General features: G+C 37.9%; 1 protein-coding gene across 2 annotated transcripts; it reads left to right on the top strand.

Annotated features, from left to right (window-relative positions):
• The first annotated feature begins 49,575 nt into the window (after positions 1-49,575).
• PPM1B (protein phosphatase, Mg2+/Mn2+ dependent 1B) lies at positions 49,576-135,625 on the top strand. 2 transcript variants are annotated; one of them, XM_068986013.1, is made up of 6 exons: positions 49,576-49,949; positions 108,487-109,346; positions 118,086-118,203; positions 122,300-122,411; positions 122,796-122,853; positions 133,418-135,625. In XM_068986013.1, the coding sequence occupies exons 2-6, from the start codon at positions 108,501-108,503 to the stop codon at positions 133,445-133,447; spliced, it is 1,164 nt and encodes a 387-aa protein (XP_068842114.1). In that variant the 5' UTR covers positions 49,576-49,949; positions 108,487-108,500; the 3' UTR covers positions 133,448-135,625. The 2 variants fall into 2 exon arrangements, with proteins under 2 accessions (XP_068842114.1, XP_068842031.1); XM_068985930.1 differs by lacking the exon at positions 133,418-135,625 and adding an exon at positions 131,526-132,554.
• The last annotated feature ends 8,554 nt before the right edge of the window (positions 135,626-144,179 follow it).

Here is a 144,179-nt window from a genome sequence, read left to right as displayed (position 1 = left end):
GTTTTGAACATATACATCTATGTTTTTATATGAGGATTTGGGGGGTATGAATGGGTGTGTGTAAATGTGATGTGCAGATTGTTACAGCCTGTGAATGAGTTACATGATATGAAGATATTATTCGCTCATCCTTAGGATAGCTAGGTAGGTCCCGGGAGGCAAGTGTCTCTAGACTATTCTACTTAGATCATGAGCAGCCCCTTCTGTTCACCCACTGTACCATATAAATATTATCTCCTATGTGTGTAATGGTTTTTAAAAGATTCCAAAGTACGTTTACTAATATTCACTGTAAATAATTATATACCGTGTCATAAATATTTCATGAATTTTTCCTATTTTATGGAATCTAGGGAAAATTTATTGATAACCTAAATGTCAAGCACTCTTTTAAATTCACTATTCTAATACATAAAACTCAGAGTTATATATATTAAATCATTATATTCTCAAAATAACCCTACCAAAAAATAGTTCTACAAAACTAATAATGTCCCATTTTACAGATGAGAAGACTGTGGCACAGATGGGTTAAAGACTTGCCCATTTACAGAGGTGATTAATAGTAGAGCCAGAATTTTAACATAGGCACTGACTCCAGTCTTTCTGGAGCAACACTTAAAACCATTGACAATTTTAAACCAAAAAAAAAAAACCACCTAGTGAATGAATTTCATAGTTGGATTTTGAAATTTGCTTACCTCTTATGTACAATAAGCAGTAGTTAAGTCAAATTTACCTCTTTGATGCCTTTTAAGAGTAGCTATTTTGCTCTGTAACAAGATTAAATCTTTACTTTGAAAAACGATGTACTCCAAAACATGAATGAACAGAGTGTGAGCTGAGGATCAGTGCCATAATTACAATCAATTCAATTCAGCAAAGTATTTGTTGAGTAACTACTATGTGCTAGGCTTTGTGTTGTATGCCCAGAATACAGTAAAGACTAAAATGACACTTTTCCTTTCATAGTGGTAGCCACCATTACGGAGGGGTTTATGGTATTTTCTTCAAATGCGTTACTGAAGAAAAAGTTAAGCACCATGGTGGTTTAGATATCTACTGAGCCACTTCAGAGAACTAAGAAATTAAAATGGAGATTTAAAAAACTTCATTCATTCATTCATTTAAAATAGTAACAAACCCATTATTATGTTGACAAACATTTTATGAAAAATAATTATTTTTAAAACAAAAAAAATCTGGTGAGAAACATGACATTTGATTTGTTAGGCCAATTTCCATTATATCATGTTTAATAATGGAGAAGGCAATGGCACCCCACTCCAGTACTCTTGTCTGGAAAATCCAATTGCCTGAGGAGCCTGATGGGCTGCAGTCCATGGGGTCGATAAGAGTCGGACACGACTGAGCGACTTCACTTTCACTTTTCACTTTCCACTTTCATGCATTGGAGAAGGAAATGGCAACCCACTCCAGTGTTCTTGCCTGGAGAATCCCAGGGACGGGAGAGCCTGGTGGGCTGCCGTCTATGGGGTCGCAGAGAGTCGGACACGACTGAAGCGTCTTAGCAGCAGCAGCAGCAGCATGCTTAATAAAAAACAAATGATCATAGTATTTCTCATATTTGCATTCAGTTTGTTGAAATATGTTGTTTGGGTTGAAACACATGAAGAAAATCTAGCTTTAAATAGGTAACTGGAAACAGAAGAGGATTTTAAACAGCCTTTTCAGGTAATTATGGATATTCTTTGATATTACACCAAAGCTTGACAAGCTGTAGTGTCTTAAAGATTTATAGAGATTGCACAGTGGAAGTTTCAAATAGATTCAGTGGATTAGATCTGATAGACAGAGTGCCTAAAGAACTATGGACTGAGGTTCATAATATTGTATAGAAGGTGGTGACCAAAACCATCCCCAAGGAAAAGAAATACAAGGCAAAATGGTTGTCTGAGGAGGCCTTACAAATAGCTGAGAAAAGAAGAGAAATGAAATGCAAAGGAGAAAAGGAAAGATATACCCATCTGAATGCAGAGTTCCAAAGAATAGCAAGGAGAGACAAAAAAGCCTTCTTAAGTGAACAATGCAAAGAAATAGAGGGAAACAGGAGAAAGAGAAAGACTAGATGCGTCTTCAAGAAAATTAGAGATACCAAGGGAACGTTTCATGCAAGTTCAGTTTAGTTCAGTTGCTCAGTCGTGTCTGACTCTTTGTGACCCCATGGACTGCAACACACCAGGCCTCCCTGTTCATCACCAACTCCCAGAGTTTACCCAAATTCATGTCCATTGAGTTGGTGATGCCATCCAACTTTCTCATACTCTATCGTCCCCTTCTCCTCCCTCTTTCAATCTTTCCCAGCATCAGGGTATTTTCAAATGAGTCAGTTCTTTGGATCAGGTGGCCAAAGTATTGGAGTTTCAGCTTCAACATCAGTCCTTCCAATGAACACTCAGGACTGGTCTCCTTTAGGATGGACTGGTTGGATCTCCTTGCAGTCCAAGGGACTCTCAAGAGTCTTCTGCAACACCACAGTTCAAAAGCATCAATTCTTTGGCGCTCAGTTTTCTTTATAGTCCAACTCTCAAAACCATACACGACTACTAGAAAAACCATAGCCTTGACTAGACAGACCTTTGTTGAAAAGTAATGTCTCTGCTTTTTAATATGCTGTCTAGGTTGGTCATAGCTTTCCTTCCAAAGAATAAGTGTCTTTTAATTTCATGGCTGCAATCACCATCTGCAGTGATTTTGGAAACCCAAAAATGTAAAGCCAGCCACTGTTTCCACATCTATTTCCCATGAAGTGATGGGACCTGATACCATGATCTTCATTTTCTGAATGTTGAGCTTTAAGCCAACTTTTTCACTCTCCTCTTTCACTTTCATCAAGAGGCTCTTTAGTTCCTCTTCACTTTCTCCATAAGGGTGGTGTCATCTGCATATCTGAGGTTATTGATATTTCTCCCGGCAATCTTGATTCCAGCTTGTGCTTCTTCCAGCCCAGCGTTTCTCATGATGTACTCTGCATATAAGTTAAATAAGCAGGGTGACAATATACAGCCTTGATGTACTCCTTTTCCTATTTGGAATCAGTCTGTTGTTCCATGTCCAGTTCTAACCATTTCTTCCTGACCTGCATACAGATTTCTCAAGAGGCAGGTAAGGTGGTCTGATATTCCTATCTCTTTTTAAGAATTTTCCACAGTTTGTTGTGATCCACACAGTCAAAGGCTTTGGCGTAGTCAATAAAGCAGAAATAGATGTTTTCCTAGAACTCTCTTGCTTTTTCGATGATCCAACGGATGTTGGCAATTTGATCTCTGGTTCTTCTGCCTTTTCTAAAACCAGCTTGAACATCTGAAAGTTCATGGTTCACGTATTGTTGAAGCCTGGCTTGGAGAATTTTGAGCAATACTTTACTAGCGTGTAAGATGAATGTGGTAGTTTGAGCATTCTTTGGCATTACCTTTCTTAGGGATTTGAATGAAAACTGACCTTTTCCAGTCCTGTGGCAAGATGGGCACAATAAAGGATAGAAATGGTATAGACCTAACAGAAGCAGAAGAGATTAATTAGAGGTGGCAAGGATATACAAAAGAACTGTAGAAAAAAGGTATTAATGACTGGGATAATTACGGTGGTGTGGTCACTCACCCAGAGCCGGATTTTCTAATCAGTTCAGTTCAGTTCAGTCACTCAATCGGGTCCAGCTCTTTGCGACCCCATGAATTACAGCACTCCAGGCCTCCCTGTCCATCACCAACTCCTGGAGTTCACCCAAACTCATGTCCATCGAGTCGGTGATGCCATCCAGCCATCTCATCCTCTGTCGTCCCCTTCTCCTCCTGCCCCCAATCCCTCCCAGCATCAGAATCTTTTCCAATGAGTCAACTCTTCGCATGATGTGGCCAAAGTACTGGAGTTTCTAATAAATGTGCTTAAAAACAAACTTAGGGTCAAAAGTTTAGAGACTTTAAAGTTAGCTTAGTTGATTATATTTTTGTTTTCAAACATTAAAAGATCTGTCAATGAAATAGCTTTCTCTCTCCTGTTATTTATTCTCTAAAAGTAATTGTATTAATTGGAATTATCTAAAAAGACATTTCTCCAAATGGCCAATAAGAATATGAAAAGATACTCAGCATCATTAGTTATCAGGGATATGTAAGTCAAAACCACAGTGAGATACCACTGCACACCCACTAAGATGGCTAGAAATCAAAAAGCCATTAATAACAAGTATTGGTGAAGATGATGAGAAAGTAGAATCCTCATAAACTTTCATGGGAATGTAAGATGGCTCATCTACTTTGGAAAACAGTCTAGCAGTTACTCAAACAATTAAACATAGAGTTAATGTATGATCCAGCAATTCTACCCAAAAGTAACAAAAACATTCCTATATAGAAACTTGTATATAAGTTATGACAGCTTTCACCAAAAGGTGAAAACAACCTAAATGTCCATCAACAGACAAATGAATAAATAAATTGGTATATCTGTACAATGAAATATTATTAATTATTCATACATTCAATATATTCAAATATTATTCATATATCTGTACAATGAAATATTATATTATTGCATAAAAAAGGAATGAGGTACTGATATATTAGACAATATAGATGAACCTTGAAAACATTGTGCTACCTGAAAGAAAAAAGACCAGTCACAAAATACCACATATTATGTGATTCCACTTACATGAAAGTTCAGAATAGGGAAATCTATGGAGACAGAATGTTGATTAGTGGTTATGTAAATCAGATCTCAATAAAGCTATTCCCCCCCCCCCCGCCAAATCAGTTACATCCTAGACAAAAAATTAACTATATGAAAATTTTTTAGAGAGATGATTTTATAGAGGGGGAAACTAAAGCCCCAGAGAGAGGGGTATTGACCTAAACTCACTCAAAACCTGGGACAAGAACCTGGGTTTCTGGTTCCTGCAGTAGAGTGCATTTCATCCCCCGGAATAGTATTACAATATCCCTCTCATTTCTGGGAAGACAATTGCAATGATCATACCAAATGCATTCAAACTGGAGTCAGCCTGAGAGGTAAAAGAAAGTATCTACAAGAAAAGTACTCTACCTGCAATTCTGCTGTGAACAATGTCACCCTTTGTGGAAAGAAATAGGAAACTGAGCAGAATAAGAGAGGAGAAATAGAATTCACTCTCTTGGTTTAAACACTAGACTATTTATGGGCAGTCCTATAAGTAGTCACTCTAGTTGCATAGGCTTTTGCCAACTCCTTTAAAAATAGCTATTCATAAAAACAGTAAACACAAAATGTAGCACAAAGGTTTTTGTAGGTCCATAGACTAGTAAATATCATACCCCTTCATGGCCAAACATATTGTAATGGACAGCTTGGTGCTTGTCTCACAAATTATTTGGTTCCAGTGGTAAGCAGAGCTATAGAGATGTCTCTGATTTGTGTAATACTTTTTTGGGTTTTTGTTGTTGTTTTTGGCTATGCCACTCAAGCTTGTTAGTTCTCCCAACCAGGGATCGAACCTCAACCCCCAGCAGTGGAAGTGCAGATCTTAACTATTGGACAACCAGGGAATTTCCCTGATTTGTAGAATACTTTGAATTTCAGCCTGCTTTTACATAGTATCATGTCTGATGCTCAGCACAACCCAGTGGAATCAATAGGGTAGATATTATTAGCCCCATTTTGCAGATAGGAAACTATTTTTAGGTAAGTAGGACAAGGTTGTGTTATCATCCTGTTTTATGAATGAGGAGTCTTATTTTACACACAAGCAGCATGATATAAATAGCTGCAAGAGGGAACTTAAACTTGTGGCTGGTACATGAAAATTTGGGAACTATTTAAAGCTAGAGAACCAGGGAACAGAGTGTACCAGCTGGAAATCTCATGGAAACAACAAATTTTTTGCTGCTTTATATTTATTACTTCCATAAACTGCTTTTAGACAGATCAGACCCTGAATCTGCAAACCCTGCTATGTTATAGAATGACTGACAGTGCTGCCTCTTTGCACGGCTCCAGGGGACACCATTCACATGGAGGTGACACCATCCCCATAGCATTAGACACAAGTGGTAGGTATCCCATGGAATTAAAACAGATTCCTGGCCCTGAATCAGAGATGCTATATAGATATCACAGATATGAATCAGGCAAATCTCAAGGTCCAGCAGAAACCCCCATTCTTCCATGAAATCTGCCCCAAAGTCTTCTGTCCTAACAGTCTATTATATGCACTGTATATTTTGGAATTTCTTTATACTTAATTTTATTAATTTTTTCATTTTTAATGACATTTATTGTTTTCTTTCTAATTTTACAAGCAATACATGTTTATTGCAGACAATTAGGAATACAGAAAGGGATAAGGTAAGTAATAATTATCTTCCATAATCTCCATCCCCTAGAAATAACCACCAGTTTCCCATTTCCCCTCATTTTGACTATAATTTATCTTTGTACGTTACTCTTCGAAGTTTCATCTTCAAGGATTTGACTCCTATAAGTTTCATCTCTTTCAAAATACAGTGTTACTGAAGATAGAGACCGTATTATTTTCTACTTCTCTAGGCTCTAAGCTTTCTTAAACATAGTGTAAATACAGTAGTCAACAATTCAATTGAATAAGTCAGTTTATCTTTAATAGTTTGCATCATGCGGTATTATAAATACAATAAAGAATGTAAGTAAATCGACGAACATATCAGTTGTGCTGTGAATAATAGTTTCCTTTCAATTTACTAAGTTACTTATATTTTATGTATGTGATTTTTTGATTGGTTGCTAGTTAGTTTTGGTTAAATTTGGGAGATCTGTATTCACTTCCCCACCAGTCATAGGCCGGATAAGGCTTTTGTCTCCACAGGAAAACACAGCACAGTTGAGCCACTGTCACATTCTTTGGAGAACTTCACTCTTTGGTCACAGCATTAAGCCCCTGGTGGTGATCCCACAAGTGACCCACATATGTTGTATTCTGATGGTGGGATTATTATCTTAAATCTTTTTGTTTCTATTTGATGAGTCATGTGGATAACACATTTGAATTCTGTTTATTAATACTAGTAAGTTTCAAGTGTCAACTGGTGGTAGAACAAATAGCCAACCATTTGAACTGCTAAAAGAGAAACTGAGGCATATTAAAAATTTTGAGTTTATTTGAGCAAAAATCAGTTTAAATCAAAGCACCAAACTCTAAAGGGCTCCAACAGGAGCTAGGAGAAAGCTTTTATGGAGAAGAAGGAAGCAAAGCAAGGAGATTATTTGATGGGCTATAGCTTAAGCATTTGCCTTATTTGGGAAAAAAATCTTTTTGGCTGTTTGTGATCAGTGTTCTTAGGTTTTAATTTCTTAACCATGAGGCATTTACAGGATTGGATTTGGTTTGCTTAGGTAATGCCGGTAAGGCATTAGAACCATCTCAGTTTAATGACCTCCTTTTAAATTAATTTAACAATTGCTATATCTGGATTGTATTTTCAAAGAAAGAAGATATTCCATAGCTCATAATTCCAAATACATAATCTAAAAATCAGGGCTTTAAGGAAAATTCTGCGTGCATATGTGCTAAGTCATTTCAGTCATGTCTGACTCTTTGAGATGCTGTGGACTGTAGCCTGTCAGGCTCCTCTGTCCATGGGATTCTCTAGGCAAGAATACTGGAGTGGGTTACCAGGACCTCCTCTAGGGAATCTTCCCAACCCAGGGATCGAACCCTCACCCTCATGTCTCTGGCATTGGCAGGCAGGTTCTTTACTATTAGTGCCACCTGGGAAGCCCAAGGAAAAGTTTAAATTAATTTAAAACAAATAAGTATTTTTTAAAAATATTAGTGTTAGTGTCTCATGGGTCAACTGTAACTGGGCAACATGCATTTTATTTGGGAATCACAGAAGCAGGCTGTCTAGGGCTGGGGCAGCTGCTCAAGGCTGATAGCAACTCCTTCTAACATTCTCCTCTACTATACTTTCTTCATGGCTTTTGTCCTCATGGTTGCAAGATGGATGCTCTACCTCCAGGCATCTAACCCATGTTCTAGGCAGGAAGACTGAGGGAAAGGAAAATGGAGAATACAATAGCTTTAAATCAATTGAGTCTGGTCTTTTGAATCAGGGAAACAACAGCTTTTCTGGAAATGCCATCTCACAGACTTTCTTATGTTTTATCTGCCAGAACTGGGTTGCCTGCAGAGATGGGGAGCAAATATTTTTAATTGGATACTCTGCCACTGTAAACAAATTGGATTCCATTAGGAAGGAAGAAGAGAAGGGTAGACATGAGATAAGGAACATGTGATATCTGCGGTGGAAGGTAAAAGTAAGTTTCAATGTCTACTTTGAATTTTATTTTGACCACACAAATATGCATAGTGAATTTGGAAGGTGAAAGAAACTCTAAAGATAGAATTTCCCATTGATAGTCTTAACTAGTCTTAGAGTCCTCTACCTTCCTGAGAAAGTATTGCCCATTAAATTTAAGAATAGCCTTAACTCTAGAAAATTACTGGGGAAAGCTAAAGAGACTGTTGGTAGGTTTGCCTCAAAAATGGAAATGGGGTCCCTGGAGCCACACCCCAAATACTATAGCAAAGAAAGTGGGTCTCAAAAAAAAAAAAAAAGTGGGTCTCTTGCTAAAAGATCCATACAGATTACGCATACTGATTTACTAAAGTCCGTTAAAAGAAATTCATCTAAAATATTAGCAATAGTGAATTCTATCTCCATAGGCCAAAAACTCTTAAATCCGATAAAACAACTGTCCTTCCATCCAACACAATTTTACAGTAAGGTTTTCTCCCTAACGTATTGTGTGTGTGATTTTCTTACCAAGAAACAATTAACTAACACCAGACATTAACACTTCTCTCACCCTCTTCAAGCAATTAGCATCCAATTATTTCTTGTGAAAACTGAAAAGAAAATCATTAATAAATGGTACCAAATGCTATGAGCCTTTTTTTCTACTTAGTATTTCTATTTTGCAGTGGTTTTACAAACACTACTGGTTCTTTTTCTCAGCAGGAGTTTCACAATTGTGATGAGACATTTTCTGCCAATATCAAAACCAGTGGCTCATCTAATTTGGGACTATCAAAAGCTGTATCATGTGATGTCTGTAGCCAGTTTCATTTTTCTGTACCAATAGAGAAGTATATGTAAAATTAGAATATAATTTTCACCATGACTAATTCATTTCCAGTAATTATTACTACGAAGATAAATTCTCAAAGGAAAATAGACATTTAATTGTACTACACTTTTTTCATTTTGTTTGTTTTTACAGCATGGTGCCCGTCTGTCTTTATTAAGGTAATACTCATTTGATTTCTAGTTAAAATAAAAGATTTTTATCCAGCTGAATAAGCCAGCATAATTATCTTGTCAGGGAATAATGAAAATGAATATTTCCCCCATTTTTTGGACTGGTATAGTTTTTACAAGCTCTACAGAAGATATCATTCAGATAAGGTCACACCAAATAGAAGTTTTGCTCACTGGATTAAAAATAGATCAGCTCAATGACTCAGCAGGTAGCTTATTGCAGTTGCCTACTAAGAACACCCTAATTCTTCCTTGTACTACATTGCAGTCAAGTACTCATGTGGCTTTGTCAGGATTAGCGTATTCAGCTATTAGAAATAAGATCACAGTATATCTAGGACATTCTGTGAGATGCAATAGCACTGACAGTATTATGGGTCAAATTCTGATTAGGTATAAGCAAGCACATATTCAAAGATTTAAGTTCCTTTTAATCATTTACAGTAATGTGACTAAATTGAAAGTGAATGGTGGAATCAGATTACAGAGAGCACATGATTGTGCTTAGATTTTTAGAGCAGCACCTGTTTCATTATTCCGTGAATCTTCCTACCTGACTTCCCCTACCCCTGCCATATGGGAAACCTCAGGGGGCCCTTTAATGGTTCCCTTTTTTCTTACTCACATTCAGGCAGCGGCCAAGTCACTACCTTCAGTCCCTGAACATTTGAGGATGGTCTAACAAATAGAGTTGATATTTCTCTTGAAAAGAGACACAGATAGGACTACCTTCCTCAAAAATATCTCCCTCCAAATTATTGGCTATTTATTGGGAAACACTTTCAGCCAGTATTATCCATTAACATATAATAATATATCCAGAAACTACTTGAAAATATCCTTGTACAGCCTCCAGATATTAGGTGCCTGAGTAACACAGATGTATAAAATTAGACCTTGACCCCTACAGGCTCCATTTAGCTCTTGATTTATCAGACCCCTGAGTAAATAGATAGGTAAGTTACAATGTGAGGAAAGAGAAAGTAGGAAGGTGGGAGAGTCAGATTTTGCAAGGCGTTGTACTAAGGCAGCAGGCCAATGAGAAGGACCACAGTGAGGACTTGTAGGGATGTTGAAGGGAGGAAAAAAATTCAATGTAGAGGCTCTGAGAAGTACAAAAACAAGTCTCATTGTCATAAAAATTAGACCTTAGTCTCACCTTGGAAACACTGCCTACTTCACCCCATTCCTTTCTTAGGTCTGGCCCTCAACAAAACAGGTAGCTGCAATTTGTCTTTGGCAGACAGTCCATTTTCCTTTCAGGTGGCTATCTTTCTTCCGGAATCACTAGATTAACTGCCATCTCCCTACACTCCCGTGTGGAGACCTATTCTAAAGCTACTGATTGATAAGAAAAAGTTAAGGAAGACAATGATAAAGGTTAAAAGTGAGATCCCTCCTGGTAATGTTTTCATTTTTACATAGGAGTTTGGGAAGCTCTTAATATTATTCAAATCAGACTGCTAATCTCCAATTCAATGCCAACTTATAAAGTTAACTTAAAAGCTGTTATATTAATTCAACAAGGAGGGCATTAGACTGAAGCGGCTCTGATGCCCTGGCAGCCTGTGTAAGCAAAACAAAATCTAAGCTTGCAAATGCTGAAAAGTTAGGAAATTGAAACTTAAAGACAACCAATCACAAACTGCTATCTAGGCTTTAGCTATAGATAAGCTATAATCTATAATCAACTTATGCGTGCTTAGTCACTCAGTTGTGTCCAACTTTTTGCGACTCCATGGACTGTAGCCCGTCAGGCTCTTCTGTCCATGGGGATTCTCCAGGCAAGAACACTGGAGTGTGTTGCCATGCTCTCCTCTAGGGGATTTTCCCATCCCAGGGATCGAACCCAGGTCTCCTGCATTGCAGGCAGATTTTTTACTGTCTGAGCCACCAGGGAAACCCAGTGTTTCATATGCCTCAGCTTATCTTTGAACAGTATCCCAAGTCTCTGTCCTAGACCTTATTAGTTTTACTTATTTTCATTGTGCATTAGTTGTCCTTGTAAATGGCTTTCCCTTCATTTGTTCACAGTGAATGCTATTTTTGTTGTCAATTATTAATCCCAATGAGAACATTAAATGAAAAAAATTATACTTCCTTTAAGAGTAAACTTGACTGTAAAAATAGATAGATAGATAGATGAATAGATAGGTGGACTGATGATTTACTAAGCATTATTTCAAGGTTCATTGATCTGGCTTGCTCGGGAGTCGGTAAAAAGGCAAACAAATATATCCTTTACTCATGTATTTCTTAGAAACCTGATTATTTATAACCTCCAAGAGGGCAGAGTCTCATCTATTGTCTTTGGTTCCCCAGCACATGGTTCTTGCCTGACACTGGTCTGGAATCAATGGATTGAATTACAACAACTTCACATTTGCTCCCAGGTTCTTGGAGCTGAAAACTGTCACATGATTTGGTGTATCTTTTTCTTGGTGAGTTTATATAAAGAGAGTTTACATCAGTCTAAGAAAATGACTTGAAAAAAACGTACAAAGCAATATAAAATTGAGTATAAATAAATGGAGTGAAAATACAGTGTTTAAAGTTAATCTCTGAGAATACTGTGTGTGTCATTCAGTTGTGTCTGACTCTTTGTGACCCCAGTGACTGCAGCCTGCCAGGCTCCTATGTCCATAGGATTTTCCAGGCAAGAATACTGGAGTGGACTGCCATCTCTTCTCCAGGGGATATTCCTGACCCAGGGATTGAATCTGGGTATCCTGCTTTGCAGGTAGACTCTTTACTATTTGAGTCATAGGGAAGCCCTTGTTCATTCTCAAGTGTTGGAACAAATGTAAGGGCAAATGCAAATTTTCTCCCCTCTGAAAACAAGCAGAAAGATTTTCCCCTTCTCTTTTTTTTTCTGAATTTCTTTCTCTGTCCTTTTCAAATGTATGTAAATCTTTATGGTAGCTAAATAAGCCTCTGGCCTGTCTCATAACTCAGGAATGTTTCCTCAAGGACCTGGGAGCCATCTCTTTGAAGTACAATCATCAAGGAAAGTAATTCCAATTTCCCAGTTTCCTGGGAAGAGATGGGTCTAATTTGTCACCTGACTGCAAATTATAAAACCTATCTAAGTATTGAATGGTTTGTCCACTTAGCTGTATAAAAGGAGATTGATTCCCTTCTGTCTTTGTAATCCCTCTAACAGATGATGTGTGTGGCATATCACGTTCTGGTTTAATCTTATGCAAAGTAAAACTTTTCATTTTTTTTCTACTTTTGTGGAGAGTTTTTTCTGGGCTTCAGTAGTTGTGACTCATGAGCTTTAGGGCACTCAGGCTCAGTAGTTGCAGCAAATGGGCTTTGTTACCCTGAAGCATGTGAAATCTTCCTGAACCAGGAATGGAACCACTGTTCCCTGCATTGGCAGGCAGATTCCTAACCACTGGACCACCAGGGAAATCCAAGGTTTTGTTTTGATTATATTTCTCCAACACAAACATGAGCTGAGCTTCCTGGCAGCTGAGATATTGATGTTTGGTAGATTTCAATCATGACACTAATTTTATTTTCTTAAGTAATAGAGAATCCATGCAGTGAGCATGGTGGTCAAAAATGTGAACTCTTGGAGTTAAAATGCTTGCCTTTTAAATCCTGGCTCAGTGACTCACCAGAAGAGTGACCTTGTATAAATTAATCAGAAATCATACTGATTTCCCTCCAGGTCTAAATTTCCTCATCCTCATCTAAATTTCCTTAATAAAGCCTCAGTTTCCTCATCTTAAATGGTGAATGATGAATCAGTGCTGCCTGAAGCTCATGGGAAGCGTCTCCCACAACAAAGAGAGGCTCTATTGTTGATGTTAGCACAATTCATGTGCCCAATGCAGAGTGAAGTCAAACCCACCAAAATGTCAAAGTTTGGAGCAGACAGAGGTTTATTGCAGGGCCATGTGAGGAGACAGGTGGGTCAAGCCTTGAAAGCCCTGAGTTCCCCGAGGGTTTCAGTGAAGCCAGGTGAGGGAGCAGGGTGTGGGGTAAGCGATCAGTTTGTGCACAAGTCTCTGATTGGCTGATGGTGAAGGAACAGGGTGGTGTCACAGGGGTGAACATTATCAGTCCTTAGACTCCAGGAGGCTTGGGGCTATGTGCACATGGTCATCAAGTAGTTAACATCTTCCATGTGGTGGTGGGTTTTCACATCTGTAAAACAACTCAGGGGAAAAAAGTGAAAGTCGCTCAGTTGTGTCCGACTCTTTGCGACCCCATGAACTGTATAGTCCATGGAATTCTCCAGGCCAGAATACGGGACTGGGTAGTCTTTCCCTTCTCCAGGGGATCTTCCCAACCCAGGGATCAAACCCAGGTCTCCCGCATTGCAAGTGAATTCTTTACCAGCTGAGCCACCAAGGGAAGCCCAGGGTTTTCACATCTGTAAAACAACTCAGATTGGAATGTGCACCAAATACTGTTTTTTAGGTACTTCAGAGAAGAGCTAAAGCAGAGGGTATTGGGGAAGGCCTGTCCCAGGAAGGCCCCATAGTGTCCTGCTCAATTACACTGGGAGAAGTGGAAGGGAAAGCTAGGCTGGCCATGAGTGCTGCTGTGCAGCCAACAGCTAATCTACTGATTGGTGCTAAGGCTCTATGAGGGATGGGGCTATGTCTCACTTTAGAGCTATATACTCCTATATAGCTGTGGACTGTGTCTAGTACCTTGAAAAGTACAGTAGTACCATCTACATCACCCCGGCTTTTATGCTTGTACCTTGAAAAGTATAGTAGTACCAGCTACATCACCCCTGCTTTTATGGTTGCTTCTGGACATCCTGGGCTTGAAATAAATATACTGTACCACTGTACTCTGTACAGCACTGTATAATAAAGTACACAAAAGCACAACCACTTGTAGGGGATGCATGCATGTGACAGTATATGCCAGACATGTGAACTGACTTGTGTGTTGGGGCATGCAAATACCCATTCATATATTTGAAAGTTCACGACCTGAAGGTTTCTGTGTAGGCGACTTACGGTAGTAGGGAGACTTAAATGCTAAGCTGAGGTATTTGTGCATGCTTTCCTGGTGGCTCAGTCGGTGAAGAGTCTGCCTGCAATGCAGGAGACCTGGATTCATACCCTGGGTCAGAAAGATCCCCTGGAGAAGGAAATGGCAACCCACTCCAATATTCTTGCCTGGAGAATTCCATGGACAGAGGAGACTGGTGGGCTACAGTCCATGGGATCACAAAGAGTAGGACACGATTGAATGACTAACACTTTCACTTTCACTTCATACTGTAGGCAGTGGGAAACCACTAAAAGTCTTTGGGCAGGAAAACTATATGATCATACCTAATGAAATATGAACCAGTAGCAACGTCTAGAATGAATGGGTGGTGGGACTGCTAGTAGACGGGAAGGTGTTACTAATTAAAAGCAATCATTCAAGCTAGAGCAGTGTTTCTCAGTCAGAGTGATTTTGCCTCTCAGGGGACATTGGGAACTGTCTGGAGACATATTTGACTTTCATAAGTAAGGAGGATACTATAGGCATCTAGTGGGTAGAGGCCAGGGATGTTGCTAAATATCCTATAGTACATCCTGTTCAAAATGTGAATTTTATCCCATTTAAGGAACTCTGGGCTAGACATTGTTAGAATGGATAACGAGAAGGGAACAAATGGGACAGACCTGAGTGGTCCTGTGGAAGTGGATTGTACAGAATTTTGCAAATGACTGTCTCTGTAGATCAGAGGAGAATTCAGGATTTAAACAAGAAAAAAAAAAAAATTCCAAGATTTAAAACATAACTGAGAAGACGATATCAAGAACAGAAACAGAGAAGTCAGAAGGAGGGCCAGATTTTAAAGGGGAATGATGAATTTGTTTTGAGTTTGAGATTTAACTGGATCAGTTTAGCTCAGTTCAGTCACTCAGTCGTGTCCGACTCTTTGCGATCCCACGAATCGCAGCACGCCAGGCCTCTCGGTCCATCACCAACTCCCGGAGATCGCTCAGACTCACGTCCATCGAGTCGGTGATGCCATCCAGCCATCTCATCCTCTGTCGTCCCCTTGTCCTCCTGCCCCCAATCCCTCCCAGCATCAGAGTCTTTTCCAATGAGTCAACTCTTCGCATGAGGTGGCTAAAGTACTGGAGTTTCAGCTTTAGCATCATTCCTTCCAAAGAAATCTCAGGACTGATCTCCTTTAGAATGGACTGGTTGGATCTCCTTGCAGTCCAAGGGACTCTCAAGAGTCTTCTCCAACACCACAGTTCAAAGACTTCAATTCTTTGGCACTCAGCTTTCTTGACAGTCCAACTCTTACATCCATACATGACCACAGGAAAAACCATAGCCTTGACTAGACGGACTTTGTTGGCAAAGTAATGTTTCTGCTTTTCAATATGTTATCTAGGTTGGTCATAACTTTCCTGGATACCTTAGCACAATTCTGGAGGCAACTAAAAATATACTTGTGGAAACTAGTAAGAGGCTAAGACCAGGGCTGTAGATTTTAGGAGATGTTTGCAGTGAGTTGTTGGTTAAAGGAAGGGGAGCAGATAAGGGTACTGAAAAAGGGCAAAGAGGAGATGAAGTCTGAGAACAGAATTTTGAAAGACTATGAGAAAACACAAAGGTCATATTACTATAAGACTGTGATGTTTATTAAATCATGTTATTTTTCAGAATATTTCTCTATTTTTGCGATTTTCTCCCACAAATCCAACATATTAATTAGACTACCAGGAAGTAAGTTGTTCCTAACTGTTCCTAAACTCTTGTTAAACCTGTATCAAAGAACCTCTTGTTCTCTTGTTTTTAAATAATAGTTTTATTAAATTCCTCAAATCCTCTTATAAATCCCAAACATATTCTCAAGCTTGGCTCAATAGAATAGCATTTTTAAAGCATTCTTTTCCTTTTATTCTGTGACCGTCTTTTGCATTTAAGATTTATTTAGAAATTATTTTCAAGACTGGCCTTCTGCAAAATTGAGATGTTATTTGATTTCAGACCATAGCAAGCCTCTGGCTTATCTGCTGTCCACAGAGGAATAAAGTGTGAGCATAAGTTTATATCTCAACTCTGCCACAAATAAGCTATGTGATCTTTGGTAATATTCTGTCTCTCATTCATTTAGAAAATTTAATTATATCTATAAAAAGGTACATGAGTTTTGTTAAAGACTAGTGTAATATTTAATGTGGTAGTTACCCATAGATGCATCCCAGGATAATGTATAATATTACCCATACCTTCAGTGTAAATTCCTAGGCACAATTCAGAGGTATTACAAATTTTTTAAAACTTCCCGAAGTTTTTATTTTGAAAAATATCAAACCTTCAAAAAGTTGAAAACATATTAAAATGAGCAGCCATATACCCTTCACCTAGATTCACCTATCTTTAACTTCTGTGACATTGCTTGTTCGGTCTGTCTCTGTTATCTATCTACCTACCTATGTTTATTTTTTGCTGAATGACTTGAGAGTAAGTTATAGATATCATGAAACTGTATCCATAAATATTTAGTATACATTTGCTACAAACAAGGACATTTAGCTGTAAAACCACAACCAAAATATCACTCTAAAAACTTAACTTTGATACAGTGTACTATCTAATATGGGCTTCCCTGGTAGCTCAAACAGTGAAACTTCCATCTGCAGCGCAGGAGACCTGCGTTCAGTCCCTGGGTAGAGATCTTTGGAGAAGGGAATGGCAACCCACTCTAGTACTCTTGCCTGGAGAATCCCAAGGACAGAGGAGCCAGGTGGGCTACAGTCCAGGGGGTTGAAAAGAGTCGGATATGTCTGAGCAGCTAACACTTTGTACTTTGTACTATCTAATATATATTCAAATTTTAAGATAGTTCCCCAAATGCCTTTGAAACAGTTTTTTGTTTGTTTGTTTTTTCAAGATAGGATTTAATCAAGGTTCATGTTTTTCTAATCTGCTTTAATTTAGAAAAGTCTTTTTGCATTCTTTGGTCTTTTATGACACTAATGATTTTGAAGATTACAAGCAAGCAGTCCCGCAGTCTGGAAATGTCTGACTTTCTCCCCTGATTAGTTTCAGGTTGTGCATTTCTATAAGTACACTACAGAGATGATGCGGTACCCTCTCATTGTATCACTTCAGGACATATGTCAATCAGTTCGTCCCAGTTTTAGCAATGTTAAGTTAGACCACTAAATTAAGTCTGTCAGTTCCCTGCTTTGTAAAAGTGGCTGTTCCCTATTTTAGTTAATAAGTAATCCATGGGGTGATATTTTAAGACATGTCACTAGCCTATGTTGTGGTCTTGGGGTTCTCATCTGACCTATATTCTTAGTAGTTTTTGCCAGTTTGTTCAGTATGGTTCTTCAGAAAACACTTTTTTTAGTATGTAAACTATCCTATATAATTTTTTTTCACTTGAGTTAGCCAGAATTGGCTTCTGTTATTTTCCACCAAATACCCTGAACCCTACAAAAATTGTGTAAAATGCCTCCTGCAGTAGGGGAAAGATCAACTTTATCTTCAGGGTTTCAAATGTGGTTATGATACCACACACAGGCCAATTCATATGGGACCTCCAGATTTATTCAGGTTACATGTAGAAAAACTTTTTTAAAAATCTGATTTGTAACTGATGGGCCTGACCAGACTTGCTTAGACCAGTCCCTGCTGGGCCTCAGATAAATGACACACAAGCCCATGGACTGCTCTTTGTTACCTAGCTGCAATGAGACTGTGCTGTTCCTGACGCTTAGTCATTGTCAGAAGTCTGGACAATGTAGCGTGATGAATCTAGTGACAGACATTATACCCAAATCCTAGTTGCTAAATACAGATGACCTGACTTGCTCAAGGCAGAGTTTATAACCATACTAGGTAATTTCACTGGAATTTCAGGGTGACATGGGTTGTATTTGTTAATATAATAGCCATAGTCATAGAAAAACTAAAAATCTCAATAACAATTTAATAGAAATTTAATTTCTTTCTTAATTAAAGTCCAATTGGTGTTTGGCAAATGATCTTCTACATAACAATTCGGACTCTCTGATTTCTTCCATCTCATTTCTTCCATCTACTGTCTCCTGGAGCCTTGGAGTCCTTTGCTTCCAGCAGCAGACAAGAAAGATCCTGTAGGTTTTTGTTTGGGTTTTGAAAGTGTGTGGCTTACAGAATCAATTTTAAACACAGAACAAGAGTAAAGAGAAGGAGATAAATAACCAAAATTAAAATAAGGTACCAGGAGGGTGGAAGGATCATGGAACTCTGTGTGATGCAGTGTTCACAAATGGTTGAGGGAAGAGCTACAACGTATGGAAAGAGTCAACACAGACTGCTTCCACTGGGGAAAAGCAAGGGCAAGGACACCTAGCCAGAAGCTATAGTTCACCAACCACTATGCAGGAGGGTTTAACAGGCCAGGCTGAAAGTGCTACATATCACTTCTGCCCACATTGGCCTTCTATCAGCCAAAACTCAGACCATATTCATTATAAGGAAGGCTAGGAAATATGGTCTAGGAGCAGAATGACAACAGCTTTGGAAAGGGCCAGGCATTTTGTGCCACAGAAGCTGGAGGCCTTGGGTGACCTGTGAAGCTGAGAGGGACTATGGATACTAGAGAAGTTGCAGTCACTAAACACCCCAAGCCTGATGGTCTCTGTTGGTTTTGGCTGGTTTGACCTCACTACTGCAAACGTTTACTTGTATTAAATATTTGTCAGTGAGTGCTACATTTCACTAAGGCCTCAAATGCACTCCTCTGCAGGATTTCTTCAGTTGCTGAGAAGCACTCCTACTACTTTCTTAATGTTTCTTTAGAAAAATTAAAAGCACCTCTAGCTAGTTACCTAATTGCAAAGAGTTGTGTGATGTGATCAGTTTTAGATAGAAGCTGAGTTCAGCAACGTGCAAGTATGAAAATTGCCCTATTCATCACCACTAGTTTTCGTTAAACATCCCTGCCTGGGGGAAAAACTCAGACTTACATCCAGTTACTCTCCAGATAACAAAGTCCTTTGGTCTTTTTCAAACATGAGGGGGTTTTGTCTAGATTTCCAGAAGTATGTGCATCCAGGAGGAATGTGACACAGATTTAATAAGCAGCCAAAAGGCTATAAAAGATTTGGTAAACCCTAACTTGTGCTTTACCTGGAATACGTTATTGAAAAAAATATTTTAAGATGTGTTGATGACTGTTGTTGGAGAAGGCAATGGCACCCCACTCCAGTACTCTTGCCTGGAAACTCCCATGGACAGAGGAGCCTGGAAGGCTGCAGTCCATGGGGTTGCTGAGGGTCAGACATGACTGAGCGACTTCACTTTCACTTTTCACTTTCATGCACTGGAGAAGGAAATGGCAACCCACTCCAGTGTTCTTGCCTGGAGAATCAATCCCAGGGACAGGGGAGTCTGGTGGGCTGCCGTCTCTGGGGTCACACAGAGTCGGACACGACTGAAGCGACTTAGCAGATGACTGTTGTGATGCAATGAGACCTACCATGGCCTAAAATGAAGTTACAGCAGGAATTCGAAGACATAAAGTGAGCACCAAAGTTTCTAAGGAACTCAGGTGAACTTGGGATTCCACTGCACAGAATTTGGGGGACCAGAGACCAAGGTTAGGACCTACTCAAGTAGAGAGCTCTGCATAAAACCAGAATCCCAAAACTCCCAAAGAAAATTTAACTTATTGCTCAGGGGTAGGCAAGAAACTTGCATCTTGAACTCAATCCTGGTATTTTCCCTCATTTATAACACAAGTTGACCTCCAAGTAGATTCTCATTCCCAAAACTTGCTCCCTATGAGGTTTGAAAACCTCGAATGATCATTGAACTAAAAGTGGTCTCAGGTTGGTAGTCCCCTCAGGCAATAGGCAGGACTGCAATTTCAACCTGGACCTCAAAGAAATTCCACAGATGAAATCCCAAGGCCAATCATTCAGCTCACAGTAAAAAAAGAAAAAAAACAAATCTCAGAACATAAAGAAATAAGGCACTCCAAGCTAGGACTAGCAGAAACAAAACAGAAGAATCAGATCTGCAAAGACTTCAGAAATTGCAATCATCAGGCCCAACATAAAAGTACTAGGTTTAAAGAAATAAGAGTGACTTGAAAATACAAGCAAAGAACAAAAAACTATAAAAATGGTTAAGCATATATGACAAAGAGCTAAGCAGAATTTCTGGAGATGAAAGTTTTAATAAATAAAGATGAAAACTCAATAGTCAAATTAAGCATCAGAGTACTCTACCTAGCAAAGTTATCATTCAGAACTGAAGGAGAGAGAAAGAGTTCTCCAGACAAGCAAAAGCTAAAAAGAGTTTACTACCACTAAACTGGTCTAACAAGAAATGTTAAAAGGTCTTTTTCAAGATGAAAGGAAGAGTGCCACTTAGTAATAAGAACACATATGAAAGAGTAAAGCTTACTGGAATAGTAAATATATAATCAGGGTAGTGTGTTAATTACTTATAAATCTAATAGAAAGGCTAAAAGACAGAAGTAGTTAAAACAAGTATGATAATAATAATTAGTTAAGGGATATACAAGATGTGCATGTGAGCACATCTTGTATGTGTGTTGTGTAGTATGTAGTGCAGTGTCCGACTCTTTGCGACCCTGTGGACCATAGCCCACCACGCCCTGCTGTCCATGGAATTTTCCAGGCAGGAGTACTGGAACAGGTTGTCATTTCCTTCCCCAGGGGATCTTCCTGACCCAGGGTTGAATCTGCCTGTCTTTCGCCTCCTGCATTGGCAGGTGGGTCCTTTACCAGCTGAGCCATCAGGGAAATCCATGTACCCAACATAGGAGTACCTAAATATTAAAATAAATATTAACAGGCCTAAAGGGAGAAACACACAGCAGTGCAATAATAGTATGGGGACTTTAATATATCACTTATATCAGTAGATAGATCATTTAGACAGAAGATCAATAAGGAAGCATCAGCCCTAAGAAACATGTTAGAACAGATTGACTTAACAAATATTTACCAAACATTCCATCCAAAAGCAACAGAATACACATTGTTCTCAAGTGCATATGGAATATTTTCCAAGACAGATTATATATTAGATCATAAAACAAGTCAATAAATACAAGAGAACTGAAATCATATCAAGAATCTTTTCCAACCACAATGGTATGAAACTAGAAACTAATTCCACAAACAAGACAGGAAAATTCACAGATATGTAGAGCTTAAACAACATGCTACTGAATAACCAATGGGTCAAAGAAGAGAAAAAAATACCTTGAGACAACTGAAAATGGAAATGAAACATATCAAAATGTATGGAACGCAGCAAAAGCACCTTATAAGACAGAAGTTCTGAGTAATAAATGCTCAGAAACAAAAAAGTCTCAAGTAAATAACATAACTTTATACCTTAAAGACCTAGAAAAATAAGAACAAATGTAGCCCAAAGTTAGTAGAAGGAATGACGTAAAGATTACAAAATTAAATGAAGCAGAAATAAAAAGAAAATTAAAAGGATAATGAAACTAATAGCTGGTTCTTTTAAATGACAAACAATATTGCTAAACCTTCAGCTTGAATCACCAAGAAAAAAAGAAAGGGGATTGAAATAAATAAAATCAGAAATGAAAGAGGAGATATTACAACTAATAACAGAAATATAAAGGATCGTAATAGAAAAAGTATTTGCTGACAAATTGGACAACCTAGAAGAAACGTATAAATTTCTAGAAACACACAGTCTACCAAGATAGAATCATTATGAAATATAAAATTTGAACAGATCAATTACTGGCAAAGAGTTCGAATCAGTAATCAAAAGCCTTCCAACAAACAAAAGTCCATGACCAGAGAACTTCATTGGTGAATTCTACCAAACATTCAAAGGACTAATACCAATTCTCAAACTCTTTCAAAAAATAGAAGAGGGGGAACCCTCCAAATACATTTTATGAGGCCAGTATTTCCCTGATACTAAAGCCAGGCAAGGATACTATTTAAAAAGAAAATTATAGGCCAATATCCCTGATGAACATAGATATAAAAATCCTCAACACAGTATTAACAAACCACATTAAACAATACATTAAAATGATAATATATCATGATCATGTGAGATTTATTCCAGAGGTGCTAGGCAGAAAAACATACACACAGATCAGTGGAACAGAATGGAGAGCCCAGAATTAAACCCACACATTTGTGGTCAGTTAATTTATGACAAATGAGCTAACAGTATACAATGATGAAAGGATAATGCCTTCAATAAATGCTATTGGGAAGACTGGATTGCTAAATGCAAAAATTAAACTGGGCCACTATATTACACTATATACAAAAATTAAGTCAAAATAGATTAAAATTTTGAAAGTAAGAACCTGAAGCCATAAAACTAGAGGAAAACATAGGCAGCAAACTCCTTGACATAGGTCTTGGCAGTGATGATTAAAGTCTTACACTAAGAGCGAAAGCAAAAAAGCAAAAATAGCAAGTTGGGACTACATTAAAATAAAAAGCTTTTGCATAGCAGAAGAAACCAACAGCAAAATGAGAAGGTAACCTACTGAATGGGAGAAAATAATTATAAATCATATATATGGTAAGGGGCTAATATCCAAAACACACAATGAATTCACACAAATCAACAGTGAAAAAAAATCTAATTAAAAATAAACAAAACATCTGAACAGATATTTTGCCAAAGAAGACCTACAAATGACCAACAGGTACATGAAAAGGTGTTCCACATCATTAATCATCAGGGAAATGCAAATAAAAACCACAATGAGATACCACATCTGTTAAAATGGCTGTTATCAAAAAGACAGGAAATAACAAGTGTTGGCACAGATATGGAGAGAAAAAAAACTTTCTGGACCATTGCTAGGAATGTAAATTGGCACAACCACTATGGAAAACAGTATGGAAGTTCCTCAGAAAAATTAAATACGATCCAACTATCCCACTTGTGGCTATTTATCTGAGAAAAACAAAAACACTAATTCGAAAAGATATATATCTTTTCATGTTCATTGAGGTATTGTATACAATAGCCAAGACATGGAGACAACCTAAGTGTCCATTAATGGATGAATGAATCAAGAAATTGGGTATATAAATGCAATGGAATATTATTCAGCTACAAGAAAGAATGAAAACTTGCCATTTCCTATAACATGGATGGACCTCAAGGGCATTATGCTAAACGAAGTATGTTAGACAAAGACAAATGCTTCATACTTCTCTTGTATGTGGAATATAAAAACAAAACAACCTCATCGCTACTGAGAACAGATTGGTGGTTGCAAGAGGTAAAGGCTGGGGAGTGGAAGACATGGGAGAACATTTTTTTTTAGTTTAAATTAATTGAATAAAATTTATAAAAAATAATTTAAGTTGGAAACTCAGTAGATGAACTAAGCTTTAGAGTAGAAACAGCTGAGAAGAGAATTTGTAGAAGAGTCCAGTTCAAGCTTTTAATCTTGGAACTTCAGTTTGGTTGAGGGCAGTTTCAAAATTCCAAATTTGTTCAAAGCTGAATCTTCTCTGCTTCTTCAGCTCAGACCTGCTTCAGGCCTCTGGGCCTGAGGTAGGGAAAGTGGCCTTATTAGCTGCTTCTTTTCTCCCAAAATACCTCCCACACTTCCAAGGGCCATTTCTGACCTCACCATTCCAGTGTCAGAAGAAAAAGAGGATTAGGGAGAAAGGGAAGAAGTTTCATTTGCCTTGTACTGTGTCATCTGCTGTCTATGCCCTGTGGGAATGAAGACTACCCAAAGATGACACTTTTCTCCAAAGATGACACTTTCTCTCCAGATTGTTTCTCAGAATTACACTTGCTTCCATGTACCATGGTTGCAGCTCCTTGTTGCAGACAACACTTCTCTGACTGTGAGCTTTTAATAACTCCCTCCAAACTGGGCTTTGGGCACTTCTTAGGGAGCAAGAAGGCAAGATTCCTTTTCAGATGATCAGAGCCATTGCTTTTTGTAGATTCCTCTTTGTTCCCTGAAACATGCTACCCTTTGCCTCCTACATGTGAGAGGCCATTTTATACCCACTATGGTCCTGCAGGAATTCCCTAGTGGCTCAGACAGTAAAGAATCTGCCTGTAATACAGGAGACACAGGTTTGATCTGGGTCAGGAAGGTCCCCTGAAGAAGGGAATGGCTACCCACTCCAGTGTTCTTGCCTGGAAAACCCCATGGACAGAGGAGCCTGGTGGGCCACATTCCATGGGTTTGCAAAGAGTTCAACATGACCTAGTGACTAACACTTTCACTTTCACAGCCCTGCAAACAGGTGAAGCTTCAGCTATGTCCCCAACCTTCACGCTTGGCAAGGATCAGACCCAAGTCTTTCTTGCTGAAACTCCTGGGGACAGTTCTGGGAGGTCTCCTTGAGGTACTTCCCATTTGTCTTGAAGTGACAGTGAGGGGGGCACACTCCTCCCTGACCGCACATGAAGGTGAAGGGAAAAGGGAGCCCTTCCAAAGAAATCGTCACCTTTCCACCTTCCCTACCTCCATCTCTTAACTCTGTCAAGGTCAATGGTGGGTTCATGAAAGGCAGAGTATTTACGCACTTGGCAGGTCCAGAATGACTTGGGAATACTCCTTACCCATTGTATGGATTTCAGCTTTGGAAGCCTGGCCAAAAGGAAGAGAGAAGTGTCATTTGAATGTTTTGTTTCATTGGATTTTAATTAATAATTAAAATCCAAATAATTAAAATCATTACATTTTTAATGAAGCAAGAAAATGCAAATAAGATGCTATAATTTCTTTGATGTCAAAAATTCAAGACTGAATGCAAACCACATAGGGGCAGAAGATATTTACAATGCATATTACAAAGGTTAATACATATTACTTAGACTACATAAAAAATTTGTACAAAGTAACAGAAAAATTGGCAAAAATTTGAACAGGCCCTTTACAAAAGAAGATATCCAAATAACCAGTGAACAAAAAAATGTACTCAAGCTCAGCAGTAATCAGAGAAAAGCAAATCTAAAATACAATAATATATACCATCATATACTCACTAGAACAGTACTCATAAGAAACAAAATACCAAGTGCTGATGAGAATAATGAGCCACTAAATTAATCCTTTACCAGTGGAGTGGGAGTATAAATTAATACACCCACATTGCAAAACTGCCTATTGCTAGCTATTAAATCTGAACCTTTGACCCAGCAGTTTCATTCCTTGGTTATTTACTCAACAGAGCATATATGTGCTATTAGAGCACATATTAGAGATAATAGCACATATATATGCCACCAAAAGACATTCTCATGAATGCTCATGACAGCATCATTCATGATAGCCCCAAACTGAAAACAATTCAAGTGTCTATAGATAATATAATGGATACATAAATTGTGATATATTCATAAAATGGAATATCATGCAGGAAAGAACTACTGTTACACACAATGAAGTATATGAATCTCATTTATGTGAAAGAGGTTAAGCACAAAAGTATTCGTACTGTACAATTTCATTTATATAAAGCTTTGAAAAAAAGGCAAATCTATAATATTGAGTCAGGAAAGTGATTTCCTTTTGGGAAGAAGGAGGGAATAGTGATTGGGAGAAAATAGAAATGACATATCCAATTTCACACCCTATTGGTTATTACATGGTGTATTCACTTTGTGATGATTCATTGAACTGTACACTTAATGATTTTTACACTTTTCTGTACCCATTTTATACTTCAGAAGAAAAGCAAGTTTTTAAGTGGGGGTGGGAGGAAACATGCTCTACGAAAACAAAGATCAGGGACTTCCCTGGTGGTCCAATAGCTAAGACTCCACACTCCAATGCAGGGGACCTGGGTTTGATACATCTTGAGGGAAATAGATCCTACAAGCCACAATTAAAGATCTTGAATGCCTCAAGAAGATTAAAAAAAAAAAAAGCCCCATGTGCTGCCACTGAGACCTGGTGCAGCCAAAGAATTAAATATTTTTTTTTTAAAAGATAAAAAACACTGATTTTGATTTTTTTGTTATTTCCTTCCTAGATTAATGATACCAAAGAAATCCCTTGATCTCTTTGAGCCTCAGTTTCTTCATTTATGAAATAGGGATGATGTAGTTAATCCTTCCGTGGAGGATTGTTGTGAATGTCAAATGAGAGGATATGTAGAAACGTGCTTTGAAAACTGTAACAAGCATCAGTTATAATAGCAGATATATCTATAAATGACAAAAAATTTCAAGGCCAATTTTTTTTCACGAAATGTTCTCTTTCCAAAAAATCATATAATACCCAGCTCAGGTAACGGAGCCCTCCCATACTGTTTAATTCTCATGACTCATGAATAGATGTACTATATAGCCACACAGATATGTGAGTCTACAAAATAAATGTAGAAGTTTTCATGGTAGCAAAATATTGCCATCGTAACACAACTGACATTTCAATGGACAAGTGTAGGGAAAACTCTTAATCTGGATATCTCAACTATTTGGTTGCAAATAACAGAAACCATCTCAAGCTAACTTAAGGAAAAAAGAGTGTGGAGATGTCTCAAAGAACTTAAGGGCAGTAAAGCAGTTGGGCTTCCGGAATCAGAAACTATTCAGCCTTGAAGAAAGTGGCAGAATTTGCTTTTTGTCTCAGCGGTGTGTCTTTAAGGATGCCTGCTTCATTCCTCTCTCACCACTGGTTCTCTTTCCTTCCCTGTGCACAGAATGGGGAAGGATGGTCCAAAAACAGTTCTGAGCTAACAGCCTTTCCTCTTAAAAGACCAGTCGAGCTTGAGGGCAAATTTCTTGGCCTTGAAGAAAATTTCCTGGGAGAAAATCAGTTTAATCTGGTTTGGGATGAATGATCACTCTGGTTTGGTCAGCTGGCCAGAAGTCCAGGGTCGTTTAGTACAAATAGGCAGAGTGAGTGAGTGAAGTTGTTCAGTCGTGTCCGACTCTTTGTGACCCCGTGAACTGTAGCCTACCAGGCTCCTCCATCCTTGGGATTCTCCAGGCAAGAATCCTGGAGTGGGTTGCCATTTCCTTCTCCAGGGGAACTTCCCGACCCAGAGATCGAACCCAGGTCTCCCACATTGCAGGCAGATGCTTTAACCTCTGAGCCACCAGGGATAGGCAAGGCATACATTTTCAGAAAAGGGTGATAATGAGCTGGAAAGACATCCATAAAAACTTCTGTTGTAATTGCCTACAGATTTTAACTGTAGTAGTTGCATCACGCAAATTGCCTGCTTTTTATCTTTTCTCTTCTTTGAGAGTTGTTCCCACAACCTTGCTGACAATGGATATCAAACCACTTGTCACTTGCTATCCAGGTAACAGCTAATTGGGCCAGGGATTAAGATCTGATACATTACAGGCCGCTCATAGTTTTTCTGTATGAAATTTGGAAATGGGATGTGAAAGCTGTGTCAGTTACTCATGGATCCTGTACTTGTAAAACCATGGAAGATTAATGTTGGAGTAGCCATGCTAAAACACATTCAGGTAAAGGAAACTGACCTACAGATACACAGTACAGTGAGACAGAAGCAGCTGGCTGGAGAAATGGAAGAAAGATCATGCTACCTTTTAGAAAAGACACTGACTTCTTTCTGACCTTCTGATTCCCAGGTTCAGTCTTGGTGCAGTTTTAACCACCAATGTGCAGTTGGGTTCCATGGAATTATCTTATCTGTTTTTTATAGACAGCTAACTCCCTTGATCAACTTGAGTAGATTTATGTTGACTGTAAGCAGATGAGTCTGAATGAATTTGAAAACATCAGGGCTCAGTGAGTGTCCTTTCTACCCTACACAGGTGTGAGATTTTTTTTTTTTGCTTTGAACTCTGGCCACAGTTGTACAAAATCAATGACTATTTTTAGATTTTCTAACAAGATGTTACTTCATGCCTACTGTGTTTAGCATAAAAAGCATTAACAAAGAAATAAGACACATGGTCCTAGCCTCAGGGGTTGCAATCTAGTTGAGAAGAGAATACAAAACACACCTAAAACAATTAGAAACTAGCACACAACAGTTTATAATTAAGTATTAAATTGCAGGGCACAGAAATAACACTACGATACCATACAGGAGACAGAGCAAGATCCTTGTGGTTGGAACCGGCTGAGCTGAGAGAGGAGGGGGCAGGGTTCCACAGTGAGCAAACCAGCACGACTGGAGAAAAGTGTTCACGTGGCTAATTGGTAGGAAATTTGCTTAAAAATAGTTCTCGTATTTTTGATTACTAGCTTCTAGTTGTTGGAGGGTTCTCTTGTAACGCTGGGAAATTATAAAAGCACACTGCTTTAATTGAACTTGTTCTTCTCTATAATCTTATAGCATTTTCAACACACAATCTGCTTTCACTCACATCAGCTTAATATAAGGAAATTAAATTTCCTGGGGCTAGTTTTTTTTCCTACTCAATGAAGTATTTTGCAACAAACATTAACAATTGTGTCTAAAACCTCACTTTTTTTATTGTATGTTGTCCTGTGTGATGGTGATTAATAGTAAATAAATCATAGTACAGTTATCTTCATATGAATAAACATGTGCATATTCATATAGCAATTGAAATTCACAAAGCACTTTACCTTATAATATAATCACCCTACAGTGAGTGTATAGAACTAATACAAAGAAGTTATAATAAAAGAAAATTGTTATAGTCATTATATATAATCCACTAGGACACATAAAAATATATCCTGGAGAATGAAACAAAAATATATGTACATTCTTTAATGACTTACTATTACAAAATTATTATTAGAATTCCAGAATTGACCTATATAATTAATGAACAATGACCTTTATTTGGTGTTAAACTTGCCATAGATTGCATGAACCCTGTGTTAATAAAACTACCAAAATAGTTGTCCTAGTGGTTAGATGACCACTATGATACAGTTTGAAAATTATATTTACTTTGTTGTTAAGGATGAATCATGTTCCAAAATAATACAATGAAAACTTTGTTTTAAAAGATGGTTCATTTTTTTTCTCTCTATAGCTATTTCCAGTGTCAAATTTAACTTTATAGTGATGAACACAAAAGAATTCTGAATAGAGAATTTTCACAATCCTTCTGTCCTTTCTATATCTTTGTTTAAAATGATTTTCTGAAAAGGATAATTTCCATTTAATCTTTAATGATTTATTTGATCTTTGTACTTCATAATTAATGAGCATTTATTTTAATTATTTTATAGAAAATTACAATTTTGTGAATTATGTATCTCTTGAATTTTATTTGGAACCAATAACTATAAAAAACTTATTGATTCATTAGTAAGAGAATCAGCAAGATGGTAAAACTTGTCTGAAATATATCTCTTTAATTTTAAAAGTTGTTCTATTAGAACTGGGTACATACATTTATGTGAGTACTTGGAAATTATATTTTGTTACTTTTTGAATGTCCTGTTGTAAAGAAATAATATCTAAATAAAACTAAAAACATATTTACATTAAAATGTTAATTTATAATAGTAATGATTTTGTCTTAAATTGTTTTTAGAAGTATTTTTTAGAAACCATTTTACATAATAAACTCAAAATGAAGGTGCACAGATATTACCTCCAAAACATAACCCCAAAGCAAGCAAGGTAAAATGTAGTGTAAAACTCCAATCTGGACTTTTTTTTCCAATTGACTTGACAACAAAATGTTCAAAGAAACAATCATACTCAAGAAGTTTGCCAATCTGGAATTACCCTATTAGACAAAAAAATAGGGAACTTAGGTGAAAGAAACCAGCATTCAGTAAGCCACTATGCTATGCTAGGCATTCACATAATTATCTCATCGTAATTCTTACTTTACAATGCAGATATGATCTCTCTTTTATGCAGCAGAAAATGAACCTCATAGCAGCTAAATAACTTCCTCAAGGAGTCCTGGCTAGTGATTGCTTAGAACTCAGTTATTATCTTGTAAAGTCATTGTTTTCTCTTCTGTATTCAGTGGCTATTTTATCTGAAACCATATCAGCCAATGATCAGGTTAAATTTCAAAATCCCAGAAACTCAGAACAGCAACTTTTTTTGAAAAGGTGAAACTAAAAAATGTCTTTCTTATAGAATTATTTGACATTATTAAAACTGTTTCTGCCTATCTCTTTTCAAAGTAAAAAAGAAAGAGGGAGAACTCTTTTGGATTAAAGCGGGTAAAGAAATTGATGGGGTCCACGCGGACAGAGGAGCATGGCGGGCTACAGTTCGTGGAGTTGCAAAGAGTCAAATGCAGTTTAGTGACTAGACCACCACCAGGGCACACTACCCTCAAAATATGGAACATTTTTTTCTTCCTCTACAAAATGTAACAACCAAATGTGATGTATAAAACTTTACTAGATCCCATTTAGGAAAAAGAAAAAAAAAAACAGATATAAGACATATTCCTGGGATAGTTGGAGGAAAACTGAATAAGAGCTGGATTTTGAAAGATATTATTAAATTGATTATTAGTTTTGCTGGGTGTGAGAATGTTATTGTAGTCATGTAGGAGAAATTTCCTTTTCTCAGGGATATGTACTGAAATATTTGAGAGTTAAGAGTTATGATACCTGCAACTTATTTTTAAATCATTCAGCAATAATATGAAATATTTATAGATAGATCATTGCAAAGTGATGAAATATGGTAAAATGATAAAAATTGTTGAATCTAGGTAGAGAGTATACAGATATTCATTATAATTTTCTCTAAATTTCTCTTCAGGTATGAATATGTACATAATGAAAAGGTTGGAGTGATAAAAATCTAGCCTGTAAATTTCTGCTTAACCTCAGTTTTTTTTTTTCTTTCTTTTTTCCAAGGACACCACAAATTACATAAATTAAACAGATGAACTTCAATCAACTGTCCTACAAATTCAAATCAGTTTCATTCATAAAGTGTTTCGTTCATTTGTTGAATGTCTACCCAATTGAAAACATTCCATTTGTGAAATGCTGATTCAAAAGTGATGGAGAAGACAAGAACACAGTGTTTGAGTTTAGGATTAGCACATGTTAGGAAATTAAAATAATCAAGAGTGCTAGAGAGTTTAAGAGTAATGGGGAGTCTCAGAGGACTGCACTAATGGGATCTTCAGCCTAATTCTTTAGAAATGTGGAAGATTTGAATACAAATAATTAAAAGATTACAGTTAAATGAATCAAAATGAGCAAAAACATAGAAGTGAGGAAGAGTTTACATGTCTTATAAATCAAAGATATAAAACTGCTATTCTAAACTTCAGATCACTTGAAGGTGAAGGTGAAGTTGCTCAGTCGTGTGCAACCCTTTGTGACCCTGTGGACTGTAAACTACTAGGCTTCTCCATCCATGGGATTCTCCAGGCAAGAATACTGGAGTGGATTGCCATTTCCTTCTCCATCAGATCACTTGAAGATAACTGGTATTTCTTCACTGAGTTGACATAGTTCCAGACTGAAATTAAGAAACATGGCCAATTCAGCCATATTACAAGTATATCCGTGATTTCCTTTAGGTTTTTTGAAATATTGAAAATAGCCATGTTAACCAAAATTTCAGCAATGGAAACCTAACTGAAATTAAAAGCTTACTTATTTGGGGTTTGTTAGGACTGCAGCCTAGGAGACACAGATTCAAAAAAAAGCACTTGAACTGTGTTCCACCAGCTACCTACAAAGTGGGGGAGGCTTATAAAGGTGAAAAGAGCAACAGTACATTAGTTACATGAGTTGTTTATCAAGAATTATAATTGGAGCTGGCAAGAAGTAAACGTGCTTGTTAAGTAAGGATTAGTTGGGGTCCAAAATGGCTGCAGTGTTATAAGGGGAGACTTTGAGTCCCATGAGGTTGCAGTTGGCAAGTGCTGTTCAGAATATGGCTGGTGGTGTCCTTGGGACTGTTATAGTTCAAAGAAAGGTCAAGTCCTCAGTGGTGCAGAGATGTACCTGAGACCAAATCCTCAATGACAGCCCAGTGCATTTTTGTGTGCCTGAACTGTGAGGTCTTAGGTTCCTCTGACTTTGTGCATCCATTCCCTGGTGGCTCAGACAGTAAAGTGTCTGTCTACAATGCAGGAGACCTGGGTTCGATCCCTGGGTCAGGAAGATCCCCTGGAGAAGGAAATGGCAATCTACTCCAGTACTATTGCCTGGAAAATCCCATGGACAGAGGAGCCTGGAAGGCTACAGTCCATGGGATCGCAAAGACTCGGACACGACTGAGAGACTTCACTTCACTTACGAACAAAGCTAGTGGAGGTGAAGGAATTCCAGTTGAGCTATTTCAAATCCAGAAAGATAATGCTGTGAAAGTGCTGCACTCAATATGCCAGCAAGTTTGGAAAACTCAGCAGTGGCCACAGGACTGGAAAAGGTCAGTTTTTATTCCAATTCCAAAGAAAGGCACTGCCAAAGAATGCTCAAACTACCGCACAATTGCACTCATCTCACAGGCTAGTAAAGTAATGTAAAGTAAAGTAAATCCTCCAAGCCAGGCTTCAGCAATACGTGAACCGTGAACTCCCTGATGTTCAAGCTGGTTTTAGAAAAGGCAGAGGAGCCAGAGATCAAATTGCCAACATCCGCTGGATCATCGAAAGAGCAAGAGAGTTCCAGAAAAACATCTATTTCTGCTTTATTGACTATGCCAAAGCCTTTGACTGTGTGGATCACAATAAACTGGAAAATTCTGCAAGACATGGGAATACCAGACCACCTGACCTGCCTCTTGAGAAATCTGTATGCATGTCAGGAAGCAACAGTTAGAACTGGACATGGAACAACAGACTGGTTCCAAATAGGAAAAGGAGTACATCAAGGCTGTATATTGTCACCCTGCTTATTTAACTTACATGCAGAGTACATCATGAGAAATGCTGGACTGGAAGAAACACAAGCTGGAATCAAGATTGCCGGGAGAAATATTAATAACCTCAGATACGCAGATGACACCACCCTTATGGCAGAAAGTGAAGAGGAACTCAAAAGCCTCTTGATGAAAGTGAAAGAGGAGAGTGAAAAAGTTGGCTTAAACTCAACATTCAGAAAACGAAGATCATGGCATCTGGTCCCATTACTTCATGGGAAATAGATGGGGAAACGATAGAAACAGTGTCAGACTTTATTTTTTGGGGCTCCAAAATCACTGCAGATGGTGATTGCAGCCATGAAATTAAAAGACGCTTACTCCTTGGAAGAAAAGTTATGACCGACCTAGATAGTATATTCAAAAGCAGAGACATTACTTTGCTAACTAAGGTCCGCCTAGTCAAGGCTATGATTTTTCTGTCATCATGTATGGATGCGAGAGTTGGACTGTGAAGAAGGCTGAGCACCGAAGAATTGATGCGTTTGAACTGTGGTGTTGGAGAAGACTCTTGAGGGTCCCTTGGACTGCAAGGAGATCCAACCAGTCCACTCTGAAGGAGATCAACCCTGGGATTTCTTTGGAAGGAATGATGCTAAAGCTGAAGCTCCAGTACTTTTGGCCACCTCATGCGAAGAGTTAACTCATTGGAAAAGACTCTGATGCTGGGAGAGATTGGGGGCAGGAGGAGAAGGGGACGACCCACGATGAGATGGCTGGATGGCATCATGGACTTGATGGACGTGAGTCTGAGTGAACTCCGGGAGATGGTGATGGACAGGGAGGCCTGGCGTGCTGCGATTCATGGGGTCGCAGAGAGTCGGACACGACTGAGCGACTGAACTGAACTGAACTGAACTGAACTTTCACTGCCAGTAGCTGTTAGGCTCTTTAGGTGTAATGAAATGATTGTTTGGACTAAAATGGTAGGTGATAACTAGTGGCAGCTAGTAAAATAGACCGCATGTAAAACATCATCTGTGTTTCCCACTCCCCCGAAAAAGGGGCTCCAAGATATGAGGGAGATGAACAGTTAATCTCTCTGCACACTGTATAGTTTTAGGTAGGCCAAGAAGTCATATTCAAAAGTATAGTCCCTGGTTCTTATAAGCATTATCTCAGTCAATTCTAAGAACATTCATTTTCACATAAAACTAAGGCCTGCTTGAAACCTACTGAGTTATGGAGGGTTATGAGTTTCTGATATTCATAAACCCAAATTAGTGATTTGTTAGAATTTAGTGAGGACTAATGCAGTGTTCTAGGAAGATAGGATGCATGCAAAGCTATCAGTTCGGTTCAGTTCAGTCTCTCAGTCGTGTATGACTCTCTGTGACCCCATGGACTGCTGCACGGCAGGCCTCCCTGGCCATCTCCAACTCCTGGAGCCTACTCAAACTCACATCCATCGCGATGGTGATGCCATCCAAACATTTCATCCTCTGTCGTCTCCTTCTCCTCCTGCCTTCAATCTTTTCTAGCATCAGGGTCTTTTCCAATGAGTCAGTTCTTCGCATCACGTGGCCAAAGTATTGCAGTTTCAGCTTCAGCATCAGTCCTTCCAATGAATATTCAGGCCTGATTTCCTTTAGGATGAACTGGTTGGATCTCCTTGCTGTCCAAGGGACTCTCAAGATATTTCTCCAATACCACAGTACAAAAGCATCAATTCTTTGGCACTCAGCTTTCTTTATAGTCCAACTCTCACATCCATACATGACTACTGGAAAAACCATAGCTTTGACTAGATGGACCTTTGTTGGTAAAGTAATGTTTCTGCTTTTTAATAAGCTGTCGAGGTTGGTCATAGCTTTTCTTCCAAAGAACAAGTGTCTTTTAATTTCATGGCTGCAGTCACCATCTGCAGTGATTTTGGAGCCCCAAAATATAAAGTCTGTCACTGTTTCCTTTGTTTCCCCATCTATTTGCTATAGCATTTGTCTATATATGGTTGGCAGAAATTCCCATGATTTTCAGAAAGGATGCTCTTGTTATTAGTACTTTATCAGTATTGTTTTATGTTGCTTATGGTTTTTAAAAGTTGCCATTCTTCCATTCCACATTTGGTTTAGCTTCATCAGGTGTTTTGATTAACTGACAGCACGCAGTAGTGTATGTTTACCTCAATAGTGTTTTAGCATGGAATTTTATAATATTAGACTTCAGGATATGTACACATTGTTCAAATAATAGATAAGTCAAAATAGAATTACAAAAGTAGGTGTACACCTAGTATTCCCCAGTTTCCCATACAGTGGCACTTCACTGTTATCCCCAACTCTGTTTCCACTGGGAAATGAGAATGAGTATGTAGGAAAGCAAATATAGGGTATAGATTGTTCTAGAGTTTTCTCTACAGCCTAAAGCTGTCATTGGCAAAAACTGTTTGAGATCAACAATTCTATTCCTATTACCTGCTATTAAGTGCTGGAGCTTTCTCTTTTTTTGAACAAAACAGTAGTCTAAACCATATAGGGTAAATTTGACAAATACTGTGATCTTTTAAGCAGCTTCCCTGATAACTAGTTGGTAAAGAATCTGCCTGCAACGCAGGAGACCTGGGTCCAATTCCTGGGTCGGTAAGATCCCCTGGAGAAAGGATAGGCTACCTACTCCAGTATTTTTGGGCTTCCCTTGTGGCTCAGTTGGTAAAGAATCCTCCTGTAATGTGAGAGACCTGGGTTTGGTCCCTGGGTTGAGAAGACCCCCTGAAGAAGGGAAAGGCTACCCGCTCCAGTATTCTGGCCTGGAGAATTCCATGGACTATCCAGTCCATGGGTTGCAAAGAGTCAGACACGACTGAGCGACTTTCACTTATGATCTTTTAAAATATCTGTCTGTTTGCATTTCTTCACTAGAGCATAAAATTGCTAATCTGAGAAGCAAGCCACTGATGGCATTCAGACAAACAGAATTTTTCCAAAAAGATTGTTTTAATGTTCAACCATTGAAAAAAAATCAACCCAATGAAGTAATGTAAGAATTATTTGCTGTAATAGTAGTTAGAAGTGACAGTATAATCTACTTAGATACAAATGATGGTTTAATTTTTCTGAGTAACAACTGTTTCAAAGTATTAAATTGCAATTTTATTTCTGCACATATGTTACATGAATATATAAAATGTATATGAATATTAGCTTATAATGGATAAAATGGTCAAATGTGTTTTTTTTTTCTTTTTCTTTTTTAGGTGTATTTTAAGACAACTAAACTACAAAAAATTCTTTGCCCTGGAAAAGGTTAGGCTGCAGAAATTCAGCATGAGTGATTGCTCACTCTTCTGTGTAATCTGAGTTTATAGGTATTTATCTAGTTGTGTTGTGAGCTTGGACCTTAAAAGATGTTGTTGATAGATTGATTGGTCTAAAGCTGGCAGAGGTGTGTTTGGCCCATGCAATTTTTAAAAATGTAATTTAATCAATTTTTAATATTGAAAAGCAGGGAAATTTACATAAAAATCCAGATGTGAGGTTTCTCTTGGAAAAAGAAGAAAGAGAAATGCTTCAGCCACTGGGCTTTTATTCAGTACTCAGCCAGAGTGGTGAATTGGCTGGCTCTTTAGCTGAGTATCTGTTATTCCCTGACATTAATACTGAGGACCAGCTGCCATTTAATAGCATCCTAGTGTTGCTCAGTTGTGACCAACTCTTTGCAACCCCATGGATAGTAGCCTGGCTGGCGCCTCTGTCCATGGAATTCTCCAGGCAACAATACTGGAGTGGGTTGCCATTCCCTTCTCCAGGGGATCTTCCCAACCCAGGGATCGAACCCAGGTGTCTCCTGCATTGCAGGCAGATTCTTTACCGTCTGAGCCACCAGGGAAACCCAACTTAAATAACTTAACTTAGCTGAGTACCTGTTATTCCTCACATTGATACTGAGAACCAACTGCCATTTAATAGCATGCTAGTGCTGTATGATTTTTTATACTCACCTGCTTCACTCATTTACTTCCTGGCCTCTGTAGAGATCTGAGTGTAAGGTATCTGAGTTAACTTACAGAGGCCTTGGGATGTTTATGGAATTTCACCTACTGTATTATTCTATAGGCTCAGTCCCATAAAAGTGGGAGGGGGTTCCAATTTCAGCATGCTGCCCATCTATTTTTAAGAAAAATACAAATTAGTTGATTTCTATTCAGGTATGATTTCATTTGTTAGTTAATGATATCGTGTTCTTTTAAAAATGCACTGCCTTAACATTTCCAATTATGTTCTGTGGGATTCCAGAAAATGGTGACTGGAAAACAAATGCCTGTCTAGTCAATTAAGTCAGAGAAGCACTGAACAGTAGTGTCCCTTCTTGATTCATAGTGCATGGAAATTTACAGAAGGCTCTGAGAAGTCCTGGAGCAACTTAATGAATGGTTAATCAAATAACCGTATTTGGCAGAGGAAGGTTTCTCTGAAAAAGTATTCCTTAAAAAATCTTCACTTGGAAAATGTCTCATCCGTCCATCCAGTCCCCCATTTACTTATTCAACAAATAGATATTGAGTACCCATTACACTAGAGTCTGTGAAGAAGACAGAGATGGCCATGACCGGTACTTTTACTTTATGTGAGCCCCTCGTTTCTCATGAAGGCTATTTCAGGCATTAACCACACTAAGTTTTGTTTTGCCACTAACAGTAACTTTGTCAACAGAGAGAAAGAAAAAGTTGTAAAGAAATATTGACAAATCTGGCTGCTGCTACTGCTGCTGCTGCTAAGTCGCTTCAGTCGTGTCCGACTCTGTGCGACCCCATAGACGGCCACCCACCAGGCTCCCCCATCCCTGGGATTCTCCAGGCAAGAACACTGGAGTGGGTTGCCATTTCCTTCTCCAACAAATCTGGCGAGATATGGGGTATTATAAAGAAGACTGAATGGGGAAATTGCAATGCCTTGACAGATGCAAAAAATTTGAGCAAGCTTTGGGAGAAAGGAAACTTATCTGAGGCATATGTATCAATTAGGATGCTTGGGGCTATGAATAGTAAAAAATTCAACCAAAGAGACACATTTAGCAAGGAAAATTGTCTTCCTTATTGAGAAATTCAGGGGTAGAGTAATTCCAAGCTTGCTTAATTCAGTAGCTTGACATCAATGATTAAGCTTCTTTCCACATTTTCTCTCATGCACAGTGGGCTGGTCTTTCTCCTCAAGCTTGCCTCTCCATGGGCATAAGATAGCTGCCACAGCTCCAAGCATCACATCCTTACAAAATAATAATCATAGCTAAAGTTTAATTTGGACTTTTGATAGACCAGATACTGTTCTAAGAACTTTGCATATATTAATTCCTTTGTTCCTTACAACAACCCCATAAGTTGGTTCTATTATCCTGTTTCACAGATAAGAACATTGAGGTACAGTAAAGTTACGTAACTTGTTCAGAGTCACCTAGCTAGTGAGTGCCATCACTGAGATGCAACTGTAGGAAGACTGGCTCCAACAAATGAAGAGGGTACTTTTTCCTGTTCCGTTATAACAGCAAGGAAAATTCTTTAGAACCTCCTAGTGAAGTCGCTCAGTCATGTCCAACTCTTTGCGATCCCATGGACTGTAGCCTACCAGGCTCCTCTGTCCATGGGATTTTCCAGGCAATAGTACTGGAGTGGATTGCCATTTCCTTCTCCAAGAAAGTGAAAGTCGCTCAGCTGTGTTTGACTCTTTACTACCCCATTCCATACAGTCCATGGAATTCTCCTGGTCAGAATACTGGGTAACCTTTCCCTTCTCCAGGGGATCTTCCTAACCCAGGGATAGAACCCAGATATCCCGCATTGCAGGCGGAGTCTTTACCAGCTAAGCCACCAGGGAAGCCCTTAGAACCTCCCCCTTCTTGCCTATTTCCCCTCAAGTGTTGCTAGCCAAATCTGCATCACATGTACATTCCTAAACCAATCACCCTAAAGGGAAATGAAATTATCAAGGATAGTTTAGAATAACCAAGATGAATTTCTGGGACTGGAAAGAAACATACACCAACTAAATGTGGTTTATTAAAGGATGGAGCTGGTGTTCCACACTTGGAGCTCAGATTCACTGAGGCAGTAGTGGGAGTCATGACAGAAGGAAGCATATTTCCAAGGAAGATGGTATAAAAACCAGAGGGCTAAAAAACAAACCTTAAAAAAGCTGAGGGCAAGGATAGTTGAAGCAATGTAGTCCAAATGTTGAGAACTGTACAAGCTATGTGGCTGGTACATGGGGTTCATTATTTAATATCACTGTCTATTTTCATGTGTGACTGAAAATTGCCCTAATGAAAATTTTTTGAAAAACAAAACAAAAACCAACCATGGAGACTTTGGAAACTCTCTCTCACTAGGAAGGAACGTCCTATAGTTGCTTTCCCAACCCTTCTGCAGCTTTGTACTTTCCTTATCCCTTGTCTAAGGTTTGAACCCACTCTTGTGCTTTGAGACAATTTCAGGTCCCAGGCTGGGAGAATATAAGAAGCCCTAGGACTTCCCAGGTGGCCCACGATTAAGAATCTGCCCGCCAATGCAGCGGAAACGGGTTTGATCCCTGGTCCAGGAGGATTCCACATGCCATGGCGCAACTCAACCCTTGAGCCACCACTACTGAGCCCATGCACTGCAACAGCTGAGCGCCTGGAGCCCATGCTCCAGAGGACAGCCCCCACTCGCCGCAACTGGAGGGGCCTCCCAGGCAGCGCTAGCGGTAAAGAAGCTGCCTGCTGATGCAGGAGATGGAAGGGATTCACGGTTCATTCCCCGGGTCAGGAAGATCCCCTACAGGAGGAAATGGCAAATCCACTCCAGTATTCTTGTCTGGAGAATCCCCATGGAGAGAGGAGCCTGGTAGGCTACAGTCCACAGGGTCGTAAAGAGTCGGACCCAACTGAAGCGACTTAGCACGCACATATGCAGCAATGAAGACCCAGCGTGGCCAAAAATAAATAAAACTAAAAACTACAAAATAAAAAAAGAAGCTCTAGTTTGGTCTTTAACTGGTTCAGTTTCTAGTTATTTCTGCCACTGATCTCTAGCTAGTCTCTGACTTCCTCTCCTATCACCATTTCTCAGAACCTAAATTTCTCAACCCTGATCTTCAATTTTTCTATGGCCTGGTCCTGATAAGATATCTGCCTCTAGACAAGTCATCTAACTGCTGGGGCCTGTTATTTTCCAGAAACATAAGGCTTTTATTAAAGGACAGTAATTGTAGGCCTTATTATGAAACCTTTTAAACTAATAGCATTCAAGTCTGGCGTGTCCCTTTCACCATGAATATTTCATTTGAGAGTTTTCTTACAACTACATTCCTGCATGCTTATTGATAATATAACCAACCTGTGACTTGACTCCCGTGCTCAGATCCTTGATATTTGCTTGATTCTGAAATTCTGCTTAGATTCTCAAGATCACTATTCATATCCAGCTTTTTTTTTTTTAATGCAGTTCCTGATATGTTTTTAGGGCTTCCTTTGTGGCTCAGCTGGTAAAGAATCCGCCTGCAATGCAGGAGACCTGGGTTTGATCCCTGGGCTGGGTAGATCCCATGGAGAAGGGAACTACTACTCACTCCAGTATTCTGGCCTGGAGAATTCCTTGGGGTCGCAAAGAGTCAGACATGACTGAGCAACTTTAACTTTCACATGTTTTTATTTACTTATCACTGCGTTGAGTCTCAGTTGCAGCTCATGGGCTTCTCTCTACCTGTGGCACTCAGGCTTTGTTGCCCTGAGGCATGCGAGATTTTAGTTCTCTAACAAGGGATCCAACCAGATCAAACCCACATCCCCTGCCTTGGAAGGTGAATTTTTAACCACTGGACTGCTAGGGAAGTCCCCATGTACAGCTTTAGTAGCAGGAAATAAAGAGCTTTCAGAGAAGGTAAACTGGAAAGGAGTCCTTGCAGATGTGGAAGAAAAATAAGGGAAAAGTAGCACAATGTTTCCATTTAGGTTTTTGAAACATGAGGACCCTACCATATTGCACAAGCAAATGACAGTGCTAGCAAGAAGCAAAAGATGAAGTTGGCAGAAATGTATAGTTTACTGTAAAAAGAAAGCAAAACATAACAAAGCAAATGAATAATGTAAATGAATTTGGGCATAAATGCTCAACTGCTTACATAAATGGCTGATATTAGCGTTTTCCACAGCCAAGCATGTTTAAACATTTTGTAGTTTTGCAGAATTTATATCACTGGGCTCCAAGTAAAAAGTGTTTCTGATACCACCCACTGTGTTGTAACCATAATCTCAATCATCTCTTGTGCATGACACTCACTTTAAAACACAAAAGTGCATCTGGCTCTGAGGCAGCCAGCTTTGGCCTCCAAGGCTGTGGGGATTGCATGCAGGATGGTGATAGCTTGATCAACTTCCTCTCTTAAGAGGAAGTGGGGCGGGGGGTTGGGGAGAGGGGACCTGGGCCAACCTCTGCTGAGTGGTGCCAAGGAAAGGGAAAATATACAGTGAACTACTTGAGATGCCCCAAATTTAATTCATTAAGTAATTATTGAGTATCTATGGTGTACAATGTACAACCAAAGAAATAACATCCTTGCTGAACTGGAGATTACAGCAGGGGTTATTATTCCCTATACCACTTTTTTTTTTTTTTTTTGACAAAGCATTCCTTTGGTGAATCCTGTGGGATCCCTTCCCAGGACAATGTTCTAAAATACATAAAACAAAGTTCATAAGATTTCAAAGGAAACAATTATATTGAAATAGTCATCAAAGTATTAAAGAAACTATATTTGTAATACAGTAATATGTATGCTCTTACTTTAACAAGATCTAATGGTGAGTCTAATAATTCCAATAATTTTAAAATAACATTGATTGTATATGTTGAGAGCTTTGTAACAACTCTAATGTGATATTACAATATCAGCAATCTCTGATGACTACAAAGTCACAGGTATTATTGCTGCTCCCGTGGTTTGTTGTCTACATTCATAAGAAAGAAATGCTAAATTTCAGTTAGAGGTTAATAAAAATAACTAATTTTTCTCCCTCCAGGTTCATAAACTTATGAATTCAATCTCCTTGGACTTTGTGGGCCTCAGGTTGAGAATTTCTCATTGTGTGTGTACATGTGCACATGTGCTCAAACACGTCCTTCAGACAGAGTAGCCTGTTGGAACAATAAATTACCTAAATAATTAAAATATGAGATAGAATAGGATAAGTAGTCTAGGATTGCAGGAGCAAAGCACTATGGGGAATCAATAGGGAGAGGAAATCTGAAAAGGCCTTAAAATAGGTGAAGAGGAAGAAAAGAGAGGGGAGATAAGGAAGGAAGGCATTTTACTTTCTCGGTCATCTTTTTCTTCTTCCCATCCTCCTCCTTAGCTCATTATACTGACTAAAGCTGACTGGCTTTTGGAGCTAGCCCTAGGTGGAATATGATTTAAAGTAGCTCTCAGTTTGGTCTCACTATCTCTTGGCCCTCATAAATTATTGAGTACCCAAAGAGCTTTGTCTCTGTGGGTTATATCTGTGAACATTTATTGTACAGAAATTAAAATTGAGAAATTTAAAAATATTTATCAATTTATATGTTCACATAAACAGCACTTTTGGTGACACATCACTTTTATTTTCACTGTTATTATTCTTATAATAACAAATATATTAGTGAGGAAGGAGACATTGTCTATTTTTGCAGATCTTTTTCAAATCTGGCTTAATAAAAGCGGGTTGGAGTCTGCTTTTGCTTTTGCACTCACTGTGATGCAATAGCACCTGTTATATAGCCCCTGGAAAGCTCCACTGTATTCTCGTGAAAGAACTGGAATAAAACAGGCAGATAATATCTTAATATCATTGTGAAAATGGTTTTGACCTTGTTGATCCTCAGGGACCTGAGACCTTACTTTGAGATCTTTGAGTTAAGGATGTCTTCTGACATTTTTCTTCTTTGTTTTACGATTTGAATTTTCTTCAACTATGGAAAAAGACGAGTTATATAACTAGAAATAAATGATATGCATGTGCTTGTTGTCTTTAAATATATGTGTTGGATATCTCTTGTTGCCCCTCCAGATGTCCAGCTGTCCCTCCATTTCTCCATCTTGTTCTGTGACCTACATGGATAATGTCAATAGGCTCCAGTTGGGCTTGGCCCATGGGTAGCATCTGTGGGAGATCAAAGGGTGGGAGGAGAATGAGGTTGGGATACTTGAAGAGGGCTCACTTGGTCCTTCACCACAGGTCAGACCCTCTGCATATAACGCTTTCTGGGTTCAGGTTTCTGCAAGCCCTTCCTACTCTTATCCCTTCAGGCACAGAGGTTCTGCTTCTGTTTCCCTATTACTAGCCTGAGGGGATTAGATTTTATGATTTATCTCTACCCTGCCTGCACCTTTGAAAACATTTCCTTTATTACACTCTCCTCAAAATTCCTAATTTGGGTGCACCATCTGTTTCTTGCCAGACTCTGACTAATGCAAGCTATGAGAGTTACATGACCTTAAGGATAAACTTCAGTTAAAGTATTACCCATGGCATCCAACCCACCTGATTTTTAATGGAAATTAGAAAGCTCTGAAGCCCTGGTGTCTCAGAGCCTAAGGTCTTTAATGGCTTGAAAAAGAGAGGGCTGGGTGCCTTGACAACCTACTGACGTCTGCAGAGATTTCTTGGTTTTGTCTCTGCTTGATTTTACTTTCATCTGTGCATGGATAAAACAGAAACATAGCTGCAAAACTGTAAATGCTCTGGGCAGCAGTGTGACCATGCCAGGCAATAGATCATGATTAGCCTGAATCAGTGGTTCTCAAAAATGTGGTCCCTGGACTGGCAGCAGTGGCATCTCGGGGGCTCTTGTTAGAAAGGCAAATTCTGAGGCCCTACCTGAGAGCTACTGTGTCAGAAACTCTAGGGGTCAGGCCTAACAATCTATATTTTAACTAGTCCTCCAGGGGATTTAGATTCTTGTAAAGTTTAAGAACCTCTACTCTAATCAACTCAGACATCACAGTTCTCTAATTTCCTGGCCTCCCTTGCACTTGGGGGTGGTCATGTAACTCCTTCACACCCTACTGCCTTCAACTTGGGCATCTTACTCTGAAGACACGGGAACCATCTTGTGATCTTGGGGCAATAAGATCATTGTAGAAAAACTGACCCTGACATCACTGTTGGCCTCCAAAGTTCTTGTGCGAAAAAAATGCCACCCCACACTCTCCAGTTATTTAAGCCTCTGTTTAAGTTTTCTGCTAGTTGTAGTCAAACATTTCTAACCAACAAAATATGGTTTTTGGAAAAGACTTTTCCCCCTCATGATGATAAGAATTGCAAACAATATTTTAATATTAAAATAAGTGTTAAGTATGGGGTAGAGGGCAAAATTATCTGGATTTTTAAGATAATTTTTAGCACATGTAGCCCAATTCTTGCTAAATTCCCAGATACCTTAGGATAAAAGAGCCTTAGTACTAAGAAGTCCTTTCTCTAGAAACACTTTCAACAGAAACAACATTGTGGATTCATGAAAGTCAGGGTTGAACATTTCTAAGAAAGTGGCAGTGGTCAAGAAAAGGGAAAACTTGTTTTCCTACTCTTACTCACCACACTTCCGACACCAAATGTGTGGGTTGTTTTATACAATTCTGGCACTAACTACCCGGAGTTAGCACAAATCCCACAGGTTTCAAGGTTTAGTCCCACAAGACCAACCCTGACTTCAGGGGCTAGTCATCAGTTCCAGGTTGTGACCTGTACTTCTAACCGATTAGGTATAAATCAGGAGTTCCTACAACCCCCTCCATGGGTTTGATACTTTAGACGAGCTCACAGAACTCAGCTCACAGGGAAACACTATCACCTGCTTTTGATAAAGGATAAAACTCTGCGATTCATGGGGTCGCAAAGAGTCGGACATGAATGAGCGACTGAACTGAACTGAACTGAACTGAAAACTCAGAAACAGCCAGAGGCTTCCCTGGTGGTCCAGTGGTTCAGATTCTGTGCTTCCAATGCAGGGTGCATGGATTCTGTTCCTGGTGAGGGAACTAAGATACCACATGCTTCTTGGCTAGGCTAGGAAAACAAACAAACAAACAAAAAACAAACAGAAACAAAACTCAGGAAGCTGAATGGAAGCGATTCATACGGCAAGCTACGTGAGAAGGCTGTGAACTTCCATGCCCTCTTGGGGCTCACCACCCTCCTAGCACCTTGATGTGTTCACCAACCCAGAAGCTCGCCAAAACTTGTCATTGAGGGTTTTTATGGGGGCTTCATTATGTAGGCAGGATTGATTAATTCATTAGCCACTGGTGATTAAGCCCATTTCCAGCTCCTCTCCCCTCACCAGAGGTCAAGTTGAAAGTTCTAACCTTCTCATTACATGGTTGCTTCCTCCAGCAACCAGCCTCCATTCTCCAGGAACCACCTCATTAGCTTAAATTCAGGTAGGGTTCAAAGGGGCTTATTATGAATCACAAAAAATTCTCCTGACACCCCTATCAAGAAACTACAAAAGTTTTAGAAGCGCTGTGCCAGAAACCAGGGATAAAGACCGAATATATAATTATTATAAATACAATATCAGTTAATAAATTCCATAAGCAGCAATACGCATCACCTACCATAGCACGTGATTCACAGTGAATGCTTAGTAAATATTTGTAGAGTGGAGCTGGTGAATTTTTTCTTAAGTGAAGAAAACAGGTTTATTAGTGGAACATTTATTTTCAGTGGTTAAGAAGGGAGTGGATCAGATGAGACTACTTGAAGTATGACACTGAAGCTCGTTGTCAGAAACTACAGTATCTGCATATAAGAGGCACATAAATATGCTGAGTGAATAAATGAAATTTCTTCTAAATTTCTCCTAAAAAATTCTTTATAGAGAATTTCTTTCTCTATAAAGATTCTGATTCAACTGTGACAAGCATTACATTAGGTGTTATTATGTACCATATTCCATTTAATCTTTAAAAGTCAGGTGAAGTAGGCAGCATTGGCTTACCAAGGGTGGGCTTAGTGCACCAGCAAAACTGGGGCATCCAATTTGTTTGGAGAAAATTGATACCTGATGTCTTATTTAAAAAAGAACTTAAGAGTACTACAGTCAACATTGGAAAAATCGGGACCTTTTCTACATTACGTTTAGCATTATTTCTATTTAAAATTATGTATTAGGGAGTGCTTTGTATTACTAAGAGTGCCCAAAGCTCTTCATCTGACTCTGGAAGAAGATGTTATGATTCCTATTTTACAGAATAATAAGCCGAGGCTTGTTTACCAGCTGAAGAGCTCAGTTACTAGCTGAAGCCACATAGCTAGTTTTTAACAGAGCCCACTGTGATGATACTCAATGACACATTATATGTTAACGATAAAGTGAAGTCGCTCAGTCGTGTCTGACTCTGCGACCCCATGGACTGTAGCCTACCAGGCTCCTCTGTCCATGGGACTTTCCAGGCAAGAATATTGGAGTGGGGTGCCATTTCCTTCTCCAATGATACACACCAATTTTGTGAATCTTCTTGGACCTTCCCTATTGGTTTAGTTTTTTAACTAAATAAAGTATATAACAAAATTAACTTAAAATCTTTTTTGATCCTTGTATTCTCAGCACCTAGAAGAGTATTCAGTACATCTTTACAGTACATCCTTATTCCTGATTGAAAGAAGGAATGATGGACAATCTTCAGCCCACCTAAATGATTTTGCTTTGTATTAATTTTGAGGCCAACCAAGGGAAAGTGAGAAGGAAATCAAGCAGACCCAGAAAATTCTCTGATGACCTTGCTTGGATTCTCAAGACAAGGGTCCTGAGATGCTGCCACTTGTAGGATCTTTAGCATGATTCCTATTTTGGAACCTGGGATCCTAGATTCCCTTACCCCTATGTAAGGCATGTCAGGCAAAAGAGTATGATCTAAAGAAATAGATTCTGTGAATCATTTAAGAAATATTTCCTGAGAACTGTATGATCCCATACTGATAATGAGGGGGACAAGAGAAAGGCAAAATCTAAATGGGCTATTTCGTTTCTTATTATTTTTCTTCCCAACATGCAAAAGTAGGGAAACTGAATTTTAACTCACAGTGTTTCCGTTATGCTACCTCAATCACTGGAGTGCATAAAAACTACGTGTGAGAATTGTTTAAAAATTCACTTGTCTTAGCCCCTGGGTCCTTGCTATTAGAGATGTGAGTGGACCCAGGAATCTGCTTCCCAGGTGATTCTGATGCTGGTGGTCTAGCCATCATGCTGTAAGAAACACTATCCTTACACAAACTTGAGTAGATTAAGAAATCTGAATGGCAATCAAGCCTTTATTTCTGCTATCCTCACAACGGCCAGGACAATCACCCTATTTTTAAATCTGCCCTTCTCCCCAAAACACTGACAGCACCAAAGTTGAGTAATATTGTTTTGGGTCTTAGCTTAACTGTCTGCCCAAACCAATTTACACCAAAGTATGAACAAAAGTTAAATTCTCTTTCAGGGCATTTTCATTGGAAAAAACGAAAAATTTCATTACATTTTAATTTTCTTTTTGTTGGGGGTGGGGAAGGAGCAGAGAATCCCATGGACAGAATCCCATAGACAGGTGGGGAAGGGACCTGGAGAATCCCATGGACAGAGGAGCCTGGTGGGCTACGGTTCATAGTGTCATAAAGAGTCAGACACTAGTGAAGTGACTTAGCATGCATGAATGCACCTTTTAGTCTAATTCAGTTGCTGGAAGAATTATGTCCACTTCTCTCATCCTCTTATTGAATCATTTATTCTAGATTAATCCTGCATTAAGCCTTCCTCTGTAAATTTACAGGAAAGATCCTTTGGGTCATCACCGTCTCTATCATGTTTCAGTTACAGCAAGGATCATCTTATAATTTATTTTTGTACTTCAGCTCTACGTACAGGGCCTGACAAATAGCAGGCGTTCAATAACCGTGGAGCGAACGAATGTCAAAGACTAGGCCAAGAGTTTCTAAAATCAATGTTGACTAAGAAACAAAACACGGAAATGCTAAGGGCTGAATGCCAGGTAGTGCGGGCCTAGAAGAAATAAAAATAACCCCTAACAGCACAGAGGGAGAAGGCGACGGCACCCCACTCCAGTACTCTTGCCTGAAAAATCCCATGGACGGAAGAGCCAGGTAGGCTGCAGTCCATGGGGTCGCTAAGAGTCGGACACGACTGAGCGATTTCACTTTCACGCATTGTAGAAGGAAATGGCAACCCCACTCCAGTGTTCTTGCCTGGAGAATCCCAGGGACGGGGGAGGCTGGTGGGCTGCCGTCTATGGGGTCGCACAGAGTCGTACACGACTGAAGCGACTTAGCAGCAGCAGCAGCAACAGCACAGAATCCTTCCGAAGAAATCACCTGTCTCATTTTCTTTCATCGCTTTTTGGCCTTTCCAGACACCCCAATTTCCCGCTCTCTAACTCCTTTTCTTCCCTTATGGGGACAGGTCAGGCAGGTAGTCCAGTGCAGCTGCTCTGATTGGTCGGCGATGATTTCATTGTTAGGGAACATCCGGGCCTTTCTCCTCCCCGCACCACCTTCCCCAGAGCCCTGCCTTCTGAGTTTCCCTCTCCCGCGTGCGCCCCACCCGCTGGCTAAAGCAAAACAACCGCCTCTCCTTGGATCGCTTCTTGTCCTCGCCTGCGCCATCCTTCTCGTCTCTACGTCTAAGAGAGGCGTTTATATCTTCCAATGAGGGCCTAGTAGGACTTTGTTTGCCAATCAGCAGCGAACCCCCTGCAATTCCGGGTGGGACTAGGCCTCCACACCTATAATTGGACAGCCCATTGGCTCCTTTATGGCGTTTGGTTTTACGCAAGGCTTAGAGGTCAAAAATAAAGGGGCACGGTCTTCACAGAACGAAAAGGCTCCGCACAGACTCTCTAGGTTTGACCGTTTTGGAGGACTAGCCAATCGCTTTTCGAATACTTCCCCGCCTTTTGCGCGTTTATTTAAAAAAAGCCGGTGTGACGGACTTGGAAATTGGTTCCGTGACAGACATGTAAAGAAAGCCAATGATCAAAAGTTCGGGCCACCATTTGGCCCAATAAGAAAAGAGAATCGCTAGGGTCTGGTCTCTGAGAGGCAGAGCGCAGGTGGGCGTTACTTGATTGACGACGATCTCTACTTATGGCTGTTAGGGTGGGTTGGTCCCTGATAGCTGGGCGGCATAGCAGAGGCGGGGCTGAATGAAGTAAAGGGTAATGATGGGTTGGGTCTCACTCAGTGGGCGGTGTTTGATGGATAGCTGACCTTGCCAATTGAAAATGGTCACTTGTGTCCAATGGGAAACTAAGAGCCCAAGGGCGGGGCCTTGTGGGCGGGGAAAACTAAGGACGGAGCTACTGGGGCTGCCGGACTGGGAGGGCGGTGATTGACGGGCTGGCCAACCAACCGGCTTCAGCGAGAGGCCGCGTGGCGTCCCAATGGGTGGGAGTGGGGGCGGGGCTCTCCGAGGGGCGGGGAAGGACAGGGTGCGGGGAGGGCGTTGCAGAAGGAGCGGAGCGGCTGCTGCTCAATGGCGGAAAAGCCGCCGGTGCTCTGACCGCCTCGTCCCCCTAGCAGTTGCGGGGGAGTTTCCTGCCGGCGCGGCTGGAGTCTCTGTTTCTCAGGGTTAGGTGGCTGGAAGATGCTCCAGAGAGACGAGGCTGCGGCGGAGGAGGTGGCGGCGGCCGAATCGGCAGCGGCGCTAGGGTGGAAAGAAGGCGGCAGCGGCGGCGGCGGCGGCGTGCGGGGCCCGAGGGTGTAAACAGCCCCGGAGGCGGCGGAGGCGGTGGCCGAGACCCCGAGCGGGAAGCGGCGGCTGAGGCAGGGTCGCGCCTCCGTGGGAAGCCTGGGCTGAGTGCAGCAGGGGGGCTCTGCGGCGGTCGCGAGCGGACGCCCTAGACCTCGCCTCCCTCCCTCGCCCCAGGTAAGGCCGCTGGGCGACCCGGCGAAGGGGAAGCGGCTCGCGGGCACCGCGGAGGCCCCGGACCGTTTTCGGGGTGCCGCCGAGCCTCGGCTGGGATCTCTGCCCTCCTAATCCTCGTCTCTTTTCTTGGGCCGCGGAGCCCGGAGGAGCGGTACGCCGGGCCTGGCTCCTGGCTAGGCCCCTTCCCCGCCGCCTCCGCGCTCGGCCGAGGTTGGGAGAGGCTCGGGGCCGGGAATTTTAGTTTGCTTCAACGTCTGAAAGTAAACTGCTTGTTCCTGTTCTCTGCGAGCATCTCTATCATCTGAAAGCACTGGGGCTACTCCAGGCCTTAACTCGTTCCGTCCTGGTGCATGCCTATATGAAAACACTACCTTTTCCCATTTGTTTCCTTATTAGCTTCTGCCCTCTGCGCTCCACTTCACTTCCTTGTTAAATCTTCTTTCTCTCTCTTCTATTTCTGCGTCTCATCACCTCCTTTTTCCTTAGTGACTTTAAATCGTTTCTCTTTCTCTTCTCAGCCGACTCCGGGCTTCCTTCCTTGCCCTTCCGAGCAGTCCTTTTCGGATGTCTGTCTTTTTACAGTGAAGCTACTATCTTCAGTATTCCAAATCCACCAGAGGCCCATTAAGAATAGACTCACCAGTTTTAAGCGGCGGATCAGTTTTTTGATTAACTGAGCCTGTCCGTTTTAAAAAATTGTGTTATTAAATGCAGAGTGTGGAAATAGCCCTGAAGTTATTTTAAAAATGAAGAGCTCAGTGAGTGTTGTAAGAGTTATTTCATTTTTCAAGTTGCATGACCTCCAATGTCAGATTGACTAGCTCTAGAACATTTGCCCATTTTAAGCGTTTAATAGCGACCCACATTCATCAGTATTCAAGTTGGCTTAAAAACAACTTGGAAACTTTAGAAAGAAGACATAACAACAACTAGGAAGCTGTTTTGATGAAGGCACTGCTAACTACCTTTTAAAACAGGCTCCACATGTTTAATGTATCAAAATAAAGTTGGCGGGAGTCTTGTAAAAAGGATTATTTAGGAATTTGAGTAGTCTCAGTGTTATGTAGCTATTTTAGGAGAAACATTCTTTTTCAGTTAACAATCGTTTACAACTCCTGTGATGGGAGAATTACCGAGGTTTATTGCGGGATTAACACAGGAACTCATTTTATTTGCGCTACTGCGTGGATGCAGAAGTGGTAAATTGTTCAGGGTAGGTAGTGCAAGCCAGTATGTTCCAGTGGATGGAAAAGTATGCCACCAACACTGAATGCTAATAGACATTATTTCATTTACTTTTTCTGTTGTGCAATAGCAAAGTTGTTATTGTTGGCCTACTTTTAAATAGTGCATTTCTAAATAAATAGTGAGGCAGGTTATTCTAATTATTGTTATAGTAGTCTTTTCCAAGTGTACAGCCTTTTAAAAATATAGCTAAAATTACACTATTGAATAATGGTAATTTATTAAAGGAATAATTTTGTAGGCTTCTTGAACAGACAATGGTTTCAATAGCACTTTTATTTAGTATTTGAACAGATTTTGTTAGTCAACAGATTTTCAGGGATAATCCTGATTTTTACTGTGCTGCTTTCTCTCAGTTGCTTCTTTGTCTATTTTTTTTTAATGGTCGTTTGTGTTTTCTCATCTTTTATTTTTGCTCTCATAAAGTCTTACCACAGTTTCTGCAGTGTTTCTTTATGTTGCATTGTCAATATGGAATAGTATTTTTATTATATCTTTCATAACCATTAAGTTTTCCCCAGTTTCTTGGACATTATCCTTTAGATTTATGTTGTGATTCTTCTCTTAGATGTGACCAACAGAGCTTTAAACACCTGTTTTCTTTTACTGGGTGTCTGATTTTCTGTAAAGACTTGAGGAATAAGTGAAAGCCTTTTCAGTTTGTCTGCTAGGTCAGTAAATACTATTTTATGTTAGTAATTCACATGTAATTATCAAATCCCTTAAGAATACATCATTTGAAGAAGTGGGATAGTATCTAAAATAAGAACACCTCGTTCACAATTTGACAAGGTCAGAAAAAGTGGCTCTCATTGACAGTTAATTTTCTTACATAATTTTCTTATGGAGTCCTTTGAATTAAAATGTTGTGTGGCTAGACTCTCGCTTGGCATTTGTGGAAGAGTAGAATTTGCCATTGGATTGTTTAGCAATCATAGTGTTTCATTAAAAATTGGCTGAGCCTGTAATGGAAGAATTTGCACACATGTCCTTGTAGGTGGATTGGTAAACATTAACTACACATGATACTGGGAGTGAATGTTCCCCCTTCACACAGACACACACACTCATTGGTGTTAGTTACACATTTTGTCTACATTATATGAATGTTTGTATACTATGTGTAATTATTTAGAAATGTTTTTTGACATCTAACGTAGAAAGTAATAATATAGTATGATCCTAACTCTACAGTAGTCCTTCATAAGATTAATAGCATGAATAAAATTAATTTATTAAAATAAAACTCATAGTATTTTACTTTTTTGTGAAATATGACTTTCATAGTTCACTGATTTAAGAAGTTAGTTGACAAAAAACTGACAGTTTCAGCGTTCTAAGAGTTGTAAGTTTTTCAAATTACAAAATTTTCAAGTAATACTTGGTTAAAATTATAGGGAGCAGTAAGGATTTGGGGGAATATGGATTTCAATGATTTTTTTCACACTGTAACTGATTCTTTTAATTTTTCCTTAGCTAATTTCAGAATTTGGATTGAAACTGAATACTGAATTTATTTTAGCAACTTTAAAGTTTTATTTTAGAATGTATCATATATTATATCAGAATTGTGAATTAGGAGGATTGATTAATTGGGGATTTGAGATAAGATTCCTGGAAATTGAGAAAACCCCAGAAGTGTAATCTAGATTGCCGTCCACCTTGCTGTCCTGTACTCAAACTTAACAGTCAAGATAAAATATTGTAGATTGGGAAGTATTGATTTTTATACTTTTTGCTTTGATTATCATAGAATTTATAGAATGATAGAGCTTGTCATCAGCTTTTAGTAGCTGACCTCACAAATATAGGTGAAGAAAAAGATACATGGAGTTCAATATCCATTTCATTTTATTCCTGTTTTAGGTGGTGGTACTTCTTTACATCAAAACATTGATTTAAAATAAAATAACTTTCAGGGTTTTAAACTAATTTAAGTATGCTAATATCTCTGATTAGCCATTTTGAAATCTTTTTTTCAAGTGAAATATTTCTAAGGTGATTTAACCTCCTTGTGTATATTTGACTTGAGTTATACTTTTCAGTGTTTTCTCTGGTTTGTCCCCAAACCACCACCGTTTAGAATGATTTGATCAAGTAGTCGAATCAGTGTGATAAAAATAAGTCTTCACTGAATTCTTGCTAAAGTTACAAAACTTTCAAAAGTGTAGTCTGTCTACTGTAGTTTCATTTATCAGACTTTATGATGATTTTGAGATTGAGTTTTTAATATCAACTAGCAACCTAGGAAACAAGTACATATGGTTGCTTATTCCTTTTTTTTTTTTCAAGTTTTCAGAGTGTTTTACTTTTACCCTTAATAATAACAGATATAAACATTTTGCTCTGAATTATGGTTAAGTCATGATACAGAGTTTCTCAAGTTTTTTTCTTTTTCTGTAGCTAGCTTCTGACCACACCTTCTATACCGTAACAGATGTACACTTCATAATAACTTATTTAACTTTGGAACCCAGTAGTTTAACAGTCAAGTGTAGCATTTAACTTCTTATAATTAAACATTTAATTGGTTTGTAACATTTAAAGCATAGTTTGCTAGTTTAAAGCTTTTATGACTTAATAAGTGTAATGGTAAACTTATGTGAAAATGGACTCAGAGTTTTCTTTTGGAGTATGTTGAATTACAAAGATTATGTTTATTGGCTTTAAATTGATTTCTTGAAAATTAAAAATCTTAAAGTTTTGAGACATAACACTAGTTGGAATATGTGCTTTGCATCCTTTTGAACAAAAGATCTATTAAAACATGGTCTGAGGTATAGAAGAGAGAGAAACATTGGAAGACTTCTATTTAATATTAAGGAACTTGTCTCACTTTGAGAGATGGGACTGATCACCGGTAGTCATTTAGTAAGGGTCAGACCTGTGTGTATCTGGCTCTGTTTTTAATCTCTGTAGAAGGACCTTCACTTCAAAATAGGTGGTAAATGAAAAGTGGATTTGTATGAAAAACTTTTTCATGGAAAACTTGTCAAATGCGGTTATGTCATTAGGTATAACTGAATTTGTTATATAAGAAAAAAGCCAGGTGTATAGATTTTGTTTGATAAGTAGTTCATACCTGAGAAGTAGGTTTGATAAATTTGTGAAGTTCTGAAGGATTTCAAAGCACTTTTGAAAGCTGGAGAGTAATGTGACTGATTCTTAAGTATAATGGCATTTTCTTGATGTAGGTATGTATAAGTGTACTCCTAACCTTGAAAAGGGATGGTTAATAGATACTCTTATAAGTAGGAAAATCTAATAGTGTTCATATAACTCATGGGTGCTTAAACTTGTCTTGGCAAAGAGTTTTTCCTTCTTCAGATTAAAACAATACTTGAGTTAACGAACTGGTGTTATCTGTTGAACACAGGTGGCCCTTCTTAGTCTCTTACAAAGAGGAAATAAACTCAAAGCGACTCTAAAAAGATAGAATGTAAGGGAGATAAAATTTAGATATGAGGAGCTTCCTGTTACTTTTGCTTACTTTAGGTTACCAACCCAGTGAGAAGTAAAAAAATTGGTAGAACTTAATAGTATTTAGTCTGTAGGCTGCCCTGCTCTTATGTGTGTGCTCAGTGCTGTCTGACACTATGCGACCCCGCGGTCTGCAGCCTGCCAGACTGCTCAGTCCACGGAGTTTTCCAGGCAAGAATACTGGAGTGGGTTGCCATTTTCTACTTTCCAGGCAAGAGGCCCAACAAAATAACAAAATCCTTGCCCGCAGAGATCTTATGTTCTGATAACAAACTCTTCCTTAGTTTACAACTGTGCTCCCTTCATGGGTGACTTGAATTGAGTGGGATTTGGCATGTGTGATGTTTTCTACACTTTGCTTAGAAGCTGTGATTAGAGCTTTACTATTTTTAACAAGAGAGAAGGAAGAGGAGGTTTTCTATAACTGGACGAAAACTGGAATATGAAAAGAGGAAGTAGGAAGGGGGAAATAGTATTGTACCGAAGATTAAAATGTGAGCCAAAGATAAAAAAAAGAGATTCCTACATTAGGCATGTGGGAAGCTGGGGAAAACACCATTTACTGTCCAGTCTTGGATAGAGGAGTTCTTGGACAGGAGAATGGGAGAAAAGATGAAATAGTGGGAGAAGGATAAAGAGGGCTTTTAAACAAGTCTGGTTTAAGTAACTTGGGATGTTCCTATAAAATATATGTTATTTGTGTTGGAAAAGACCCTTTTCCTTTTCTTTTGTGAACATAGTTGAAAGATTAGTGGTTGGGCAGTAGTGTCTGAAATACTGTCGCTGATTTGTGACCGTTAATCTGTCTCCGGTTAGTTGACAGTTCTGTTGGGGTTAGCTGATGGAGTCAGTCCATCTCTTCGTTTATTGTCCTCCAGTTGCCCTGTATACCGAACTGCATCCCTTAATTCCATAGCTGTTTATGTATTACTTGAAGCTGTGCCTTTGTTTTTCTGCCTTGTAGGTTTCTGCATGACGATGTCCTGTTGTACTTAGGAGACAAAGCAAGTGCTTAGTTTTCTACTTTCTGTTTATAGTTTTTCTTAGTGACGATCCAGTTTGGTAAAGAAGTCTCTTCTTGAGTTTACACAAAACATTGCACACTTTTAAAGATAAGCATGAGAGATCTTTGATGTTTGTTTTTGTTTTAATGCATAATTGTTTTTTGCTTTCATTTATGAGTCATTCCGTCAGTCTCATGTGATCTTGCTTGCTGCAGTGAATTGAGATTGATTTTTTTATTTTAAAGCAAATCAACCTCTGTTTATTTCAGTGCTGCAATATGAAAATGAACACTAGTTCCCATTCATGACCTAAGAGACTCCCTTTATAACATGCGAATAAGCCTTCAGAGTACTGGTTTCACTTAATGTAATTTTGTAACTGTATTTATCACTTTTATCAAAACTCCAATGTGCAGAACTTGAACTTTTGAATATATTAAATTTAAGACTGTAATTCAGACAAGGTTCATTAAGCTGTTCAAAATCTGGACATCTTTGAGTGCGTATATTTTAGTCAGAAAAATGAAGCAAAAATAACCTTACTTGATTTCTAAAGTTATCTTTTATAAAGTGTTGGTGATGATAGGTCCTAAATATAAGGAAGTTGAGTTTAGCTTCTTTCTATTCAACTGTTTTGGAGTGTTTTGAATCAGAATGTGAAAGTGAAATAGTAACTTTTAGCTTAAGACATAATAGATTCAGTTATACTTTCATTTTGTTTTTGTTTTATAAAATCTGACTCTAGTTTGTAAGGGAAGTAGAGGCTTCTAAGGATTAGTGATGATTTAGGATGTTATTACTCTTAACATCTTGAGTCTTTTTCTCAGTGATAGGTTTGTATTTTAGTTCAGTTTATTTGCTCTTGGGCTTTTGGTTTATGTTGCTCTTTCTGCCTCTGTCTTTGCTTACTTGCTTTTTTTTTAAGTATAGGGTGGCCACCAAATCTGGAAACAACAACAACAAAAAACCATACACGATGAATGGTTTATTGATGTTATAGAATATGTTAACATAATACCTACGTTTTCAGACTTTATGACCATCCTATAGAGTGGAATTCATGTAAGTAGGTCTTCTGTTTTTGTTTGGATATATATTAATTACATCGTTATTATGGAATCAGGTATAAGGTATTGAATATAAAGGAGTAGAGATGCATAGTTAATGATAGAGAGCTGGCTAGAATAACATTGATCCTGCGATTTAAGGGGACTGAAAACTATCTAACAAGGTAAAAATAAGTGTGATGGTTAGTTGGTTTGTAATATTTGGCTAACAAAGTTTGGGAGATGCTGGATAAGCAGTCGCTTCAGGACTATATTTGAGATGGTCTCAGGAAGAGTCGGACACGACTGAGTGACTTCACTTTCTCTTTTCACTTTCATGCATTGGAGAAGGCAATGGCACCCCACTCCAGTACTCTCGCCTAGAAAATCCCATGGACAGAGGAGCCTGGTAGGCCATAGTCCATGGGGTCGAGAAGAGTCGGACACGACTGAGCGACTTCACTTTCACTTTTCCCTTGCATGCATTGGAGAAGGAAATGGCAACCCACTCCAGTGTTCTTGCCTGGAGGATCCCAGGGACAGGGGAGCCTGGTGGGCTGCCGTCTGTGGGGTCGCACAGAGTCGGACACGACTGAAGTGACTTAGCAGCAGAGCAGAGGTGCTGACCAAACAGTGATGCAGTTAAGTGTGTTTTTAGGCCTTAGCTCTGTTATTTGAGAGTAATGCCTTTGGTAATAGTAAAATTCTTACGTCACTTAAGAATGAAAACTGGTCTACATCCACAGAGCTAGATGAGAATGACTTTCACAAATGTGTGTGAAGCATCTTTTCAAAAGATTTAGATGCAAAAGATTTATTGTTTTTGCTGCTATGTGCTTTTAGGTGATGCTGTCAGATGCTTGACACTGTTAACTTGTGTATGTTTGTAGGTGTATATTAAGTGTAAGAAACCTTTGTATTACTAGGGGTTATGTTTCTTGGAAACTTTTCCAAAGGAAGGAAGGTGATAGGAAGCATAGACTCTATAAAGTCAGAATGCTTCTATCTGAGTCCCTCTTCCCCCATTCTGTAGATTGGATAACTTAAAGCAATTACTTAATGTTTCTAAGCCTCAGTTTTCTCTTTTGTACAGTGAGGCTATTTCATAAAATTGTTTAGTTGGACTATTCCATGTGAAGTCGTTACCATGGAGCCTTGGAATGTTATAATTTGAGTGCTTTCTCTTATTGCTGTAACTGCTGTTACTACAGCTTCTAAATGATACTGGTACATTAGAAGGCGGAAGGCCCTGTTTGAGATTCCCACTGAACCTTTTAATGATTCTGTGACTTTGTGAGTTATATATTCTTTCTCGGATTTAGTGGCCTTAATCTGTAATGTAATGTTTTTGAGTTAAGGCAGAGAGCTGAACCATTTGATGTCTTGAGGTCCTTTTGATTCTGAAATTTAGAGCTCAGTCTTAAGATTGTCATTTCCTTCCAAAGTGTAAGCTACATAAGGATAACAACTGTGTTCTGTGTGGAGATTTATCCATTTATCTCTGTTATATAAACATTTGTTGAATACATTTTCCCATAAAAAAAAGTATCTTTTAGGGGGAGGAGAATAGAGAGTAATAAGAGGGAAGGAAGGTTTGCATTCCTTCTCAAGAACTTGATGCTTATTGTGTTAAAGGTATGAACACGGATTCCTGCTGCTTAGTTTTATTTAGTACATAAATAGTGTCTGCTAGCATTAGATACTTTGGGGGACAAAGATGATCAGTCTGCCATGTGTGGGATGAGGAAGGGAGTAATCGTGTACATGAATTGTCATACATGGTGAAAAGTAAAGATGCTATAAAGGAACTGTAAATGTATTTTATTGGGAGGATGATTCTGAACCTGAAACTCCAATACTTTGGCCACTTGATGCGAAGAAGTGACTCACTGGAAAAGACCCTGATGCTGGGAAAGATTGAAGGCGGGAGGAGAAGGGGATGACAGAGGATGAGATGGTTGGATGGCATCACTGACTCAGTGGACGTGAGTTTGAGTAAACTCCAGGAGTTGGTGATGGCCAGGGAGGCCTGGCGTGCTGCAGTCCATGGGGTCTCAAAGAGTCGGACACGACTGAGCGACTGAACTGAACTGAGGTGTATTTTATATATTAAGAATCCTTATAAAATGTATAAAAAATCAAATGGCAGTGTAATTAGATTGTCTTACCTTGTAATTTGCTTTGTTCTCACTTTTAGAAATCAGATGCTTAAAAGGAAAAGCATCAGGGCTGTGAACTTTAGGAAAGTTTACGACCTTAAGAATTTTTACTGAAACTTAAGACTAATATTTATGGAGGAGAGCGATGAAAAAATTTAATAAATATATAATCCCATTGCATTTTGGCCTTTGTATTATGAAAATTTTTAATCCTATGGAATATTGTAACAGTACACTGAGTTCCCATGTGAAAGTGAAAGTTGTCAGTCGTGTCCGACTCTTCGACCCCATGGGACGGTAACCTGCCAGGCTCCTCTGTCCATGGAATTCTCCAGGCAGAAATACTGGAATGGGTAGCCATTCCCTTTTCCAGGGGATCTTCCCAACCCAGGGATCAAACCCGGATCTCCCTCACTGCAGGTGGTTTCTTTACTGTCTGAGTCACCAGGGAATCCCCCTTATGTATACCACCACCTAAATTCAGTGGTATTTTATATTTTTGCCATATTTGCTTCATCCATAATCTTGCTGAACCATTTGAAAATATATTAGAAACATCATGTAATTTCACCCCTAAATACTTAAGTATGAATCTCCCAAAAATGACATTTCCTTTATACTTAAAATACTTATATCATGCATAGTATTAGTATCCAATTCCTAGAAGTCATGTAATTCTCAATCAAAATGTCTTCTATAGGTTTTTTCCTCTCCGTACCAAGGTTTAGTGAAGGATCTTGCATTATATTGCATTTGCTGTTGTATCTCAGTTCTCTTTTTAATTTTAGCACTAGTTTTAAAAAATGAGTTTCTGAAGAGACCAATTATTTTGTAAAATGTCCTGTATTCAGAATTTCTCTGATTGGTTCTTTGAAAATTGTTTAAAACTTCACTGAAGACTGTGTTAAATTCAGTTTAAACATTGGGCCGTGATACTTCATAGGTGATGCTGCTTCGTGGTACGCCACATCAGGAGGTGTTACAGAATGATTGGTTGCACTATTAGCGGTGCTGAGTTTGATGGCTGGGTTAAGGTGGTGATTGTTCAATGTCTCCCTGGACAAGAAACATTTTCTCTTTTGAGATTACCAGGTAATTCATGGCATATTTTGTTGCTGTAAAAATCTTTCTCCTTCAGACTTTGACTTAATGGGTTTATTGATATCTTTTTAAAAGATAGATCTGGACAGGCGTTACCAAACCACAGCTTACTGGCCAAATTTGGTCTGCTGCCTGAGTCCATAAATAAAGTTTTATTGGAATACAGCCATGCTCATTTGTTTACATACTGTTTCACTACTTTTCCACTACAGTGGCAGAGTTAAGTAGCTGTGACACAAACCAGATGGCCCTGCAGAGCTCCAGATATTTACTGTTTGGTGCTTTGTAGAATAAGTTTGCTGACCCCTCCGGTTTGTATTCTCCTTTTTCTCATCATGTTGTTAGTAGTGGTATAAAACCGGTGTTTATATGTTGCCTCTCCTGCGTCCTGATGTATTATTCAAGGTATAATTGCTTTTCACATGGTTGAAATTGTGAAGTTTTTGCTTATGTCCCCCCAAAGCGTAAATACATAATATATAAAATCATATGTTAAAAAACGAATATTTCAGACATAAAAAGAATAAAGAACCCCAAAGTACCCACTGTGCAGCTTTAGTTTAGGATGTAGAACATTACTGATACAGTTGAAGCCATTCTGTAGTCTTCCTGGATACCATCCTTCCTTTCCCACTGTCTTGAATGCTGTGCCTTCTGTTGCCTATACAGTCTCCATGTATATATATGTATCTGTGTGTAACATATAGAACTGTCTTAAGAGATTTTGTAGTTTCTGTACATAATTATATATGGAATGTCTTTTTATACAATTAGCATTTCTGCAGAGTTCTTCCTTGTTGATCTATTCCTCTTTTTAATAGTGTTGCATTGTATCCCGTTGTGTGATTATAACACATTTGTCTAATGTCTTTGGATGAACATTTGGGATTACTTTGCATATATATACAATTGTGCCGAAACATAAATTACATCTTTTTATATATGTGTGTTAAAGTTTCTCTAGAACACAAGGTTAGAAGTATAATTGCTAAATTGTAGGTTATTCTTATAACCTACCTAGATATTTCCAAAATTCTCTCCAAAGTGGCTGTACCAATTTATCCTCTGGCCAGTGGTATAGACAACTTTTGTTTCTGTTACTCTAGGGCTTCCTTGGTGGCTCAGCTGGTAAAGAATCCGCCTGCAATGCAGGAGACCTGGGTTCGATCCCTGGGTTGGGAAGATCCCCTGGAGAAGGGAAATGCTACCCATTCCAGTATTCTGGCCTGGAGAATTTCATGGACTGTATAGTCCATGGGGTCACAAAGAGTCGGACATGACTGAGTGACTTTCACTTCACTTCATGTCAATATCAGTGCTGTCTTATATAAATATAATGTTGGTCATACATGTGACTTAAAATTTTCTAGTTATTAACAAAAAAGGTGAAGTCAATTTTAGTGATGTATTTTATTTAATCATTATATAAAAAATACCATTTCAGTATATAAACAATAAAATTAGTGAGATTTTTGCATTTTCTTTTCTATTAAATCATCAAAATGTGGTATGTATTTTATATTTAATAGCAAGTCTCAATTTGGGTTAGCCACACTTCAGATTCTTACTAGTCATCAGTGGTTAGTAGCTGTTAGCAGAGCTCTATATCGTTGTCTCCATTTAGTACTAAGAATTCCTCCCCCCACCCCATATTTCATTATAACGTTAATTTTGTATTTCGTGTGATTTGTGAGGGTGAACATTCTCATATGTTTATTAGCCATTTAAATTTCCCCTTTTGTGTATTTACTGTTTTCATTTGCCCTAGTTTCTGTTTTCCTGGTTTCTTTCTTAATGACAAAATATTATAGATGTAAATATGGGTATACTTTGCCACTAGCATGCTGGTGATTTTGTCAATTGTGTTTTAAGAGTTTTTACAGAAGTGTCTCTCTAAAATGACACGTTAAACATTTTAACCTAAAGCTAGTTTTAAAATGACTCCAAAAATATTTGGATTGAAGTGAAGTATTTGAACGTTTATCAGGTGGTGCTAGTGTTAAAGAACCCACCTGCCAATGTGCGAAAAGATGCAAGTTTGATCCTTGGATTGGGAAGATCCTCTGGAGGAGGGCATGGCTACCCACTCCAGTATTCTTGCCTGGAGAATCCCATGGACGGAGGAGCCTGGCACAGTCGACAGTCAATAGGGTCGCAAAGAGTTGGATGCGACTGGAGTGACTTAGCACATATGCATACACTTGAGGGAGAGAAGGGGGATGGGATGATTGCTTTACACTTAAATAATCCTTTGTGTGTATTTCTTTTCCTTCCCTTTGTTCAGCTTAATCTTTTAGTCTTGCTTCTTTCCTTAACTGTAACCTCAAGGACTCTAGGAAGAACTACCCTGAATGGATTCTGGCCTAGAGTTAAAAATGTTCTCAAAAAAGGCTATAGGGCTCCACTGAGGTAGGGATTTGGGGCTTCTTTATATGCTGCGTCTGAAAAAAACCCAGGTGACAAATTCATTAGCATGCCCTCTGTCTGCAGTTAAGTGGGTGTAATTGATTGGGTGCTTTAATAAATGCGAAGATCCTCTGGAGAAGGAAATGGCAAACCACACCAGTATTCTTGCCTGGAGAATCCCAGGGACAGTGGAGTCTACCCGACTACATACAGTCCCTGGGGTCGCAAAGAGTCGGACATGACTGAGCGACTAACACCTTATATGTGAAACACCAAAAGTAAATTTGCTGAAAATCCAGAACTGCTTTTACTTAATAAATGCTCCAGTAGATGACAGGGGTTAGTCTTTTGATATAATATTTTTATGAATGTTAGAATTAGAATGGCTGCCTTGGAATCTTTTCTTACAGGAGTATCTTTTAACTTAATGCATTTTTTACTCAAACCCTGTTAGTTGCCAGGGTCACAAGTTAGGATATGAGAGGAGGTAAGAAATGCAAAATGTTAAAAGGAATATGGATGATTGTATAAGAATGGTGAGACGGTGGGATAAGGGTTGGAGAAGGCATCAAGGAAATATTATTTCATAGTTACCCCGAATATCTGGTTATCTTAGTTAAAGAAGGTAGGCAAATTGCCCATGAGGTAGCTGTGTAAGTCCTCAGCAGGCAGATTAGAGAAGAAGGTTCCAGACTGGATATTTCATACTTAATTTTAGTTGGGGAGTGGGAAGAAGCTGTATTTTTGGGGGACAGTTAAGGTATGTTTTAAGGAAATCAAATTGGTAGTAATATGGAAAGTGGATGGAAGGAAGGGGAGATGGAAGTCAGGGAGACCAATCAGGAAGCTGTGAGATAATCCAGAGGATAGGTTATATTAAAGGCTTAAGATTGGAGGGTAAGTGATACACTTAAATGGAAAATGTGGTGGGATGTGGTGTTGAAGTAGTTGGATTTATATAAATGGTTTATAGTTTCTAGCCCCAGTTAAAAGGATTACAGATGCGTAGATTCAGTTCAGTTCAGTCGCTCAGTCGTGTCCGACTCTTCGCGGCCCCATGAATTGCAGCATGTCAGGCCTGCCTGTCCATCACCAACTCCCGGAGTTCACTCAGACTCACGTCCATCGAGTCGGTGATGCCATCCAGCCATCTCATCCTCTGTCGTCCTCTTCTCCTCCTGCCCTCAATCCCTCCCAGCGTCAGAGTCCTTTCCAATGAGTCAACTCGCATGAGGTGGCCAAAGTACTGGAGTTTCAGCTTTAGCATCATTCCTTCCAAAGAACACCCAGGACTGATCTCCTTTAGAATGGACTAGTTGGATCTCCTTGCAGTCCATGGGACTCTCAAGAGTCTTCTCCAACACCACAGTTCAAAAGCATCAATTCTTCAGCGCTCAGCTCTCTGCACAGTCCAACTCTCACATCCATGCATGACTACTGGAAAAACCATAGCCTTGACTAGACGGACCTTTGTAGGCAAAGTAATGTCTCTGCTTTTTACTATGCTATCTAGGTTGGTTATAACTTTCCTTCGAAGGAGTAAGTGTCTTATTTTCATGGCTGCAGTCACCATCTGCAGCACAGGTAGTTAATACAGATAGTAGTTAGTTTGGGATATGAGGGTGTTTTGGTGGCAGAGATGAAGATTTTGGTTATGTTTGAAGAAATATGTACAAACATTTTAATGATTAAAATCTGCACTAAAATTCACCTGAAAATCTACAAGTGATAGGTGAAGCAGTGAGATTGGATCAGAGGACAGACACTGTGTTTTGGGTTGAAGTCTACTTAATGTTTTGGGGGGGCCCAATTCTCTCTTGAATTTAGGAAGCTGAAGGAAAAAGAATGAACATGAATGGTTGTGTTTTGAATTTGAGTGTTTTCAGAGTCAGCAGAAGTGTCAAGAGTTTCAGGAAGGGTGGCATTTTCAGTAGCGTGATGTGTCACAAAGTAGCTTATCTTGCGAAGCCTCCTTTTTAGGACCAGTTGTTGTTCAGTCACCCAGTCGTGTCCAACTCTTTGCCATCCCATGAACTTCTGTATGCCAAGCCTCCCTGTCCCTCCTCATCTAAAGTTGGCCCAAGTTCACATCCATTGCATCAGTGATGCCATCCAACCATCTCAACTTCTGATGCCTTCTTCTCCCTCTGCCTTCAATCTTTCCCAGCATCAGGGACATTTTCAATTTGTCCACTGTTCACATCAGATGACCAAAATACTGGAGTTTCAGCTTCAGCATAAGTCCTTCCTATGAGTATTCAGCCTTGATTTCCCTTAAGATTGACTGGTTTGATTTCCTTGCTGTCCAAGGGACTCTCAGGAGTCCTCTCCAGTACCACAGTTTGAAGGCATAAATTCTTCGGCGCTCTCCCTTCTTTACAGTCTAGCTCTCACGACCTTACATGACCACTGGGAAGACCATAGCCTTGACTTACACAGACCTTTGTCGGCAGAGTAGTGTCTGCTTTTCAACACACTGTCTAGGTTTGTCATAGTTTTCCTGCCAAGAGGCAAACGTCCTCTGATTTCATGGTTGTATTCACCATCCACAGTGACTTTAGAGCCCAAGAAAAGGAAATCTGTCACTACTTCTCTTTCCCCCCTTTATTTGCCATGAAGTAATGGGGCCGGATGCCATGATCTTACTTTTCTCTTTTTTTTTTTTTTTAGTATTTAGTATTAAGCCAGCTCTTTCAGTCTCTTCCTTCACCTTCATCAAGAGGCTCTTTAGTTCCTCTTGGTTTTCTGCCTTTAGAGTGGTATCCACATATCTGAGGTAGTTGATGTTTCTCCTTCCTGTTTTGATTCCAGCTTGTAACTCATCCAGCCTTGCATTTCTCATTATGCGCTCAATGTATAGATTAAACAGACCGGGTGACAGCAGACAGCTCTGTCGTACTCCTTTCTCAGTCTGGAACCTCTATACAGGGTTCTTAGGAGACAAGCAAGATGGTTTGGTATTCCCATCTCTTTAAGAGCTTTCCAGTTTATTAGGACCAGACTGTTGTATGTATGAACTAATAAGTCTTTTAAGCAGGAGTTGATTCTACCAAGCAAAACATCAGTGTTTGAGTTGTTTTTGCCAGGAATATTATGTGAAACATTCTAGATAAGTTATTCATAATCTAACCATGCTCCAGGGTAAAGTAAATTCACTTTGGTGGATATTAGGACTATGACTGTACTTTAGAGTCTTTATCTATTCCACCTCAATAACTTATCATAAATAGATCACTAAAAGGATTATATAATCAAGCCTGCAAATGAAAATTTCTCCAAAAACTTATTGAAACCTTTGCTCTCTGATTTTTTTTCTTCTTCTACTTTTATAGCCTGAAGTCATTTATTTAGGACAGAGGAGAAGACAGAAAACAGCTGGCAGTTAGATCACGTAGCCCTGAACTTACTTTATTGTAATTGCTAATTGAAAAACCTTTGGAATTAAGAGCAGTTATGTTATTCCTGAGTTGCTTTGCTGAAGTTAAGAAAGGTCATTTCTGTCAGTATGTTTGAAGTCAGTCATGGAGTAAAATGAACAAGTATAAAATCATGACAAAATCCAAGCTACCTTTAGCCCTTGTTTCATTATTCAGGTAGTCAAATACAGGTAGGACATGAGCTACTTCTGATTTTAGCAACATGAGCTGAAAATTATAGTCTTAGGGTCCAAAGGGAAAATGCTTTTACCTTATAATATCAAGCTTTTAATGGACATATGCAGGTATCTGATAGTGTGTTCTTTATACTGGCCTAAACTTTCTTTGGGCTTTGCCTCAGCCTGTTTCAAGTCTGTTAGGGCTGAAAATTTTCAAAAGTCGAGGAAGCAATAAAAAGAAACAAACTAATGATAACCACAACATGGATGGATCTCTGAAACATGCCAAGTGAAAGAGGGCAGATGCAAAGGAGTATGTACTATGATTCTGTGTACATGAAATTTTAGAAAAGGCAAAAGTGCGCTGAGAGCAGATGAGTGTTTGCCTGAGTCTAGAGGTGATGGGGAGATTATCCTCAAAGGGGCACAGAGGCACTTTTTGGCGAGATAAAGGTGTTCTGTATCTTTATTGTGTGTAGTGGTGGTTACTCAAGTGTATACTTTTGTTCACAGCTCATCAAACTGTATACATAAAATGGGTACATTTTATTATACATAAAACAGCAGCAGCCAGAGGTCTTCAGCAACAAGAATAAGTTGGGCAACAGAATGGAACTTTATGGATTGGACTCTAATCCCAGGTTTTCATAGTGAAGTGACCTTGACCTGCTTTTTGACAGTAAAGCTAACACTGATGTTACCTCTTCATGTGTGCTGACAGGGAGTTATCCATATGAGAAGGTAATTCAGATAAATGCAGTGGTTGTTACTACATCAGAAATATAAGTAAACGTGTGTATATATATATCAACTGAAATGTTCTGATAATATCTAGTTTATTAAAATTTTTTTCTGGTTTGCTGGTTTTAGAAGTCATTGAAAGGATTTCAGAAATGAAAAAAGCATTAAAAAATATTTAAATAGTAGTTCAGCCTAGTTGGGAAAACTTGAGACTTCAGTATATTAGGGCAATCATTCTCTTATATCAAATAGTTTCTCATGTCAATTTATATATTATTGATCTCAAATATAAACTATAGTTTTTTATTTGAATATATCTGATTTTATTTATGTGTTAGACTGCTTATGATAGACTAAAGTATGATTTGTGGATTATAATGGTAATACTAGCTAATACTTCTGAAGCACTTACTTCTTGCCAGGACCTTCATGCAGTTAATCTGCACTGTCTCATTCAGTTACTACAGCCGCTCTGTGACACAGGTGCTTTTATTACTCTTCATCTGTTAAATGAATACATCACGGCTCTGAGGAAATTAAATAATTAGGTCAGAGTGGCACAGAAAGTGGTTGAGCTGGCACAGAAAGTGTTTACTTTGTGTTAACGTCCATACTGATTTTTTTTTTTTTTTTAATGTAAACTCTTGAGAGGGAGAGTGGTGATTTAACAGAGAGGGCATAGCTGCAGATGCTCTGGCCCATAATTGTACCTTTGACACCAAAGAGTCTGGCGTTTCTGGCTTTTGGCAGGCAAGTACTTCATGGATCTGGTCGTGATGGCCATTGGGAATGAGGTTTCTGTCATTCTTGAGGACTTTGATGCAACAGTCTGGCTCTTTGCCCTCAGGAAACCTTTTCACCTCTTACTCTTCCTCATCCTCACAATGACATCCTTATGTCATTGTCTCAAATCAGGTCTCCCTGGAAGGCCTCATGGGAACAATATTTCGTGCGTTCCTGTGTGTTCATACAGGTTTGTCCATACTCTTCTGTACTTGAAAGTTAGTTTTGCTGTATATAAAATTCATGAGAAACATTTTCTTTTTTTGCACATCTTAAAATATCACTGTTTTCTGGCATAGAGCGCTGCTATCAAAGTTTGATGCCAATCTGACATAGCAGACTATATATTCTTCACAGTTCAGATGCATGTGGGGTCTGATTTTTAGAGGACACTACGTATCCAGAGGATTGGGAAAGTCCCCTGGAGGAGGGCATGGCAGCCCACTCCAGTATTCTTGCCTGAGTATTCTTGCTCCTGATTGACAGAGCAGCCTGGCAGGCTATAGTCTGTAGGGTCGCATAGAGTTGGACACAACTGAAGCGACTTAGCACAGCAGCACATATGTATCCAAACAGAGATGGATTTTTGTTTTCTCATTAAATTGGCAGCTAAAGTGAAATGCCACTGTCAACAAAGCTGTTTCCATTTTTTAAACTATTTTTTCTTTATTGAAGGGCGATGGAGGATTAAGAACTGGTACTGTTGCCCTAAATTTGACATCTCTAACTATGCTTTTGAGTTTGAACAAGAAAATACGTTATTCTCATATATGATGAACTTCACTTATAAATTAATTTCACAAAATCTGACTTACTGAATTATTTTCATAATCTAATCTAAAGCTGTAGTTTCCAAATTTGGGGGAATTCTTAAAACTGCCCAGCATGGTCTCATCATGACATCTGTTTATTACTGCAGCTGGGTGTGGTCAAGGCTAGGTGGTCCTTAGTCATGTCCGACTCTTTGTTATACCATGATGGACTGTAGCCCGCCAGGCTCCTCTGTCCATGGGATTTCCCAACAAGAATAGTGGAGTGGGTTGCCGTTACCTATTCTGAGGGATCTTCCCGACCCACGGATTGAACCCGTGTCTCCTTCATTGGTAGGTGGATTCTTTACCACTGAGCCACCTGGGAAGCCCCAGTGCCTAGTTACCTAGCTGTTATTATAAAAACTGTTAAAAGTATCAATTTAACAGCTACTCAGACCCTTTTGAACTTTCCATTTCATTTTTTATAAAAATCTTAAACAAATGCCATCCATGTAACAATTCACCAAAGTTGATTTGGAGGCAGGGACAACTTTGAATTTAGTTACAAAAGTATTAAAAATTGGAAGGCCGGTTAAGGGATAAGAACCAAATGTTGTCTTTGGTGAATGAGAAAAGCGTTCTTTCTTTGCTTCTTATTCAGACACTAGTATTTAGGATTTGATGCCGATATTTCTGAAAAATAATGCTTTTTAAGACTCTGAATTGGTATTAGTACTGTGTGACTCTCATGCCTCATTTCAAGCATGAGGGATTTTATTACTCCTGTCATTAACTTTAGTGGCATATTCTAGTAAAAAGTCGTCGTCGTGTCTAGCAATAGGCTGGTAGTGAAGAATATTTGGCTATATCTTAGAAACATTTCTTGATAACCCATAGGAGAATACTAAATATAGAAAGAGACAGAAAGAGACACTGTTCAATGTATTTCCTGTGCTTGATAACTTCTGTTCCCACTCTGAGGGTAGATGTTATTCCCTGCGTTTTATAGAAACTGAGGCAGAGTTGAGGTTAAGTAACTTGACCAAGATTACCTGTTTTGTGGGAAATCAATGGAAATCCAGACAGCTTGGCTCTAGGTCCTTGCTTTTAACTGCAAGTAAATAGAACCATGAATTATATTGGGAAAGAATGCATATATTAAGAGGTAATAGCTGAGAATTTTCCACACTTGATGAAACTGGATTATCTCATTCAGAAAGGTTATCAATTCTCAATCTTAAAAGTACTATTTAAAAGTTTAGAGTGCTTAGTCAGTGATCTAGGTCTATAGTCTACAGCATAAAGTTAATCAACTTGTATGCTCTTTCTGCTTCTTTTTGTCCTGCTACTGAATTACAGATTTTTAGTCTTGTGGCTGCTGTGGCTAAGTCACATCAGTCGTGTCCAACTCTGTGCGACCCCACAGACGGCAGCCCAACAGGCTCCTCTGTCCATGGGATTCTCCAGGCAAGAATACTGGAGTGGCTAGTTTAAACAAAACTTCAGTTAGTCAGTTCAGTTGCTCAGTTGTGACTCTTTGAGACTCCATGGACTATAGCATGCCAGGCTTCCCTGTCCATCCCCAGCTCCTGGAGCTTGCTCAGACTTGTGACTATCGAGTCGGTGATGCCATCCAACCATGTCCTCCTCTGTTGGCCCCTTCTCCTCCCACCTTCAATCTTGCCTAGAATCAGGGTCTTTTCCAGTGAATCAGTTCTTCGCATCAGGTGGCCAAAGTATTGGAGCTTTAGCATCAGTCCTCTCAATGAATAGTCAAGACTGATTTCCTTTAGAATTGACTGGATTGATCTCCTTGCAGTCCAAGAGTCTTCTCCAACACCACCATTCAAAAACATCAACTTTCTTTATAGTCCAGCTCTCACATCCATACATGCCTACTGGAAAAACTATAGCTTTGACTGCTGCTGCTGCTGCTGCTGCTAAGTTGCTTCAGTCGTGTCCGACTCTGTGCGACCCCATAGACGGCAGCCCACCAGGCTCCCCTGTCCCTGGGATTCTCCAGGCAAGAACACTGGAGTGTGTTGCCATTTCCTTCTCCAGTGCACAAAAGTGAAAGTGAAGTTGCTCAGTTGTGTCCAGCTCTTAGTGACCCCATGGACTGCAGCCTACCAGGCTCCCCTGTCCCTGGGATTCTCCAGGCAAGAACACTGGAGTGTATTGCCATTTCCTTCTCCAGTGCATGAAAGTGAAAGTGAAGTTGCTCAGTTGTGTCCAGCATAGTGACCCCATGGACTGCAGCCTACCAGGCTCCCCTGTCCCTGGGATTCTCCAGGCAAGAACACTGGAGTGTGTTGCCATTTCCTTCTCCAGTGCATGAAAGTGAAAGTGAAGTTGCTCAGTTGTGTCCAGCATAGTGACCCCATGGACTGCAGCCCACCAGGCTCCCCTGTCCCTGGGATTCTCCAGGCAAGAACACTGGAGTGTGTTGCCATTTCCTTCTCCAGTGCATGAAAGTGAAAGTGAAGTTGCTCAGTTGTGTCCAGCTCTTAGTGACCCCATGGACTGCAGCCTACCAGGCTCCTCCATCCATGGGATTTTCCAGGCAAGAGTACTGGAGTGGGGTGCCATTGCCTTCTCCAGCTTTGACTAGATGGACCTTTGTTGGCAAAGTAATGTTTCTGCTTTTTAATATGCTGTCTAGGATGGTCATAACTTTTCTTCCAAGGAGCAAGTGTCTTAATTTCATGGCTTCAGTCACCACCTGCAGTGATATTGGAGCCCATAAAAATAAAGTCTCTCACTGTTTCCATTGTTTCCCCACCTATTTGCCATGAAGACCAGATGGGACCAGATGCCATGGGACCAGATACCATGACTTAGATTTCTGAGTGTTGACCCTTAAGCCAACTTCTTCTCTCTCCTCTTTCACTTTCATCAAGAGGCTCTTTAGTTCTTCTTCACTTTCTGCCATAGAGGTGGTGTCATTTGCATATCTGAGGTTATTGATATTTCTGCCAGCAGTCTTGATTCCAGCTTGTGCTTCGTCCAGCCCAGCATTTCGCATGATGTTTTCTGCATATAAGTTAAATAAGCAGGGTGACAATATACAGCCTTGACGTACTCCTTTCCCGATTTGGAAGCAGTCAGTTGTTACATGTCTGGTTCTATCTTGCTTCTTGGCTTGCATACAGGTTTCTCAGAAGGCAAATAAGGTGGTCTGCTATTCCCATCTCTTTTTAAGAATTTTCCACAGTTTGTTGTGATCCACACAGGCAAAGGCTTTGGTGTAGTCAATAAAGCAGAAGTAGATGTTTTTCTGGAACTCTCTTGCTTTTTCGATGATTCAGCGCATGTTGGCAATTTGATCTTTGGTTCCTCTGTCTTTCCTGAATCCAGCTTGAACATCTGGAAATTCACAGTTACGTACTGTTGAAACCTGGCTTGGAGAATTTTGAGCATTACTTTGCTAGCGTGTGAAATGAGTACAGTTGTGCCGTAGTTTGAGCATTCTTTGGCAGTGCCTTTCTTTGGGATTGGAATGAAAACTGACCTTTTCCAGTCTTGTGGCCACTGCTGAGTTTTCCAAATTTGCTGGCATATGGAGAGCAGCACTTTGACAGCATCACCTTTCAGGATTTGAAGTAGCTCAACTGGAATGCCATCACCTCCACTAGCTTTGTTCCTAGCGATGCTTCCTAAGGCCCACTTGACTTCACACTCCAGGATGTCTGGCTCCAGCAGAGTGATCACACCGTTGTGGTTATCTGGGTCATGAAGATCTTTTTTGTACAGTTCTTCTGTGTATTCTTGCCACCTCTTCTTAATTATCTTCTGCTTCTGTTAGGTTCATACCATTTCTGTCCTTTATTGTGCCCATCTTTGCATGAAATGTTCCTTGGTATCTCTAATTTTCTTAACTTAAACATAACTTGCCTGTATGCTATTATGAATGCTATAATTAGAATTACTATTTGTTATAAGCAAGTATGTTTCCATTAAGGTTTTTTTGCCTTAGATTTCTTCATTTTTAAATGTCATTATTACCTTATAACTAACTTTTTAAATTAAGAGAAATATGTTTTACATTTTATAGTGGAAAACAAAAAGAAAAGGTAAATTTCAGTTTATTTTGGTGATCTATTAAGTGAGTAGTCTATTGGCTCAGTAAGGGTACTTTTATATTTAACAGTTTTAAAAAATCAAAGTAGTATGTGCACAGTTAAAAAAAATTATATAGAAGGCTTGTAACAAAGAAAATCCTGCTCTACAGAAATAGCATTTTTGATACTGTCTGTGGCTTCTTCTGGTAATTACTTCCATTATCTTTAACTAAAATGTTTATACAACTATTTAGTGATTTATGTTTTAGTTAGATAGTATTATTCGATTTTTGCTGTAGAACTTGAAAGGAATTTTCTGTCATGTAGTTATGATGATGAAATGTCCCATGCCATCTGGATTCTTATTTTTATGTAGATGACTTACTTGCCCTATTTTTAACCCCAAAAGCTTAAAAAAACAATTAAAAAAATTTTTTTTTAATCATGGTTAAAAAACAAAAGTTACCATTTAATCCATTTAAAAATGCACAGTAATGACAAGTATCTTCATATTATTTTGAAATAGATCTCTAGAACTTTTTCATCTTGCAAAGCTGAAATTATTCCCATTGAACAACTTCCCTCTATCCCTTCCCCCGATTCCTTGGTAACCACCATTCTACTTTCTGTTTCTGTTGTGACTGCTTATTTCACTTAGCATAGTGTTGTCAAGGTACATCCATATTGTAACATATGACAGAATTTCCTTTGTAAAGCTGAATGTATATACCACATTTTATTTTTATTTTTATTTTTTTTCTATACCACATTTAAAAAAATCCATCTGTCTTTGAATACTTGGGTTGCTCCTTCCTCTGGACTATTATGAATTACGCTGCCATGAACACTGAAGGGTGTGCAAATATCTTTTTGAGATTCAGCTTCCAGATCTTTCGGATTACGTTACTGAAGTGGGGTTGCTGGAACCCTTAGTAGTTCCATTCTTAATTTTCTGAGAACCACCATATTGTTCCCAAAAGGTTTAAAGACATCTTAATTTTTGGCCACATGAAAGTTCACAAGAATCTGTCCAAACATGAGTCTTTCCCCATACTCCACTTCTCCCTCAAGCAATACACTGAGTATTTGTATCTTCCCTCAGCCTTGAGAGATTGTTTTTCTTTTATTCTTTCTTTGATAATTAATTATCTTGTTCTGTTTCTGGAATACTTATTTTGTCCTTTGTTGCACTTCCTAAATTGAACCACTGTGATGTTCATTTTTTTTGTGTGTATTTGTTTTACAATCTGGGAATTTGCTGTGACTTACTTAACTCCCAAAAACTCTCCAGTGAGAGTTTTTTTGGGGTGGGAATGAGAGTGGTAGAGTAGTTAGTCATATATTTAAATCTAAAGATCTGTTTCTCATCCTGTGTTCCATTTTCATAGCATCCTGTTCTTGTTTTATGGAAGCAAGAGCCAGTATTTTTTTCAGTTTCTAAGGATTTGGATTTCTGATTTTTTTAAAGATCCCCTTTTCTTGTTGAAATTCTCTTTACAGTGATAGCTTTGTCCCGTTTCCCTCTATTTTTCATGGTCTTTGCATTTGATGCTGCTGGGTGTCCTTATATATGTGAATATCCTAGGCTGTCTTTCCACTCTTACTCTTAAATATGAGTAGAAAATTCATCTTAAGTTTCTTGAGAAGAAAATACTTCTGATTTCTGTTTGAAAGGAATTCTGATAGAAGCTTTTCTGGATATGGACTTAAGTATGAGGAGAGGGTGAGGTTAGTCATTCTCTGTTACCTCTGCCAGCTCCCTGTATTTTCATTTGTGTGTAGTCTCCCATTTTACTGTGTCCACACACAAGCGGTGTCTGAATTCTGTCTAGGAGTCTCTCATCACTTCTGATTTGTTACTTGCATATTCTAAACTGCCAATCCTTTCATTCTGTTTTGTTAATTACCATACTTCCATCTGCTAACACCTTCCAAGGATTTTTAATATCTCTACCTGTGGTTGGAGGGGGCTTCACAGGTGGTACGGTGGTAAATACTCCACCTGCCCATTCAAGATACACAAGAGACGCAGGTTCGATCCCTGCGTCGGGAAGATCCCCTGGAGTGGGAAATGGCAACTGACTCCAGTGTTCTTGGCTGGAAAATTCCATAGACAGAGGAGCCTGATAGGCTACAGTCCACGAGGTGGCAGAGAGTCAGACACAGCTGAGAACACATACCACCACCACCCTCCTCTATGGATGGCACACAGCTTACTTCTTTCTCCCTTCTAAGTTGTCATTGTTTATTATGTACTTTAAAAAATTCCTTTACTAACATTTTGATGGTGTATTGGGAGGGATTAGAGATAATGATTTTGTTTTATGTCCTGAACTAGAAAATCCTTTATCACGTAGGTTAGTATATCAATATGAGTCATTATTTTTGTTACAACAATATTTTGCTGAAGATTAAGCTACCATGGGGCATTTGTTTGTGCACAGATCATTATTTGATAATAGTATAGAGAAATTTAAAAACAACAGGATTTTGAAAAAATATTGGAACTTTAAGTTGCATGTCTTCTTTCCTATAGCATGCTGAAGCTTTAATTCCATTTCCTTGTTCCCATTAAAAAAATTTTTTTTTTTCTCTTTTCTTTTGACAGTAATTTTAAAGAACACTCAAAATTTAATAGGCTGATAAAGTTAAGTGAGTTGATCTTTTATTTGTAAGTGTTAGACTAGATGTCTGATAAAACAGAAGTGACATTTATTTTGGCTAAACAGTTTCTGTTTCGCATATGTGTTTACATACCTTTTTCACACTCCATAAATTGAACAAAGCAAGTACGCGTATTTTGGGATTGACTAAATTTTATTGTAACATTTGTCCAGGAAATGGGTATTGATGACCATTTAATAATAACAGAAATTGTTGCAGAATTATTATGTTTCAGTGAAACTATACTGAGACGTGAATTTATTACATCAAAATATGCAGCTTTTTGAACTGTATTAAAATTTTCTTGCAGGGTGAAAATTTGATTCTTGATATAATTCATGTGCCCATCATCAAGATTTCATGGACATTAAATTTTGCTATTTGCTTCAAACTGCTCTCATAAGGAAAAATGTTATCAGCTTTAAATATTATCTCATTCCATCTCCTCTTTCTTAGAAGTTGAGTATTATCAAGTTAGTCTTGATAGTAATTTTAGTTTTTATACTACTTTGGTGTGTTTTTAATACCTTTGCTGTATATTCATGCATCTAAACTAATCTATTTATTGGTTTGTAAATTTTATAATTTTACATAAATAGCATCATGCTGTATGTATGTTATACCAGCTACCTTTCTTTTTGAGATTGGTTCATGGTGGTACATGTGGTATGATCCATACATTTAACTAATGCAGCATGTTATTATTACATTGCATCAGTACGTGTTTCCCTCTAGGATGAGTATTCTGTAACCCAGCAATTCCATGGGAAGTTACATGCTTCTTTACTTTATCAGATACTACTCTGAGATTTCTGGTGCTGCCTGGTTCCTCATTCTCTGTGTGACCTGTTTTTTTCCCACTGGGAATTTTCAGGGTTTTTATCTTACCAGTGTTTTGAATTTCAGTTACCTTTTTTGTTGTGGTGGTGGTTGTGCTTTCATCAGTTATTAGGCACTTTCAGTCCTGACATTTATACTTTTTAGAGTTGGGAAACTTTCCTGAATCATTTCTTTGGTAAGTTTCTTCTCTTTGTTTTTCTTGTTCTTTCTAGAATATTTGTTAGTCGGAGAGATCCCAACAGTTTCTTAGTTTTATTCTGTCCTATTTTAAGTCTTTGTTGTTGGTTTTGACTGGGGATGGGGGTGAGGTGCAGAGACATCCTTTTTAGGTTGTTTTTCCTACTTGATTTTGTGATCTTTTTATTATTATCATTATATACTTTTTGGCTGTACCCCTTGGCAAGTTGGATCTTAGTTCCCCAACCAATGATCGGACATGCACCCCCCTGCATTCCAAGGCAGAATCTTAACCACTGAATTGCTGGGAAAGTCCCTGTGACCTTTCATTGAAAAACATCTGTCCTCATTTTAGTTTCTAGGAGTACTTTCTTTTTCTCTGGAAAAAATTTTTTTTTTACTTTTGGTAGCATCTCATTCTTGTTTCATGAATACAATACACTATTTCTCTTGATTTTTTTTTTCTCTCTCTCTTTTCTGATTTGTTTATGTTCTTGCTTTGATTCTGTTTTGAATATTGTATGTTTTCCTTCAGTGTCTGGTTATCTTTGAATGCCTATTGATATTTAAGTTTGTAAGTCTTGTGTGAATGGACAGGGACTGTCTTAGATAGAGTTAGTAGGCTGACTTGATGATTTTGTTGAGTATTCCTTAAGTAGTCTGTAAGGGACTACTGAATTTTCAGTTTTACTGTTGTCTTCCTGAGGTTTGTAACATTTCTGGAAGTTGAGTTGGGAAAGAATGAGGATTTCAGTAATGGTTTTTACTTGACTCAACTTGAGTTCAGTCGCTCAGTCGTGTCCCACTCTTTGCGAACCCATGGACTGCAGCATGCTAGGCTTCCGTGTCCATCACCAACTCCGGGAGCCTGCTCAAATTCATGCCCATCGAGTCGGTGATGCCATCCAACCATCTCGTCCTCTGTCGGCCTCTTCTCCTCCTGCCTTCAGTCTTCTCCAGCATCAGGGTCTTTTCCAGTGAGTCAGTTCTTCGCATCAGGTGGCCAAAGTATTAGAGCTTTAGCTTCATCATCAGTCCTTCCAATGAATATTCAGGACTGATTTCCTTTAGGTTGGACTGGTTTGATATCCTTGCAGTCCATGAGACTCAAAAGTGTTCTCCAACACCACAGTTCAAAAAGCATCAACTCTCAATTGAATTTGTTTCTAAATCCAGAATCTTTGTAGTTCAACCTTTTTAAAGTAAGTGTCCAGTCTTTCCCCAGGTGTAGTTTTAGTACATCTGCAAGTTTTTTTTTTTTTTTTTTTCATCTGCAAGTTTTTAAATCATGCTAGGTGGGAGGTAATATATGTGTCCTTCTGAACTGGCCTTCGTAACTTGCTTTTAACCTGCAGCATGTAGCAGTGGTGACACTCAGAAAAGGCCATGGAGCTTCTGCTTGGTTCTCTTGGGACATTCTCTCTGGGGAAAGCCAGGTGCCTGTAAGAAGTCTGACTACCCTGAGATAGTCAAAACTGGAGAGACTACTCACAGGCTCTCCAGGGGACAGTTCAGTTCAGTTGCTCAGTCGTGTCTGACTGACTCTTTGCGACCCCATGAACTGCAGCATGCCAGGCCTCCCTGTCCATCACCAACTCCCGGAGTCTACCCAAACCCATGTCCATCAAGTCAGTGATGCCATCCAACCATCTCACTGTCTGTTGTCCCCTTCTCCTCCTGCCCTCAATCTTTCCCAGCATCACGGTCTTTTCCAGTGAGTCAGCTGTTCGCATCAAGTGGCCAAAGTATTGGAGTTTCAGGTTCAACATCAGTCCTTCCAGTGAACACCCAGGACTGACCTCCTTTAGGATGGACTAGTTGGATCTCCTTGCAGTCCGAGGGACCCTCAAGAGTCTTCTCCAACACCACAATTCAAAAGCATCAATTCTTCAGTGCAGTCGCAGCTGAATTCTAGCTAACTGCTTCTAGCAATTGCTAATTAATAAATGAGTTTTCAAGTGACTACTGTCATCCCTTGGTAATAGTTCCAGGACTCCCCACAGAAAATCAAATTCCACAATTGCTCAAATCCCTTCAATAAAATGGCAAACTATTTACATATGCACATCCTACCGTATACTTTAAATCATCTCTAGATTATTTGTAATACCTACTACAATGTAAATGCTATGTAAATAGCTGCCAGAGCAGGGCAAATTCAAGTTTTACTTTTGGAAATTTTTTTTTCCCCAAATACTTTGAATCTGTAGTTGGTTGATTGCACAGGTCCAGAATCTGTGGGCATAGAGGGCTGACTGTACCTCCCCAGGCTTTATATGTGCAGTAATATGAGAAGCCCCAAGTGGGAACTGCCCAGTTGAGCCCTTATGATTAATGAGTGAGCCAGTATTGGTTATTGTTAGCTAAAGCTCCCATCTCTTTAAAAATTTTCCACCTTACCTGCCTCCTGAGAAATCTGTATGCAGGTCAAGAAGCAACAGTTAGAACTGGACATGGAACAACAGACTGATTTCAAATAGGGAAAGGAGTAGGTGAGGGCTGTATATTGTCACCCTGCTTATATAAGTTATATGCAGAGTATATCATGCAAAATGCTGGGCTAGATGAAGGACAAGCTGGAATCTAGATTGGTGGGAGAAATGTCAATAACCACAGGTACGCAGATGACACCACCCTTATGGCAGAAGGCAAGGAAAAACTAAAACTCCTCTTGATGAAAGTGAAAGGAGAGTGAAAAAGTTGGCTTAAAACTCAACATTCAGAAAACTTAAGATGATGGCATCTGGTCCCATCACTTCATGGGAAATAGATGGGGAAACAGTGGAAACACTGTCAGACTTTTTTTCTTTTTGGGCTCCAGAATCACTGCAAATGGTGATTGCAGCCATGAAATTAAAAGATGCTTACACCTTGGAAGAAAAGTTATGACCAACCTAGATAGCATATTCAAAAGCAGAGACATTACTTTGTCAACAAAGGTCCGTCTAGTTAAGGCTATGGTTTTTCCTGTGGTCATGTATGGATGTGAGTGTTGGACTGTGAAGAAAGCTGAGCACTGAAGAATTGATGCTTTTGAACTGTGGTGTTGGAGAAGACTCTTGAGAGTCCCTTGGACTGCAAGGAGATCCAACCAGTCCATTCTGAAGATCAGCCCTGGGATTTCTTTGGAGGGAGTGATGTTGAAGCTGAAACTCCAGTACTTTGGGCACCTCATGTGAAGAGTTGAGTTATTGGAAAAGACTCTGATGCTGGGAGGGATTGAGGGCAGGAGGAGAAGGGGACGACAGAGGATGAGATGGCTGGATGGCATCACGGACTTGATGGCCGTGAGTCTGAGTGAACTCCGGGAGTTGGTGATGGACAGGGAGGCCCGGTGTGCTGCGATTCATGGGGTCGCAAAGAGTCGGACATGACTGAGCAACTGAACTGAACTGAGTCCGGTATTTTGTAGAATGTCTGTGCTGAAATTTGTGTAGTTCTTTCTCATGATTAGATTGGAGTAATGGAGTTTGTGGCAGAAGACCACAGAGATCAAGTGCTATTTTTATTATATTGTTTCAGGAGAACATACAATGAATGGAATTATGACTTTTGATGTTGACCTTGCTCACCTCAGTAGTATATGTCAGGTTTCTTCACTGTAAAGTTACTCTTTTTACCTGCCTTTCCATGTTGTGCTCTTTGAAAAGGAAGTCCCCATGCTCAATCTACACTTATAAGGGTGGAAAGTTTCTACTTACTTGTGTAGTTTATCTACATAAAATAGTTGAAATTTGTCTGCTCTGGAAGTTTGTCTGTTCTTTCATTTTTTTCAATCACTGATTTTTATCAGTATGGACTTGAGTATTTATCCTTTGTTTTATAATCTAATACCACTTTATTTTATTGCTCAGATTATTCCAGCTTTGTCCAGAAAAAAAGAAATTTGATCTACCATAGAGAAAGAGTGGTGAATTAATTTTGCTCTGTTGTTTCTGGTTCTTTTGTGTTGCTAGTAGGTTTTACTTGTGTGGTGTGGTGCTGTGTTATTCCACTTACAAAACAAAAGACTTTTAGGAAAGACAAATAGGTCTTTAGGAAAGTAGATAGCAGTTATGATAGTTTTGTGACTGTTGATTTCTCATCTCAGGTGATAGGAGTTAGTCTACTGTGTTATTGGAAATCTCCCTTGAAAGAAGCTTTTTTGTCCAAATAATTCTTTTAGACTCTGCTCTTTACATAGATACGGGGAATGGGGTTTAGACAAATCCTCTTTCTGCATCTAGATGTCTCCAAATAATTTTTATGCCACTGGGATGAAATTTGCATCCCTTCACATGTTTGAAAGACCAACAGTTTAGTTAGAGATGAAACACTTCTGTCATGCCTGCTTCCTTGAAATCTGGCACTGTGCCACTTCCCTGTGCATTGCACTTTGGAAGACTGAAACTAGCCTGATAGATCTACTCCTCTCCTGCTTCAGGTGGCTTTATTTCGAAGGGTGTGGGAGAGAGTAAAGGATTGAATTCTTATGGGATTCTTTAATTGCCTTTAAAATCAAATAGCTTAAATATAGTGTGCTGTTTGTTCCTTAAATTGTAAATATGTTGCCCCCAAGTTCTTCGCTGATGCGACTGTATGATACTTCATCTGACTGTATGATACTTCGCCCTGTAGATGAGGACTTGTTAGCTTCAGCACCGTTGACATCTGAGCTGTTCTTTGCTGAAAGGCTTTCTGCAGCACAGGACGTTTTGCAGCCTTCCTGGCCTCTTCTAACTAGATGCCAGGGTTGTTCTTCTCCCCACATCAGTGTGACGACCAACAATATCTCTAGACATTGCCAGATGTCTTTCTCTCCTGGTTGAGAACCACTGCTATAGATTTGTTCCATTTCTCTGTTGTTAGATATACAGATTGTTTTTATATTCAGTATAAATAACACCATAATGAGCCTTATTATACACAAAGATTTTTCTCTTTTGATCTGTTATTTTGGAGAATTATATTATTTCCAAATACATAACTTTTTCTGTTCCTATTACAGAGGATTATTTTTTAACATACTGATAGATCCTATTTGTTAGTATTTTTAATCTTTTAAAATAATATTTTTTGTACAGTTGGGCTTATTTCTTTAAGATAACTTCTCAGAAACAGAACCACTGGGTCAGAGTTTCCAGGTTTATATACTCTTGGTATTTTTAGGATACATTTATAAGCCACCCTGGCATGATTGGCCAAATCACAGGTAGAAAGATTTTCCACAGCCAATTTATTATCCTTGCTTTATCCAACACTTTGGTTGGTAGGGGGTGTTCTACTTAATTTTGGTAGAACCTGAGACTGACTTGTTACTCTTAAATTTTTTAAAAGAAATTTTAAATTTTGAAGTAATTTTAGTTTTATAGGAAAGTTCCAAAGATAGTACAGAGAGTTCCTGCATACCCCTTAACCAGTTTTCTTTCTGTCAGCTCTTATGTTACTGTGGTCTAAACTAAGAAACCAACATTGGTGCTATTGTGCTAATTAAGCTCCAGACTTTATTTGGATTTTCCCAGCTTTTCTAGTAATTCCGTTTTTCTTTGCCAGGATCCTATCTGGGTACCACATTACATTTAGTACCCTTGCCTTTTGGGTCCCCATACAGTTATAGGACTATCGTTGATTTTTAAAACGGAAGGAAAAGTTTTTTTTAATGCACTTAAGCCTTAAGTTTAAGAAGCTGATCTCTAGACTAGTCTGCTTTGGTTTGAATCCTGACTTGCCACCTAAGTTGTATTGTATGAGTATACTAGGTATCTCACTTTTCTCAATTGTAAAATAAGAATATTGGTAGTGCTAACTTTACTACCTAGTTATTTGATTTAAATAATACAGTACTGTCAGGCTCTAGAGCCTGACAGAAAGAGCTCACAAAAAACTTCAGCATTTTTGTTATTGCTGTTTAGTTTTTTAGTCAGAACACCTGGAGAAGGAAATGGCAACCCACTCCAGTGTTCTTGCCTAGAGAATCCCGTGGACAGAGGAGCCTGAAGGGCTGCTGTCCACAGGGTCGCAGAGTCAAACACTACTGAGGTGACTTAGCAGCGGCAGTCAAAACACCATACTTGTCTTTAGAAACCCTGGAGGAAAATCTTGTCCATGGGCCTGAGGCCTCCCTGACACCACATCTTCTGTTAGATAGGAAGCAGATGGGATTGACAGATGACAGATTATGCTGTTGTTGAATAGACTCATCAAGATCCACATGCCCCCTCTAAGAAGACTGTGCCAAAGGTAGAAAGGAGAGGGGGAATTTTGCAGTATACAAATATCCTTTGTTGAAATTTTATGACTTGCTTTCTTTAAAGATTTTTGGCTAGAGGTCTCTTTGAAAATTGTTTGCCTTTTTTATATTTGTTATTTTTGAGAGTAGAATTTCAATGAGTTAATGTTTGTGTAGCATTTGAAACACAGAATGAGTGTTATGGAAGTATTTACTTATTCTTCGGTGCCTCAGATAAGATAAAAACATGATTGCTTGTTATAAGAAGCCTCTGTATCTAAAGTTAACTTTATAAATAATAAGCGGTGAGAGCACCATTAACCCTCTTAGTTGTCCCTGAGAGGGTTTTGTTGCTGACCAAACAAAGCGCTCTGCAGTCTGCCCCCTCAAACTGTTGAGACAGCAAAAGATTCTTACCTTTGCCCATGAGGCTGGTAAAAGTGTGAGTGATACTTAGCATTTGTAATCATGAAGGAATAAAGGCAAAATGAAATGGCTCAGGAGTATTTTTTTCTACATGTCTTGCAATTTAAAGATCATTATGATAAAAAAATATAAATTTAGTTGCTCTTAATTTTGATAGAACGTAGAGAGACAGCATTGTTAGTTTTAAAAGATTTTGGTGATAGAAATTTTCAGACATACAGAAAAGTAGAAATAAAGTGTTAATTGAGCATCCATGTATCAGGTTGGCCAGAAAGTTTGTTCAGTTTATGGGATATGTTGTTCAATAAAGTTCTTGGTGAAAATGAAAAATAGGTTTTTTAATTTTTACTTAAAAGCAAACAAACTTTTTGGCCAACCCAATACCTGTTATGCTCCTTTAACAAATATTGACATCAGTTCCATCTTTGCATGAAATGTTCCCTTGGTATCTCTAATTTTCTTGAAGAGATCTCTAGTCTTTCCCATTCTGTTGTTTTCTTCTATTTCTTTGCATTGATCGCTGAAGAAGGCTTTCTTATTTCTTCTTGCTATTCTTTGGAACTGTGTATTCAGATGCTTATATCTTTCCTTTTCTCCTTTGCTTTTTGCTTCTCTTCTTTTCACAGCTATTTGTAAGGCCTCCTCAGACAGCCATTTTGCTTTTTTGCATTTCTTTTTCTTGGGGATGATCTTGATCCCTGTCTCCTATACAATGTCATGAACCTCAGTCCACAGTTCATCAGGCACTCTATCAGATCTAGCCCCTTAAATCTATTTCTCACTTCCACTGTATAATCATAAGGGATTTAATTTAGGTCATACCTGAATGGTCTAGTGGTTTTCCCTACTTTCTTCAATTTAAGTCTGACATAGAGCCAATTAAATGTAGTATTTTTAGATTGCTGTGGACTGGCATAACATCATCAGTCTGACAACAGCTATATTCACTTTTGGATATTTTCCTTTATATGTACAAATTTTATGCTATTCCATGAGTACAGTTTTTTGTATTATTTATGTCTCTAAATAATAATCATTTTGGTGGGGAATTACATTTTGTCTTTTATCCCTCTCAAATTCCCCTTCTTTATTTGCTCCTCTTACCATATTCCATTTTGACTTTAGCTTAGGAAGCGCACCCAGTTTTTCTATTGCAGTAGACACCAAGATAATGTTGCATCTTGGGTTTTGTGTATAAACAATAGACACCCTCTAATACAGAGCTGTCTTTTCCTCTTTAATTTTGGTGGTGAGTAGTACATGTAAACTGTTAAATGACTGAAGGACAGCTGCACTCCAGTTTTTAATTTAATTTCATCCTTTCTTTCAGTTTCTGTAATGAATAACAATTTTTAAAGAAATATTTTAATGTTAACTAGACACCTGGTAGGTCTATCCTCAGGAATAGATAAACATGCCATTTCTTCTTTTACAAGGACTCAGGATCCACTGTCAGCCCTGCTGGGACTTAATGTGTGTGCGTGTGCATGTGCGTGTGTGTGTGTGTGTGTGTGTGTGAGTCACTTCAGTTCAGTTCAGTCGCTCAGTCGTGTCCGACTCTTTGAGACCCCATGAACTGCAGCACCCCAGGCCCCCCTGTCCATCACCAAGTCCCAAGCTCATGTCCGTTGAGTCGGTGATGCCATCCCAACCATCTCATCCTCTTTTGTCCCCTTCTCCTCCTGCCCTCAATCTTTCCCAGCATCACGGTCTTTTCAAATGAGTCAGCTCTTGGCATCAGGTGGCCAAAGTACTGGAGTTTCAGCTTCAACATCAGTCCTTCAATGAACACCCAGGACTGATCTCCTTTAGGATGGACTAGTTGGATCTCCTTGCAGTCCAGGGGACTCTCAAGAGTCTTCTCCAACACCACAGTTCAAAAGCCTCAATTCTTTGGTGCTCAGCTTTCTTCATAGTCCAACTCTCACATCCATGCATGACTGCTGGAGAAACTATAGCCTTGACTAGACGGACCTTTGTTGACAAAGTAATGTCTCTGCTCTTTAATATGCTGTCTAGGTTGGTCATAACTTTTCTTCCAAGGAGTAAGTGTCTTTTAATTTCATGGCTGCAGTCACCATCTGCAGTGATTTTGGAGCCCAGAAAAATAAAGTCAGCCACTGTTTCCACTGTTTCCCCATCTATTTGCCACGAAGTGATGAGACCGGATGCCATGTGCTTAGTTTTCTGAATGTTGAGTTTTAAGCCAACTTTTTCACTCTCCTCTTTCACTTTCATCAAGAGGCTCTTTAGTTCTTCTTCCCTTTCTGCCATAAGGGTGGTATCAACTGCATATCTGAGGTTACTGATATTTCTCTGGGCAATCTTGATTCCAGCTTGTGCTTCTTCCAGCCCAACATTTCTCATGATATACTCTGCATATAAGTTAAATAAGCAGGGCGACAATATACAGCCTTGACGTACTCCTTTTCCTATTTGGAACCAGTCTGTTGTTCCATGTCCAGTTCTAACTGTTGCTTCCTGACCTGCATATAGTCACTGCTGCTGCTGCTAAGTCGCTTCAGTCGTGTCCGACTCTGAGACCCCATAGACGGCAGCCTACCAGGCTCCCCCATCCCTGGGATTCTCCAGGCAAGAACACTGGAGTGGGTTGCCGTTTCCTTCTCCAGTGCATGAAAGTGAAAACTGAAAGGGAAGTCGCTCAGTAGCTAGTTGTGTCCAATTCTTTGTGACCCCGTGGACTCTATGTAGCTGGCCTGGCTCCTCTGTCCAAGAAATTCTCCAGGCAGGAATACTAGAGTAGGTTGTCTTTCCCTTCTCCAGGGTTTCTTTCCAACCCAGGGATCGAACCCAAGTCTCCCACATTGCAGGCAGATTCTTTACCGTCTGAGTCACCAGGGAAGCCCTGGGACTTAATTCCTCTTCTCTAGTCTAAGCGGTCCCAGCTTCTTCAGATGTTTGTTACCTGATGTATTTTTCCAGTTGCCTGCTGTTCTCATTCTTTTACTTGGGGTATATTTTAATTTTGTCAATGTTCCTCTTGAAGTGTGGTCCTTAGAATGAAATTTGTTGCTTTATATGTTTGATAAATCGCAGTGCTGAACCTTATATCAATCCAGACTATTGTATTTTTTAGCTTTACTGAGCTTGAGTTGGGAACTGTGGTTCAGCCATTTTCAGTTGCAGTAGGCCTCCCGTAATGTGAGCATTGTCCAATGCAGATTATTTCTGGTAAGCCAGCTACTTTATTTGGTGCTCACTTGCTCATTCATTCATTCCATACATATTTATGGGCTTCCCTAGTGGCTCAGTTGGTAAAGAATTGGCCTGCAGTGCAGGAGGTCTGGATTCGATCCCTGGGTTGGGAAGATCCCCTGGAGAAGGAAATGGCAACCCATTCCAGTACTCTTGCCTGGAGAATCCCATGGACAGAGTGGTGGTAGAGGCTGCAGTTCATGGAATTGCAAAGAGTTGGACACAACTTTGCAACTACCTTTCACTTTTTTTCATACATATTTATGGAGTGTTTACTGTGTACCACATTAGTCATTTTGACATTGTGCAAGACAGTTGTGTTTCTCTTCTCTTGGATCTTACATTCTGGTTGATATCAGTAAAGTAAAGAATTGGATGAAAAACCGTTTCAGCAAGCGGTGAGTAAAAGAAAACTGGAAAATGAACTGTGATAGTATTTGGGGTATACTTCAGATTGGGTAGTCAGGAAAGGTCTTTTTGAGTTGACTGCTGGGCTGAAATCTAAATGTCAAGGAGCCAGCCTTGCAAGTATGCGGGTGGAGAAATAAGGGTGATTACAGGAAGAAGAAGCAATAAAAAACAAAAGTCCAGAGATAGGGAACAAGCTTGACATGTTGAGTGAAAAGAGAAGTCCACAGTGGCTAGAGAGCTTAAGTGATGGTGGAAGAGTTATAGGAAGTAAGATTGAAGAACTAAACACGAGTCAGATCATAGAGGACTGTAGTAAGTTTTTCTTTAAATTTTCTTTAAATTCAGTGGGAAGTCAAGAGTGAGATGATTTCATCACATTGAAGAAAGATCACTCTGGAGAATGAATTAGAGGCAACAGTGGAAGGAAGAAGGACCATTGGTTATTGCAGTGGTCTACGCAGTGGACAGTGATCACTTTGCGATGGTGCAGCTACAGATGAGAGATGTGGGACGGATTCAAGATATATTTGGAGATAAAATTGATAGGATTTGCTAGTGAATTAAATAGTGCGTTTGAGAGAAAGCAGAGTCAAGGTTCTGACAGACAGGTTTTTTTTCTTCGTGTGAGGAAGTGGAGATTTGTGTAAACTCTGGAAAAAAAAACCCTCACATATTTTAAGTATTTACTACGGTGTGTGCTGTTGATGGTTAAGAGAATGGACTCTGGAGTTAGATTGCTTGGTAACAATAGCTCTGCTACCTCTTGGACAAGTTACTCAGCCATTCTTTGACTCAGTGCTCTCATCTATAAAATGAGGACAATAATAATATCCATCTTATAAGTGTGTTGCAAAGATTAAATGAGTTGATTGTTACAGGTGTAGATAATACAGGCTCCAGCGCTTACTCATATAAAGAATCTATATAAATGTTAGCTTTTATTATCTTAAAGGTCTTTGCAAGGGTAATAATTGAGTCTACATAACTATAGCCATAGGTGACTTTATATACTAATAGCTATATAAGATACAATTTTTCTTTTTAATTGCAGCTTTATGTATTTTGCCTTTCCCCAGGGACATCTGTAATTTTTTGTTTACTGCCATTGTGAAAATATGATAAAGATTATTTTGTGTTTTCCTGTAGCTCTGTGTTGCTAGCTAAAATCTGCTTAGGACTGCATTTATATCAAATCTCTTTCAGAGTATGCTATACTAGAGTATCTTACACTGAAGAAATAAATATCTTGCAAGAGGTACCAGAAATGCTGGGATTTTGCTAACATGCCTCATAATACAGCTTTTATATTCCTTTTTGGGAAGTATCTATTAATCCTATTTCAGTAAAATTATAAAATGCACCATGAGAATTTTTTCACCTTGTTTTTTACAGAAGTACAGTTCATTTAACTAGAATTTGATATTTTGATTTATAGCATAGTAAGTAATACTAAATATTTAGTCTTATTCTGAATTCTTTCCAGAAAGGAACTTTTCTGTTAGTGGTATATACATCTCTTTATGAATTTATGATATGCTTTGCCCTAGATTGGTGCTAACTTTTAGAGATGATTAATTACATCCCAGTTTTTAAAAAAATCTTACAGCGAGTGTAGAAGTCATGGTTTTTATTTATTCTTTTTAATAGGATTTACCAGTGGGTTTACTACTTCAAAGAAGTTCCAGTATATTGAAACAAGCAGACTGTGTCTGCTGGGTGTTAATGGCTCTCACCATGTCACTATGAGTGTTTGTTTCTTTGTTTTCAGAGAGGAAAACCTTTGGGTATCACTATATTGATATTTCTAATCAAAATTTATTTACATTTTTATAGATTATAGCTTTGATTACTAAAGGATTCGTTATAAAGGGATTTTCCTAGTTGAAATAACATTCATGAAATAGTATTAAATTTAAGTATTTAATATTCATTACATTTACATGGTTTAAAACAGAAAAGTTACAGCATGGTATATAATGGAGATTCTCTCTTTAATTCCTGTCTTCCAGCCTCTTGATTTCTCTTCCCCAAAGGTATCAGTTCTATGCTTCCAGGAAATGAATATAAACACTTATGCAGAAATATATACATCTATGCACTTGCCCACGTGTGTATATATTCTTTTTTAAAAGTTGTAGGGTATTATGGTTTATATTTTATCTTTAAGTGTATATCATAATTCATCCCTATTAAATAAAATTTGCTGTTGTTCAGTTGCTCAGAAAATATATGTATACTCAGATGTGTAGTTTTCTAGAGTTTCTGTCACACGAGGATTTCATAGATTTTTCAATAAAATATGGCACATGGTTCTGATGTTGTTGTTCAGTCACTCAGTCATGTCCAGCTCTTTGTGATCTCATGGACTGCAGCATGCCAAGCTTCCCTGCCTTTCACCGTCTTCTGCAGCTTGCTCAAACTCATGTCCATTGAGTCGGTGATGCCATCCAACCATCTCATCCTCTCTTGTCCCCTTCTCCTGCCTTCAGTCTTTCCCAGCATCAGGGTCTTTTCTAATGAGTCAGCTCTTTGCATCACGTGGCCAAAGTATTGGAGCTTCAAAGTATTAGAACTGATAATAAAATTATCAGTTGCCAAATGAGTGATACTAAAATTATTTTGTCTGTTTTACTGTTGCAACTCATATGTCTGTCCGTCTACCTACCATCCAGTTAAGTATTCAGCTGTCCATCCGCCATCTACCATTTGTACATTTAGGAGTAAACCTGTAGGTAAATTTTTAGAATGTGGTTGAAGAGTATGTGCAACTGCAGTTTTTGGTAGACTTTATTAAATTGCCTTCCAGTGAGATTGTATCTCTCTTGGTACCAGCAATGTATGTTCCTGCATCATGTCGTCAAGAGAATGATTATCAAACCTTTGACCTTTGCCAGTCTGACTTGAAAAATTATGTTAGTGTAGCCTTAATTTTCATTTCTTTTATGAATGTGAAATTAGACATAGTTTAAGATACATTTCTGGGTTTTTTTTTGGTCTATTTATCTATCATGGTGTTCATCCTCTTACTGATTTATGGGACCCTTTTAATATTAGGGAAATTAGTTCATGATATGTCATACAATTTTTTATTTCTTATCCATGTAGTGTGCTATTGTTTTACTTTTTTTAAATATAATTTTCTTTTTAAATTAAAATAACTATGTAGTTTATAGAATCAAATAGTTCTAAAAGCTCTTCTTGGAGATTCCCCAGAACCAACCATTTTGAACTCTTGTAGCTGATTCCTTTGGAATTTATCTTCAAATTTCTAAACAGCTGTGCTTCTTGATTTTTCTTTTTTTTTTTTTAGTTTTAGAAATTATCTGTTCCATTACAGAAGAAGAGATTTAACTGCTGCACTACCCCAAACACATATTCCCTACACACCCCTCTCCCTTCACCTCCTTTTCTTCCTCATCTCTTCCAGATAGGATTTTTATTTCCAGGACAATTTCTTGTTTTCCTTGGAGTTCTTAAATTTCGTTTGGTGTGCTAATCATTAACCCCCAACTTTTCACCAGTTGAGACTGATGCCATTCTACTTCTTGGGGTTTTGCATGAAAACTTCTTTCTCAATGAACGCACATAGGCTCTACCTACCAGTTTTGCATAATGTGCCTTTGTAAGTCTTCTATTTTCATCCATTGTGCTTGGCACAGAGTAGACCCCTTCAGTCTTGGAAATCAAGCCGCTCAGTTTGGAAATTTTCTTAGATTATTTTTAAAAATTATTTCCTCTCTCCACTTTTCTGTGTTCTCTTACTCCGGGTTTTGACTCCTGACCCTCCTGGACTGATCCTGTACTGTTTTGCCATGTCTGCCTTGTGCTGTAATTTCTGGGAGTTTCCTTCAACATTTGTCTTTCCAACTTTCTCGTTTATGATTATGTTTTTACTTTACAGGAGCTCTTTGTTCCTCTGAATGTTCTGTTTTTACTTTTAATAACATCTTGTTATTTCATGGATTCAAAAATCTTATCTTTCTGAAAGGAGTTTGCTCACTTGTTTCCTTCCTCTCATCTTTCCTTAAATTTTCTTTTCCTAACCTCATCCCTTTTTCTTCCAAGCTGCCCTTTTCTGCTTGTTTTGCTTGCCAACCCCCTACCCCCAGCCCCAGCCCTCGCCACCCTTCTATTAGGGGACTTCTGTGTTTGGCCGTGGGCTTTCTGCTTATATTTTAAAGTGGGCATTGAATTGCTGATTGGAAGGTCTGTGCTTGTCCATGGAACTTATTGGCTGTGGGCTTCACTCCAGGGTAATCTGACTGACCTGTTTGTGTGAGTAACCTCCAATATTAGCACCTTTTGGTCTTCCTTTAGGGCTGGTGATATTCTAAAGAGTAGAAAAACTCTTCTCATCTTTTTAAGAGGGTATAAATTTGATTGCCATCATTTTGAAAATCAGGTGTCTGGAAAAGATTTTCAGTTCAGTCACTCAGTTATGTCCAACTCTTTGTGAAAAGATTATTATGTCAAATAAAACTTCCACTTAATTTTATGTTTTTAAAATCTCACTTCCAACCTTCATCTCTCTGCCTGGTTTTTTTCAGTACCAAAAGTCCTGTTTACTTTCTTCAGAAATATTACTATTTAATATAAGTGAGGTGAAGTGAAAGTCTCCCAGTCGTGTCTGACTCTTTGCGACCCTATGAACTGTATAGTCCATGGAATTCTCCAGACCAGAATACTGGAGTGGGTAGCCTTTCCCTGGGTAGCCTTTCCCTTCTCCAGGGGATCTTCCCAACCCAGGTATCGAACCCAGGTCTCCCGCTTGGCAGGCGAATTCTTTACCAGCTGAGCCACAAGGGAAGCCTTTAATATAAGGCTTTTCATAAAAAATATATAGTTAATTGTCTCGTGTGAGAAATGCTGCTTCCAGGAGTTCAGAAGGATGATACGTGATTTGGAGAGTTTTATAAAATTTCATCTAAGGGGATATGCTTGACTTGAAGGTTGTTTCTTTTTTAAGTTGGAGTAGACAGTGTGGTGGCTGTTACTTTGGGAGACTTGGGGAACAGGCCCGCAAAACTTGTAACTTTCATGCAGAAATCAAGTAAATCCTTTTTCTTTTCATGAATCATTTGCTGTTTATGAGATGTGAACTTGGCCGGTGGTACTGTTCTTTTATGAACTATACTTCGATCTTACAGTGTCACATTGAATCTTTTAGCTGTTGGTAGCTGGTAATTCACTTACTAGTCAGACTTCAATACCGTAGAGTTTCAGAGCAGGAAGAGATGCTCAATATTATTGTATGTAACTTTTTTCCTAAGAAAACAGGTAAGTGGTAGAGGCAGAAATCACACCCAATGTTACACATTCTTTCTCTTGTTTCTTATAGTTCATTGTCTTGGTATGTTTATTGCATGTGTATGTATCTTGAGTACAAGTTCAGTTCAGTTGTGTCTGACTTTTTGTGACCCCATGGACTGCAGCATGCCAGGCCTCCCTGTCTATCAACTACTCCTGGAGTTCACTCAAACTCACGCCCATGGAGTCGGCGATGCCATCCAACTATCTCATCCTCTATCATCCCCTTCTCCTCCCGCCTTCAACCTTTCCCAGCATCAACGTCTTCCAGTGAGTGAGTTCTTGGCAGCAGGTGGCCAAAGTATTGGACTTTCAGCTTCAGCATCAGTCCTTCCAGTGAATATTCAGGACTGATTTCCTTTAGTACAAATTAGTATGCTTTTATTTATTATCAGAAAATATTTCATTTTTTAGGCACTCTAAGTTTCTTGGTTCTTTTAAAGTCTAGATTGATGTGTATACTCAGATGTGTGGTTTTCTAGAGTTTCTGTTGCATGAGGATTTCATAGATCATTTCAATAAAATGTGTCACTTGGTTCTAATGTTGTCATTCAGTCACTCAGTCACGTCCAACTTTTTGAGACCCCATGGACTGCAGCACATCAGGCTTCCCTGTCTTTCACCATCTCCCGAAGCTTGCTCAAACCCATGTCCTTTGAGTCAGAGTCAGTGATGCCATCTAACCATCTCATCCTCTGTTGTCCCCTTCTCCTCCTGCCTACAGTCTTTCCGAGCATCAGAGTCTTTTCAAATAAGTTGGTTCTTTGCATCAGGTGGCCAAAATATTGGAACTTCAGCTTTGGCATCAGTCCTTCCAGTGAATATTCAGGACTGATTTCCTGTAGGATTGATTGGTTTTATCTCCTTGCAGTCCACGGGACTCTCAATAGCCTTCTCTAACACCACAGTTTGAAAGCATCAATTGCTCGGCACTCAGCCTTCTTTCTGGTCCAACTCTCATATCCATACACGACTACTGGAAAAACCATAGTTTTGACTAGATGGACCTTTGCTGGCAAAGTAATGGCTTTTTAATACTTCATCAAGGTCCAAATAATCTCTAATAGATATTTTTGTAATTCATATGAGAAACTTTTCATGACCAAGCCTTTTAAATGAAACTTAATAATTAAAATGACTGTGAGTATGTGTGAGTGAGTAAACTGTTACTTCTTAAAAAAAAAAAAAAAATCAAGGTCTATGAAGGTAGTGGCCAGTGCTCTCATTTGCAGTTCTTTTTCTTAAACCAAAATTCCTTTCTCCTTTGGGAGACTCTGTCCATTTTTATTATTGCCCCTCAATATTAACTTATGGGAGACAGAGATCATTCAGCTTATCTTTAACGCCCTCTATAGAACATGAGCTTGAGACTTTCCACTCTTAATTTGACATGAGATACTTGAGGTAAAACAGTCAGCAAAAACAAGACCAGAAGCTGACTGTGGCTCAGATCATGAACTCTTTATTGCCAAATGCAGACTTAAGTTGAAGTAAGTGGGGAAAACCACTAGACCATTCAGGTATGACCTAAATCAAATTTTTTATGATTATACAGTGGAAGTGAGAAATAGATTTAAGGGGCTAGATCTGATAGAGTGACTGATGAACTATGGACAGAGGTTCGTGACATTGTACGGGAGACAGGGATCAAGACCATCCCCAAGAAAAAGAAATGCAAAAAAGCAAAATGGCTGTCTGAGGAGGCCTTACAAATAGCTGTGAAAAGAAGAGAAGCAAAAAGCAAAGGAGAAAAGGAAAGATATACCCATTTGAATGCAAAGTTCCAAAGAATAGCAAGGAGGTATAAGAAAGCCTTCCTCAGGGATCAGTGCAAAGAAATAGAGGAAAACAATAGAATGGGAAAGACTAGAGATCTCTTCAAGAAAATTAGAGATACCAAGGGAACATTTCATTCAAAGATGGGCTCGATAAAGGATAGAAATGGTATGGACGTAACAGAAGCAGTGGATATTAAGAAGAGGTGGCGAGAATACATAGAAGAACTGTACAAAAAAGATCTTCACGACCCAGATAATCACGATGGTGTGATCACTCACCTAGAGCCAGACATCCTGGAATGTGAAGTCAAGTGGGCCTTACTTAGGAAGCATCACTGCGAAGAAGCTAGTGGAGGTGATGGAATTCCAGTTGAGCTGTTTCAAATCCTAAAAGATAATGCTGTGAAAGTGTTGCACTCAGTATGCCAGCAAATTTGGAAAACTCAGCAGTGGCCACAGGACTGGAAAAGGTCAGTTTTCATTCCAGTTCCAAAGAAAGGCAATGCCAAAGAATGCTCAAACTCCCGCACAATTGTGCTCATCTCACACGCTAGCAAAGTAATGCTCAAAATTCTCCAAGCCAGGCTTCAGCAATACATGAACAGTGAACTTCCAGATGTTCAAGCTGGATTTAGAAAAGGCAGAAGAACCAGAGGTCAAATTGCAAACGTCCACTGGATGATCGAAAAAGCAAGAGAGTTCCAGAAAAATATCTGTTTCTGCTTTATTGACTATGCCAAAGCCTTTGTGTGGATCACAATAAACTGTGGAAAATTCTGAAAGAGATGGGAATACCAGACCACCTGACCTGCCTCTTGAGAAACCTGTATGCAGGTCAAGAAGCGACAGTTAGAACTGGACATGGAACAACAGACTGGTTCCAAATAGGTAAAGGAGTATGTCAAGGCTGTATATTGTCACCCTGCTTATATAACTTATATGCAGAGTACATCATGAGAAACGCTGGACTGGAAGAAGCACAAGCTGGAATCAAGATTGCTGGGGGAAATGTCGATAACCTCAGATATGCAGATGACACCACCCTTATGGCAGAAAGTGAAGAAGAACTAAAGAGCCTCTTGAAGTGAAAGAGGAGAGTGAAAAAGTTGGCTTAAAGCTCAACATTCAGAAAACTAAGATCATGGCATCTGGTCCTATCACTTAGTGGCAAATAGATGGGGAACAGTGGAAACAGTGGCTGACTTTATTTTTCTGGGCTCCAAAATCACTGCAGATGGTGACTGCAGCCATGAAATTAAAAGACGCTTGGGCTTCCCTTGTGGCACAGCTGGTAAAGAATCTTGCCTGCAATGTGGGAGATCTGGGTTTGATCCCTGGGTTGGGAAGATCCCCTGGAGAAAGGAAAGGCTACCCATCCCAGTATTCTGGCCTAGAGAATTCCATGGACTATACAGTCCATGGGGTCACAAAGAGTTGGACACGAGTGAGTGACTTTCTCTTTACTCCTTGGAAGGAAAGTTATGACCAACTTAGACAGCATATTAAAAAGCAGAGACATTACTTTGTTAACAAAAGTCCGTCTAGTCAAGGCTATGGTTTTTCCAGTAGTCATGTATGGATGTGAGAATTGGACTCTGAAGAAAGCTGAGCACCGAAGAATTGATGCTTTTGAACTGTGGTGTTGGAGAAGACTCTTGAGAGTCCCTTGGACTGCAAGGAGATCCAGCCAGTCCATTCTAAAGATCAGTCCTGGGTGTTCATTGGAAGGACTGATGTTGAAGCTGGAACTCCAGTACTTTGGCCACCTGATGTGAAGAGCTGACTCATTTGAAAAGACCGTGATGCTGGGAAAGATTGAGGGCAGGAGGAGAAAGGGATGACAGAGAATGAGATGGTTGGATGGCATCACCATCGCGATGGATGTGAGTTTGAGTAGGCTCCAGGAGTTGGTGATGGACAGGGAGGCATGGTGTGCTGTAGTCCGTGGGGTTGCAAAGAGTTGGACTGAGCAACTGAACTGAATGAGGTAAGAACTTTCAAACTTTACTAAAGGTTGAGGAAATCTGAATGGAAATAAATAGAGCACCATGTGTGTGTGCACACGTGCACTCTTGCGTGTCTGTGTGTGTGTGTGTGTGTGAGTTGCTCATTTGTGTCCTACTCTTGTGACCTCATGGACTGTAGTGTTCCAGGCTCCTCTGTTTATGGAATTCTCCAGGCAAGAATACTGGAGTGAGTTTCCATGCCCTCCTCAAGGGGATCTTCCCAACCCAGCAGTCAAACCCAGGTTTCCTGCATTGCAGGTGGATTCGTTATCGTCTGAGCCAAGGAAGCTGAAGGGCTATTGATTATGCAAAGTAGCTTGTGCTAAGTGCTCAGTGTATGGTAAGGAACTTAGTATTAATGAGGTTTAGTAGAGCACCACGGGGAAAGGATTTCTGGAAAAGATAGGGCTGAAATCTGAGTTTTCAGGAAGGATGGGAGGTAATTAAGGAAGGAGGGCACAATTTTAAAAATAATTCATTGTCTCTATTAAGGTAAACTAAATAGTCCTGCTTTAGAATTTAGAGTATATTAGAATCAGTTTAATAGTTTTTTTCTTCCTTTTGTATTATTAAGGTACTTTTTATTTGGAAAAAATGAAGCTATATTCTTTGATGACCTATTATTGTTTCTTATTGTACTGTCACTTGTTTATCAATATGTAATCTGGTCAGACTTGATTGTATACTGAGGGCAGCTCCAATGTAAGTAGGTCCCTCTCACTTTATTGATGAGAACCAGTCAGCCTCAGTCTACCAGGAAAGGCAAGGAAGCTGGAGCACTAAATTCAAAATAATTTTTAAGACATGCTTCAGATAATTTTTCTTGTTCTTTGTCAGAGTTTATCATCAAAATAAGTTAGTAGCCAAGTGCATTATATTTACTGTTTTTAGGAGTATTAGAGAATTTTATACAGGGAACCTTACATGGTTTATAAGTGGAAATTAACCTTTTTTCTTCAGTAGCAACTATGAATTCAGTTCTGTAGATGAAGTTATATTCCCTCGATATGTTTAGGGTGAAAGGGAGAAAAGGACCTCTATTATATGGGTCAGTTGACTTAAGGAATAGAGATGACTTTGAGTGAGCTAAAGGGGTGTTTCGAAAACAGGAATCTAATACTCAGTTTTGAAAGTGTTTTATCTGGTCATGAGTAGTATTGGTATCTTCTTAGTATGTACTTTTGTCTGCATTTGACCTTATTTTGAACTTGATAGTAGTTAATATTTTAGTGTGAATATTTAAACAGCCCTTTAGGTTTCTTTCTGGAGAAGGAAATGGCAACCCACTCCAGTATTCTTGCCTGGAGAATCCCATGGATGGAGGAGCTTGGTGGGCTACAGTCCATGGGTCGCAAAGAGTCGGACACGACTGAGCGACTTCACTTTCACTTTTACACTTTAGGTTTCTTTCAACTGAATTTTGGCTTGTTATATATAAAGATTGCCCATCCTCTACCCTCACCCCTTTCAGTGTTGATTTGTGAGCAAATTCAAAGGTATCAGAGTTTTTTAATGTGGAGGCTTGTTCTAGAAAAGAATGTCAGCTCTCGATCTGCTTGTCTAAATTTTAGGCCTCTAGGAGTTTTGTCCAGATATTTTGTTCTCAGTGGAAAGCATTTTCAGTCTGGTTTGCTGCTTGCCTAGGCAAGAAGGACAAGGACATCCTTGAATTCCCAAATCTGTGATTCTAAGTAGACAATGGATAATCTCAGTAGGAAATAATGTTATTATTAGGATTTTTGTGCTCTGCTTTACTCTGTGAAATACTCGTGTACACACACATCGATTCTACCAAATTAACTGTGCTCTTACTCTTTGTTTGGTCTTTATATATGCTTCTCCCACTTCTACCTTCTCCCACTTCTACCTTTTACGTCTCATATTAAGCTTCTTCCTTTGGAAAAATTTTAACTACATGTGACTTTTGATGCCTGTTCTTGACATACCTATGCTTATCCCCTTAGACCCCCTGTATCACCATGTGCCTTCCTAACATGTGCACTGGCCTTTATCTTCCACCAGACTATACTTTCCTGTAGGGAAGAGGTCATCATATTCCCACTACCCAGAACAGTGTCTGGCATGTAGTAGGCACTTAGGAAATGCTTGAATGAGTGACTGTTGGGTTGGCCAAAAAGTTCGCTTGACTTTTTCTGTATCCAGTACTACTGTTAAAGTACTTTTAAAGTATTCCTGTGGCAAATACATACATCATGAATATGTATTATTTATTGCTGCATTTTATGCATTGACTGAATGAAACATTTTAGAATCAGTCCAGAATTGAATGCTATATAATATATATAAACACATGTGAAACCTTTTAAGTGATTTTTAAAATGTGATTACTTAAAGTGATTTAAGCAAATTACTTAAAGATGGCCAGTAGTTCCATCTTTCGTGTATGAGAACTCTTTAAAATACTATTTCTCAGGTGCTTACTTTATAGTACGGTTACTCTGTACCATTGGTTAAGCAAGTAAATAATAACATTATCCTGCTTTGGGTTCAGTAGTGTGTTTTTCCTCAAAGAAGGCAATGGAAAAAGACAGATGTGCAGAGAACATTGTTTATTCAGTCTTCAGATGATGCTTGCTGTACATATATTCTCAGTCTTGTAAAAACTTAGGCCCACAGAGTGGTATAGACCAAGTGATCTCTATAAGGACTATACAGGACTGTCCATCAGTATTAATTTTTAAAGATTGAACCTCTATTGTCTTTCACCCTGAGAAAGGCAAATTACATTTAATATAGGGATAATATAGTGATTGACATTGGCTTCCCCACGCTGTTATTATGTCAGATGGGCTGGTGAGGGAACCTAAGGAATGGTAAAATTTTCACTTCCTCGGTTGTATTCGTTGCTGTACCACATTGAGGTTTACGTTTGATTACATTGATATCATGGATCTAGTTTTAGCTAAACTGTCTTCCAAAAATTAGCAAGTGATTGTAAAAGATTCAAGAAATTAGATGGATTGTAATTACAATAAAGCACATGCAAGCACACAGCATAAAAAAATGTTAGAACTCTTAATCCCAATATGGGCTCTTAACATGGGGTAAAAAATACAATATCATCAGATCTCAAATATCAACCTCTCAAAATTTGAGATTGTCCAGGATTATTTTAAATAGGTGACTCTATTTACTGTTGTTGAAACCATAGCTTGCATAAGTGTACATACAGTGTGCTTGATAGGTGGCTAAGTGATAGCATAAAATCATAGCAAATTAGCAAGACATTTTAAAAAATATGCATTCTGAGGATAAAAACTAAGCTTTATGAAGTTTCCCCCAGAAGTGTTTGATAGAGCCATACAACTTTCAATATAGTACTATAGAATTTCTCTAAATTTAATTGTAGATGTTTACAAGGCCCTTTGAGGTTTCTTGTTCAGTAGGAAAAGAGAAAGCATGCCATTGGGGAAACACTAGTTTTTCAGGCCTTGGTCAAAATGACTGAAATAATGCATAGAATATATGGCCATAAATTAAAATACATTCCTTTGTCATCAAATGTCTTTGAAGCATGTAGTAAACAGTGCCAAGTTGATGAAACCAGTATGAGACCAATTATATGTGGGAGATTTACTCTTTGCTAAGTTTTGTCTTTTGGTGGGGAGTGAAGAGTTACAGCAAAGAGATGCTGGACAAAAGTATATTCTCAACAGTAAATATTTCTTTAATAAAAATTAGCCTTTTATGGAAGAAAAATCATAGGCACTTAAGGTGAAAATGGTTCACTGCATCCTTCCTAGGAAAATTACTGCAGCAAAGAAATTGAACCAGGAGTTCAGAGCTGTTAGTGTCATCAGTGTAGTTAATTTTATGAAAACAAGACCTTTAACTTTAAAATCCAGGGAGCTATTTACAGCGGTGATACCAAAATATGCAGATGCTCAAGTCCCTTATATAAAATGGTGTGGTATTTGCATATAACCTGTGCACAACCTCCCCTTCCCGTATACTTTAAATCAGCTCTAGATTACCTAATACAGTATAAATGCCATGTAAAAGTTGCTGGTGCTTGGCATATTCGAGTTTGCTTTTTGGAACTTCCTGGAATCCCCCCACCCCCCACTAGTATTTTCAACTTGTGGTTGGTTGAACCTGAAGACGTGGAAGCAGCTGATACTGAGGGCTTACTGTGAATGAATGAAATGAGAAATGACCAAGAAGTTAAGAGTCTGCCACATACAGTTTTGATGATTATCTCATAGCAAAGATTTTTGCTTTTGAAGAGTTAGAGAACTTAAAATAGTAATTACTAATTGCTGTGCAGATATTTTTGGATAAAAGAAAATACACACTCTTAATCATGCTATTCAGGATGAAGTTTGCTTACTAAGAAAGTAAACTTATTTTTAAGAGAGAGAGTACTGTTAGCAAAAGAATAGTTAGGAAACAAATGTTTGGAGATGGTTTGTTTTGTGATTTTTGTTGAGGGGGAAAAAAGATAATATATATTAAGTGAACTTTAAGAACTTTGAAATTTAGGTATATCTTCTAGGAAAACCCACATATTTGCACCATGATTTTCTTTTTTAAACAGCACTGTTTCATAACTTTTAAATGAGAAATAACTCAAATAGTCGTTGACAGTGGAAGGGGTGGTACAAGCATACAGTGGCATATCAGTTCAGTTCAGTCGCTCAGTCGTGTCCAACTCTTTGCGACCCCTTGAATTGCAGCACACCAGGCCTCCCTGTCTATCACCAATTCCCGGAGTTCACTCAGACTCAGGTCCATTGAGTCAGTGATGCCATCCAGTCATCTCATCCTCTATCGTCCCCTTCTCCTCCTGCCCCCAATCCCTCCCAGCATCAGAGTCTTTTCCAGTGAGTAAACTCTTCGCATGAGGTGGCCAAAGTATTGGAGTTTCAACTTCAGCATCATTCCCTCCAAAGAAATCCCAGGGCTGATCTCCTTCAGAATGGACTGGTTGGATCTCCTTGCAGTCCAAGGGACTCTCAAGAGTCTTCTCCAACACCACAGTTCAAAAGCATCAATTCTTTGGCACTCAGCTTTCTTCACAGTCCAACTTTCACATCCATACATGACTACTGGAAAAGCTATAGCCTTGACTAGACGGACCCTTGTTGGCAAAGTAATGTCTCTGCTTTTTAATATGCTATCTAAGTTGGTCATAACTTTCCTTCCAAGGAGGAGGTGTCTTTTAATTTCATGGCTGCAGTCACCATCTGCAGTGATTTTGGAGCCCCCCAAAATAAAGTCTGACACTGTTTCCACTGTTTTCCCATCTATTTCCCATAAAGTGATAAGACCAGATGCCATGATCTTCGTTTTCTGAATGTTGAGCTTTAAGCCAACTTTTTCACTCTCCTCTTTCGCTTTCATTAAGAGGCTTTTCAGTTCCTCTTCACTTTCTGCCATAAGGGTGGTGTCATCTGCATATCAGTATTGTTATTTCTCCCGGCAATCTTGATTCCAGCTTGTGCTTCTTCCAGCCCAGCGTTTCTCATGATGTACTCTGCATATAAGTTAAATAAGCAGGGTGACAATATACAGCCTTGACGTGCTCCTTTTCCTATTTGGAACCAGTCTGTTGTTCCATCTCCAGTTCTAAATGTTGCTTCCTGACCTGCATATAGATTTCTCAAGAGGCAGGTCAGGTGGTCTGGTATTCCTATCTCTTTCAGAATTTTCCACAATTTATTGTGATCCACACAGTCAAAGGCTTTGGCATAGTCAATAAAGCAGAAACAGATGTTTTTCTGGAACTCTCTCGCTTTTTCCATGATCCAGAATGAGTTACAGCTCTCTCCATCAATGTGAATGAAATACAATGTTGAGCTGGAAATAAAAGAGTACTAGAGTAATATGTAGGGGTTAATATCAGCTGCCTGTTGCTCTGGCTAAGCCATGAGAAAATCACCATGGGAAAAAATAAAAGCAAAATATAGCAATATAGCATAACCTAAATAAAAGTACATTGGGTTGATCAGTTGGGGTCGTCATACCCTGCTAAGCTAAGGAGAAACATAGTGTGGACCTTGGAATGCTGGGTTAGTGCAAGTTCAGAACACTGCTTGTGCACACAGTGAGATGTTTTACCAAGGCATATGCGGGTCTGTGACCTCCAGCTAGGGATAGCCCATGTATAAGAAAATAACAGATAGTTTAAAGTAATCAATAAAATGGGAGATGTGACCAGGGACACAGGAGGCTGACTTCATCGTAGCACAACAGATACTTTCTGCTTGCCAAGACACTAAATAAGAGTGATGTGGCTCCGAGGAACAGGGCTCTTGACCCAAGAGGTCTTGAGTCCCTGGTCCCATCTTTAAAACTTTAATTCTGTCTCTAGTTTCTTTTTCCCAAACTGTGCGTTGACCACATTCCATCCCTACCTGCTGTGCTGGCCACAGCAATGGCGCCCAACATGGGGCACGAAAGTGAAGGATCGAAGCAGTGCATGGTCCTGAAGAATAGTGGGGTGAGGCCCCTGAAAATCCCCCTTTGCGGTAAATAACACTTTTTTAGGCATTGAAAGCAGGATTAAATATGGGAAATTCAGAAAGCTCAAAACAGTACCAGCTGTATATATGCCTCTTAACGCACCTTTTTAAAGAGGGGCGGGGGCAGGGGGGTACAAAAATAAGCAAAGGCCAGCTGTTGGAGCTTTTACAAACTATTGAGAAACATTGCTTATGGTTCCTTCTCTAGGTACTTTAGATTTAGGAACTTGGGAGAAGGTACATAGTAAATTAGAGAAACTTAGGCCTGTATCTGTCTGGTCAATTTGGACACTGATAAAATCTATTTTAGAACCTCTTCAGACCCCAGAAAGCTCAGAAGGGAGTGAGGATGAAGGTGAAACCCCATTAAAGGGAAAACCTGAATATGCAAAGCCTGAGGAGGGAGAGCAAAAAACGCAGGAGGTTCTTAAAGCTACAGTCCCTTCTGCACCTTTGGGCAGGACGAATTTCCTTTACCTCCGCTTCTTCCTCCTGTCTTAATGGCTGGAGTGACTCAAGCTTTTCCTTCCTTGCAGGGACAACGGTTCTGTCACCTCTCTAGAAAGGTATTTGGTGGGCTCGACAGGAGGGTGACTTGGAGGCTATGACTATGACATTTCCAAAGACAATACATGAACAAGTAGCTCCTGGGGAAGATCCTAATAATCCCAATGGGGTGCATGAGGCTGTACACAGATTCCCTTCAAAATACTAAAGGAACTTAGGCAAGCTGTTCAGAGTTATGGAGTAAATTCTCCTTTTACCTTCGGAATAGTGCAGGGACTAGCTGAGGGTCCCTGTTTGATTATGGTTGCTCATGACCAAGTCAGATAGATCCCCATCTCTTTAGATCAATTGATAGACAGTGGAAATTGGGGGACAACTCAAGAGCAAGTGCTTATGGAAGATCAGGCTATAGAACAGGTGAGGCGCTACTGCGTAAGAGCCTGGGGGGAAACAGAGGTTAAAGGACAGGCTTTCTTTACTTCAAGAGATCTCACCTCCCCAAAGGGGCAGTCCCTACTGGGACAACATTACCCCTGTCAGCAGAGCCAATTCGAACACTGGTTTAAATTTTAGATAAGAAACTATGACTGCAAAAAGAGATGATGTTTTTGATACTGAATGGCCATGATATTCTTTAGACCCCAGAGAAAACTGGTTTAAGTGAAGTCTTTTTGGAAATTGCAAAACCTGTTCTTCTTGCATGTGGAATTAAAAAAAATGTTGGCTTGTTAAAATACTTTTTTGCAGCTCCAGTTCTGCCTGAGAAACAAAAACAGGCCTGGGAAAAAACCTAAAGTTAACTCTTATCGTGTCCTTGGGATACGCAGCCCACTCTATCTGGGACTCCAGCCATGAACAAATCGGTAGAACTCAAACCAAGAAGGAAAAGAAGGGGCAAAGATACATTTTAAATATTAAGCAGAAAACTGTGAGATCTCTGCCTATATGTCTGTCTAAATTTGTGTGTGTCTCCGTGTGTGCCTTCATCCTTGGACAAAATTGCTTAAGGCTGATTGGACAATGAGCTCTATTTAATTGGCCTAAAGAGAAGTAAGTGCTTACAAATCAAACAATTATAAATTCAAAGAATTAAAAGGAATTTCAGGCTTGTATGAACTGGGAAATATTCACTATTAAATTGATACCTGGTGTTAATGTTTATTTATTGACTTCGTGAAGATACTTTTGCAGATGACATAGCTTTGGATGATTTATACTTAAAAATCTACAGAATGATGATATAAAGTACAATTCATGGTTGCTAAAGGAAAGTAAGATGTGTTTTTAATAGAAAGGTATAAGGAGTGGCATTACATCTATTAAGGAAAAAGGAAGTACATTTGAACTTACAGGCACTATTCTCTGAATGGGCAAATAGAGTGATAAATACAGAAGTATAAAAAGGTTTGTGATAAGTGGGAGAGAGTTTTGTACAAGATACAAGTTTCTTAAAGACATTAAACTGCCTTTGAAATCTTGTATTGTTACTTTGACTAAGTGAATAACTATTGTTTCATAATGAATATAATCTGGTACCAATCTGAAATTTGATTTTCTCTTCCTGTTTAAAAAAACAAAGTCTTCTTGGAATATGACTTTTGATAACAGACTGTAAATTTCTTTGTCTTTAAGTGATTCATACTTACCTTTAAAATCTTTTGTTACTTTGATAAAATAAATGAGTGTTATATCACAATGATCTATGGAAACTATGGCACATATAGACAAAGCTTCTACAAAATTAACCCCTCATCAGAAGATTTAAAATGGATAAAAAATGGCTATAAACCAGACAGTCGGGGCTATGGGAAATCCAAGGTGGACTCTTGGCTTTTCCAGGCCCCCTAACAAACCTCACTTTTATTTGATAGGATGAAACCTTTCCTGGCAACAGGGTTAATACCTCACAATAAAAAAAAAGATTAAAATACATTTTCTGCAATCTCCAGTGATCAGGGCACCCACTTTGCTGGACAGGTTGTACAGACACTGGCAAAAATTTCATGAGCTTCTTAGAGACTATCACATTCACTGACGTCCTTTGTCGTCAGGCAAGGACCACAAAACAAAAGGATTGGTTACATGAGATTGAACAGACTGTTAAATATGACTGCAATTTTCATGACTCTTTGTCTGACATATTACTGGATTCTAATCTTTGTTTTCAGGTATTAAAAAACTCTTCTCCTCAAGTCACTGATGGTTTAAAACAATTCAGTGATTTACACCTGTGGGTAAAATTAAAACATTTTTCTCTTCTCTCTGTCTCGCCAGAAATTGAGACTTTTGGGTTCTGAACAGCCTCATCAAGGTACAAAAGAGACTGTCTCCAGACATACACAAAAACCGCGGCGTATACTGAGGAGCTCAAACTCATATAGATGAGGATTTTAACAGTTTGGTGGATTTAGCAAATGAAGTGCTACTCTTAGGAAAAGAAGTATAAAATCTTATATTAAAATATATTTAATGTGTGACTGGAACATTACTACTTTTTGTGTGACCTCCCCAGGAATATAACCAGTCTAAACACTCCTGGGAAAAGGTTAGACGGCACTTGAAGGACCATGCGCTGACAACCTTACACTAGGTATTAAAAAGCTACAAGCAAAAATCATTGGCATGCAACATGCTTCTTTCAGACTATTACCAGATGCAGATACATTTCATGGACTAAGCAGAGGGCCTTAACTCATTGAGTCCTCAAAGGCATCGGAGGTGGTCTCGTTGAAACACTAGCTATGTTTTGCTGTTTCACTATATAATCTTCTGTTTAGTCCTCAGATGCATGCGAAAAACCCTCCGAGAACTAATAAGAAAGAAGTTGCGAGATCAACATATCTTCTGCTACAAAAACAAAAAGGGGGATATGCAGGGGTGAATAGTCAGCTGCCTGTTGCTCTGGCTAAGCCATGAGAAAATCACCATGGGAAAAGAATAAAAGCAAAATATAGCAATACAGCATGACCCAAATAAAAGCACATTGGGCTGATCAGTTGGAGTTGTCATGCCCTGCTAAGCTAAGGAGAAACATAGTGTGGGCCTTGGAACGCTGAGTCAGCGCAAGTTCAGAACACTGCTTGTGCACACAGTGAGATGTTTTACCAAGGCATATGCAGGTCTGTGACCTCCAGCTAGGTAATAGCCCTTGTACAAGAAAGTAACAGATAGTTTAAAGTAATCAATAAAATGGGAGACGTGACCAGGGACACAGGAGGCTGACTTCATCGTAGCACAACAGATACTTTCTGCTTGCCAAGACACTAAATAAGAGTGATGTGGCTCCGAGGAACAGGGCTCTTGACCCAAGAGGTCTTGAGTCCCTGGTCCCATCTTTAAAACTTTAATTCTGTCTCTAGTTTCTTTTTCCCAAACTGTGCGTCAACCATTTTCGATCCCTACCTGCTGTGCTGGCTGCAGCAGTAATGCATATTGTATTTTACATCAGTGTAAAGTGTCAAACATAAAACTAAACAACCAACATAAATATGGTTAGACTAGAAGGAACACTAATTATAAAATTCAAAAATAATAAGAGGCTTCAGTGGTCTTGATAATGTTGTATTTTTTAAACTATATGGAAGGTATGTGGGTATTTAGTACTCTTTAGCTGTGTGTATACATTGTATACAATAAATATGGTATTTCATGATTAAATAATTAAATCATCATGGGACAACACTTAAGTTTAAAATGAGATCAATTTTGAGCTTTGAAACAAATTACTAATTTGGAAAAGAATACGATCCTGGTTACAGCCAGTGACTGTGCCGGTGACCAGAGCTCAGTCGATTAGTTAATAGTTTCCTGAACTTTGAATCTTGAGCAAGTGACTTTCAGAAAGGAATCAAACGGAAGGTAGAAATCACTGCAGCCCCAGGCAAGGCTGTTTTCGGTGTAATTTTCAAAGTGTTTGGCTGCCCAGCCTTAGGGACTCCTTTGTTTCCTGAGGGTTTTCCAAACTGTCCTTCCAGGCTCCCTTTGATTTTTAGAGTCTGCTATAGTTTCTGTTTAAGACTCCTCCTTCCTTTTCTCCTTTCTTTATTCCTAAATTAAAAACAAATTTGATGATAGAAACTTTCAAACTGTTTTTAAAACTCTTCTAAATGAGGAGTTCTGGTGACTTTTGAGCCCATTTGTTGAAATTTGAAACAGCAGCACCTTAATTGAAGGAATATCAAGATAATGGAAATGATAACAAAGTTCTTTTTTTGTAATTGGTAGTTGGGACCGAAGAGTGGGTGTTAAATACAGTTATCCATTCAGTTTTACTTGCATTTAGATATCTTTATAAGGTGGTGATGTTGTTTTCTCAGGTGAAATAGGCATTAAAAACAATCTAAAATATACCTAGAACTAGGCTTTCAAATCATTGTATCAGAGTATTAAACCAGTGTGTTAAAAAATAAGCACATTCTGTTATGTTGTTCTCAATACTATTGTATTATACTTGAATGAAAGTTATTTTTAGGTAAGAGTAAAACTTTGTTTTTTGAAAATTCTTTTAATAAATATTTGTATTTGTATTAATAATTAGTACAGTATTATATAATGAAAAGTTACAAAATTGCTACAATTTACAAATATTATATATAGTGGTTCATTGGGTTTTTAGGAATATGAATATATAGTTTTATTGTAGTTAGATAACAGTTACAGCTGAAAAAGAGCTCTCTAAAAGATACCTAGAGCCAAATGAAAGTAAGTTGATCTAGACTAATATGTTTCAAAATGTGATTCTTAAGTCACCAGCATGCTTTTTTGAAGACCCCATACAAGGTCTGCTGGGGGCAGGGAAATGGGGGTGTGGGAATCTGCATTTTGAGCAAATAGTAACAGCAAACATTTTGTGGTGTTTACTCTGTCTCAGGAACTATTCTAAGCACTATATATTAATGCTTTCTTCCCTGTCAGGTGTAGTGAGTAAGTGAAGTTGCTCAGTCGTGTCTGACTCTTTGCGACCCCATGGACTGTAGCCTACCAGGCTCCTCCATCCATGGGATTTTCCAGGCAAAGAGTACTGGAGTGGGGTGGCATTGCCTTCTCCAGGGTATCTTCCCAACTCAGGGATCGAACCTGGGTCTCCCACATTGTAGGCAGATGCTTTACCGTCTGAGCCACCAGGGAAGTCAGGTGTAGATACTACTGTTACTATTCCCATTTGGCAGAGGAGGAATTTAAGGTATAACAGACTAAGAAACTTGCTAAGGTCATACAACTCAGGAGTCTTAGGGCCAGGCTTGTATATGGAAAACATACCAAGGCATTTGCATTCCCACTGCTCTAGTCCAGGCCCTTTAAAATTGAAAAGATTTTACTCTAAAAGTGAAGTTGGGAGGATGGTGATGTGTAGTGGATTTCACAGTTCTCTCATGGGTAAAAGTAAAAGCACTTTTACTTTTTTATTAAGTAAAAGCACTGAGTAAAAGCTGTCCTAAGGCCACTTCATGGATTGTGAAACTCTGCAATATTAAGTAGTATGCTCTTCAGCACATCATTAAAGTTATATTTGTTTTTATGGGTTAATGGATTTCCGTCAGTCCAAGTAAAGTTCTTTGTTTGATGTGCAGTACAACCTAGATGGAATCACATGTTTGTTCAAACTGAGATTTTGTTTTAATTAATTTGGGGGATTGTCTGCAACATCTCTGGTGGGGGACTATACTTGATTATAACACTTACTTTTGGAAATCTTTCTAAAATGTATTAGCATACTTTGAGCAAAATGTTGCCAAGTTTTGAATATTGTCATTGTTCCGTCTTACACATTGAACCCTCAAATTATAAATTGAATTTTAAAATAAAAACCAGGTTTTATTTCTTGGTTTTCATTTCTCCAACAACAGTGGTTTTCAGCTTGCTGCACATGCAGATCACCAGAGAGGCATTTTGAAAAAGATAATCATATCTGGGTCCCACCCCTGGAGACTCTAGTGTGTAAGGATTGAGAAACCAGTGTTCTAGAAGAAGGCTGTATGGAGCAGTTCTCTTGGTTTCTTTTTGTTGTGGTTCCTGTAAGTTTTGATAATAATGAAAAATACACTTGAGATTAGGAGTTAACTAGAAAATAGATGAACTATTGTTGATAAATACTCCTAATTTTAAATATGTAACATCTACATTTTTTTCCCCCTTTCAGATCTATTACTAAACATGGGTGCATTTTTGGACAAACCCAAAACTGAGAAACATAATGCTCATGGTGCTGGGAATGGTTTACGTTATGGCCTGAGCAGCATGCAAGGATGGAGAGTGGAAATGGAAGATGCACACACAGCTGTTGTAGGTATTCCACACGGCTTGGAAGACTGGTCGTTTTTTGCAGTTTATGATGGTCATGCCGGATCCCGAGTAGCAAATTACTGCTCAACACACTTATTAGAACACATCACTAACAACGAAGACTTCAGGGCAGCTGGAAAGTCAGGATCTGCTCTTGAGCCTTCAGTGGAAAATGTCAAGAATGGTATCAGAACTGGCTTTTTGAAAATTGATGAATACATGCGTAACTTTTCAGACCTCAGAAATGGCATGGACAGGAGCGGTTCAACTGCAGTGGGAGTTATGATTTCACCTAAGCACATCTACTTCATCAACTGTGGCGATTCACGGGCTGTTCTGTATAGGAGTGGACAAGTCTGCTTTTCTACCCAAGATCACAAACCTTGCAACCCAAGGGAGAAAGAGCGAATCCAAAATGCAGGAGGCAGCGTAATGATACAGCGTGTTAATGGTTCATTAGCAGTGTCTCGTGCTCTGGGGGACTATGATTACAAGTGTGTGGATGGCAAGGGCCCAACAGAACAACTTGTTTCTCCAGAGCCTGAGGTTTATGAAATTTTAAGAGCAGAAGAGGATGAATTTATCATCTTGGCTTGTGATGGGATCTGGGATGTTATGAGTAATGAGGAGCTCTGTGAATTTGTTAAATCTAGGCTTGAGGTATCTGATGACCTGGAAAATGTGTGCAATTGGGTAGTGGACACTTGTTTACATAAGGTATGTAAGTCTTTTTTTGTTACAATTAAAATGCCCTATTAATTTTTAAAAGGCATGGTAAGTAAGATTAAGCAAACTTTTAAGTTTTAAAGCTTTTAATATTTTCATTAGGAAAGTCCTAAGTCCTATATATTTTAAAGTTATTCTCTTCCCCAGAAATGAAAAAAATTTTTTTGCCATCCTCATTTGTCTAAACCTTCTAATTTGAAAATTAAGTTTAATAAACTTCTGACATTTGTTTTCATTTAAGTGCTTTATGACTACTTGTTGTGGCAGAGGCATCTATACACAATTGTGACTTGATTAAAATTTTCAGCATTGGCAGTACCTGTCTTTTTTGGTTTGCTTTGGCCACTTGGCTTGTGGGATCTCAGTTTCCTGAGCAGGGATTGAACCCTGAGCCCAGGCATTGAAAGCCTGGAATCCTGATACTCGGCCATCTGGGAACTCCCGGCAATAGCTGTCTTATGCCTGATTATGTAGCAGTTTCATAGAAAAAAAAAAAAAGAGTGAGAGCGTGATTGTATATTAGATACACAAGAGATCAAGAGCCGCATAAAATACTGGAAGATATAACAGAAGCCTTAAAACTAAGTAAAGTTTTGTAATTTAGCTATGAGCTTACTAGCAACTAAGACAGAAACTGAAGGAAGAGTTGTATATTTCTTATTCTGTAGTAGTAAAAGAAGCTTTTTCTAGCCATAAAACCTAAAAGGAATTTACGTGTGACTCTGTGTAAATATGACATGGTGGATAATATCTTACTTTCATAGGAGATAATTCCGTAGAGATGCCTTTATCATCCCCAATTAGAAAACCAAAGACTAGTATAAAATGCAATCTTGTTAAGAATTCCTGTGGAACACTAAAGTTTTAATTTACATTTGCAATATTATATGAATCTTATTTCGATAGAGTAATAGAGAGGAGAATCCCAACTAACAGGTAGTTAGCAACTTCCTTTAATGTCTTTAAAATATTCAGTAATTTCAAGTGGGCTTTTGACAGCATCTATATAGCAGTCGATTAAAATTTGAGTTATCTGACCAGAACCTAAAATATGTAAGTATTCTGTGACTCTGATTGAAGAAGGTTTCAGGACAAAACTAACCTTTGGTTATGTGATGTAAAGATTTTGACTGACTGACTCTGTCTAGATCAGAGCCACTCTATTTCCTCACCATGTAAGTTGCTGTGAAAGATACAAGCATAGCCAGGAAGTTTCTCTAAAGGTCCCTGGGGTCTATGGAAACACTCAGGTTTTGTTGAAGTATCTATTACTTTTCCATAGGATGGGAAGAGACACCTTCAAAAAGAGAAAATAAAAGGGCTGGTGTTTCCAGCTTTTTTCTTGATGGTATCTCTAAGTACTCTGCTGTTCATTCGTTTGTTTGTTTTTAAAGCATGTTCTATCGTTTTTGCTTCTCTGGATGAGTTAAGTACAGAAATACCGATGGTTGTCAGTGATCAAGTAGTAAGTTGTTCTAAAATTGTCTATCTCCTTGGACTCTACATGGAGAAATTGTGACGTGCGGCTTTTTGAGACAAAAGCAAGCATGTTTTTTTTTCGCCTAACTGGGAACTGAAAACAGTGTTTTCCCCAATTATTTAAAACAAAAAGTTTGTTTAATGAAAACAAGGCCAGACAATATAGGATGTACATGTATATTTTAAGGTGATACAGAATATGTAAAGGAACACTTGAAAATTTTGCCACTGACCTAAGTGGGCTATTGTCTTAGTTGTGGTATTTATTTTTTTCATCTTTTTTGCCTGCCTTGAATGTGTATATTTTTATAAAAAGGAATTCATTATACTTGTTATTCTGCAGTCTGCTTTTTAATTCAACAGTATATTGTAGAGAGATCTCCATGTCTGTATCTATCGATCAAAATCATTTTTCATGGTTGTGTAGCAGAATGACACGTAGTTTTGAGGGGATAGCCAGAAATCTATTATGTCTATAATTTAGAGTAAGGAGGGAAGTTTGTATTCTGGATAAACAGCACAGTCTCTCCTATAAAGGATATTAGTTTTCAGGAATTTTGACCCAACCATTTTGAATGGGATTTAAATGATTCTGGTGGTGTATCTTCCTCTGATGGTTTTTATTGGTTTAAAGTGATTAAATATTTCTGTTGATGGTGTTAAACGATTCTAGGCAAATCTCAGAATCTTAGAAATGACAAATAATAGTGAAGAGGGACAAGGGGTTGGAACGCCACATCTCTGTATTGAATTTAGTTGAATGAAGTTGACCATCTAGTGCCTTTGAATGAAGTTACATTTATATTGAAATCAATTTTGAGATGCCTAGCTAGCTCTTTTGTGTTGAAACGGAATAGAGGTGAATTTTTTGAATCACCACATGCAACTTTTGGGATTAAAGCTCTTACCCATTCCTGTTTTTCTGACTCCATAATACTGTCCTTCCACTAGTTGATATTGTAAAGCCACCAGTTAGCAATATTTAAAACACTAGGATTAAAATAGAACCTATGATTGCTTTCAATTTAGTCTGAAAGATTGAATCTAAATTTTAAAATCCATGGAAAGTGTGTTGGCCAGTGCTTGCCCTGAGCAAATTGCTCAGTAGGTATTAGCTGATTTTTTGTGTGTGGGTGGTGGAATAAATTTTATTTTATTTTATTTTATTTTATTTTTTGGAATAAATTTTAAAACATTTTTTAAAATTAATTTTTTATTGGAGTATAGTTGATTTACAGTGTTGTGTTAGTTTCTGTTGTAGAACAAAGTGAATCTAGTTACCTGTTTTATATATAGTAATGTGTATATAGAGAAGGCGATAGCACCCTACTCCAGTACTCTTGCCTGGAGAATTCCGTGGACGGAGGAGCCTGCTGCGCTGCAGTCCATGGGGTCGCGAAGAGTCAGACATGACTGAGCGATTTCACTTTCACTTTTCACTTTCATGCATTGGAGAAAGAAATGGCAATCCACTCCAGTGTTCTTGCCTGGAGAATCCCAGGGATGGGGGAGCCTGGTGGGCTGCCGTCTATGGGGTCGCACAGAGTTGGACATGACTGAAGTGACTTAGCAGCAGCAGCAGCAGCAGCAGTGTGTACATGTCAATCCCAGTCTCCCAGTTTATCCCTCCCCCCTTCCCTTAACAAGCTCTAAGTTTGTTCTCTACATCTGTGGCTCAATTTCTGTTTTGTGAATAGATTCATTTGTACTTTTTTTTTTTTTTTTAAATTCCACATGTAAGCAATCATTGATATGTCTTTCTGTCTAACTGACTTCACTTAGTATGAAATAAGTATACTCTAGGTCCAGGTGTTAGCTGCTTTAGGAGAAAGTGTGAATGGAGTAGGTTGAATTTTTAACTAGATGCTTTCAAGATTTTTTTCTGATAATAGATTTAAGTTAAGTGTTGGGAATTTCTTGATGATCCACTGGTTATAACTTGGTATTTTCATTGCCGGGGCCTGGGTTTGATTCCTGGTCAGGGAACTTAAGATCCTGCAAGCCTTGGGGCTCAGCTAACACTTAACATTTGTCATTCCCTAATAGTTTACAAGGATTTTTATATGTTAACTCACGAAATGTTGGGATATTATGATAACCATCATAATCACAATAGGATCAATAAATTGCTTTTTATGAGCCAGATGCTATTTTAAGCACTTTTTACACATTTTAATTTATTTAATTTTCACAACAACCGTAACAGGTAGCTAGAATTATTGTTGTCGATGGTCATTTATCGGAATTGCTATTCAGCAGTATGAAGCTACAAGAGTTGGATGATTCTGGTCAGGTATTACCCTATTCAGATAATTAGCTCTAGGGGGAAATGGTCCCTAAGGAAGCAGCTTTTCCATTTTATTGCCAGTGCTAGTAGCATTTCTGGTATTTATGCTAATTTCCAGGTGCATAGAATGAAAGTGAAAGTGTCAGTCTTTCAGTTGTGTCTGACTCTTTGTGACACATGGACTGTGGCCCACCAGGCTGCTCTGTCTATGGGATTCTCCAGGTAAAGAATACTGGAGTGGGTTGCCATTCTCTTTTCCAGGGAATCTTCCCAACCCAGGGATCAAACCCAGGTCTCCTACATTGCAGGCAGATTGTTTACTGTCTGAGCCACCAGGGAAGCCCGTGGAATAGAATATGTAATAGCTGTTTGCATGGCCTTTAAGAACTTTATAGATCACATTCATTTTATTTATCCTCATAGTAACCTTCTGAGGGGAACAAAGTAAAAATTTTTATTTCCAATTTGTAAGTAAGGAAATGGAGGTTTGTCATAAAAGACTTTTTTAAAAAAGAGAAGCCGTAAGTTAGATATTTGAGTTTTGAAGCAGAGTCTAGAATTTAAGCTTTCTGAGTTAAGTTTTGCATGTATGTTACCAAAGTTTCCCACTAGATTTGATGAAAAAAATTTTTCCAAGGGAAACTTTTAAGACCTTCCTTTCCTTTTTTCAGTAATTACAAAATTTAAAAAAATTTAAACAAAATGATATTTGAAGTGAAGTTATTAATCTTTATGTCTTTGTCAGTCTCATTCCCTTTAGGTAGCCACTGTTTACAGTGTGCTGTATATTCCTCCAAATAATTCTCTGTGTTTATTCATGAAAATAGAAGTGTGAAAAGTAGGATCATGTATCCATGTTACTTTGCTAGCTCTTTGTTTTTCTTAATCATAAAAGTCAATATTTGTTCGTTTTTAAAAAATATAATTTTATTTCCTGTAATCAATCTGTATACCACCTATTAGAAGCTTATTTATTTTAAAGCATGAGATATAATGCCTGATAATTGGATTTTGTTAAGGGGAAATTAATAACATTTTCCAAAGGCAATATCAATCTAAATCACTGATAAAACGTGGAAAAATGTACTGCTGTACCGCTTAGAATAGTTGTTTAACCCTAAACTCAGGAGCTTTTTGATTACAGTTTTCAGAAAATGTAATCATAAATAATGCAAAAGTAGACATAGATAGTATTAGAGTGGAGTGTGGCTGGGTTTTTTGAAGTATGGAAGATAGGGATGTAAAAATACAGTGTATGTAATGTAGAAATTCCGAAACTTTGTTGATGTCTGAATATCTCAGTAAGTTTTTTTGTAGTGCTACTTAACCATATTAATATCTAACAGTATAAGTATTAAGTGGTTAGATCCAAACTTAAATGAGTGTACAAGTAATATTTAACAAAATAATACACATACATGGAAAAAACATTTATTCCATTCTTTTAAAAACGATAGTTGCATAATATGATACGTGTGCACCTGTTGGACATGGCACAACTTCTGAAGCCTTGGAATCATTGGGTAGTGCCACCCTTGGAGGACTTGACTTGAATCACAGTAACTCCTAGAACCTCCGCTTTGGGAAAAGAGAATGTCATTGAGAGGACTATAGCGCTATCTAATGTTAAAAGTGTGAACTACCTCGAGCTAGTTTGGAGTGTTCACAGATACTGAATATTGCTATGTCCTTCCCTGCCTCATTTAGAGTATCTCTGAGGACATTTGGCATCCTGGGGCTTTTTGGTATCCTGTTTAGAACCACGGTTTCAGTATTAGAACATAGGCTCTTTGGAAACAGACAGCTTGGTTTTGAGTTGTGCTCTGCTGCTTGGTGCAAAGCATGGGTTTCTTCATTTTATAAAATAGAGATAGTAATATCTTCTTCATGGAGTTGCTGAGACTATAGCTTTTGGCAAGTGCATGAACAGTATCTGGTTTACAGTCCTCAATAAATTTTAGTTGTGTTGATGACAGTTATGAAATGAAGAGGTAAATTTGTGCAAAGGGAAATATAGTTTCAGGAGAAGGGAATGGTGGGAGAATTGAGTGTTTCAGAAAGGAAGTAATGATAGCCTTCATCTTTCATGGGTATGTGGAAATTTGGGCTGTTCCTTAAAATTGGCTATTTTGAACGCTGTGTAAATGTAATAACTACAGTGAGTGGCAGATTTTAAAAAATTAATTTAAAGAATTACAACTTTGTAGTGTAAGATTCTGTTCACAGCCCATTTCATATGCTGTGTTCAGGACTTGATCCAGAAGGCTTCAGAAGCATGCAACATTCAACTTTAAAACTAAAAGCATCAGATTATTTTCTGATTAATTGTAGATACTCTTAGTTACGGCAGGGCCACTGGTTATTTTGATCTATTGTTGTTCAGTCGCTTAGTCATGTCTGTTCTTTGCAGCTCTGTGAACTGCAGCACGCCAAGCTTTTGACCCATAACTATCTATTAAAATAGTTCTGATTTCTTTAAGTGCTGCTGCTGTGCTGTTGTCAAAATTAAAAAATGAAAAGATGCTGAAGTCATCAGTTTTTAAACATCTGGCTGATTGCTTTAATTGTTCAAGTTGATTTTTGCATATTTCATTTGTGGACTTTACAAAAAAATATATACTGAATATGCAAGGATGATTTATCTCTAGAAAAGTAAAGAGTCATAAAGGGAACGCTCTTTTTCAATTGCTATATAAATTGTTATAAATTAATATGTAAAAATTAATGAAATACACCCATACTTTGTATTTAGGGGAAGATCATCTTTATGTACGGAGAAGGCAATGGCACCCCACTCCAGTACTCTTGCCTGAAAAATTCCATGGACGGAGGAGCCTGGCAGGCTGCAGTCCATGGGGTCGCAAAGAGTCGGACACGACTGAGCGACTTCACTTTCATTTTTCACTTTCATACATTGGAGGAAGAAATGGCAACCCACTCCAGTGTTCTTGCCTGGAGAATCCCAGGGACGGGGGAGCCTGGTGGGCTGCTGTCTGTGGGATCACACACAGTCGGACACGGCTGAAGCGACTTAGCATCAGCAGTAGCGTCTTTATGTAGAAATAGAATTACCATCGTTGAAATCACACATGCTGAGATGTTTATGTAAATTATTTTATTTAAATATCTTCAGGTTCTTAAACTTCTTGAAATTATCTTTTAGTTAATTTTCCAAATAATAGGATGTATGTTTTATAACTTATAAAAATCTAATGGAAATTATATATATATGATAGATTAAGAATGGGTAAACAATGCTCATACTGTTATTAACAAAATAGAGAATAGAAGAAACTGGATTTCTAAAAATGTAAGGTGTTAATTCTGTTTATTCATAAAATTGCTTTAAAAAGTCATTGGTATTCATGTGATGCTTGATTCTTGAATATCTATGGTATAAAGAGTTTTCCTGACCAGAATTTACATGGTAAAACCCGATTCCTATTCCTATGGGATGTATTGCTGTTTGGAATTGTAGGGTGTATATGAGGGATATGTGTATGTATATCTTCATATATATATATATGTGTGTGTATGTGTGTGTGTGTGTGTGCGATGATATATATATTCATATAGCCAATGTAGTTTTTTTTGTTTGTTTTTGCCACACCACATGGCATGTGGCTCTTAGTTTCCAACCAGGGATCGAATCCGTATCCCCTGCATTGGAAGCACAGAATCTTAACCACTGGACCATCTGGAAGTGCCCGCCAGTGTATACTAGGTCATTATGAAAGTTTTGGTGGGTTTCATTAAGTAATAAAATTCATCTGGTCCAGTTTGGAAATCCTGATTCTTTTTTCCCCCCAGATATTAAGAATTGAATGATATATTCATGATGATTCTCTCTATTAAAGCATAAGAATTTTACAGAGAATTACTGTTTTCGAAGTCTTCTTAAGACTCAACCTATACTGCCTTCAAACTTCGCTGCATTGAGGTTTAGCAGTTTTTCAAGGCCTGCCTGTGTTTGACTGTGTCATGTGGGTCCCCAGAAGGTGGCAAGTCTTAACCAAAGAGTGCTCAGCTAGATTCTGGCCACGATGACTGCAAAGAGCAGCATGGGTGTGTTGTTGGCTCTCTTCACTTGGGTTGGCAAATCCCACCTCCATTGACTTAATGTTTTAGAGAGGTAAATAGAAAAAAAAAAAAAGTTAAAAGAAGATCACTGTTCTAAGAACAGTTTCATTTGGTTTTAACAAATTCAGTAAAAGTAATATACCTTTAAGAAACTGTTTTAACTTTATTGCTTATAGTCTTGTGGTAATAGAGTAGTGTATATCCCATGTTTCCTTTTTGATACAGATCTTTTGTGATGGTGTGATTAAAAAGGCAGCAGTAAAATTTGTCCTTCAATTAGTAGTTTTAGCTGCTCTCTCCAAATCTTGACACTGTCTGATGTCATTTCTTCAGAAGTTATTTCATCTGACTGCAGTGTATCTGTTTGATCATTTGATACTATACCCTCAGAACAGTTTCCAGTTTAACTTTTTTCTCTGCTTGTTTAGTTTAGTGTCTTGGGTATCCTAGTGATCCATAGTTTTCATCCATGTCAGTTTAGTAGAGTTCCAGTAGCATTGCTCCAATGCAGGTTAATTAGCTAGGGGGAAAAATGCATATTTTCTTTGGGAGGATGCATTTTGGGCTTAAGTCGCTTTCGGAATATGCAGTCTTGAGTGGGAAACAAAGTTTTTAGAAGATTTAATATATATGAAGATATCTTCATTTCTCAAGTAGTACAATAGACATAGATAAGAGGAGGTGCATAGATTCAGAAATCATAAAATAATTACGATCTACCATACCTAAGAGTCCTTGTTTCTTCAGGGTGTACTTCAAATAGTTGTTTGAAAATGAGTGTGTTGAAGGTGTACATTCTGGATAATTAAATAATTGCTTAAAGTAAATAATAGTTGGTAGACTGTAGAAGTATAATTTTTATTTTCTTTTTTTTTAATATACAGGGAAGTCGAGATAACATGAGTATTGTACTAGTTTGCTTTTCAAATGCCCCCAAGGTCTCAGATGAAGCAATGAGAAAAGACTCAGAGTTGGATAAGTACTTGGAATCACGGGTGGAAGGTAAGAAAGATGCTTTTTTTTTTTTAATTTAGAAGAAAAGCAAAAGTATTATTCCTTGTTTGTCAAATAATTCTTTTAAAATTTCCTATAGATTTTGGACTAAAAATCCATTATTCAGCAATGAGAGAGGGGAAAGCTAGTCTCCTTAACTTCAACCTAATTTGCTAATTGTTTGGGTTTGAATCTTTTGTTTACATATGTTCCATCTATTCTTTTCCCTTTTTTCTTCCCTTTTGGGTTAATCAGTATTTTCTATTTGAGTTAATCCCGCATTTGCTCATTAGTTATACATTCTTGGAAATATTCATTTAGTGGTTACCCTGATAGAGAATACATTTTAGAGTCTATGGCAGGATCGCTGGTTTAATACTTTAGTTTTATATGTGCTACTTTTCAGATATAAAATTATTTTGTATGACGTTATACATGTTGGTCTTACTTATTTTGCCTCAATGTCATTCTTACAAAGTTCTTTCCTCAATTCAGCGTTACATTTTTTTTAAAAAAAACAAAATACAAGATTTTACTTTATATTTTTTAAACTGTTTTTATATTGGAGTAAAGTTGATTAACAATGTTGTGATAGTTTCAGATATACAGCAGAGTGATTCACTTACACATGTTATACATGTCTATTCTTTTTCAATTCTTTTCCCATTTTAAGTTGTTACGTAATATTGAGTAGCAAGTTCAGGGTTACATATTGACCTATATTTTTTCCCTAACACCTTTATGGCTTGATCATTATTACTTTTCAATAGTAAGTTTAAATGATATAATGATTATGGTATGGTCAGCTTGTTGAATTTGGCCTATTTATGAGTCATGTTTTAGATGTATAGTAGCCATAGTAATTGGTAAAAGTTTTGAAATGCAAAGATTGGTGATTTCAAATGTGTAATCACCAAAAGAAAACTACATTCTTTTGCAGATTTGGTGGCGAGGGGCTGATTTATCTTTGCTAGCTTTACGGTTGTCTGCACATCTAAACAAAGGTGCCATAAGGTTTTTTTGTTGTTGTTGGTCTGCAATTTCTTCAACCCTGAACTGTCAGTGAAGTTGTGTTTTCAGCGTAATGGAGAGATAAGGAACATGTGAAAACACTTGGAAGACCGTGTCAGAAGCATTTATTCCTGTTGATAATGTCATAATTATTAAGAGGAGCTGTTCATAGTTTTTAGTAACATACATTTTCTGAAAGGTCTAGTGTATTGGGGTGGGAGGTTGCTAGCTCAAATTTGTCAGAAGATGAGGAAGAGTTTCTTATTGTCCTATTTCCTTGTTGACAAAAAAGAAGCTAGATAGTTTTCATTTGGGGAAGAACTCTAAAATTTGGTCAATTACATGTTATATGATCTTGCTGCTGCTGCTGCTGCTGCTGCTGCTAAGTCGCTTCAGTCGTGTCTGACTCTGTGCGACCCCATAGATGGCAGCCCACCAGGCTCCCCCGTCCCTGGGATTCTCCAGGCAAGAACACTGGAGTGGGTTGCCATTGCCTTCTCCGATATGATCTTGACCAACTTGCCTAATCTCTCTTAAGGCTCCAGTTTCTTTATTGTGAACTAAAGGTAAAAATACCAACCATACAGTTTGTTTTAAATAAATGAGATAACTTTGTTAAGTACTTGGTAATGTGCCTAGCACACAAGTCCTCAGCAAACTATAGCTTTTATTAACTCTTCCATAACAGCTAAATTTTAATTTCTTAAATGTGTGGTCAGTTTAGCTCAATGTGGGTTGTTAACATTTAACATTAATTTTATTTTGTATGGTTTTAAACTATGCAAAATATGTTATATGGCAGAGATAACAAATATGTATTAATATAATGTGATCATGGGCCCTGTGGCAGACACTTGATTATAATCACTCAATCAAAAAACTCTTTAAAATCCTTGAAAAAGCAGCCACTGCAGATCAATATGCCTCGGTACCTAACTTCTTTTTTATAAGCAGTTGTTCTTCAAGAGCTCTATATTTCTGTTAGGGTTTAAAGTCATGTAATCTGATATTAGAATTTTGAGGTGAAAGCGTTCTGGTATATTGGCAGGTCTGTGTATGTGTTTTTATTGGGTGTGCAGAGGGGAGGTATAATGTTAAAGAGTCTTTAACCTAAATTGATGAGATATCTGGTGAATGCCCTCTGTATGTATTCATTACTTCAGCAGTCCCTGAGCATGTGAATCACTGGGAAGGTAGCAGAAAACAAAGCAAATATGTTCCTGATCTCACAGACTTTATAATCTAGTAGAGATCAGTGTGTGTGTGTGTGTGTGTGTGTGTGTGTAATAGAAGAAAACAGAACAGTAGGCAGACAGTAGTAGCAAGGAATATTGGTTAGGAAGTTCTTTTTGAGGAAAAACATTTAAGCAGATGACTGTATATGGGAAAGAGTGGCTATTTGGGGAAAGAATATTCCAGTAAAGGAAGCAATAAGAACTGAGGAGTGAATGTGCTTAGAGTGTATGGCTGAATTAGAAAGAGCTGGTAGAAAAGTGAAAGACTAGGAGAAATTGCTAACGAGCAGATCATGTACTACTCTGCAGACGTAAATGAGGACTTTGGACTTTATTTAAATAGTGTTGGGAAGTCATGGGGGATGTAACTTGATCTGACTTTTTAAACACCTCTCTCTGTTGGTCTGTGAAGAAGAGATTGTAGAGAGGGACAGAGAGAGGAAGCCAAGAGACCAGTTAGAAACGCACGGAAGCAGGTGACAGATGGTGGGGGAGGATTGGATTGCAGAGTCACCAGTGGTATGTGAAAGTTGGTTGGTGAAGTGCTAGACTGCAGTGGTTTCGGGTTAGGGGAGGTTGTCCCTCATGGCCACACACAGCAATGTCTGGAGACAGATGTGGTCTCATAAATGAGGGTGCCACTGACATCCAGTGAGTGAAGCCAGAGTGTTCCTTAACATTCTGCAGTGCACAGGACAACCTTCACAGCAAAAAATTGTCTAAAACATCTGTAGTGCTGAAGTTGAGAATTCTTGGACTATAGAGATAGAGTGTAAGGTGGAAAAACACAGTCCTGCCTTCATGAAGTTCACAGTCTGTAATCTAGTGAATATCATGTACAGTAGGAGTATCTAGCAACACTCCTATCCAGGCATGGGCCAGAGAAGGGGCTGAGAAGGTTATACAGGAGGTTGAAACGTGAAGGATGAATACACTTTAACCGTACAGAAGGGTGAGTTGAACAGGTTTAAAAAGTGTTTCAGACCAAGGGAAGAAGTACATGTGAAAATCTGGAAGACTTCTTTGAATAGCTCCTTTGGCAATATAGCTAGGGGTGGGGCAGAGTTGAATAGGAGCAGTGAAAGTTAAGGTCATGGTCCTTGTGAGGGATGCATGGTAAACCGTTTGGATTTTGCCTCTTGAGGGCTGCTTAGGACACTGCTTTGTTGTTGTTTTAAAAGTAAGTTTGCCGTTGTCTGATTTTTCAAGAAGTTTATTGTCTTGATACTGGCCAGATAAATCATGCCTTAAGAATCTGTTTTCTGGAAATTGTAAATATAAATGGAACATATACATGTTTTATTTTGTTAGAGTATTAGCAAGTTCTGAGATTTATTTTCCTTTTTTGTTTTAAATAAATTGTGCCTGGTGAAAATAATAAAGCAATGGATTCATAAAGGCAAAAATAAATAGATTATAGAACATACTGTTTAGACAAAAACCTATAAAGCAAATTTTAATCTTCCCTTCTTATAATCCTTATCCTTCCATTGCTTTTCTTTTCCTGTAATTATAGCGTTAATAACTTTTATATATTCATATAAAATAATGTGTTTTCATGTAAAAAAAATGTGTTTCCATGTGGCTGTGCCTTGTTCATAGGGATCATTGTAGTGATTATAAGCCATTTCACTCAGTGGCTATTCTGAAGTTTTCTTAACTGTTCCTTTATTGGACATTTAATGTTCCAGTTTTTGCTTTTATGAATAATGCTAGAATGAGTATATATATGCAGATAACTTTCTATCTTACCTTTTTTTGTTCCTTGTTTGATAGTATTGCCAAGTAGTACCTCTTGATTCACTTTGTGAATTCTGAGTTATCACATTAATTCAGGAACTCTTCTTAAAAACCTGCAGAAATTATGGAGAAGTCTGGTGAGGAAGGGATGCCTGATCTTGCCCACGTCATGCGCATCTTGTCTGCAGAAAATATCCCAAATTTGCCTCCTGGGGGAGGTCTTGCTGGCAAGTAAGTAGAACAAAAAGAACTAATTTTAACTTCATTTATAATTAGTAATTAAATAATTTGGGTTTAGAAGTACATCAATTATCTAAAGATGAAATAGGTTGACAGTTCTTCTACTAAAGAACATTTAAATTTCATCCAAAAGGTTTTCTTTTTAAGACATTATTTATTATATTCTTTGGAGGCTGAGTATCCTTCCCTTAGTAAATGAGAACAGATGGATTGTGCAGGATCAAATTCTGAGAGAAATGCAGAAACTGTTCTTGGCAGGTATTTATTGAGGCAGTTAATTTTTGACTGTAGTCAAGATATATGAAGTATTATTTTAAATATGCAGAAGCTTAATAACTATGTAATTTAATAAAACTAAAGCATAATTTTTTTTAGGCGCCATGTTATTGAAGCTGTTTATAGTAGGCTGAATCCACATAGAGAAAGTGATGGGGTAAGTTTTGTTTTATTTCTTAAGTATTTTAAATAATCTTATTATATAAACAGTGGCTATAAATATACATATACACAATGACTGCTTTTCACTTTAAGGAGTCAGTTAAAGTTTAAGGAGATGTATTGAAGTGGAAGATAGAGCTAAAGTTCTGTTTTGTAGATAGGTATCTTGTCATTTAATGGGCATCAAATACCTTTTTGTGTGGGCTGTACTTATTTCTTCCCTGTATGTCTTGCCTTTCCTTCTCCTTCTCCCTTAAATCTTAATTTTGAGGCAAACAAAGAATGTGCTTTTAAATGTGTCCATTTCTCCTCCAGCAGGCTGCTGCCATCACTGGAAGTTAGTGATCCTGATCAGACTAGACCTTTCAGACTCTTATTTTATAGACTAGACCTTTCAGTGCCTCTTTTGTGCCCAGTTGAACACCTGAGAATAATTTCATTCTAGCCTTCTTGTTGTGCTCTGGGTATATATGTTGAACTGAGATAACCATTTTTTGTTGTACTCTGCTGTGCTTCATCAGAGCAAAACTCTTTGTCCCTTTGCCTTCCTTAGAAATACTGATCAACTGCTCCTCTGTAGGTTTTTAATTTTATTTTAATACTAGTACTAGGAGGCCAGACAGTATCCTTTAAAAAAAAAAAAAAACTGCCCTAAATTTCAAAGTTAGTAGTTCAAATAACTGTTTTCTCATAGAGTTTTCAAGTTTTTGGACATCTAAAACTGAACAATTTAATTTTAACATGTATGCTTCAAAGATTTAAGAGAGCCAAACTTAGTAATAAAACTTACTGAGAGGAAATAGCCTCTATGCTCCAGCTCCTCTTGGCAGGTCTTGAGAGACCACTATCGGCCACTGGTAGTAATTATATGTCATTTTAATTGCATTGTTTTCCAGGCTTCATTATTGCACAGCAGTATCATATAATTTCTTTTTTCTTAGCAATAAAAGTTACATTGACTAAAAGGGAAATTTTTACAATGAACGCATTGTAGTTACCTGAATAAAATGATACTATATATTGCTAATAACAGAATTTATACCTGGGTTTAGAGCAATGATTCTGAGACTTTCTTTGGTGTCAGGTACCTCTAAAGTATTCAGAATTGTGTCCAAAGCTGTGGAAATTAATTTAAGAATAAAGATAACATCATCTGATGCATTTAGACAACTCCAAACCAAACAAGTGAGGATAGGATGTCAAGAAAGATGGTGGTAGTTGGGAGGTAAAGAGAGCCTTACCTCTTCAGGTAGATTATAGGTTCCACGTAGCAGCCACTACCAAGGTTGGAGGAACTAAGCCCTCAAGTAGTTATTGATTCATTATTAGCCACATAATTACTTTGTTCCCTCACATGTTTGAAAATGCAGTCCCAGTGTGTAATCTGAAAAATTATTTCATAATATACTTGCTAGGTTTCTTAGTCTCTCAAGAAAAGTTCGCAGCTTTTATTCCAAACAAAAAAGTTTATAACCCAGAATTTCTGTTAAACATATACCAAGGATGAACAACAACAATGAAAGGATTAATTTTAAACTTTCTTTAAAAATAGAAAATATGTATTATACATAGTAGCTGTGTAAACAGTGCATAAATAAGCAACAGAACCATGAAACTGAGAGCTGCTCAGGATATAAAACTGGCCTTAAAGATGATTATTTGAATTGAAATTGAAAGTGTTAGTTGCCCAATCATGTCCAACTTTTTCCAACCGCACGGACTGCAGCCCACCAGTCTCTGTCCATGGAATTCTTCAGGCAAAAATACTAGGGTGGGTGGCCATTCCCTTCTCCAGGGGATCTTTCCAACCCAGGGATTGAACCCAGATCTTCCACATTGCAGGCAGATTCTTTACTGTCTGAGCCACCAGGGAAGCCCTGGTGATTATTATATGATTATAAATCAAGAAAATGTATAGTTACTCACCTTTATATGTAAACACTGATAATCCACCATGTAATGAGTGGATGTGGGAGGAGATTATGAAACATAAGGCAAGGTCCCCCATCCCTGCTCTGAATGCAGCCGGCAGTGTTCATACAAGCAGAGAAGTTAAGTAATAAAAAGGTTTCACGTCATTTACCAAAGAACAAAAAGAAATGCAAAATATAGACTGATTGCCATGCGAATGTCAGATTTTCAGAGATAAGGCGAGATTTGAAGAATGGTAAGGCGAGATTTGAAGAATGGTTTGCATGGCAGAAATTAAAAGAGGGAGATTATAGTTCATGTGGATTGGGAGAGGCAGGAACAAAGTTTAAGCTGTCTTTGAAAGAGCAGATGTCATTTTGGCTAGAGCAGGAAACTGCTCTGGTGAAAAATAAGAATTCAGGATGCCAGAAGTATTTTTGAAGAGACTGGAGATACCTTTTGAACTTTATATTTTTTAGAATGAGAAGCCACTGTGTGTTTACAGCATAAGAATGGCAGACTCAAAGGAGTATCTGTGGTATTCTAGTCTGTTAGAAACATATGCAGTATTAAATTAAAGAGATGCTAGAAGTCAAGTAGTTGTGAATGATCACAGAGATACTAAGTGTAAACTCATTAGATAAATGCGTGAATTAGAGAAACTTTCTTGTTTACTATAAAAACACACTTTGAAGCCCAGAATCCTATGTTGGGAAACATTACTTTACCCTTTCAGAATAATCACTACCTTAGAAAAAATGTTGAACCATAATCAAAAGTAGAAGTATACTGAAAAATACAAAAGAAACAGAAAACTGAAGAAATGATAATGTTTGATTAAATTCTTAGGCCTTAACTTGAAGCACGGAAGTGCTCCATGAATGCTTCTCAGCTTGGTCAGGTCTGTGCCAAGTGGAAGTTGCTGCCAGGAAGTACAGAGTGGCAGGGACTGATACAGTTAACTAGCAGAATGGGCAAGACAGGAGTGTGCTAGAAAGACAGAAGAGGAGACAGTTGTATGGGGCGAGGGGGGAAGGCTTACTTTTAAAATATTTTTTAAATAAAAATAATTATTTATTCAGGTATTTAAAAATACAAATGCTAGTCACAGTAAATCAAAGATTATTTAGAATCTTAAAACATCTGCTTTATATTAAAGATAGAATTGTTCTGCTATAAATGCTTATCAGCAGTATCAGAAATGGGTATTCATTCATTTTTCTTATATTAAAAAAAGCCTTTTGGTTAATAAAAGTATTTTTTAAAAAAGCTGAGTTGAATATAAGTCAGAATATATTTAAATATATTCAGGAAAGTCATTATTTAGGGGAATTTTAAATTGTTTTACTTAACTTTTTTTTTTCTGTTCAACTTTCTGGAATATGTTCAGTCTTCTTAATGTGATACTTTCCCAGCTTTAAAATGAGTATCTGGAAAAGAGTGAAGCTTGAAATTTTAATAAAGGGTTTTGTGAATCCCTCAAAAGTTTTTGCAGATATATTTATGTGTGTGCATAAATACTATTTAATGATTAGAGTATGTCTGATTTTCATTAGTTCCTCAAAGGAGTCTGTCACCCCCAAAAGAATAATAACCTAGGGGACCAGAAAAAGTAAAAAATTACATTTTGCTCTAAGTTATTATTATATTACGTAGGGCTCTGGGATAACTCCCACTCTTTCTTCTTTTAAAATGCTAGTTTGTTTTTAATTGAAGTATAGTTGATTTACAGAGTTGTGTTAGTTTAAAGTGTATAGCACAGTGATATACAGTTTTCAGTGTTTTCAGATTCTTTTTCATTACAGGTTATTACAAGATATTGAATATAGTTCTCTGTGCTATATAGTACAGAAAATGCTAGTTTAGTTTTATAACTCAAATTTAAATTCTTTTGATATCTGGGACTTCATCCAATTTGTCTATAGCTGTTCCCCAGCACCTTTAATAGTGTCTGGTATATGTTGAGAGCTCAGTAAATACTAGTTAAATAAGGAACATTTCTGTTTCTTTCTCTATAGTTGTATGCTAAGACTATCTTTAAGTCATATATTTTAAAAACTAATTTGAGGTTGCTCATGAGTAGGAAAGTTTATTATTTGAGCTTTGTACTTTTCACGCCAAAAGGTTAACTTCTTCCCTCAAAGGAGACTTAAAATACTTTTGAATTATTATACCAGTGATCAAATAGCTGTATAAGTTGATGATTCTTCAGTGATAAAGAGGAACTTGTATTTTCCCAACTCCTACTTGTGCTAAGCCTTATCTGCATAACTGTATCTACATACTGTGTAGGTAACTCAGCATTCTTACCTTACAGAGAAGACTAAGAATTGGTGCAAAGGAGTAGCTTGCCCAGGCTGCAAAGCTAGATGAATCCAGTAGCTAGAATTGGAGTGTAAGTCAGAATGCCTCCAAAACCTGTTCCCTTTATACCTTTCCATGCAGCCTCTCTAAGATATTTAGAGATTACATATGTGTCTATACCCCACCTCTGTCTCTCGTGTAAGAAAAACCATTTCCAGTTCTCTAGTAGCCTTAAAATATTCCATTTTTGATGAGGAATAGTTTATAAACTTGTTGAGATTAAGCAGTCAAGCCCAGTGTCTTATTAGTTATTTTTCATTTAAATATACACTTCTATTCTAATTAAAAATAAGGTATTTGAATTTTGAGAATGAGAGGAAAGAAAACAAAAGCCCTCCAAAATCTTCCTTTTCTGTCTTCACATTACTAAATTTTATAGACAAATCTTTTTAATTTTATTTCAAATAGATCAATTATATTTTTATATCACAGTTTTAGGACTTTGTGAATACTGGGGTTTTTTTTATAAATTGTTTCTCATTTACTTTTTCACTTGTCAAAGCATTTTTTATGGAGAAGATCTACTTCCACTGTTTGACAACACACTCACTTTAGTCACTGTTTTTTAAGGTGTCATTTGACATACTCCTCCTCATAGGTTTGGTCTTGACCATTTTTAAAATTATTTCAGATTGAAGTTTACACGCTACTTGCAGATAATATATAATTTATTAGATTCTTTATTAGTCACTCTTAATTATATCTCATGAAGTCATATTTGAGAATCTTCTAAAGATTATTTTTACCTGACAAGCAGGGATGAGGACTCCAAAAAAAAGAAAAAAACCACACAGTAAATATCTATACTAGCATTCCTTAAGTTTTCTCCACTGTTTGAAGAGTTTCGCTTATGGCTACTATGTTTTTAAAAAATTGCTGCAGATGAATTTTAGCTGATTGAATTCTATTTTTAAAATGTGCTTATATTTCCCTACCCCCCTTTTGCTGTCTTTTTTGATTTATCTATGTTCCTGGGTCTTATTTCGTGTAAGGCAATGTTTTCATAATGAGAAATTTAATTCTCAAGCTGAGTTAGTCTAGGTGACAGTAAAACCTTAAAAACAGAATCTGAGGGAAGAGTCCTAAATTCCCATGTCTGTAATTGTCTTAAATTTATTTTGCAGAATAATTTAAACTGTCCCATCTAATATGATTTTTTTGTCCTGTAATTTCATTAATTTTCCTATTATAAGAAAATACATTATAGACTTCAATATGAAATAATTTGTGGTCCAACGCAACAATAGTTTTAATTATTTATTTAGTAAGCATCTATTTATATGAGGCACTTTACTGTGCAAAACTGTTACCATAATGCAGTCAGAAGAACATTCAGAGGGACATTGATGTTGATTACACTTGTACACACATCTGAGCTCTGTCACTTACTAGCATTGTCATCCTGACAAATAACTTAAATCTCTCTGTGTGTTAGTTTCTTTGCTTAGAAAAACTAGAGTTACAGTATCTATTACAATAAAGAACCTACAAGGATTAAATGAAATTATGTATATTAAGTTCTTAGCATAAGCATTAATTTTTCATCCCTAGGTGGTTGGGAGGATACAGAAAGGAATAGAAGTTATCTTTGTTTAAAAAATTTTACAGTGCAACTGGAGAGACTTGTCAACAGTTGCAAGGTGAAATAAATTGCTCTGATAGAGATGTAAACTTGAGGTACCTTTTGTGTGAGTTCAGGTAAAGAAGGTGCAGCTAAACAGTAGATTCATTTTCTGATATTAATGAAAATCCGTGACTGTTGTATAACAGTATTTTGAAACATCAGATGAAATGGAGAAGTTTCGCCTATCTACTGTCTAGCACAATAGGAAAATGCAATTTGCTATAGTATAGAATGACTTAAATGTGGTCATTAACTCAAGTTCTTTTCAATTGGCTATTATAAATCCATTCCTATTGAATTTAGAGTTTGGGTTTTGTGTGCTTTTTATAAAGCAACTACTTCTCTCTCCCCAGCTACCACTACTGTAGCATTTCACAGAAATATAGATGATTACTGTGATGATAAAGATGTCAAATGGAGTGTGAGATACATCCACGTATAACAACTTTGATCCGACCTTATCAATAAGCTCAGGGAAGTAAGACAGTTTATCAGTCGTTCTCAACCTTTGCCTTGTATCAGATCACCTGTCAGTCTTTAAGAAAATCACCCCAGCTCACTGAATCTGAATATCATGGGTTGGAGTTTGGCATCTGTATAATTTTAGAAATTCTACAGGTGATTGTAATGTGAAACCAGGGTTGAATTCTCTATTGTCCATTTGATTTTGTTTCAGTGTCCAAGGGAGTTGTCAAAGGTAGTTGTTGGTTTGAGGGCTTTTTATTTGGAGGGCAGAGAGGAGTCTTATACCCTCCATTAAAAGTTCTTTGTGATACACTCTCAAATAGAAAATTTCCTTTTGGAAGACCTGATTAAAAATTGATAAGGTTTATGATCAGCAAGCATTTAACTCATTGTTCCATCTTAACCTTTCCTGAATGGATTCAAATTAGAAACTGTATTTAGGGAAATAATGTTTATTTAGTACAGAAAGAAAGGTAAATGGGGGGAGAAAAATCTTAAAGAGACCAAAATTTATTATGTTCTCTCCACACACTAAATTTTGCAAATTAAAAAGTTATTTTGATAGTTAATATGCCTGATGTAGAAAATTGGAGTAGTCAAAGCATCTGAAACTTCATCACCCATTATTATCATTTCTATATTGCTGTGTTTCCTTTCTTCCTAGGCATTTTACATATAGTATCCTAAAGAATATGGGCACACATATGCCCACACATAAAACATATGCTGTACACAGTATTATCTCTTGCTTTTTGCACTTAAAAAAAATATTCAGGGGCTCTCATTTTTCTAATAGTAAGCATTGCCATTTAGTGTATGACTATAGTCATTACCTTTGTTGTAGAATTACAGAGTAACAGCCTCCAAAGATGGTTAAGAGTTTGTATCAGATCTGTATCAGTAGCCTTTTTGTATTTTATTTTCCTGATGTTTTATGGTGAAAACTTCCAAACATAGAAAAATTGAAATGGTCATAGTGGACATCTGTGTACCTTACCTAGACTCAGTAGTAAGTTTTACAGTTTACCATATTTGCTCTCTTTGCTCTATGTGTACATTCCTGGCCTTTTTTTTTTAACTGACTGAACCTTTGACAGCAAACTGCTGATAAAATATTTTACCTCTAAATATTTTGGCACACAGCTCTTGAGAATGAGGACATTTGTCTACGTAATCATAACTATTACATTGTTATACCTAAGAAAATTGGTAATAAATTTAATATCATCTCATATAAAGTCCACATATTTTCAGTTGTCCATAGAATGACTGTTAAAATTGTTACATGGGCTAGTCCAGTTGTTACCAGTTAAGCATGGTAAGCAAACCTTTAATTAAGCTCCCAGTTTGTTTTTCCCCTTAACACTGAAAATAAGTCTAAGCCAGCTTTTAATATGATGTCCTACATTCTGGATCATACACTAGTTTCCTTATGGTGTTTTTTCACATAATTCTGTATTCCCTGTTTGCTTATTATATTGGGGATTAGCTTAATTAAACATTTTTGGGCAAGACCACAAAACATAGCTTTGTCCTCCCTAGCACATCATGTCAGGAGGCACATATAAGGTAGAGATGTATCTTATCAGTATGATCAGCTTGGCTATTAGAGATTGTTCTGCAAACAAAGTTAAGTAGCTACTGTAGGAGAAATCTGTCAGTTTTACAAAATTCAGTACAATATAAAAGAATTGAGTGGTTTACTATTAATATTTTATTATAATGTTTAAAATGATTTCTTTTTAATCTAGAGATTTTTAGTAAAATATTTAAAGACAAAAAATAAGAATTTTTATCCACAGAAATTTTACAATTCCCCCAAATTTAGTTTATATAATACTACATTTTGTTTCTCTTCTCCTTCCTGTCATTCAGCAGAAATGAAGAAACTAATGTTCTAATGGCCTGCTTTCTGTCCTTTCCTATTGCTTTAAACACTAATTTCCTTTAGTACTAAATAATTAAAGCCAGTTATTTCCTCTTGAAGTCAGTTGCTTTTAGGAGATGCTATGTTGCTGTTGAATTATACTAGCAAGTAAATTTCAGATTAAGCTTCAAATATCAGTGTAAAATAAGATGTTAACAGTTCATGATGCTCATTTGCTAAAAATAACTTGAGGTATTTCGATTGGAAAGTTTTGTTAATTGACACAGTAACACTTGATTCTTACTTAATGAAATGTTCTCATGCCTAGATATATTACTCATGGTAGAGAAATGAGTGTTTTGCTGTGATATGTTATGAAATACGTGTGATATCCTAGTTTGTCTACTGACACTGGGGTCTTGAATCTTAAAAAAAGGCCTCCGATGAAGCAGAGGAAAGTGGATCACAGGGGAAATTGGTGGAAGCTCTCAGGCAAATGAGAATTAATCATAGGGGAAACTACCGACAACTTCTGGAGGAGATGCTGACTAGTTACAGGCTAGCTAAAGTAGAGGGCGAAGAAAATCCTGCTGAACAAGCTGCTACAGCTGCTTCTTCGAACAGTGATGCTGGAAACACAGTGACAATGCAGGAAAGCCATACTGAATCAAAAAGTGATCTTGCTGAACTAGACAGCTGTCCTGAAGATGCAGGGACAAAGATGAGTGGTGAAAAGCTATGACTTGACTTTGTGGTAATATTTTTGTGATCTTTGATTTGATGGTTTTTTTCTTAGGAAGTATAATGTATGCATTTATATAACCATTTTGTTATTTGAAATCTTGGTAAACTAGTTTTATTATATTCATATAGCCTTGTTTTTTAAGAAGGCTTTTGCATACATCTTTATCAGATAGTTTAAAATTGGCTATATTCTAGTACTTTGAATTTAATAAAATTACATGTCATTTCATATTGTATGCCAGAAATGAGGCTAACAGTTATTAAAGTCAGTAGTTAAATTCATACTAGGAAAGGATTAGAAATTACCGATTAGCAAGATTACTTTATATTGTGGAAAAAATTGTTAATGTAGAATTATACTGCTTCACATATTAGTACATTCATAGTTAGCTCTGTAATGAATTTGTGTTTTCTTTAGTAATTTTAGTTCTTCAAAGAATGGCAGATGCTGTCCTGTAATTTCTTTTTTCAAGGATGATAATTTGTGTGTTCTTGGAATTGTTTATATTTTGCCTCTCTGTAGTTTTATTTTTTAGTAGTTTTGAGATTCCGGATGTGTGGTTATTTTTCCTTTTTCTGTATCCTTTATGAAACATCATTTTTGAAAAACCTATGTATTATTCATCCAGCTTTGGTTTGTATATTCTGTATAGCCTAACTACATACATCCAAATGTATGTCAACCAAGTGTTTAGAATGAAATGATAAATGTTTAAGTCCAAATAAAGCATGTGATGTGGAATAACCTATGCATGTTGTACTTATTTTTAATTTTTTTAAAAAACAATCAGGTTTGGTATATTGGAAAAAAAATTCAAATTTCATTTGTATCTATATAAAACTTAGAAAACTTTTGGTTTGGTGCGTTTTTCATTAATTAAAAAAATTTTGAGAAGTCTTGGTTCCTCAAAGTAAATCTATTCTGTTTCTTAACCCCCTTTGTGACACAAAATATTAATCTTTGGACAGTATGAACACATGTAAACATGTCAGAAGGTTGTCATGATGAGCTTTTTAAAGATTGCACGACTTTGAGTTTTGCTAGAAGTATTCATCAGAAATTAGTAATGCAAGAAGTATAAGATATTTTAAATAGTGGTGGCAGATATGAGTTTGACTTTGCTAAAATGAATTTTTAAAATACAAACAACTAAATCACATTAGAGTATTTTTTAAAACAATTGTGTATGTAGAACATTTTAACTTTGCTTTTCATGTTTTATATTTATCATGTGTCTAAAGTTGCTTAAGGTACCATAAGTTGAAGCTTTGCAATCTTTGGATATAGCTGATGTTTTGATCTGTTTTTCCAATGCCAGAATATTTTTAAGTGGTTTGAGAAAGAGGAAGTCATTTGGTGGAAAGGGGAGGAAAAAACCCAACCAGTTATCTATCTATATTAGATAGATCCATGTGTGTATACACACAGTATACGATACACACAACTCTCTCTGTAAAAGTACCTTTCAGACAAAGAAAGGAAGGTAACTTGTTCATCTGATTTTGTTTTCTTTTGAAATTCAGTCCAGCCTGGAAGTGGTGTAGGTAAATAGTAATAATATTCTTCCTTTTCTCTTCCTGTAGGGTGCTGGAGATCTAGAAGACCCATGGTAGCCTTATAAACCTTCTAAAATGCTTTTGATTCTGAAAATTGGGGGAAAAAACTTTTAATCACAATTTTCTTCAATACAAGGGAAAAATATTCTTGTGGATTCCCAGCGTTTTGTGATATGAGCAGAAAATCATTAGCATTTCCCATCATTTGTTCATATTTGTGTTTTCTGGTAATTGCCACTTGTAGCATTGCCTGTACTACAGTATTTTTGCCAGCCTCAGACATACTGGTTACATCTGTATTGAACTTTTGACCCTAGAAACCAATGGAGTTATTTCACCACAAATAACAAATATGCCTGAGGTGCATGGGAATATAGTTAGCTGTACTCTGAAGATACATTATTATTTTTTTTTAACTAAGGCACACAACATATAAGCATGTAAGAGTAAAGAACTGTATGAGATGTTCCTTTTTTCAATTCACCAAGTTGGAAGCCTTTTGCAGCTCTGTGGCTTAAAATTTCATTTGAGCAATTTACTATAGGATTTATATTTATTATTAATTGTTATTTAATTTTTTTTTCCAATTTTACCTGTATTACCAAACTGGGTTCTCCAATAATGTCCAAATTGTAATGTTGCCTGCTTCAACATAAAGTATATTTGGCAATAATACTATAAACCCTTACAAATTTTATGCATGTATCTACTACATCCTTCAATTCTCACTAGAAAAATCTCTTGAAACCAAATGGATTAATTTATGGCTATTTATAATTTGCTTTGACATCTCACTGCTGCAAATTTTTTTAAATGATGAAATTTGCCTTTATAATGTAAATTGTGATTTTTGTTTTACATGTGGGTTTCTATAGTTTTAATTTTTCAGCTTTTAAGATACAACAGGTTTTGTGTAATTTGGTATAATTTTTAATTGTTTACATTATTTTAAAAGCTCAGAATATCACATTGAAATGACTATAAATACATTTAAAATTATCTATTTTAGATCTAAGGAAATATTACAGAGATATTTTCATGGGTTCAGTAACCTTTCATTTTATAACATTGGGCACGGTACGGAGTGGCTGTCACATAAGGTACTTGAAGATTATTAGTTTAATTCTATTTTTACAATAACCTTGAATTCTTGAATTCTTCTGAGTTTTGCATGTATCCAGTTAATGCTGAATGTGAAGAGTGAAATATTTATCTAAAAGCGTGGGGGTAGGAGAGCAATGAATGTATCCATTTGTACATGGTGTACATGTTGTGGATGCTTTGTAAACATTTTCCTATCTGTTCAAATTGTGTTTCAGCAGGATGTAATTGCCCTTGTGTGTAGTTGAAATGAGTCATCATCTGGTCCTGTGTGAAATGGAATTCATGGTATTTTCTGTAACATTTTCCTGAAGCTGTTTCTGGAGAGCCACACATTTAAATACAGCTTTCTTGATCATTTCGATTTATTGTGCACCTGATTTTTTGGTCTGAAAGGAATTATTGCCACAACATATTTTATTTATTCTTTAGATTTTAGCCTTGTAAGTTAAAGTGCTTTACATGATGATGTTAAGAGCTATTTGTCCCTTGACTGGGTTTGGGGGGGTTGTTAAAAGATAGGGAATGAAGAATGCAAAATGATTGTTGTTCAAACTGTCCACTCTGATCCAACCCTGTACTGATAGTACCTTTCCAGTATGATATTGTGATGTTTCATACAATGCAGTGAACATAACCAACTTGTTACCTAAATAAAGACTTGATAAAAACAGTGTGACATATTACTATTTTGTATGGTATTTAAAAATAAAAGTTCAGCTTTGTATGTTATCGTAAACATCTGATATAGTTAGAATATCTGTTATAAAAAATTTCATACAAAACCATGTAGGGGAGTTACAATTAAATCCAAGGAGGTATTAACCAAACTCTGTAGGACAACACTAGTTAACTCCTTATCCACTCCCAAAACATTTTTATACTGTTTTAAGAAATCTTTTTCAGGGGACTTTGTGGCCATGGAAATAAAAATTTTGTGTGAGTTAGCAAAAGAAACACCCATATTCAGTATTTACTAATCTAAATTCCGTAGTCTAGCTGTTCTTGGCTGTTTTGTTATCAGAACCCATTTATATATCTAAAAATTCAAGATCCCAAAGGACTTTTTGCTTTTGTGGGTTTTGTGTATTATATAGAAGTTAAAACCAAGAAATTTTGCATACCATTTTAATTCATTAAAGATAAAACCATGACCTGTTAAAATAAATAGCATGTTCTATTAAGATAATTATTTTCCAAATCTAAACAGTTCAGTGTGAAAAAATAGCACTAGCTTTCATTTTTGTAAATCCTTGAATGTTGACTGGATTCTCTTATTTACTTTTGCATTCAATCTGTTGCAGTGTGGCACTGTGTTCGCTGTATATAATGAACTCTGGCTTCACACAAATAAGTATTGGAAAAGAGTATTTTATTTTAATATCTTCAGATAATTATGGATATTCCTCTTTGATATATTATTAAAACTTCAGAGCAGGTAGCTTCTTAAAGATTCGTTGTAATGTGAAATCTGAACTTTATTGTCAGCTTTGTTCTCTGTTACATTAAAATCCATTTGATTTGTCTTGCATTGTAAATAGTGGATCTTTGACATTTACATGATTTTATAACATGCCTTGGTCATTTGGAAAATACTGGTTCAGTAAGTTAATGCAGTTCTTTCTAGAATATTGACATCTGATTATTGTGTGTTTATAATTTTTTTTAATACAACTGATCTTATCAGAAAAGTCTTTTAAGAAAGCTGTCAAGCTCATGATGATGGATACAGATTTTTCAAAATTTTCATTTTCATTTGAAAGGTGAAATGTTATCATTGGCAACAAATATTGTCAGTTTTCAGTATATAACAGGCTTTCTTCATTTCAGAGAAAATGCTGAATTAGCACTGTCTGTTGGTCATTCTTTCAAGTAAAACGATGTTCGTGTAAAGTGGCTGCTAGTTCAGCACACGTGCCCCACACTTCAGCATGCTGTAGAGCCAGCACTTCTCATTTCACCATAATAGGATATTAAAAAGATGTATACTCAAGGGTAGAGGTATAATGAAATTTTTACTGCTTAAGGACTTTCTTTGTTAACTGAAATTTGTACCCCCCCACACCTCTTTATCTTCTGTGAGTACAAGGAAAATAGTGACTAGCTTGATGCTAGAGTCGTGATTCATGCTGAGGTGCCTGCAGCTTTGCCCACCATTTCTCTTGCCCAGTCAGTGCAAATTTTGATACTGTGAGAAAGAATAAATACTAGTATTATTAAGAAAATAGTTTTGATTTCTTCGACTTCCTTTAAAGATTCTCTGGGACCCCCAGACTTTAAGATTTGCTGCCCTCATCCTGTTGGACAGCTTGACAGTGTGCTCATTTATCCCCAACATTACAGTGTAATAGATGAATCCGAAGACATACAGATTTGATACGAAATTTACTTGGGCGAAAAGATGTTTATGTAGTTACCATTACACTGATCCTTAGCAAGATAAACAAAGTGGAATCTTTATATTGTGGCTTTTTTTTTTTCTCCCAGAAGTTTCCTGTAATGGGTTTCAACTTGGAAAACTCGTGATGTTTGTATGGCATAGATTTGGATCATTTTAATCTTTTAAGATGACTTCTGTTATAGATTAGTGTTACTTCTTTTGAGAAGGTCTCAGTTCTATATTGAATTTTAAAATTCATATTTTGAATAAAATTGTTTACCATGACTGAGATGTCATTTCAGGTTGGCCCAATAAAGACAGGACTTTTCTTGTTTAATGTTGATTAAGTGGATTGTGGTTTTATGCTGAATTTTTGTTGTTAGATTTTTCAACTTTCTCAACATTCAGCAAGGTTGGGGAAAGTTACCATGGAGACTGTTTTTTTAAAAGCACGCTTGGGAATTTCCCTTGTGGTCCAGTAGTTAGGACTGTGCACAGGTTTGATCCCTGATCAGGGAACTAAGATCCTGTGAGCTGCACGGCACTGCCCCTCCTACCTGCTCCCACAAAAAAAAACCGTCTTGATTTCTGTTATACATTTCTTGTCCAGTTATGAGGCATGGTACTCATAATATTTACTTAAGATACTTACTACTTAAGATACTTTAAATGTGTTTGGGTAGCCAAAAATGACTGCAACTCTGATTCCTCCCTGAGTCAGGTTTATTTTCAGATGTGTAGGTCTCAGTCAGGTGTTACTTTTCATAGTGCTATCAGGCAGTTTATGTTGCTTGAATTAAACTGAGTTTTAATTGAGATTAACCTGAAGACACCCATTGAATTTCTTTTGCTAGCCAAATATTATCCTTGTCTTGAGTTTAGATTCATTTTAAAATGATATCTCATATTCACATTTCCTCTTCCAAATTGCCTTTATTTGTGCTTTGAAATTAAACTGGTTTGATAAGACAAAGCATTTGATGAAAGATTTTAGAGCACAGTCTGTTTTGGGTAGCTAAATAGTATTACTGAAAACTAGCATACTGTGATTTTCACATATTAAAACAGTGCACAATGTGCATAAAATCTGTTAAGATAGTCAAATGCTAATATAGTAATCATTGAGACCAAATTTTTTAAGTTATTTCAAAGCAATCCTGAGAGTTACTTGGTTTTGCAGGTCAATTCTTAGGTGCACATTCTAGCAATTTGTTTGGTTTTTTTTTTTTTTTTTTGGCCTGATGGCTCTTAGTTTTCCTGACCAAGGATTGAATCTGGGCTCAGAGTGGTGAAAGTGCTAAGTCCTAACCACTGGACTGCCTAGGAATTCCCATGCATTGTCATTTTTTATGCTCAATTGTTGTGTGAGTTTTTTTTTTTTTTTCTCTAGTCAACATTGGGCATTATTCTGTAAGGCTTAATGAAAATGCTAAGCAAGTGTTTATTTTTGCCCATTGTTCTGGTGACTCCTATACTGTTACGCTATATTGTGATCAGAAGTAAAACAGTATAGCTAGTAATATAAAAGTTGCTTTTCGGACATCACCACTGATTCCCCTTCTGCTAGCTTTCCTGGCAGTGGTATTCTCTCTCCCTTATTTCCTGTTTGTTTTATTCTACCTGGCAAACACTTCTATTAAGTAGTATAATATATGGTTTTCTACTCAGACATAACTGATAGCTGTGCTAGTCTAATTCAAGAGGGACAGGGCGCATGATTTTGGTATTAACGGATTAGCAATTATTTCTTTTACCTGTTATCCACCACCCTAGTGAAGCACACAAGAACCATAACTTATTAAACATAAATAGAAGAATCAAAGATAGGGGTTTTCTCCCCCTTTACTATAAAATCCCTGCACGATAATGTTGGCAGTATTCATCTTTTTAGTGATTAAATCTATACAGCAAAGTTATCCTTTTTTTACCGTATAATATCCACCTGCATTTAAAATACTTCGACATGTATTAGAGGTGAAGAACACCAGTACAATCCAAGAATTACTCTAATATATGGATATGACTACGTCTTTCCTTTTCCCAAGTCGTTTATGCTTATTTTCAGTTGTGCACTCATTATGAAGAGATGGTTTTGCTTTATTTCTAAATCTTGAAGACATGAAGTACACTTTATTTTGACAAAATTCCACAGTAACATGATTTAAAAGACCATGTCGCTTATGTTCATGATGTTTTGCCTATGAATAAGCATGTTATAAGTAAATTGATACAGAGCTTATTAAAAAGATTGTTATTTAATATTTACTGTTAAGATTAGTCTTGGATAAGACTGGTTAGTTATTGTAGCACTTGGATGCTATTGAAGTATATACTCTTATATTGAACATTAGTGGATTTAATTGTTACAGTTTCTTTAGGAACTACAAAGCTTTTCATGAAGAGTTGACATTTTAAAATTAAGTGTAGTCAAAAAATAAGAGTCTTCAGTTAAGTCGCTCTGTCGTGTCTGACTCTTGGCGACCCCATGAATCGCAGCACGCCAGGCCTCCCTGTGCATCACCAACTCCTGGAGTTCACTCAGACTCACGTCCATCGAGTCAGTGATGCCATCCAGCCATCTCATCCTCTGTCGTCCCCTTTCTTCCTGCCCCCAATCCCTCCCAGCATCAGTCTTAAGAATTTTCATATATGGTTTACACTGTCTCTAAAATGTTATAATTACCAAAGGAAGTTCTAGGGTTCTAATTCTCAACCTCCAGAGCAGTTCTGCTTTTTTCTGTTGAGATTCCATCTAAGATTTCATTTGAATAAAAGCTCTGAAAAATTTGAAAATCACTAGGCTCAGAGAAGGTATTTGTGGACTTAGGCAAAGGAAACTAGTAATATTTGTTTTGCAAGAAAGGAAACTCAAGTGTTTGGCTGAGCTGTGAACAGTATTTACAGGTTTTCATTGAGTTATCTACCTGAGTATTACCATTGTTCCATTTAGAAGAGGGGAGGGGGGTGTTGAACACTGTATCTGCTACCACCTACCATAAGAGGTCAGTCACCTCATTAACTCTTGCCCCACACTGTCTACCCACCATGTTTGGTAGTTTGGATTTTGCAGGGTGGATTATGGGAGAGGAAAAGGTGTTACTTCCAACATCAGGTTTGAATTTATTCACATTATTACCTCTACATTCCCCACCTCTTCCATAAAACAAGCTAACAGTTAACTGGTTTATTTTTGTTGAGAGATTTAGATTGTTTACAACTTTTTACTATTACAAAACACTGATGCAGTAGGCATCCTGGTGTATGTCCCTTGAGTATGTGTACTAGTGTTTCTCTAGTATTTGCCTAGAAATAAAATTACTGGGATATAGAGTGTGCTTATCTTCAAGTTAATATTGTAAGTGCATTATACTCAAGGTGTGCTAACTTCACTTCGACTAGAAATCTGTGAAAATTCCTGTTCCTCTGTCCCTCCCCATCCTCAGTAACACACAGTAAAATTGTCAGTCTCTAAATTTGCCATTCATTTGAACGTGAAATAATAATCTAATTTGCATTTCTAGTTACATGTGAGGCAAACATCTTTCCTCTGTGTGTTGGCTATTTGAGTTTCTTCTTTGAATTGAATGCCCATGACTTTTACCTGCTTTTCTTTGGGATTATCTTTTTCTCATTTATTTGCAGTTTTATTTATTGATTTTCTATGTAGTGAGGATACTAGTCCTCTGTTATGCTTTGTAAAGTGTTAATCTCAGTTGTGTCTGACTCTTTGCAGCCCCACTGACTGTAGCCCACTGGGCTTCTCTGTCCGTTGGGTTTTCCAGACAAGAATACTGGAGTGGGTTGCCATTTCCTCCTCCAGGGGAGCGTCTCAACCCAGGGATCAAACCCAGGTCTCCCACGTTGCAGACAAGTTCTTTACCATCTGAGCCACCAGGGAAACCCCAGTGTTTTTGTAAAACCCAGTCTTTATTCTTTTACTTTGTGTGTGGAGTTTTTTGTTGTTTATCCATCCTTTATGGTTTATGTTACTGTCGTAAGAAGTTATTGTCATCTTAAGTTCTGTATCCTGTGTTTTCTTTCAAGAGTTTTTAAGTCGTCTTCCCACATCCCAAGCACGTACGTAAAGGTTTTTGTTTCATGCCGATTTTTTTGTTGTTGTACGTGGTATGAAATAAGGAATCCAGGGTTGTTTTTTTTTTTTTTTTACATAGGTTAATTGTGCCAACACCGTGCCAACCCTGCCTAATACCAACTTTGCATGTGTATATGATCCATTTCTAGTTTCTGAGTTTGGTTCTATGTCTTTTTGTCTGCTGCTAAGTCGCTTCAGTCATGTCCTACTCTGTGCGACCCCATAGATGGTAGCCCACCAGGCTCTGCCCAGACGAGAACACTGGAGTGGGTTGCCATTTCCTTCTCCAGTGCATGAAAGTGAGAAGTGAAAGTGAAGTCGTTCAGTCGTGTCTGACTCTTAGCGACCCGATGGACTGCAGCCCACCAGGCTCCTCCACCCATGGGATTTTCCAGGCAAGAGTACTGGACTGGGGTGCCATTGCCTTCTCCGGTCTTTTTGTCTAACCCTATGCAAATGTGATACCATGACACTTTCACTTATTGTAGCCTCATAAATGCTGATACTTAGCAGGTGTGTGTTGTCTTCATCTTATATAAGCCTAGTTCCTTTTAATAAAAATGAAGTTAATAATATACATTCTTAGCTCTAGTAGCCTGCATCCACTTGGAGGATCTAATACTGAAAATTGCTCACCCTACCTATGAAAATGTGTGTGTTCTGTTGCGTATTTGCATTTTAAACTATAGCAAGGTAGCACATCTGTCACCCTGACCCTTTCCTTCCCCTTTAAGGCTGCACCAGTAAGGGTGCCTTTCCATGCTCTGTTGGAGTTTAAAGCAAAGGAAAAATTAATAATTGTCATTTGCAATTTTTTGATATTTTGTGTATCATGGGTTTTTGCATTCATTTTATTCTTTTAAATACCTTAAAATATTTCTCTTGATTACTGAAGTTTTTGGTACCCCTTATATTTTGTCTCCAAGGCAGGTACCTCACTTGCTTCATCTTAGTCCCAACTGATAAATATATTAATTCCTGAACCTTTGAAGTGACTGTCTCTAGACCGTTTTCCTGATTGAAGGCAGACATTACCACAGAGGGATCTTTCTCTACTAGTCCCCTTTAGCATAGATCAGTTTTTTTTGTGTTGTTTTCTGGGCCACTTAGAGAAATGGAGGAAAGGCTTTGATTCCCTAAGCAGTGAGCCATCATTTAATATTTTGAAAGCCAAATGCTCAGGGAAACCACAAGTTCCAAAAATATGTAATTTATGGGAAAGCTTTAATCTGTGAAATGTATTTGAAAATAATATTTTCAAAATAAATAAGGAAAAGGGAGAACTATCTTAAGTCAATGGCATCTTACAAATGCCATTGGCTAGGCGGTTGTCATGGCATAGTTGCACCAACTTGTCGTAGCTGTTCACATTTTAATTCCACAGTTAGGTTTTAAGTCTTAAAAAACTTCTATTACAATAGATATAAAATAATGCTAAGTGTTATTAAAGCATTGTTTCGTGGTTTAATTCACACCTTTTTTCCCTTAGTCATACGTAAAGGAACAGCATGTAAAATAATGAAAGCTTAAAAGTTGATGGAGTATGATATATAATTTATAAGCACAAAGTATGTATAAAACAGGGGCTTCCCTGCTGGCTCAGAGGTTAAAGCATCTGCCTCCAATGCAGTTGACCTGGGTTCGATCCCTGGGTCGGGAAGATCCCCTGGAGAAGGAAATGGCAACCCACTCCAGTATTCTTGCCTGGAGAATCCCATGGATGGAGGAGCCTGGTAGGCTACAATCCACGGAGTCGCAAAAAGTCGGACACAACTGAGTGACTTCACTTCACGTATAAAACGCCTGGGGAAAATGCCCATTAAGTAAGTGCACAGTAAGTGTTCTGGAAAGTGTGAGAGTTTTATTTTCTCTTCACTCAAAGGTTATGTAAAGTGTTAACATCTGTTAAAGCTAGTAGGTAAGGGTGTTTGAATAAAATTTTGAGTTAAAAAGTAGAATACAGAAACTGAATTCAGTTTAGTCCTGGATTGCTTTCCATGAAGCGGGCACCAATATATAAGCCTGGCAATATACAACAGTGCTCATGTTTTCTGTTTTGCCAGTATTGCAAATTGCCAGTCCGGTGGGTATAGTAATTTGTGATTTTCTTTTTAATTCTCAGTTATTTGGTTACTAGTGAGATTGAACTTCGGTCTCTTTTTTTTTGGGGGGGGGGTCGGTAATTGTATGGCTTTTATCTAAGCCTGTTTGCATATGTTGGTTACTTTCTGTTAACACATTGACTTTTTTCTTACTAATTTGTGAGAGGTTTTAATGTTTTTAGGAGATTAGCTGTTACTCTGTAACATATGTCACAAATTATTTTCCTGAATTCACCAGTTGCCTTTCAGTACTGTTAAAATAGGGATGTCAAAGCATGAATGGGAGCAAACTGTTCAGTTTAATCTGATATTGAAACATCCTAATTCCTGAAAAGCTACAAACTCAAAGGCATAGAATTGCACCTCCTCTGTCTTATAGCATACTACCCGTGTATACTACCCGTGTCTGCTTTTTCTTGGACAGTGTTTTTTTGTTTCTATGCCAGCTTTTCCTATAGGCAGAATAAAGGCTTTTAATCACTGTGATTGGTGAGAGACGAGAGAGCTAAGATGCTCTGATCTGAAGAGTACTGGATAGTTCTCCTTGGTCAAAAATAATTCTTTCATTTTCCATATAGTTTTAAGAATACAGTGGGGTTTATATTTTTTGTTTGTTTTACTTTAAAAATATATATGAAGTGAAATTTAAATGAAAGATGTTCAATTTGAGTTTTGAGAAGTCTCTTGGTTTTTTTAAGTTTCAGTAGTTTAGAACATTATCATTTTCTTCAACAGTTTGAACCTTCACTTGTATACTTAGACAGTCTTTTCACATTCTGAGTAAGTATTTACATGTATTTTCTTTTACAATTTTGGCCTTTTTATTGTAAACTTGTAATATAAATGGAACTATTTATAAAATATTGCTCCACTCCTAAAATATAATGTAATATTTTCCATTATTCCCTCACAGTAGCTGATACATAAAGTTTTTGTTTATTTGAAAGTGCCCTTTTACTATATTTTCTTGTATATACTTGTATTTTTATGAACATTCTATTTCATTACTTTGTATTGTATACCAGTATGTCATCTAAGTTATCATTGTTTTGTTTTATTTTTTTATCTGATAGAGTGCTCCCTTATTAATCTACTTAAATAAAAATTGAATGT

This window comes from Capricornis sumatraensis, chromosome 1, assembly GCF_032405125.1.
Source record: "Capricornis sumatraensis isolate serow.1 chromosome 1, serow.2, whole genome shotgun sequence".
NCBI classification, from domain to species: Eukaryota; Metazoa; Chordata; class Mammalia; order Artiodactyla; family Bovidae; genus Capricornis; species Capricornis sumatraensis.
Note: the sequence above shows the minus strand (reverse complement) of the source record. Positions and strands in the feature narration are given on the sequence as shown.

What these genes read in the sequence shown, in the direction of transcription:
- PPM1B (XM_068985930.1), top strand. Translation starts at nt 108,501, where the DNA reads ATGGGTGCATTTTTGGACAAACCCAAAACTGAGAAACATAATGCTCAT. An exon ending in TGGACACTTGTTTACATAAG is followed by an intron (nt 109,347 to 118,085) that starts GTATGTAAGTCT and finishes TTTAATATACAG; the next exon opens with GGAAGTCGAGATAACATGAG. An exon ending in GGGGGAGGTCTTGCTGGCAA is followed by an intron (nt 122,412 to 122,795) that starts GTAAGTAGAACA and finishes AATTTTTTTTAG; the next exon opens with GCGCCATGTTATTGAAGCTG.